The 144179-nt window shown below is 44.2% G+C and overlaps 2 protein-coding genes and 2 long non-coding RNA genes across 9 annotated transcripts; 1 reads left to right on the top strand and 3 right to left on the bottom strand.

Moving 5' to 3' along the window:
- Nucleotides 1–66247: 66247 nt before the first annotated feature.
- On the bottom strand, nt 66248–66643 carry LOC120298169. Its single transcript, XR_005553976.1, has 2 exons — nt 66503–66643; nt 66248–66415 (listed from the first exon to the last, which is right to left on the bottom strand). It is a non-coding gene; the product is annotated as an uncharacterized LOC120298169 (long non-coding RNA).
- A 3823-nt stretch (nt 66644–70466) lies between these two features.
- On the bottom strand, nt 70467–81284 carry LOC120298164 (H-2 class II histocompatibility antigen, E-S beta chain-like). The gene is made up of 6 exons (XM_039321615.1): nt 81263–81284; nt 78879–79075; nt 76478–76691; nt 72145–72426; nt 71871–71984; nt 70467–70997 (listed from the first exon to the last, which is right to left on the bottom strand). The coding sequence occupies exons 1-6, from the start codon at nt 81282–81284 to the stop codon at nt 70984–70986; spliced, it is 843 nt and encodes a 280-aa protein (XP_039177549.1). The 3' UTR covers nt 70467–70983.
- A 3267-nt stretch (nt 81285–84551) lies between these two features.
- On the top strand, nt 84552–140734 carry LOC120298167 (H-2 class II histocompatibility antigen, E-S beta chain-like). Of its 6 annotated transcripts, none has more exons than XM_039321620.1 (6): nt 84552–84711; nt 88775–89047; nt 97305–97586; nt 97745–97858; nt 98085–98108; nt 140666–140734. In XM_039321620.1, exons 1-6 carry the CDS (start codon nt 84621–84623, stop codon nt 140677–140679), a joined length of 798 nt encoding a protein of 265 aa, XP_039177554.1. In that variant the 5' UTR covers nt 84552–84620; the 3' UTR covers nt 140680–140734. The 6 variants fall into 6 exon arrangements, with proteins under 6 accessions (XP_039177554.1, XP_039177553.1, XP_039177550.1 ...); XM_039321619.1 differs by lacking the exon at nt 140666–140734 and adding an exon at nt 102858–103016; XM_039321616.1 differs by lacking the exon at nt 140666–140734 and adding an exon at nt 102737–102858.
- On the bottom strand, nt 109275–111508 carry LOC120298168. The gene is made up of 3 exons (XR_005553975.1): nt 111440–111508; nt 109556–109673; nt 109275–109402 (listed from the first exon to the last, which is right to left on the bottom strand). It is a non-coding gene; the product is annotated as an uncharacterized LOC120298168 (long non-coding RNA).
- Nucleotides 140735–144179: the final 3445 nt, after the last annotated feature.

Below are 144179 nucleotides of genomic sequence, written 5' to 3'. Positions count from 1 at the left end.
ACCTGGATGAAATCCAGTGAGGTGAAAGCTGACAGGCTTGTCAAAAGATTTCATGTGACATACCCGAACAAACCAAAAACTAGTAATTAACATATCCTTTTGTTTACATTACAGGATCTGTCCTTTTTGTAAAGGGGGCTGGCTGTCAACGCTGTTAATATAGGATATTATTACTTTGACAAGATATACAGAAGTGTCTGGTATTTTTAGAGTTAATTCAGATGACAGAGTGAGGGAAGAGATTCATAAGGAAAGCCCAGGAAAAGGAACGGAAGTGACTCTTTGCCCTCCAGGCTAATTGGAAGATGTGACTTATGACTGCAAAATAAGGGAAGGGTTTAGAAAGAAAAGTTAGACGCAAGCAAGAGAAATTCAGATTCTGGCATACATCCATGATGTGCCATCGATTTGTTACACTGTTAATAAAGACTTTAGGATAAACATGCCTGGAAGTTCTTTGAAGTGTTTCATTAGTCAGAACCATGACACTAATATTCGTAGTCCAGAATAATTCAGTCATTAAAGAAGAACCACCATTAAAGGAAGAAGATTTTTGATAAGTGACCCAGAGAAGCTGTTCTAAAAGCAAGTATAATAATAATAATAATAATAATAATAATAATAACAACAACAACAACAACAACAACAACAACAACAATAATAATATGGGTTTTGGTTGAAACATCTAACTGTTATACACCCACTCATTGCTAAGCAGTTCAACAATATACTACAAGGAGGAGAAATTGAAAAGTGGCTAACAACTGGGAAAACCTACCAAATAATGAAAAATCCAGCAAAAGGGGCAACACCAGGCAACTACAGGCCAATTACCTGCTTACCAACAACTTTCAAATTACTAACTGGTGTGGTAGCTGATGCAGTACAACAGCATCTGGTTGAAAAAAATCTCTTTCCACCTGAGCAGAAAGGAAACTGCCCCAATAGCAGAGGAACAAAAGATCAACTCCTAATAGACAAAATGATCTTGGAAAACTGCAAGAAAAGGAAGACCAACCTGAAGGTGGCATGGATTGACTACAAAAAGGCATTTGACTCTCTGCCACATGACTGGATAATCAAGTGCCTAGAAATAACAGGAGTCAGTAGAAACATCAGAAAATTTGTGCAAAGATAGATGGCACAATGGAAGACACAGTTGCAGATCAACAGTGAGAGACTGGGAGAGGTTAATATCAAGAGAGGAATATTTCAAGGAGATTCATTGTCACCATTACTATTTGTTATTGCACTGTTTCCTCTGTCAACAATACTGAATAACTACATGGCCAATACCTTAAAAAAAATAGCTGGGAAAGCAGATAATAACAAGATCTGGCAATGGCTAAGAGCAAGAAAATTGAAGAAAGAGACCAAGGGACTAATTCTGGCTGCACAAGACCAAGCCTTAAGGACAAATGCATACAAAGTCAAAATTGAGAAGACAGAAACAGACAGTAAGTGCCGCCTATGCAAAGAAGCTGAAGAAACAGTGGACCACTTGGTAAGCTGTTGCAAGAAGATTGCACAGACTGACTACAAGCAGCGGCACGACAATGGTGCATTGGAAGATCTGCAAAAAATATCATTTGCCTGTAAGCAAAAACTGGTGGGATCATAAAATAGAGAAAGTCATAGAAAATGATAAAATTAAACTGCTCTGGACTTCAGAATTCAAACAGACAAACACCTGCAACATAACACCCCAGACTTAACAATTGTCGATAAGAAAGACAGAAAAGTCTGGATAGTGGATGTGGCAGTGCCTGGAGAAAGCAGAATAGAAGAGAAAGAACTGGAGAAGATAACAAAATACAAAGACCTACAAATAGAAATAGAAAGGCTGTGGCAAAAGCAAGCAAGGGTAGTACCAATAGTAATAGGCTCCTTAGGTGCAATCCCAAAACAACTGGAGCACCACTTGAACACCATTGGCACTGACAAATTTGCTATTAGCCAATTGCAAAAGGCAGCTTACTAGGAACTGCTTCCATCTTGCAACAATATCTGTAATACCATCGAACATCCACATCTGCCTATCCCAGGTCCTGGGTAAGGACTCGATAGGTAGACAAAATGCCAAATCCAGTCTGAACATCTGGCTGAGTGTGCGATGATCCATAATAATAAATAGTAAAGTTGGAAGGAATCTTGGAGGTCATCTAGTCCAACCCCTTCTTAGGCAGGAAACCCTATACCATTTCAGACAAATGGCTGTCCAGTCTCTTCTTCAAAACTTCCAGTTTTGGAGCATTCACCACTTCTGGAGGCAGGTTATTCCACTAGTTAATTATTCTCACTGTCAGGAAGTTTCTCCTTAGTTCTAGGTTGCTTCTCTCCTTGCTTAGTTTCCACCCATTGCTTCTTGTCTTGCCTTCAGGTGCCTTGGAAAATATCTTGACTCCCTCTTCTTTGTGGCAGCCCCTGAGATATTGGAACACTTCTATCATGTCCCCCTTCGTCCTTCACTTCACTGAACTAGACATACCAAATTCCAGCAACTGTTCCTTATATGCTTTAGCCTCCAGTCCCCTAATCCTCTTTGTTGCTCTTCTCTGTACTCTTTCTAGAGTCTCAGCATCATTTTTGCATTGCAGTGATCAAAACTGGATGCAGTATTCCAAGTGTGGCCTTACCAAGGCATTGTAAAGTCGTATTAACACTTCACATGATCTTGATTCTATCCCTCTTTTAATGCAGCCCAGCACTGTGTTGGCCTTTTTTGGCAGCTGCAGCACACGGCTGGCTCATATTTAGGTGATTGTCCACTAGGACTCCAAGGTCCCTCTCACAGTTACTGCTATTGAGCAAGGTACCCCCTATACTTTACCTGTGCATTTGGTTTTTCTTGCCTAAATATAGAACCTTACTTTTTTCACCATTGAATTTCATTTTGTTAGATATCACCCAGTGTTCAAGTCTGTCCAGATCCTCCTGTATCCTAAGCCTGTCTTCTAGAGTGTTGGCTATCCCTGCCAGCTTGGTGTTGTCTGCAAATTTGGTGAGTTCCCCATCTATCCCCTCATCCAAATCGCTGATATAGATGTTGAAGAGCACTGGACCCAGAACAGAACCCTGGGGCACCCCACTACACACTTCCCTCCATGTAGATGCAGTTCCATTGAGGACCATACGCTGAGTACGGCCGGTCAGCCAACTACGGATCCATCTGGATGCTGTCTACCCCACATTTTTCTATCTTGTCAAGTAGTAGGTTGTGATCTACTTTATCAAATGCCTTACTGAAGTCCAAATAAATTATGTCCACAACATTCCTCTGATCCACTAATTTTGTCACTTGGTCAAAGAATGCAATAAGATTTGTCTGGCATGATCTATTTTTGACAAACCCATGTTGACTTTTAGTCATGACTTTGTTTGCCTCTAGGTTTTCGGTGATTCATTGTTTGATTATCTTTTCCAGGATCTTCCCAGGTATTGAGGACAGGCTGATAGGTGTGTAATTTCCTGGGTCCATTTTTTTCCTTTTTTTGAAGATGGGAACTACATCAGCTCTTTTCCAGTCTTCTGATAGTTCCCCAGTGCTCCAGGATCACTAAATATAGTTTAGTGGTTCTGAGATCACATCTGCCAGTTCCTTGGGAACCTTGGGGTGTAATCCATCTGATCCTGGCGATTTGAACTTGTCTAGGCTGGACAGGTGCTCACTTACCATTTTCTTGCCTATCTTAACTTAAATTTCTATTCTGTTTTTTATGGCACTATTTTTGATAGGTTGGTCTGTTTTTTCCCTTTGTGTAAAGACAGATGCAAAAAACGAGTTAAATAGTTCTGCTTTCTCCCTGTTGTTTGTCACCTTCTTGACCCTTTCACCCACCAATGGACCAATCATTTCCTTCAGTTTTTCTTGTTTTTTACATGTTGAAATAAGCTTTTTTTGTTATCTTTGACTTTGGTCGTAAGCCTTAGTTCATTTTGAGCCTTGGCTTTCCTCACTTCATCTTTGCAGGCTTGGGCTATTTGCTGATATTCTGACTTAGTTATGTGCCCTCTTTCCACTTTCTATACTTGTCCTTTTTATCTTTCAATTTATCAGAGAGTTCTTTATGCAGCCATGCTGTTTTCTTTTGAGAGCTGTTATTTTTCCTCTTTGTTGGTATTGTGCTAGATTGGGCTTTTATTATCTTACTTTTCAAAATTTCCCAAGCCTCTTGAGTTGTTTTCCCCTTGAGGATTCTCATCCATGGAATCCTTTCCAAACCCTGTCTAAATTTGTTGAAATTAGCTCTCTTGAAGTCCAAGACTGTAGTTCTATTGCTTGTGCTTCCATAATGTTGAATTCCAATATTGCATGATCACTTCCTCTCAAGGTTCCTATGACTTCAACACCTTGTATCATTTCATCTCTGTTAGTGAGAATTAGATCCAAAATGGCTAATCCCCTAGTTCCCTTCTCTACTTTTTGGGAGACAAAGTTGTCTGCTAGATTTGTCAGAAATCTGCTTGATCTTCCACTTGATGCAGAGTTTGTCTCCCAGTTGATGTCAGGGTAGTTAAAGTCCCCCATTACTATTGTGATGTGCTTTGTACATACCTTAGTTAGCTGACTAGCAAAAAGTTCATCTATTTCCTCTGTTTGGTTGGGTGGCCTGTAGTATACACCTACGGCAATGTCATTTCCCCCCTTTTACATTGAGCCAAATGCATTCAAGACAGTTTTCATCATTGTTGTGCTATATTTCTGTGGAAATGTAGTTATTTCTTATAGAGAGAGCAACTCCACCTCCTCTTTTATTTGGTCTGTTTCTTTTAAATAATTTAAATCCCTCTAGCTCTGTGTTCCATTTGTGGATTTCATCCCACCATGTTTCTGTAATGGCAACAATATCATATCTGCCCTCATTAACCTGAATTTCTAGTTCACACTGTTTGCTGTTCATCTTCTATTCCTTTAAAAATCAGACATTGCATATCAATCGGTTATAAAAATAGGGAAATGGCTGGGGAGAGGAAATTAGAACCATTTCAATCATTACTTTTAACCAAAGTCAGTATTCCAGTCAGGAATTTAGGACTGAACACAGAGAGGAAAATAATGTGGACTTCTTTCAGGTTTCATTTGCCTCATGTTTCTACTCTCAGAAAATAAGGGAAAAGAGAGAGATTGTGTTAATCAAAAGGATTCAAAAAATTTGTGAGATCCTGAAATATAAGAGCAAGTAAAACAACAAGAAGAAAAGAAGAGTGTTAGAACTGAAAATGGAGGGAAGGAAACTCCATCGCATGACTTACGGCTGAATCTGACTAGAAGGTGCCATGTCAAAAGGTAATGTTGCGGGTGTTATTTCTGATGCAGTGGTGACTATACCAATGAGAAGATCTCCTGGCCTGTAATAGCTGCATGGCTTTTCTCCATCCTGGTGGTCCAAAATCAGTGGGCACTTCATACTGAGCTTCCCACAGAGTGGCTGGGGCAGCAGCAGCACCAGAAGCAGCATCAGAAGGAGAAGCAGAAGCAGGAGGTCCATAATTCATGGGGCTGAATCAATTTCCTTCCCGTTTCTAAAGAAGAATTAAAATAATTGGAAGCATTCTCACAGGATGGAATATCTAATAGCTTTCCTGATTGAAACAGAGATAAACCAAGATTTACCTGGAAGAGAAAGTACATTCAAGAGCACAGCTCCTGCCTGTCCCGTATCTTGTGCCTGAATTTTTTATCCTTTTCTGAGGCAAGATCCCTTCCACGTTGCTTCAGTCTGATGTTTACATCAAAGGCAGTCACTGGAGACCTAGGAGAAGAGGAGACAGGGATGGTGATGATTGCCCTGAGAAGGAGCTTCTGCTCTTGGGACTCTGAACTTCTTCCATGTAAGGAGGGGTAGCTGGAGAAAAGCCCCTTAGAGAAAAGTCACAGATAGACCCCTTGGGGCAGTGTTCTCTAGTGGTCTTAGTCCTTCCTGTTAGGACATGTCCAGAAAGTCATGCTGGATGGAGAAAGTCCAACAGCCAGGAAAGTGACTTCTGCTGTCCTTCAATGGGGTCTCCTGCCTCCAGAGGCTGCTAGGGAAGGTCACCCAGAGTTATGGAGTTTGGTGCCACTCTAGGGTGGTGACCCTTAACTCTAGTGCTGCCTGTGCTTTATCTCCATGGAAGCACTCATTATCCTTGAACCCAACCTGATGTTAAGAGTTTGGGATTTTCTTTTCAACAAGATCTCCATGTATTAATCCTAATTTGGAACTGATTTATAATTCCTTGTAACTGAAGTGAAATTTCATTTGCTATCTTTTCTAGAAAGATCATTTTTGGCATGAGACCTGGCTAAGAGGCAGGAAAGGGACAGCCTGGAATAGCACCATTGGCACAGAGACAGAAAATTGTAGAGTGGGTAGAAGTTTCAGTTTCCTTGACACTTTCTGTGTTGTCTTTCCATACTGATACAATGAGAGCCATTAAATTTTGACATTTCTTGGTTTAAATAAAACAATTGTGCTGTTAGGTCTGCAGTTGAGATGGTTGCAGCGCCCGCAGTATGGTGGATAGTGTGACCTGATTTCTTGCCACAACCAACCGGAAGTTGGTTTAGGGAGACCTGGTGGCAGTTCCTCTGGTTGTGTCGATGCACTTGGTGTTTTGCGACTCCTATGACATTCCCATCTCTGAGGCTTTTTTTGTCCTCCCCAGAAGACTTCCAAGGGCTTGTAGATCAGATTCCCTGTGTTCTGGTTTATCTTGGTCGATCGTTGATAGATTATGTTTCTTATCTGGAGGGGGGATGTCAATATGGACAGCTTGGCCTAGAAGGGAGAACTGGAGGGTTGAGTGGGAGGGGGATGGGCAGGTCCATCCTTACAATGAGGACCATAGGATGACCAATATCCCAGGTCCATTATTTGAAAGTTGTCCCACTGTTCAGTTCTCAGCTTCCACTCTCACTGCCTGGCTAGCAGATCTTCAGTGGCTCCCATTCTGGCTGTTGCTTCTGAATGCCAGCCTGATGTGTAAGAAGGCTTCTCTCATCCATGATGTTGCCTGCCCTGTCTCACTGAAGTCCAGTTGTACCCCCAGAGGGGAGGAAACTGTTATGTCCTGGGCCAGCAGGCACAGGCTGCAGTGATTGGACCAGGCAGACCATGTGGACAAGAAAGGCTGTTTCCAGCCTTGCAATGATTGGCCAGCAAGATATTGTGCTGCCTGGGACAAGAAAGGCTGCTTCCAGCCTTTGCAATGATTGGCCAGCAAGGTATAATGCAGGGGGGCTATAAAAGGGGGCCGCATCATTTTAAAATCTGTTCTGTTGGTGTTGCAATAAAGGAGACTGTTGGAACTCGTTGCTTCGTCTCAATGCCTCTTTTCCTGAAACAGAACATTGGAGACGAGGATGGGATGCCTGCAAGAAGCCAAGCTGACTTACCACAGGGGGGCTTGCAGCTTGGAGAAGTGTGGCTCCTGGAGACTGACTTAGCCTGCCAGCACTGAGACGCTGGAGGTAAGCTCAAAAGAGGGGGGCCCCTTCTCAATCCTTGCAGCAAGAGGCGTGGACGAAGTTCCTGGGCTGAAACAATGGCAAAGATAGGCCGGCTTTCAGAATTTGACACAGCTCACCCAGAACGCTGGAGCTCATATGTGGCTCACGTGGAGAACTACCTCCGGGTGAATCAAATTCGTGAAGATAACCTCAAAGTTGCCACGTTGCTGTGTGTGTGTGGGCAAGAGACCTTTGAGATTGCGGAGAATCTGGTCACCCCAGCACCACTGGAATCAATCACCTACACAGAATTGAAGAGGATGCTTCGAGAGCATTTTGAACTGAAGCTCTCAGTGATTGCCTGGTGACATGTGTTCAAGCAGAGGGACCAGAGGCCTGGTGTCTGCAGCAGAGTTTGTTGTGGCCATGCAACAAGGAGCTAGGCCCTGCGAATTCAAAGACTTGGAGGAGAGACTGAGGGATCAGCTGGTTTGTGGCCTGTGAAGCCCGGAGTTGCAGCAGAAGCTCTTCGTGAAGGAAGGCCTCACGTTCCAAGATGCCCTGAGGGAAGTTTCAGCTGAAGAAGCAGCAGGCAGAGCTGTGAAGGCCTTGCGGCTCTCCAAGCTCCCTCAAGTTCCAGCCACCGTCCATCAAGAAGTTGCTCATGAAGAACAGGATCCAGACTTGGAAGTGGACCAGCTGCATCAGACTCCAGGGAGAAGGCCTCACGGAGGGAAGGCCCAGCCAGCATCATCCCCTCAGTGCATCGGGTGTGGAGGCCGCCATCACTGCGCAGACTGCCGTTTCTGCTCCACCATCTGCAGGGCCTGTGGGAGGCAAGGCCACATTGCCTCCATCTGTTTGGGTCGCCAGAAGGAACGTGACCCAGAAGAATTGCCTCAGAAAGGTACCAGGGTCCCCAGCCAGAACAGGGTGGGCTTCTTCATGTCACGTAGGACCGTTTTTAGAATGGGGGTCCACAGGCAACTTAGGAAGAAGCTTCACATCAATGTGAAGTTGCAAGGGGTCAATGGAACTGGACACTGGGTCTGCTCTATCGATCATCTCCCTAGACATCTTCAACAAGGTCTGCAGCAGAAGTGGCCTACGGGTGAAACTCAGGCTATCAAACCTCATCCTCACAGATTTCCAAAATTCCAGAGTCAACGTGAGGGGGGAGGCCACACTCAAGGTGCAGCGTAGGAATTTTGAGGGGCTACTGGATGTAGTTGTGGTTGGGGGAGACCGTACAAGTCTCATTGGACTTGACTGCTTTGAGGCCCTGGGAATTCAGGTGACTGGAATACACAGTGTGCAAACAACAGGCCTGGCTGGGGTCTGCAAGGAGTTTGTAGATGTGTTTACTCCAGAACTTGGCTCCTACAAAGGCCCTCCTATTTCGCTGAGGCTAGACCCAGCCATAGCCCCCATTAGAATCAAGTCATGCAGGGTGACCTTTGCCTTAAAGGGAAAAATAGATGCAGAGCTGGATAAACTGATTCAGCAGGGTATCTTAGAGCCTGTGGACAGTAGTCCATGGGAAATGCCCATAGTTACGCCACTGAAGGCCCATGGGGAAGTCCAAATCTGTGCGGACTATAAGTGCACGCTTAACAAAGCGCTGCAGCAGCATTCGTACCTAGTACCAGTGGTCAGTCACATTCTAGCCTCCCTCAAAGGGGGGGGGGCAGATTTTTGTTAAGCTTGACCTGGCTCAGGCCTATCAACAATTGCCAGTTGATGAGGAAACGGCCGAGGCCCAAACTATAGTGACTCATAGGGGGGCATTCAAGGTAAAAAGATTGCAATTTGGAGTAAATGTGGCCCTTGGCATCTTTCAGAGTGTAATGGAGCGAACGCTCCGAAATATCCCTGGCATTTGCCCGTACTTTGACAATGTCCTCATCGCTGGGGATTCAGCTGACAATTTAGCCGAAAGGCTGAGAGCCATTTTGCTACGTTTCCGCCAAGCAGGGCTGAAGCTTAAGCAAGATAAGTGCAAGCTCGGGGTTACTTCCACAGAGTTTCTAGGATTCTGCATTGATGCTCAGGGCATCCACCCTACTGGATCCAAGCTGCAAGCAATTCAGCAGGCCCGAAGTCCCAAATCCAAGGGCAAACTTCAGGCTTTTCTGGGACTGCTAAATTTTTACCACTCATTCCTTCCTCATAAGGCTGCAGTGGCTGAGCTGTTACATCAGCTCTTGGACAAACAGTCCCCGTGGTTGTGGACACAAGCACATGAAAAGAGCTTCAAAGAGGTCAAGGCCTTGCTCTCTTCAAATGCAGTCCTCACGCACTTCAATGAGAACTTGCCAGTGTGCATCGCCTGTGATGCACTCCCTTATAGGATTGGGGCTGTGTTAAGTCACTTGAAGGCTGATGGGATGCAAGTCCCAATAACATACTACTCGAGAACCCTATCATCAGCTGAATGCAATTATGCACAAATAGATAGGGAAGCCTTAGCCATAGTGGCTGGCATAAAGAAGTTCCATGACTTCATATGTGGCCTCCACTTCACGGTCTTTACAGACCATAAGCCACTTCTGGGGTTGTTTACAACAAACAAACAAACCCCACACATAATATCCCCCCGAATGCTGAGGTGGTCTATCTTCCTGTCTGCATATGACCATACACTGGTTCACAAGCCAGGTAAAGAAATAGGTCATGTAGATGGTCTCATCAGGTTGCCATTACAGCAGATAGAGGCAGATCCAGCACCTTCCAATCGCATCCTGTCTATTCAGGACTTGCCTGAATCTCAGTGCTAGGGATGTGGCTGTAGAAACAGCCACTGATCACATGCTAACATGTGTGCTGACTTGGGCGTTGTCTGGATGGACTGACACATGTCCAGGCTCAGAATTCCAGAGCTTCTGGCAGAGGAAGCATGAGATTTCCACCTTCAAGGGGTGTGCCCTATGGGGTAGCCGGGTAGTAATCCCAACCTCATTGAGGACTAGAGTCCTGCAGTGTCTGCATGAGAGACATCCGGGAATAGTCTGGATGAAGGCGTTAGTGTGCAGCCATCTTTGGTGGCCTGGGCTCAACAAAGATGTTGAGGCCCAGGTCCACGGGTGCACTGTTTGTCAACAGTCAAGGCCAGAGATCCCCAGGCCCCAGTTCATAGGTGGGAAGAGACTCATACCCCATGGTCAAGGGTCCTTATTGACTACGCTGGGCCCTTTCAGGGGCAATTCTTCTTAATTCTCGTGGACAGCCATTCCAAGTGGCTAGAGGTCATGCCTGTCTCCTCCATTACCACTGCTAGGACCATCCAGGTGCTGAGAGGGATCTTCACCGCACATGTACTTCCGGATGTCCTTGTCTCCGACAATGGGCCCCAATTCATGTCGGTTGACTTTAAGGTGTTCCTCCAGGCCAACATGATCTGGCATGCCACATTGGCACCGTTCCATCTAGCTTCCAACGGCCAGGCTGAACGAATGGTGCGCACAACTAAGGATGCCTTAAAGAGGATCACTCACGGGACCTGGCATCACAAGCTAGCGGACTTTCTTCTGTGCCACCGCACCACACCTTGCACAGCTAGTGGAAAGAGCCCAGCTGAACTCCGCTGGGGTCGCCGCCTCATCACGAAACTGGACAGATTGCACCCAGACCGGGTGGCTTCACAGGTGTCACAGCTGCGGGCACCTAGGAGACTACAAGTGGGAGAGAAGACTACAAGTGGGCAATGAACTATGGACCAGGACATCTCTGGGTCACAGCAGTGGTATGCAAGGTCTCTGGGCCGCTGTCATACAAAGTGGCCTTGGATGATGGTTGTGTGATCCGATGTCACATTGACCAACTGCGCTGGAGGTTTCCCAGCAACTCTTCCACTCCTAGCTCTGCTCTTGGGGGGGGGGGAGGAGGACCACAATTACGATTGTGGACCACGGTCTCTCCAACATCCCCAGGCTTCAGCTATTGCTCCAAACAGGGAGTCCGCAGAAAGGGGGTTCACCATGGAGGCAGCTCCAGCCTCTGGCACTCAGGCCACTAAAGCTGCTGGTCTAGGGCTCAAGGGACAGTGCTCCCAAGAGGAGTCCATAGTGGACTTGGGGAATTCCACCCCACTACTGGACTTGGGTAATTCCACCGCCCCCAAAGAGCCCTGGCTTGGATTTAGCAGATCTAGCCAGTCAGCAGCTGAGTGGGCCCACTGGGTCTTTGGGGCAACAAAGTCCTGGTCTGCCTACCCTGGCAGGCAAGCTGGCAGGCCAGGCACACACACTGGCCATGAGAAGATCAGGGCAGGCCAGAGGTCTTCCCAAATACTTACAAGACTATGTACGGTCCTTGTCAGTTCATAGGCAGGCCTGGTAGTCTGGGTTAAGTAATGCAGCTCAAGGGGAGTGGGGAGCATGGCGATAGCAAGACTGTAGTGTTGTGTATATATAGATGCAACATAAGCAATGTAATGGAGTGTTGGAGTATTTAAAATAATAAGTGTGCCTTATTATTTTAGCTAAAGGGGAGGGGTGTTATGTCCTGGGCTGGCAGGCACAGGCTACAGCGATTGGCCCGGGCAGACCATGTGGATGCCCAAGACAAGAAAGGCTGTTTCCAGCCTTTGCAATGATTGGCCAGCAAGGTATTGTGCAAGGAGGCTATAAAAGGGGGCCGCACCATTTAAAAACCTGTTCTGTTGGCGTTGCAATAAAGGAGACTGTTGGAACTCATTGCTTCATCTCAATGCCTCTTTTCCTGAAACAGAACACTTTTAACAACTTAATTTGCTAAATGTACTGCATTCCTGAAATAGAATAACAGAGTTGGAAGGGACCTTGGAGATCTTCTAGTCTAACCCCCTGCTCAAGCAGGAGACCCTACACTTACCCTTTCAGACAAATGGTTGTCCAGTCTCTTCTTAAAAACCTCCACTGTTGGAGCAGCCACAGCTTGTGGAGACAAATCGCTCCACTGATTGTTTTGTCAGGAAATTTCTCCTCAGTTCTAGGTTGGTTCAAAATCTATAAATTACTGACACCAGAGAGGCAAAGAGTAGAGAGAAAGAAGGAAGGAAGCAAAGAAAATTTTTTCTCTGGGTTGACCATGCTGACTGTGATGTTAGTGATGCTCAACAGTCCCCCCCCATATGTGAATAGGGCCCCTCCCTCAGAAGAGAGTTTTCTGATCACACCTAAGGCTGCCCTGACTGGATTGGGTTGGGGGCTCTGCCTTCCCTTCTCTCTTCCAGAGCCCCCTCCCTGCCCTTGCCAGGAAGGCCCACAGGCATCCTATAGCCTCTCAGTCATTCCTGGTTATTAGTCTGATGCCTTGACTAGCTCTGGTCATAGCCATACAGCCAGTGGTGGGATTCAACTAGTTTGCATCACTTTGGCAGAACCGGTAGCTAATTTTTTGTTGCCCGGACCCAGAATGGACTTCTGGAAGTGGCATCCAAACAAAAAACCAGTTGTTCACATATTTGAATCCCACCACTGCATACAACCCACTTAACCTGCTCACTTCACCAATGGCTGCATTCACACTTGTAACATTTAACCATGGTTTATTTCAGAAGGTTGAACCTGGGTGTGGTCGTTATCTTCTAGTAAGGGCCGCATTCACACCAGTAGGCTGGGGAAATTTTCTTGCAACCCCCCTGAGACAAAGGAAAACTCTAGGTGCAACTTATTTATAGCCTATAGTAAACCATGGATGACCACAGCCAACCCTTCTCTACTTCCCCGGACTCTCACCTGAGGCAAACCCACAAAGCAGGTGGCCACATTTGCAACTGAGGAGAGGTTTTCTCCTCTCTGGGCACAACTAGGCTTCAGGGAGACATGGCAGGTAACATCATGGACAACAGAAACCATGTTACACATCCACTTGGCATTCAGAAAGAACAGCCAGTACCTGGAGCCACCAAAGATCTGGTAGGCAGGCACTGAGAGTGGAAGCTGAGGACAATACAGTGGGAGAACTTTCCAATGATGAACTTGGGATATCCTGTGCTCCTCATTGTAAGGGTGGACCTGCCCATCCCATCAGCTCCCCCTGTCAGTCAAACCTCCAGTTCTCCCTTCTAGGCCAAGCTGTCCATATTAACATCCCCCCTCCAGATAAGAAACATAATCTATCAAAAATCGACCAAGATAAAGCAGAACACAGGGACTCCAAACTATAAGCACATGGAAGTCTTCTAGGGAGGACAAACAAAGCCTCAGAGATGGGAATGTCACAGGAGTCGCAAAACACCGAGTGCATCTATACAACCAGAGGAACTGCCACCAGGTCCACCTAAACCAACTTCCAGGTGGTTGCGGCAAGAAATCAGCTCACACCATCCACAGCAATGCAGGCACTGTCACCATCTCAACCGTAGGCCTACCAGCAAAATTACTTTATTTAAACCACGAAATGTCAAAATTTAATAGCTCGCTTTGTATCAGTATGGAAAGACAACACAGAAAGTATCAAGGAAACTAAAACTTCTACCCACTCTACAATTTTCTCTCTCTGTGCCCATGGTGCTGTCCCAGGCTGTCACTTTCTTGCCTCTTAGCCGGCTCTCATGCCAAAAATGATGTTTCTAGAACAGATGGCAAATGGAATTTCACTTAAGTTATGAGGAATTATAAAATCAGCTCCAAATTAGGATTGGTACATGGAGATCTCATTGAAAAGAAAATCCCAAACTCTTAACATTAGGCTGGGTTCAAGGATACTGAGTGCTGCACTGGAGTTAAGGGTCACCAACCTAGAATGGCACCAAACTCCATAACTCTGGGTGACCTTCCCTAGCAGCCTCTGGAGGCAAGAGACCCCATTGAAGGACAGCAGAAGTCACTTTCCTGGCTGTTGAACTTTCTCCATCTGGCATGACTTTCTGGACATGTCCTAACAGGAAGGACTAAGACCACTACTGAACACTGCCCCAAGGGGTCTATCTGTGATTTTTCTCAAAGGTGCTTTTCTCCAGCTACTCCTCCTTACATGGAAGAAGTTCAGGGTCCCAAGAGCAGAAGCTCCTTCTCAGGGCAATTCTCACCCTCCCTGTCTCTGAGACCTCTTCTCCTAGGTCTCCAGTGACTGCCTTTGATGTAAACATCAGACTGAAGCAACATGGAAGGGATCTTGCCTCAGAAAAGGATAAATATCACAGTTTATGCTTTTTGTGGCTCACATTACAGGACAGACAGGAGCTGTGCTCTTGAATATATTTTCTCTCTCTTTCAGGTGAATCTTGGTTTCTCTGTTTGAATCAGGAAAGGCACTGGATATTCCACCCTGCCAGGGTACTTTGAATTCTAATTCTTTTTTTTAGAAAGAGGAAGGAGATTGATTCCACCCCATGAATTATGGATCTCCTGCTTCTGCTTCTGATGCTGCTGGTGTCCCAGCCACTCTCTGGGAAGCTGAGAATGAAGTGCCCACTGAATTTGGGCAACCAGGATGAAGAAAAGCCATGGAGCTATTACAGGCCAGGAGATCTTCTCATTGGTATAGTCACCTCTGCATCAGGAATAACACCTGCAACATTACCTTTCAACATGGCTCCTTCTAGTCAGATTAACCTGTAAGTCATACAATGGAGTTTCATTCTCTCCATTTGCAGTTCTAACAATCTTTTTTGTTTCTTGTTTTACTTACTCTTATATTGCAGGATCTGACAAATTTTTTGTATCCTTTTGATTAACACAGCCTCTTTCTTTTGCCTTATTTACTGAGAGTAGAAACATGAGGCAAATGAAACTTGAAAGAAGTCCACATTATTTTCCTCTCTCTCTTCAGTCCTAAATTCGTGACTGGAATACTGACTTTGGTTGAAAGTAATGATTGAAATGGTTCTAATTTCCTCTGGCCAACAATTTCCCTATTTTTATAACAATTGATATGCAATGTTTGATTTTTAAAGGAATAGATGACTTGTTTTTTAAAACAGCTTCTCTGGGTCACTTATCAAAAATCTCCTCCCTTTAATGGTGGTTCTTCTTTAGTGCCTGAATTCTGGGCTATGAATATTAGTACTGATAAAAATAATTGTATGTTTCTGATTTCTTAAACTTTTTTGAGGACTATCTGCATCCTCAACATTAACAATAATAAAGGGTGATGGGTGAGTATCATTTGCCTCTAATTTTGGATCAATATTGGCTTATGTTTCACCTAGTTTGTAGAGAAAAAAGATGATTAAATGGAGAAAAAGTATTTTTGTTGTTGCTGCTGCTGATGCTAAAATTAACATGATCATGGTTTTACACTAGTTTAACCTATGGAGAGCTAATATTACGACCCATAATTTGCAATATTGAACTGGTGAAGGAGATTCCTGAGCTCCTGAACAATCTCACACTTGGCTACTACATCCATGACAACTATGATAACACCCTTGGCACTTCAGATGCCTTGCTAGACATGCTCTCTACTGGAGAAGCCAATGTTCCCAACTACAGCTGTGGAAAGAAGGACAAGCTTTTGGCTCTTTTTGATGCAACTGACAAAGACAGCTCCATCCAGATGTCAACATTAGGAGGCACCTTCAAAGTCCCACAGGTTTGTCTTTGTCCTTTCTTTTTATGTAAAGTGAGTGGGGTGTTGGTGTGTAAGCAGTAGATCCAACCTTGTCTTCTCTAGGTAATTCAATATTATTTTGAATAATAATAATGGTCAGTCTATACTTCGAAAGCCACATTACTGCCTTCCAAGAAATGGCGCCAAGTTAATAACGCCCATCTCACCACAAAAGCCTCTTTCTCCCAAACTGCCAATCTCCTCCCTGTTCCCAAAAGCTTTCGTGAAGTGTAGGCGCTGGGCTGCAAGTCTCCCCTAAGATTTTTTGGTAGAAGGACCATGCACACCACAACATCACTAGTATCAGCTTGGATGATGAAAGTTTCCTCAGGATCAGAGTCTTTAAGAACTGGTCCTGCTGCAAATAATCATTTCCCCATGGCATTTGTAAGTGTTATAAATAAGGATTGGGATATGCAGTCGGGAGGAAGCAAGGATCAAAAGAGACCTATCTTTTCATGATATCATCCCAATTGCTTAGAGGTTACTGCATACTTGTGAAGGCAAGGAGAGGCTCTGTGTTCAATCAAAGAATCTTCTGTACAATAAGAATGTGCAGTACTGATGGAAAACTCACATTTTTTTTAACATGGTCTTAGCCAAAATACTGATATCCTCAATCATGAACAAATCTCAGATTTTGAAACAAAGTCCTACGGGATTACCTTTCCTATTGATGATAAAACATATATGTATTATGTACCTTTAGGGGCTGCTAATATTAACCAACCGTTCTATTAAAAATCTACAAATATGTTAGGCAACATATCAACTATTTTTTGCCCCAAAATTCTCATGATCAGACTCATCATAAATGGTTTGAAGAGCAATATGGCCTCTGGAGAGGATTTTCTACCAGCTGAAAAATTCAAGAAATATCCCGATTGGTGGGACCCGAGGGCATTGACAGATACATTTACACTTATAAATAATATCTGACATACCCATTTTGGTCAAAGATGATAATTGTAATTCCTATACATTAAAAAGGGAATAAAAAGGATTCTAGCAATTCCAGGCTCATTTCTCTAACAGATATTGTGACTAAAATATATGCAAACTTCCACTTGAAAAGAATTGATAGTAGGTGGATGAAAAGTGCATTCCTTGTAGAAGAACCAGCAGCCTTTAGGTCGATGTGATCCACTCTTGACAATTCTTCTGTCTTGAACCATCTAACTATAAAAATAGCAGTCAGAGGAAACAGTGTTTTTCTGCCTTTACAGCATTTGACACAATAAACAAAAAATATTATGGAAGAAATTGACTCCCCTTCAAATAGAGCTCAGGATGTTGACCCTGCTCAAAGCCCTTTCTACAAGCCCTGACAGTGAGAACCATTAATCAGTGGAACAGCTTGCCTCATGAAGTTGTGGGTGCTGCATTAATGGAGATTTTCAAAAAGAGGCTGGACATTCATTTTATCTGGATTGGTATAGAATCTCTTGCTATGGGCAGGGGATTTGACTCGAAAACCTCCATGGTCCCTTCCATCCCATTTTTGTTCATTTGTTTGAGAGTGTGTTTGGGGCTCAATGGAGCCATGAGTAATAGGATTGATATTTAACAAAAGGTAAGAGAAAGGCTGGCACATTGAAAGGCATCAGCTGCTACAAATGTACCTTCCAAGTGTTGAGTTCAATCTTCCAAACTCCTTACAATGAATATACTTGTATTTGTGGAGCTCCAGAAATAGAAGATGTAATACATCTATTGAATGTCAATTATTTAAGAAAGAGGGAGATCAATATCTTGGATTGCAATTTAGAGAAACAATCTAATGGATCCTAATATTTTTAAAAATGTATTTTCTCTGTTCTCAAAATTCAAACATTATATATATATATATATATAATTAAGGCCTTTTCTGAAGGAAATTATGGTCTGATTGTGCTAAATTCTGGGGTTATAAAGAAATACTATTTTCATTCTTTATGCATATTCTATTGTACTTATTTTTCTAAATTCTGTTTTTACATACAATCTTGTTAATGTTTTATTATTTACATTCTATATCTTGATATGGCCTAATGACTAATCAACAGAAAATGTTCTAATATGTGCATGAGAAAAAATATTGGATTTATTAAAAGCTAAAAATTGGGACTTGGTAGGACCCCAAATATAACACAGGATTCTTCATTGTTTTTTCAGGTCAGTGATAACATTGCTTCAGAAGCTCTGAGTGATAAAAGTCAATTCCCTTTTTTCCATCCGATGCTCCCCAAAGAAGGGATCCAGTACCCATCAATTGTCCAAATTCTCCTCCATTTTGGATGGACCCTGATTGGTCTCTTTGCAACAGACACAGAGAAGGGAGAGAATTTCATGAGGACTTTTACTCCTATGCTTGTCAAGAATAGAATTTGTGTTGTTATATCAAAACAATTCTCAACAACTGGACATACAGCATTCCTCATAGATGCCCTATCTCAGTGGAGACAAGTCAACGTCTTTGTTCACTTAATAGAATTTGATTCCCCTTTGGACAGAATTCTTGCCTTCCATTCAGCACTTGAAAGTTTGCCAGGACCCATTGAAGGGAAAGTCTGGATCATGACAATGGCTGGAGCATATGTCATGAAAAAGGGTAGGGTTCTCAAGCACATCCATAGTATTTGGAGCTTTCCCTTTCAGCCGAAAAAGAGTTGGGAAAACGATAATACCTATAAACCATATCTCTTTGTGGAAAGTGAATTTCAAGCTGAGTATTTTCACTGTTCTGTTTCAAAACACACCTTTTCTGTCAAAGGCCGGAGAAGATGCACCCAGAAAGCACCAGTGGAGACCCAAGAGAAAAAGAATAGGTTGCAGATCCGAAATAATGGCTCTATCTACAGTGTCATTAAGATTCTGGCCCATGCCTTAAGTGCTGCATCCAAACCCCAGAGGAGAAGGAAGAAGGGAGAAGAGAGTTTGGGGGCTCCAGGTTTGCAGCCATGGAAGGTATGGGGTCCCAACAAGGATCCATCAAACTAAATTCCTTTTCAGAATCTTTTGTGCTCTCTGGGCTTGGTGGTTTAAGCTCCTGTACAACATCTCCTACTTATCGGAAGAGTGCTGCATCCTCCCTTCAACACCCAACACCTTTCATATATTAAAAAAAAATGTTCACAGACTTTTTCTGATTTTAAGCTCCTGTAAACTAGGATAAGAAACTATGGTTGGAAACTGATCAAAGAGAGAAGCAACCTGGAATTAAGGAGAAACTTCCTAACAGTGAGGACAATTAACCAGTGGAACAGCTTGCCTTCAGAAATTGTGGGTGCTCCATTACTGGAGATTTTTAAGAAGAGACTAGACAGTCACTTGTCTGAGATGGTATAGGCCAGGGGTAGGCAACCTTGGCTCTTTTATGACTTGTGGACTTCAACTCCCAGATTTCCTGAGCCAGCATGGAAATTCAGGAATTCTGGGAGTTGAAGTCCACGAGTCATAAAAGAGCCAAGATTGCCTACCCCTGGTATAGGTTCTCCTGCTGGAGCAGGGGGCTGGATTAGAAGACCTCCAAGGTCCCTTCCAGATATATTCTATTCTATTCTATTCTATTCTATTCTATTCTATTCTATTCTATTCTATTCTGTTCTGTTCTGTTCTGTTCTGTTCTGTTCTGTTCTGTTCTATTCTATTCTATTCTATTCTATTCTATTCTATTCTTTTCCAACATGGCTCTTCTCCTTGATGTCTTTCGTCAAGTTTAAAGCAGCTGCTTTTATCCCTCCCTCTCCTTCTTTGTCCTTGACTAAACCTGGTGAAAATTTTGTGCAGTGTCTTCTCCAAGTGTGGTGCCTGCAAGAGGACCTGGTATCATTCCACTGGATCAATAATGACACTATTGACAAATTAATAATACAGTTATTATCATAACATTAAAATATTATTACTACTTTATTATAATCAGTAACCATTCTTTGCATACAAATGAAATATTAATACAGATTATAGCTTCCATTCATTACATTCATACAATCGTGTATCAAGTCCTGGAAGCCAACAATTAGTTACTTTCCTATTGCATTTTATTCATGCACCTCTCTCTAACACAAAATCATATTTTTATTTTCTGGAAGCTGTAAGGCCCTGCCTCAGCTGAATCTCTCAGGAAAGCAGAACTCTTGAAACTGGCATTGTTTCAAGAGGAACTTTTATTGAGAGTCAGTGACAGTAAAACAAGGCAGGCAGAATCTGAAGTTCCCAGGTGAAATTGTTAGGCTAAACCCCATTGTTCAAAACCCCTCCCAACTGCCCACTCCATAGGAGCCAATCCAGAGGTGCAAAGAGGTTGAGAGAACTCCAGACGAAAACTGTGGTAAGAGGTTCCCAGGCATCTCTTCCTTGGTGAGGTGAGGCAGATGACCTCGGGCAGTGGAACTGAGTCAACAAAGTAAAGCTAAACACACCACAGGAGAGCTACAAAGGTCCCCCCTCCCGTCAGGAGGGCAGCATCCTGACAGGCATCTATAGGGACCTGAGAGAAGCTGAGAATTTGTAAAGGAGAACAAAATAACTTTGTCCATGTGTTATTATAACTTTTGTATCACAAAAATATGATTTATCTACTTCTTTTATTAATGAAAACATAGAAGAAACAATGACCAAGGTCTAATTGTTTTTTGTAACTGTGTTATTATAATTTTTGTAATAATATTTGTGTTATTATAATTTTTGTATCCCAAAAACATGATTTATCTACTTCTTTTATTAATGAAAATATAGAAGAAACAATGACCAAGGTCTAATTGTTTTTTGTAATTCACCAATTTTATCAGTAATATTAATATTTATTTGAGTACAATTTTTGAGACAATTGTATCCAATTAATTATCTCATACCATCCAGCACTCAATTGAGTAGATCCCCATTCATCACATCATGAAGCATTTTGTTAATTCTTTGCTAAGAACAAGTTATACCACCAGCATTCACACAATCTGTTAAGGAAGTATAATGATAATGTGAATGAGTTTGGGGGACCAGGGAAAGAGATGCAAGGAAGGATCAGATAAGATGGTTTTGCGGGCGGGGGGGGGGACCCACAGCTGCGTAATCGGCAGAGAAAGAAACTCAGAAAATGTCCACCCTAATTTTTTTGACTGTCAAAAGAGATGGTGAAAGATTAATACTTTCACAATGCAAGATTTTGTTAATATAGCCTTACAATAAAGTAGAATTACTTCATCTGGTCATTTTTCCTATCTCCTCTACCTGAATGAAGATTAGCCTTGCAACTTCCTTCTTAACAAATCCTTGCTTTCTGGTAATCACCCTATTGTTTGCAAGGAGTTTGTGAATACTCTAGTTATTTGCGTATTTTGTTTACCTGATTGATGACCGTTGCTAGATTGTTATATATGGTTGATAATTTTTGTCTATTATATTTTGTGAATATACATTTTATCAGTATACTTTATAATTTAGAAATATTGCTGAATCTTTGTACTTCAATTTTAAAGATAATGATAACAATTGTTCTCCCAACTCCTAATATTTGCAAGTTAACAACCATAGAAGAAAGATTCAAATATAAAAAGTGATAAGAAATAAGAAACCAAGATTTCTGCTTTTAAATTCCTGGATGTTTCCATTCTAGTTCCATCAATTTCTAAAGAGGAGGGAATTATACAATCTTTCCCTGATTAAACTGTACTTGGATCAGAACAGAGACATAGCAGTAGATCTGGCGATCTATAGTATGATAGTTCTCTCCAAGGAGAATCCCATCAACAACGAATTGGGGAGTTTTGAAAGACAAAGACTTACAATCAGCCAAGATGCTTTGTCACAGTTAAAGTTGCTCAACAAGGTGGGGAAAATATTGGTGTCTTTTCTCTTTTTTCCAAAGCCGTTTCAAGTGGGCTAAACCAGTAAAAAAAGTGGGTAACCTTCCCTGAGAATTGAATGTGTGGAGTAAAACCTCTATAATTTTCTTAGGCAGATAACCATGCTTCAGTTCTATTGACCAAGTCTTTCCTTCTGATGCTGTCATGCTGAATCCTGTTGTAAGCTGCTCCAAAATGAGAGATGGGGCAGTTATTATTTAAGACACAAATCATTGCCATTTAGTGTCCCTTCGGCAGTTTAGTGTCACCACAAAACTGGTGAGACAGGGCCTCATGTGCTGGAGATTTTGGTGTTAATAGCTTCAGTTTTACTAGTTTTTTTGTCTTCAGATATCAAAAGTGAAGGCAATTCTGTTGACCAGTCCCTGAGTTCTGATTTGGACTGAATCCAATGAAGTGGAATCAAGACTGGATGGAGGTCCTGTTGGTCCAATATGGCTGACTACAGGTACAGGATATGCATATTGTTGCAATGCCTTATTTAGGGTGCATTTGTAATCTGCATAGATGCGAATGTCCCCATTAGCCTTAAGAGGCGTGACTATGGAAGTTTCCCAAGGACTGGAGTCAACAGGTTCTAAGACTCCTTGCTGAATCAATTTGTCCAATTCAGCATCAATTTTTCCTTTTAAAGCAAAAGGTACTCTCCTTGCTTTTACTCTGATAGGAGTGACAGTGGGGTCCAATTTTAAGGAAACTGGGGGCCCTTTGTATGTACCCAGCTGTGAGCTGAAGACATCTGCAAATTCTTTGCAGACTTCTTGTAGACCTACTGTTTGCAAACTATTAAGCCCTGTAACTTGTATTCCCAAGGCCTCAAACCAATCGAGTCCTATGAGACTCGTGCGCTCACCCCCAACTACCAATACATCTAATGGACCTTCAAAATCCTTATATTGTACATTAAGGGTGGCCTCCCCCTTAACACACACTTTGGAGTTTTGAAAGGCTGTTAGAACTATATTGGAAGGCCTAAGCTTGGCCTGGAACCTGCTGCTAGAGCAAATCTTTCTGAATGTGTGAATGGAAATAATTGAAAGTGCAGACCCAGTGTCTAGTTCCATGACCAATGGAACTCCTTGCAACTTCACTTTAAGTGACAGTTTCTTTTTGAGTGGCTTGTGTGTGCCTGTCCTATAAATGCTTCTTCGTGAAGCACAGAAACCCACCCTGTTTTGGCTGGGGACCCTGGTACCTTTCAGGCGCAATTCTTCTCGGGGTTGTACCTTCTGACGGCCCAGACACACAGCTGCTATGTGGCCTTGCTTCCCACATGCTCTACAGATTGCAGAACGGAACTTGCAGTTAGTCCTCTTGTGGCGACCTCCACACCCGAAGCACTTGGGTACAGCTGAAGACTTTTCTTTGCCTTCCTTCTGCTTCCTTTCTTTGGCTGGGTAGAGATGATCTACCTCTTCTTCAGGATCCTCTTCCGAGCTCTCCTGGACTCCCTCATGGTGCATGGAAACAGCTTCTGGAGTACTTCTGATTGGCCTCATATTCTTGATTGCCCCACCTGCTGCCTCTTCTGCAGTGACTTCTCTCAAGGCATCTTGGAACGATATGTCTTCCTTTGCAAAAAGTCTCTGCTGCAAGTCTCTGTTTCTAAGCCCACATACAAATCTGTCTCTCAGTCTTTCTTCTAAGTCTTTAAACTCACAAGGCTTAGCTGCTCTTCTCAAAGCTGCAATGTATTCTTTAGCTGATTCACCAGCCCGTTGGTCCCTCTGTTCAAAAGTATGTCTCCATGCAATAACAGACAACTTGGGCTGAAAATGTTCTTTTAGTAATTTTTTTAAATCTGTGTAGGTAACAGATTCAAGAGGCGCAGGGGCTGCTAAGTTTTCAGCAATTTCAAATGCATCTTGACCACAAACACACAGCAAGGTAGCGGCCTTTAAGCCATCTTCTCTTACTTGGTTTACTCTAAAATAGTTTTCTACTCTGGCCACATAAGACTCCCATCTTTCTGAGTGCGTGACATCAAATTCAGAGAGTCTCCCTATCTTCACCATTTTCTCCTTTGTAAGGAAGGGGTCTATCAGCCAGCTTACCTCCAGCGATGCTGTACTAGCAGGCAGGTGCTGAATTTAACGCCGTCTTCCTAGCTGCCCTCAGGACTCCTGGGTAAGCTTACAATTCTTCTTCATCAATTGTAAGGCATCCCACCTTCGTCGCCAGTGTTAGGTCCTCAGCTTAGTGGCAAAGAAGCACAGAACATCTCGTAGTGTCAAGAAGCCTTTATTGTAATCTCTTCTGCCCCGTTACAGCTCTGAGGCACGCAGGCCTTTCTGCTTCTCTTAAGAACGCTTCCCCGGGCCAAATGGCAACATTTGGCATGCTCCATGCCTCACGCATGTGTGCGAAGCCGGCGCCAGCCAGTCTGGTCCCAGGCAGCTTGCAACTGCCCGGGACCATTGCAACATCCCGAGCCTGCCTTTGCAGGCTCAGGACACAACATATATGAATGAAGAATATCTTTAAGGTTGGCAATCTGTTAAGGGAATTTCCCATTTTATCTTAACTGGGAGATAATTTTGAACTGCTTTCAAAGGAAAGCAGCTTTGCAATTTTTTCTGCACTCCAGAAGAATCCTTTCCAGATCCTACTGGTCAGAAGTTTCTTTCTTCATCACAGTTTTATTCTATTTCAATAAATCCAATGAAATAAAAATTTAATAATTTTTATAATAAAGTTATTCCCAAATTTAGTATTTTAGATATTATATTTTAAAATAAAGTATGTATGAAGAATGGAGGAATGCATGTTAATTCCACTATGAGGAGGAACCCACCAGTTGCCACTTAATGGTTAAATTTTTTCTCAATTTCCTTCCTTCAGACTTTGTTAAATAGAAAGCTACTTTATTGTAATCTGATAAATCAGAAGAAAAAGAAAGGAACTGAATGAATCTGCCTGCAATTGTATCTCCTGCAACCATGTGGAAGGGGTCAGAGATTTCATATTTGCCTACATGAAGCCCAGAGATGACTTGGCTGATGTTCATGTCTACCTCCATCTCACATGGATGGGGAGTCCTAACATATTTTCTTTGGCATTTCTTCTTTTTCTGTTTAGTCTCTGCCTCATTCTAAATGTGTGGAAAAATGCCTTCCTGGATTTGTCAAGCAGGCTCGAGAAGGAGAGCCAGTTTGCTGCTACGACTGCATTCCTTGTCCAGAGGGGACCATCTCCACTCAGGAAGGTGGGTGATACCACAGGGAAACTTTGATCAATATGCATGTTAAAGACACATGTAAGTTTGATTGTTTAGATCTTAATTTTCATAGTGTCCAATTTCTTCCCTAAATGGGATTTATAAGAAAAATATCTTGAAGGGTGAGGTAGAAAGAAGGGTGTTGTGGATTGCATGGGAAATCTCTCATTTCCCAGTTTGGATGTTTCCATCCATATTTATCTTTCTTAGAAATACCTGTATTCTTTGTAACTTGAGGAATTATTTTAGATCAATGGGTTTTGTTTACCTAAACCAGTGGTTCTTAACCTGGGCGATTTTATTTTTCAGGGGGGCGATGGAACAAAAAGGGGGTGATATGGGGGCGATGGAGCGAGACAATTTGGGGACACTTTTGAGACTTTTTTGTACAGTGAATTGCTGTATATCTGTCATAAAAACATCAGATCACTCGCTATTAGTGGATTGAATTGTGTTTTCAAATGTTCCTCCAGCTAGCTTCAGTACAGAACGCCGTACATACGTGAAGATGCATCGCTTATCTTCATGCGCGTTGCGGAGCAGCCTCTCACCATACAGTGGCACAACATTGGCCAGAATATGGGAGATATGGGAAAAAGACTGGAATAAATTATTTGCATCGATAGGTCCTGATGACAATTTTAAAGAAAACAAAAAAAGTGTTTGCATAAATTGAAGAATTATTTCCTATGTTATGATTGAGAGGTTATGTTGGGGGAGGGGGGCAATGCACAACTTCCTCATTGGCTCAAGGGGGCGATTCATTCAAAAAGGTTAAGAACACTGACCTAAACCAAATTTACATTACAGACTGATAGATGCATCGATCAATCATTCATTTAATTAGTTAATCTTTAGTAAGTTCACATATCCTTATAAGCTGAAATATCTAATTGGAACAATAGTGGGAGAGATGTTGGGTTAAAGGAACAATGAAAACCAAACAAAGGATTCAGCATAAAAGCATCAAGTAAATATTTCCTGTTCACCTTTTCTGATCTTTCCAACATTCTTTCTTGTTAAATACTGTAGTGAGATATAACACCAAAAAAAAAAGGAATACTGCATAGTCGTGGTTCTGAAAAGAAATAATTCTAACATGCAGTGTTGGGTTTAAAATGAACAGAAAGAAGGGGGAAACAGAGAACCAATAAAAGACCAATCTACTAAATATCCTTTGATTCCAATGTTGAATTCATTCTCTTTAAAATTTTGCTAAATTAAGAGAATATGGAAACATATTGCTTCATCTTCTCCTTTTTACAGGGTAAAAATACAAATAACACACTCAGTTCCTATTGTTGAAATCATTTATGAATTAATCTTCATTAAGATGTTTTTTTCAAATTTATTTATCAAGTTTATATGACTATTTCACACAAAGTGACTCTTGGTGGAATACAATCAAACCAATAATAAAAATTAAAACATTGAGGTATTAATGCTAAGAAAGCGAGAGAGGAATACATCAAGATGCTACCTACCATGCAACCAGCACACGGGGCCCTGTTACCAGGAAATCCCCAGGACCATTGAAAGAATCACATTTTAAAAAATTTCTAGAAGGCCTAATAGTTAGGAGACACTCTCAATTTCAGGATAGTCAGTGGATTTTTTTTGTGAAGGGGGCTGTAGAACCTGTCCTGAAATAGTCAGTTTGGCAACCTATCTCAAGTGGTTCTCCATGGATCCAGCCATGTTAGACAAATTTATCCTCTGTCCAGTATTTTTGGAGCAGTGTATTGAGAGCATGGTTGGTGGCTCAATCATCAGTAACTGCGTTTAAACATTTTTGGGATGTTTAAACATATGTCCATCATAGGATTTGTTTAAAAAAATGAAATAAAATATTAAATAAATAAGAAAACAAAAAACTCTAAGGGCAGACTGCATGCAGCACTAGGTCTTTTTCTGCCATCAGTTTTCTGTTTCTATCTTTTTATCCCATACTCATAGGGTTGCTCTTGAAAACCACCTGGAATTTATAAAACGGTCCAGAATGCAAAGGCATGCACAGTGTTGAGTTTCCGTGTGTTCTTCCATAAGACAATCATATTGTGCAGGCTCCACAGAATCCCAGTTTCTTTCCAGGTGCAGTTAAATTCACCTTTCAAACCCTCCATGAGACAGAACCAGGGTATCTGCAGGGTTTCCTCTGCTTGAGGATATCTGCTTGTCCCACCAGAGCAGATATAATTGGTAAGCAAGCAATCTATTCCCTAAAAGATTCCCACTTGATGGATCATCAGAAGCCTGACTTTTCTGCTGCAGTTCCTGCCTATTGGGCTTACTGCCCCTTAAAATTGAATAGGCCCCCCATTCTCTTAAACTTCTGGAGACTTGCTACTTCTCCCAACCATTTGGGATAGGGTAAGGTCAGTGCAGGATAAGAATCTGGTGGATTACCTCACAGAAGGGAGTTTGCAGCATCAGATAGTTCTTCTTTTAATTTTATGTTGTTGTTGTTGTTGTTGCTCTTCTTCTTCTTCTTCTTCTTCTTCTTCTTCTTCTTCTTCTTCTTCTTCTTCTTCTTCTTCTTCTTCTTCTTCTTCCTCTTCCTCTTCCTCTTCCTCCTCTTCTTCTTTTTATAGTTGTATGTATTGGGGATTTTTGTTGTAGTAGTAGTGTAAGTATATTCTGTTTACTGAGACTTTTCTGTCTCTCTTTATCACATCTTATCCAAAGTTTTTCTTGAAATTTGAAAGACTATAAAAGAAATATTACTTTCTTTTCCCAGATGCCAAAAAATGCACCAAGTGCCCAGATGATCAATATCCAACCAAGTATCGAGTCCAGTGTATCTTCAAAAGAATAACTTTCCTGTTCTATGAAGAACATCTGGGCATCATCCTCATGTCCTTTACTCTACTGTTGTTCCTAACCACAGGCTTTGTTTTAATCATATTCATTAAATACCTTGAAACACCTATTGTCAAAGCCAATAACCAGGACCTTTCCTTCGTCCTCCTGGTCTCCCTTCTGCTTTGTTTCTTATCCTCCTTGTTCTTCATTGGCCGACCAAGGAAAGCCACCTGCCTTCTTCGACAAACAGTGTTCAGCATTGTCTTCTCCATAGCCGTGTCTTCTGTGTTGGCCAAAACGATCACAGTAGTGCTGGCATTCCTAGCTTCAAAACCAAGTAATAAAGTGAGAAGATGGTTGGGGAAGAGCTTGGCCAACTCCATCATCCTTTCTTGTTCTGCTGTCCAAATTCTCATCTGTGCCATATGGTTGGGAGTTTCTCCCCCATTTCCTGACTCTGATCTGCATTCCCAGCCTGAAGAGATTATCCTTCAATGCAACGAAGGCTCTGTCACCATGTTTTATGTTGTCTTTGGCTACATGGGCTTCCTTGCTGCCATTTGCTTCACTGTGGCTTTCCTGGCCAGGAACCTGCCTGGAGCTTTCAATGAAGCCAAGCTGATCACCTTCAGCATGCTGGTCTTCTGCAGTGTCTGGGTTTCCTTCCTCCCCACCTACCTGAGCACTAAAGGAAAATACATGGTGGCTGTGCAGGTCTTCTCCATCTTGGCCTCCGGTGCTGGACTATTGAGCTGCATCTTCTTCCCCAAGTGCTACATTATCATCCTGAGACCAGATCTAAACACTAAGGAACATCTTATGGCAAAAGCAGGGGAATGATTATGAAATTGTTTCTTAGACTGGTAACTTCTAATTATCCATTATTATTGGTTATATATTCTTCCTTTGGATTTTCTTGACAACTTATGTTTATTAAAACTGAAGGAAATAAATATGTGAAGTTTGTTAGTTAAATGAAAATTCAAGATAATCATCAAATACATTAATAAATAGATAATAAACAAACAAATGAATGAATAAATATTATATTTTTTAAACTATTGGTTTTCCTCCTTTTCCTCAGCACACATGTCAACCAATATTTGGCTAAAGCAACTCTTCACAACAAGAGATATATGAGTCATTTCCTGGGCTTTATAGTGGTGTAAGCTTGGCAGATATCTTCAAAGATAATTAGTGAGGTCTGAATATCATGTTTCATGGTTCTTTATGAATTGTTATTTTCATTCCCCCAAGTTATGGGTTCTACTGTGGAGAAGAGAGTAAGTGAAGAGGACATGGTGTTGCAACTCTCTCACTAGTTTTGGTGTTCCTTCTCTTTCTCCTGAGGTGCTCTTTCTCAGCAATCTTCCTTCATTTTAGCTCCAGATACAAAACTATTTCAGTAACTCAAAATATCTTATTAAGCTTGTTTATTTATTTATTTTGTGGAGTTGTTTTTTTGTTGTTTTATTTTTTATGTTTTTATGTCTGTGTGCAGGACATACTGATAGAAAATAATACCTAAAACAATTGAAGGAATTGTAATTCAACTCTTGTTTAAAATGGAGTTGAGAAAATTCTTCTGAATGGCCTTCGCTCTTGCCACTTGATCTGCTGCTTCCTGCTGGTGCTGTGAAAACCTGAGCTTAGTTTGAATTTCCTTTCATTTTGCCTCCCCCTTTGAGCTGCTTCAGCCTCCATTTCGGTCTCCATTTGAGCTACTTCAGCTTTCATTTCAGCCTCCATTATGGCTACTTTGGCCTTTCGTTTGGCCTCCATCTGAGCTGTTTCAGCCTTTCGCTTGGCCTCCATTTGAGCTGCTTCAGCCTCTATTTTATCCAATTCTTCCTTCTGCAGTTGCGCCACTTCTAACATGTGAAGAACTGCGTTAGCTGCTTCCACTTTTATTTCTGCTTGTGCAGCTTGAATGGTAAAGCTCTCTGCCCTTGAAACTTGGGACGAATGGCTGGGCCAAGAAGATGTTCTAGAGGAACAGGAGATACCTGAGACATGAGAGTTGTAATGGAAGGATGAGGCTGCTATTTTTGATGGATTCATTGAATTTCATTCTTGGCCACTGGGGACATTGCTTGCATGAGTGGGTACTTCAGCAAAGTTCACTCTTTGACCACTAGGGCTCGCTGCTTGCGTGAGTGGGTACTTCAGTAAAGTTCACTCTTTGACCACTAGGGGTCGCTACTTGCGTGAGTGGGTATTTCAGCGAAGTTCACCCTTTTTTTTTCAAAAGTTTTTTATTTTTTCCATTTATACATCGTAAAAAGTACAATTTTAGAATAAAATAGATTGATAACATTGGTACTGCCTGCCCATTCCCCCCAGGCTGCGTCCACCCTCTCTTAAAACCTTCCCTACTTTCCTCCTCTTTCTCTCCTCCCCTCCTACTCTCTTCCCTTCCCCCTCTCCTCTTGCCGTCCTACTTCCTCTCTACACCTTCTTCTCCTCTCATCCCTATCAAACCCATGAATGCAGCATAGGGGAAATGCCCAGGCCACACCCTTCCTATAAACTACCATTATCTATATTGCCCTTACCCCCCCCACTCTTCCACCCTCCCACCGCCAACCCCCCTCCCTTCACTTCCCAGAGCAGAATACAGGGTTATTAATAACAAAATTTACAATAGAAAAAAAAAAGAAAAAGAAACACAAAAAAAAGAAAAGGAAAAAGAAAATATCATACTTAACCTTTAACTCCAATAACCTCCTAAACAATTCTCTATAATATTTACTATAAAATTCATTCATAAAATAAATGAAACTTTTTAGTTCCATACTTTTTCTGAATATAATCTATCCATCTTCTCCATACAGTAATATATCTTTCTTGTGTATGATCCTTTAAATAAGCAGAAATTTTTGCTATTTCTGCAAAACTAGAAACTTTAAATATCCATTCTTCTAGAGTAGGCAACGAATCTTTCTTCCAATATGAACCTATTAATAACCTTGCGGCAGTTAATAAATTCAACATTAAAATAGTTTCTTTGTCATTTAAATCCACAAAAATACCCAGTAAAAATAATTGAGGAGTAAACTTTATCTTCCTTCTAAAAATCTTTTGGATGTTCCACCAAATCATAATCCAAAAAGCCTTTACCTTTTTACAATTCCACCAAATGTGAAAGTATGTCGCATCTTTATTACCACATCTCCAACATTTGGGCTGTATATTAGGATAATACAAGATAATTTTTTAGGATCTAAATGCCATCTGTAAAACATTTTATAAAAATTTTCCCTCAAATTTTGAGCTTGTGTAAATTTAACATTTCTAATCCAGATTGTCTCCCATAAATCCAGTGAAATCGGTTCCTGTATATTCTGAGCCCATTTAATCATACAGTCTTTAACCAATTCTGTTTCTGAGTCTAACTCTAATAAAACATTATAAATTCTTTTTATATGAGCCTGACTCTGGTTTTTAATCTGAATAACCAATTGTTTATCTTCTAGTGTTTTTCCCTCTTTCTTATCTACAGTCCACCTGTCCACCATTTGTAAGTATTGAAACCATGACTGTAGAATATTTTCCTGCCTTAATACATCCAAGGATTTCAAATGCCAATCCGAACCAGACCAAATTAATAATTCTTTATATGAAATTTTATCAAAATTTATCCCCTTGGAGGTTCCCTCAATTGCATGTCTGGGAATCCCCCAGATAGGTATTTTATAGTTTAACCTATAATAATACTTTTTCCAAACACGAAATAAGGCATTCCTCAAAATATGTGATTTAAAAGTCTGGTCGACTTTCTTATTAAAAATCAAGTATGCATGCCAACCGTACATTAAATTCCAACCTTCCAAAAAAAGAGTATCCTTATTTGTTAAATTAAGCCAGTCACTTATCCAAGTTAAGGCGGCTGCATCATAATATAATTTCAAATTAGGTGCCTTAAGTCCTCCTCTTTCTCGAGCATCTTGTAAAGCCTTAAACTTAACCCTTGGTTTTTTCCCAGCCCATATAAAATTGTTGATACCCTTCTGCCATTCATCCAAATTTACCTCTTTTTAAAAAATAGGTATCATCTGAAACAGAAAAGGAAACTTTGGTAGAACATTCATTTTTACAGCTGAAATTCTCCCCAACAATGACAATTGCAATTTTTTCCAATCCTTTAAATCCTTTTGTACTTTTGTCCATAATGGTTCATAATTGTTCTTGTACAATTTTCCATGTGAAGCAGTTAAATATACTCCCAAGTATTTAACCTTTTTTACCATCTGAAAACCTGTAGCTTTAACCAAACTTTCCCTATCCTTAACTGACATATTCTTAGATAATATCTTAGTCTTATAGTTGTTAACTTTAAAATCGGAGACATTCCCATACTGTGTTATAAGTTCTGGTAAGCAATCAATCGCTTGATTCGGTTGTTCCAAAATTAAAACCAAATCATCCCAAAAGCCCGCAATTTATACTCATTCTTCCTTATCTTTATACCCTTAACCACCTTTGATTCTCGAATCTGGATCAACAAAATTTCCATCGTTAAAACAAATAACAATGGAGATAATGGGCATCCTTGTCTTGTCCCTTTTTCAATATTAAAATTCTCAGTCAATCCCCCATTTACAACAATTTGTGCAGATTGTTGCTGATATATAGCTTTAAGTGCATGTAAAAAATTATTCCCAAAATTCATTTTCTCCACCAATGAGAATAAAAATTGCCAATCTAGTTGATCAAAGGCTTTTTCAGCGTCCAAAAATATAAAAGCCACAGGAATCTGATTATTCTTATCCAAATACTCAATTAAGTTTATGATTTGTCTAACATTATATTTCATATATCGCCCTGTTATAAATCCTGATTGATTACTATGAATCAAGTCCTTCATAACCTGCATTAATCTATTTGCCAAAATTTTTGTAAAAATCTTATAATCAACATTTAATAATGAAATTGGCCTATAATTCTTAGGCTCTGTAAGATCCTGATCTTCCTTCAGAATCAGTGATATAAAAGCTCTTTTCCAGGAAGAAGGAACTTGTGTTCCCAACCAAATACTATTAAAGAGTTCCTTTAATGGCTCCATTATTTCTTCAGATAAAATCTTGTAATACCTCGAGGTCAATCCATCTGTTCCCAGAGACTTTCCAACCTTTAACTGCTTAATAGCTAAACCAATTTCCTCCACAGTAATTAAACAATTCATCCCATTTTGTTGTTCCTCTGAAAGTTAAGGAAAATGCACCAATTGTAAATATGTATCTATATCCAAACCCTTTATATTGTCACTTGAATATAATTTTGCATAAAAATCTAAAAAACTCTTTTGGATCAAATTTTGCTGAAAAACCTCAGTACCTTTATATTTTACTTTCTCTATAATCCTAGCTTTCTGTTTCTTTTGTAACTGATAAGCCAACCACCTTCCAGGCTTATTCGCATTACAAAAAGTATTATGTCTCATATAAGACAGATTGGTAGCCACCTGATCTGTCATCAACATATTAAATTCTTCCCTAAGCATCTTTATTGAAACCTTTAAATTATTATCAGTTGGATTAAGAACAAACGTTTCTTCTTTTAATTTAATCTCTTCTTCTATTTCTCTACGTCTTTGTAACCCTTTTTCCCTAAAAACTTCATTTAATTGAATCAAAACTCCCCTCATATACGCCTTACTGGCGTCCCAAACCATGGGCATCGATGTACCCTTATTCATATTTATAGCAAAAAACTCCTTTAAATGCTCTTTACATTTTTGTACAAACTCTTCCCGAGTAAACAAATTCTTGTTCAGTCTCCAGGGTCTTCTATTCCCATCTTCCAAATGTAGTTCCATCCACACCAGACTATGATCTGACAAGATCCTGGGGAAGATTTTTACCTTCCTCACTCTAGAAAGGAAATCACTAGTAATCAAAAAAAAGTCAATCCTTGAAAATGACTGGTGTCTATCCGAATAAAAAGTGAAATCTCTGTCACTTATATTCCTTTCTCGCCAAATGTCAATAAGCTCCAATTCTTCTTTCAAATCAAAAAAAGTTTTAGGTAATTTAGTTTGGGTGAAAGTTTTAGAAGAGCTCCTTTTATCTATAGTTGAATCTAAAACTCCATTCCAATCACCCATCAAAATTACCGATTTGTAATCCAGCTGAGATATCTTCCCATGCAAAAACTTATAAAATTGCTTCTGTTGTTGATTAGGAGCATATAATCCAACAATAAGAACTTTCTTGCCTTGTATTGATAATTCCACAAAAAGATATCTTCCTTCAGAATCAGCCTCAATTAATTTAGATGAAAAAAAATTCTTCACGTAGATTACAATACCCCCCTTTTTCCCTGGAGCTGGAGCGATAAAATGTGATCCCAAACGAGAGTTTGTCAATAATTTTGAATCCTTTAAAGTTATATGAGTCTCTTGCAAACATATCAAATCATTGTTATGTTGTTTTAAATAATGAAAAATCTTTCTCCGTTTCTGTGGTAAATTTAAGCCATTAACATTCCAGGTCAGGAACCTGGCCATCTCCACCGGCCTGGAGCCTCTGGAGCATGGCCTGTAGATCAACTGTCGACGATCTTTTAGGTCTTGCCCCTCCCACAGGCTCTGTAGTAACCAATCCTTTCACCTTATCACCACTCTTCTTTTGCTGCTCTTTTTCTTTACGTTTATGGGCAGCTCATGTCATCCTTTGATCTTTTATCTCAAGATTCTGTACAGCTTGTTCCATAACCACCATTGAGGAGGCTCCTGCCATGACAGGCTCTTCCATTATCCTTGTTTGTGGGGGTGGGGACGATCTTGCCTTTAAAATAGAATGATAAAAATCTCTTGCCTTTGAGACTGTGGTTAATCTATGACGTGTCCCATCATAATTCACTACTATTCCTCTTGGGATCTCCCATCTGAACTGAATTTGGTGATGTTTTAGCTCATCAGACAGAAAAGTAAAATCTTTTCTGCCTTTTAGAATTTTGGGAGGTATTTTTTTTAAAATTATCACATCTTGATCTGCAATTTGGAACTTTTGTTTATAAAAAGCCTGTATAATTTCATTACAAATGAATCTTCTAGAAAAATAAATGACCACATCTCTTGGTAGGTTTCTCTGTCTAGCAACCCATGAATTAACTCTAAAAAATTTTTCTATCTCATTCCCAATTATTTCAGGCCTCCAGCCAAGATTGAAAGCAATATCTTTCATAATAAGCATCTTTAAGTCCTCCTGAAAATTTTCTCTCAACCCCCTGATACGCAATGCATACTCCATCTCTCTATATTGTGAAATAATTTGTTCATCCTGTGTAATTTCTATCTTATTCTCCACCTCCTCCATTCTAGATTCCAGTCTTGTTGCATTTTCAGTAATCTCCTCCATTTTGTCATCAATTCTTTCAATATGCAGAGCAAGACCTTGAAATGCAAAAAGGATGTCTTCCCTAACTTGCTTATTTTTTTTCTCCAATAATTCTTCTGTAATAGCCCTCTCTGCAATTATAAGATCCTTCACTTCCTCTTTAATGTCCAAAGCATTCTTTTTTAAAGCTTCTTGTAAATCTTTGAGAGAAATTGCAGGAGGAGGGGAGGGTGGGGTGATTTTGGTTTCTGGGAAACAGGCTGAGTCATTGGGGAAGAGATAGTGGCTTTAGGAGCAGGAAGCAGACATTTTGAAGCCATTCTCTTAAATTCCAAGAAGAAAGATTCTTGCCTATAAAATCACAGTTCTTTAAATGTTCTTTAAATAATGGCATTAAAAAAAAGAAAAAAGAAAGCCAAATTCTTGCTTCTATATTTAAAGCATTAATCTATATCCAATTTTTAACTTTGTTACCAAATCAGGCAAGAAAGACAATCACCATTTTGCCTTTCACTTTCCCTTTCTTCAAAAGGGAAAGTAAACAATAAAAAAAAGGAAGAAGATACTTGCTGGAGTTAAAGTCACAATCAATCTTAAATGCAGTTTCTCCTGGTCTGCTCCGTCTGCATTTGAATACTCACAAGCCTCCAAAAAGAGCAGATGTGGGAGCGGCACCTTGCTTCATCCCAAAGCTTTGGGACAAAGACGTCCTGGAGTGCGGAGATGGCTCAGGCTCCGAGGGAGCTCTACTCTCCGATCCCTGAAATTATGGGGATCCAGGGGAGCTCTTACCTCTACCTGAGCAGCTCTACTCTTCCCTTTCTCCCAACGAGGAGATTCAAGCCGCAGGACAGCTGATTGTACAAGTCCTGCTGCTTTTACACAACCCAGGAACGGGCTGCTGTGTGAAAAGCAGCCATCGTAGCTGCTTGATCCACAGGAAGTTCAGCAAAGTTCACTCTTTGACCACTAGGCATCACTGCTGGCATGCATGGATACTTCAGCAAAGTTCACCCTTTGACCACTAGGGGTCACTGCTTGGATGAGTGGGTACTTCAGCAAAGTTCATTCTTTGACCACTAGGGGGTCACTGCTTGTGGTTGTGGGTACATCAGCGAAGTTCACCCTTTGACCGCTAGGGATCACTGCTTCATTGAGACTATGTTTAGAGTGGACTTTGTTTGCAGATTGGCCAGAAGAGGGCACTTTGCAGGTAACATAAATGCAGGCTTGTTGTTTGTAGGTAGGCCACCAGAGGGCCTTGCTGCATTGAAACTATGCTTAGAATAGACTTTGCCTTTGAACCAAATTCCTTTAATTCCCAAGGGAGGGGCCATCTGGGTTAGAATTCAGCCTTTTGCACACCAGTTGCCTGGTTGCCATAATTATTTATTACTTTCCTTAGCAACTGATTACTTTCCTTGGCAACAGATCGATTTATTGTCTGGGTTGCGAGGCCAGCAAAAATTGCATGCTTACTTTGCTGGACCTTTCCGAGTGGCTTTTTTACACAAAGGCAGGCAGCATTCTTTGACAAGCTTTTTGGCGCTGATGGCAAGCAGAGAATAAATGCAGTAGAAGATGTTTAGGCATTCGGAATCTCTTCGGGGGGGGGGGGGTTAGCAAGCAGCCATTTAACCAGGCATATGAATAGATAATTACATGCCTCTTCATCTCTGAATTGTCCCTTTCTCACACCCACATCTCTGGCCTCCTCCCCCTTCCTTCCTTGGCTTGCTTCAATGATGCTGAGTTTGCAGGCAGGGGCGGGGTCGCTGCCCTTCCACACACAGATATCTCTTCGTTTCCCAGCCACTTAATGAAGATATAGCTTTAGCCAGACACATAAAGTTAATAGTCTCTTCTTATTTCTCTCAAAACAGGCAATTTCTTTACTTTTGCCAGCAGATGCATAGAGAATAAACAACACCTTTTTTTTTTACTTAGCAAGGGAGAAACACACAATATTCCTTTACTTTAAAACATTAGCTGGTAAACAGATCCAGTAGCAGGCAGGTACATAGAGATTAGATATTACTTTGTACTGCTTTTACTTTTCCCCAGCAGATATGCAATTAAAATACTGCCTTTTACTTGCAGGGGTGAAATCTACTAGCTTTAATTTTTCACTGTTCTGGTCCAAACAAGATATCTGCTTTAATCCTGTTTTTCTCAGACAGATAAACTCCAAAGAACGAACTAATATTTAGATTATTTATTCTTCAGGAATCTCAAACAATAACTTACAGTCAATAAGAGTTCTTCTGATGAACATATCATAAACTTCTCCATTCTTGTGGTGTGAAAAATTAAAGGTAGACTCACCCCATATTTCTTATGGGACACAGCACCTCGTGTCTGTCTTACACAATGGCTTCTACATACACATAGCCAGGAAGTACAGTCATAAACTTTGAAGCTCCTCCCACTGACTAGATAAGAAGTGGGTCTGTCTAACAGCTAGACCAGTGGTTCTCAACCTTTTTAATGCCGTGACCCCCCACCGGTCATAAGTCGAGGACTACTCAACTGGTGCAGCACCGTTTGCAGAATGGGACTTTTTGGCGGGCTCAGCAGGGCAGAGACAGCCTGGACAATTCCTATTGGCTTTTGAAAGCCAATAGAATTAGACTCTATTCAAGAGAGTCTATTCTATTGGCTTTCAAAAGCCAATAGAATAAAAGGGAGTAGCACAGCTAAGGAAAAGGGGGGAAAAATGGCGGACTGCGTTGTTTGGCAACCCCCGTGAAATGGTCGTTCGACCGCAAATGGGGTCCCGACCCACAGGTTGAGAATCATTGAGCTAGACTAATGACTGAACTACATTACCCATAAACCATCTCGTAAGGGAACAGCATTTAACCCTTTAAATGCTAAATACTCTAACATACAGTTCTTTTGCTGATTGGTCCAGCACAATTATGCTTAAAATCCTACAAGCTAGACTCCAGCAGTATGTGGATCGAGAACTACCAGAAGTACAGGCAGGATTTCGAAGAGGCAGAGGAACTAGAGATCAAATTGCCAACATACGCTGGATCATGGAGAAAGCTAGTGAGTTCCAGAAAAACATCTACTTCTGCTTCATTGACTATGCTAAAGCCTTTGATTGTGTGGATCACAACAAATTGTGGCAAGTTCTTAAAGAAATGGGAATACCAGACCATCTTATTTGTCTCTTGAGAAACCTATATGCGGGTCAAGAAGCAACAGTGAGAACTGGACATGGAACCACTGATTGGTTCAAAATTGGAAAAGGAGTCCGGCAAGGCTGTATCCTGTCGCCCTGCCTATTTAACTTATATGCAGAGCACATCATGAGAAAGGCAGGGCTAGATGAATCAAAAGTTGGAATTAAGATTGCCGGGAGAAATATCAACACCCTAAGATATGCAGATGATACCACTCTAATGGCAGAAAGTGAAGAGGAACTAAAGAGCCTCTTGATGCGGGTGAAGAAGGAGAGTGCAAAAGTTGGCTTGGAACTCAACATTAAGAAAATCAAGATCATGGCATCCGGCCCTATCAATTCCTGGCAAATAGATGGGAAAGAAATGGAGGTAGTGACATATTTTATTTTCCTATGCTCCAAGATCACCGCAGATGGGGACTTCAGCCAAGAAATTAAAATACTCTTGCTCCTGGGGAGGAAAGCTATGGCAAATCTAGACAGCATACTAAAAAGCAGAGACATCACCCTACCAACAAAAGTGCATATAGTCAAGGCCATGGTTTTCCCAGTTGCAACCCTAACTGCTCTTTAGAAGGCCAGATCCTGAAATTGAAACTCAAGTACTTTGGCCACCTAATGAGAAGGAAGGACTCGCTGGAGAAGAGCCTAACGCTGGGAACGATTGAGGGCAATAGAAGAAGGGGACAACAGAGAATGAGATGGCTGGATGGGGTCACTGAAGCAGTAGGCGTGAGCTTACCAGAAGATGGTAGAGGACAGGAAGGCCTGGAGGAACGTTGTCCATGGGGTTGCAGTGGGTCGGACATGACTTTGCAACTAACAACAACATCTTGATATGGCCTAATGACTAATCAACAGAAAATGTTCTAATATGTGCCTGAGAAAAATATTGGATTTATTAAAAGCTAAAAAATGGGACTTGGTAGGACCCCAAATACAACACAGAACTCTTCATTGTTTTTATATGCAGTCTTGTTAATGTTCTTTGTATTCTGTATCTTGATGTGGCCTAATGACTAGTCACAGGAAATGTTCTCATATGTGCATTAGAAAAAAGTTGGATTCATTAAAAGCTAAAAATTGGGACTTGGTAGGACCCCAAATATAACACAGAATTCTTCATTGTTTTTTCAGGTCAGTGAGAGAATTTCTTCAGAGGCTCTGAATGATAAAAGTCAATTCCCTTTTTTCCATCCGATGCTCCCCAAAGAAGGGATCCAGTACCCAGCAATTGTCCAACTTCTCCTCCACTTTGGATGGACCCTGATTGGTCTCTTTGCTCCAGACACAGAGAAGGGAGAGAATTTCATGAGGACTTTTACTCCTATGCTTGTCAAGAATAGAATTTGTGTTGTTATAACACAACGATTCTCAACAACTGGACATACCCCATTCCTCAGGGATGCCCTCTCTAAGTGGAGACAAGTCAACGTCTTTGTTCACTTCATAGAATTTGTCTCCCCTTGGGACAGAATTCTTACCTTCCATTCAGACAATGGTTGGAGTATTTACAGGGAAAAAGGATTGGCGTCTCAAGCACGTCCATAGTATTTGGAGCTTTCCCTTTCAGAGGAAAAAGAGTTGGGAAAACGATAATGCCTTTAAAAATTATTTCTTTGTTGAACTTGAATTTCAAGCTGAGTATTTTCACTGTTCTGTTTCAAAACACGTCTTTTCTGTCAAAGGTCGAAAAAGATGCACCCAGAAAGCACCAGTGGAGACCCAAGAGAAAAAGAATAGGGTGCAGATCCCAAATAGCAGTGTTACTTACAGCGTCATTAAGATTTTGGCCCACACCATGAATGCTGTATCCAAACCCCAGAAGAAGAGAAGGAAGAAGAGTGAAAAGATGTTGGGGGCTCCAAGGCTGCAGCCGTGGAAGGTATGGGGTCCCAACAATGATCCATCAAACTAAATTCCTTTTCAGGGTCTTTTGTGCTCTGTGGGCTTGGTTGTTTAAGATCTTATCCTTCGGTACAACATCTCCTATTTATTGGAAGAGTGCTGCATCCTCCCTTCAACAACCAAGACCTTTTATATATTTGAAAAAAGTTCCCAGACTTTTTCTGATTTTAAGCTTCTGTAAACTAGGAAACAATGAATCAATGGTTGGAAACTGATTAAAGAGAGAAGCAAGCTGGAATTAAGGAGAAAATTCCTCATAGGGAGGACAAGTAATCAGTGGAACAGCTTGCCTTCAGAAATCGTGGGCGCTCCACTACTGGAGATTTTTAAGGAGACTAGACAAGAGGTGTCAAACTCAATTTCATTGAGGGCCACATAAACACTGTGGTTGTCCTTGGGGGGCTGGGTAGGTGTGGCCAGGGTGGGCACGGCCTACTGGGTGGGCGTGGTTGGAGTGGGTGTGGCCTACTGGGTAGGCATCGCCAGCTCTTCATCATTCACGTCAAGGGGGCCTGTGGGGGCCTGGGCAGGAGTGGGACAGATCTGAGGGTCTCTGGTAGAAGGGGGTGGGACTGGGGCAAGCACCAAAACATGGTCGACTGGAAGAGCCTCACTGTTCCTCTCAGGCCATGAGAGGGGGGGCTGGATGGTGCTGCAGGCTTCCCGAGCCCTGGGCAGCAGAGGTCAAAAACGTCCAGCCCGGCCCTCAAGTACCTGCAGCACCAAGCCCAGCCCCATTACCCCAAAGTGTGCCCAGCTGCACTTACCTCCTCCTCAAGGCTGCTGCTGCTGTGCTTGTTCTCCGTAGCCAGGTTGCTCATGATGGGTACGAGGGCAAAGTCAGAGGGAGGCTCACTCCCTCTCCATGGGAGGAGACGCGGCTTTGTATCCAAAGCTTCCTTAGCAATAGGATGGGAGACCCCCAGGACAGGCCAGGAGGAGGGGGCAAGGGGAGGGAGAAAGGACAGCAGGGCAGGAGTAAGGCAGGACTTCCCTCAGACCCTCCCTCTCCTTCCTTCTTTCCTTCCTTCTTTCCTTCCTTCCTTCCTTCCTTCCTTCCTTCCTTCCTAAGAACAGAGTGGCGGGAAAATATTTGAGATGAGGGAGGGAGAAAAAAAGGCAAGAAATGCAACTGGGGAGGTGTCACCCTTTGTGAGGAATGAAGAAATGCACCATCACCTGGAAGTGGCCAGCACATGGTCCTCGCCTACTTCACATATCTGACTTGGTGGGTTTGGGAGGATGGGGACACCATGAGCAATGTGAGAGTCGATGTTACCTGCTCAATTCCGTCCAGCCCCCAGCCTGCCTGTTTTTAGCAGGCAGCGAGGTGCTCTCTTCACAGTGCTGAGAGGCTGAGCCAGGCAGTGCGAATCCAAAAAGAAGTGTGACGCCACCCAGCCCCCAGCCTGCCCGGTTTCGGCAGGCAGCAGGGCGTTCTCCTCACAGTGCCGAGAGGCTGAGCTGGGCAGTGTGAAGCTCACCAGTTTTGTACCTTGCTGCCTGCTGAAATCGGGCAGGCTGGGGGCTGAGCGGTGGCACACTTCTTTTTGGATTCGCACCACCTGGCTCAGCCTCTTGGCGCTGTGAGGACAGCACCCCACTGCCTGCTGAAACCCCTCCCCCAGAGCCCATCAAACCGGATATGTGAAGTAGGTGAGGGCCATTTGCTGGCCACTTCCAGGCGATGGTGCATTTCTTCATTCCTCACAAAGGGTGACACCTCCCCAGTGCATGCCCAGGAGGTGGGGCCAATGCAGCAGACGCCGGTCCCTTGCTGTTTCCAGATGGCCTTGTGGAGCTAAGACTGAATGTGTTTCAGCATAGATCACCATCACAAAATTGTACATTGGCTCTCGGGCGGCCTGGGCCGGGGCCAAGGCAGTGGGGGCCATTCCCTCACTGTTTCCAGGATGGCTTCATGGGCCACATGAAACCACATTGCGGGCCACATCTGGCCCCCGGGGCTTGTGTTTGACATGTCTGGACTAGACAATCACTTGTCTGAGATGGTATAGGTTCTCCAGTTGGAGCCGGGGGCTGGACTAGAAGACCTCCAAGGTCCCTTCCAGTTCTATTCTATTCTATTCTATTCTATTCTATTCTATTCTATTCTATTCTATTCTATTCTATTCTATTCTATTGCAACATGGCTCTTCTGCTTGATGTCTTTCCTCAAGACTTGAAGCAGCTCCTTTGATCTCTTCCTACCCTTCTTTGTCCTTGACTAAAGCTGATGAAAATTTTGTGCAGTGTCTTCTCCAAGTGTGTGTGCCTGCAAGAGGACCTGGTATCATTCCACTGGATCATTAAGGACATTATCGACAAATTAATAATACGGTTATTATCATAACATTAAAATATTACTATTACTTTATTATAATCAGTAACCATTCTATGCATAGAATAATGTGAGAAAAACTACAAAGGAAATAATAATACAGATTATAGCTGCCATTCATTACATTCATACAATCATGTATCAAGTCCTGCATGCTAACGATTAGTTAGTTTCCTACTGAATTTTACTCATGCACCTCAATCTAACACAAAATCATATTTTTATTTTCTGGAAGCTGTAAGGCCCTGCCTCAGCTGAATCTCTCAGGAAAGCAGAACTCTTGAAACTGGCATCGTTTCAAGAGGAACTTTTATTGAGAGTCAGTGACAGCAAGAGAAGGCAGGCAGAATCTGAAGGTCCCAGGTGAAAGTGTTAGACTAAACCCCATTGTTCAAAAACCCTCCCAACTGCCCAGTCCATAGGAGCCAATCCAGAGGTGCAAAGAGGTTGTGAGATTTCCAGACAGAAACTGTGGTAAGATGTTCCCAGGCATTTCTTCTTTGGTGAGGGGAGGCAGATGACCGCGGGCAGCGGAACCGAGTCAACAAAGCAAAACTAATCACATTACAGGAGAGCTCCAAAGGTCCCCCCTCCCATCAGGATGGTAGTATCCTGACAGGGATCTCTAGGGACCTGAGACCTGGGAAGTTTTAAAGGAGACCAAAGTAATTTTGTCCAAGTGTTATTATAATTTTTCCATCACAAAATCATGATTTATCTATTTCCTTTATTAATGAAAATATAGAAGAAACGATCACCTAGATCTCTAGTTATTTGTGTAGTTTGTTTACTTGATTGGTGACCTTTGCTAGGTTGTTATATATGATGGACAATTTTTGTCAATTACATTTTGTCAATATGCATTTTATCATTATACTACATGATTTAGAAATATTGCTGAATCTTTATACTTCAGTTTTGAAGATAATGGTAACACTTGTTCTCCCAGCTCACAATGTTTGCAAGTTAAACAACCATAGAAGAAAGATTCAAATGTAAAAAGAGATAAGAAACCAAGATTTCTGCTTTTAAATTCCTGGATGTTTCCATTCTAGTTCCATCCATTTCTAAAGAGGAGGGAATTGTACAATCTTTCCCTTCTGAAAGTGTACTTGGATCAGAATGGAGACGTAGCAGCAGATCTGCAGATCTTTAGTAGTGTGGTTCTTCCCAAGGAGGATCCCATCAACAAGCAATTGGGGAGTTTTGAAAGACAAAGACTTACAATCAACCAAGATGCTTTGTCACAGTTAAAGTTGCTCAACAAGGTGGGGAAAATATTGATGTCTTTTCTCTTTTTTCCAAAGCTGTTTCAAGTGGGCTAAACCCAGTCAAAAAAATGGGTAACCTTCACTGAGAATTGAATGTGTGGAGTAAAACCTCTATAATTTTCTTAGGCAGATAAGCAAGCTTCAGTTCCATTGACCAAGGCTTCCCTTCTGATGCTGCCATGCTGAATCCTATTATAAGCTGATCCAAATGAGATAAGGGGTGATTATTATTTAGGACACAAATCATTGCCTTTTAGTGTCCTTTCAGCAGTTTAGTTTCACCATAAAACTGGTGAGACAGGGCCTCATATGCTGGAGATTTTAGTGCTAATAGCTTCAGGTTCACTAGATTTTTGTCTTCAGATATCAAAGGTGAAGGCAATTCTGTTGACCAGTCCCTGAGTTCAGATTTGGACTGAATCCAATGAAAAAGAATCAAGACTGGATGGAGGTCCTTTTGGTCCAATAGTTAAATAAGCTTCATCTTGTCTTGATTGGAGTCAGGAGTCTCCCAAAATTGCAGGTCCATAGTCTGGGGTGCTTTTAATCAGCTGAGAACATGCTTATAGCTGCCTCTCTCTAACCCCAGTGGGATAGTGGAATATAGGAAGGAGGTCCAAGGCTTTCAGTTCACATGAAATAATATTGCTAAAATTGAATATTCTTGCTTTGACAAAATATGCAGAACTGTCTGGTATTTTTAGGGTTAATTCAGATGACAGAGTATAGGGAGGGGAATAACAACAAAAGCCAGGAAAGTGGATCTCTGCCCTGTGGGCTAATTGGAAGATGTGACTGCAAGATAAGGGAGGGGTTTAGCAAGAAAAGTTAGATGCCAGCTTTGCAATGTTTTCTGCACTGCAGAAGAAACCTTTCCAGATCCTTCTGGTCAGACGTTTCTTTCTTCATCACAGTTTTATTCTATTTCAATAAATCCAATGAAATGAAAATTGAATAAATCTTTTACAATAAAGTTTACTCTAAAATTTAATATTTTAGATATTGATTTTAAAATATCAAGAATTTATGATGAATGGAGGAATGCATGTTAATTACACTACAAGGATGAAAACACCAGTTGTCATTTAATGGTTAAATCTTTTCTCAATTTCATCCCTCAAGACCAGTGTTTCTCAACCTTGACAATTTTAAGGCATGTGGACTTCAACTCCCAGAATTCCACAGCCAGCATTGCTGGCTGTGGAATTCTGGGAGTTGAAGTCCACATGCCTTAAAATTGTCAAGGTTGAGAAGCACTGCTCCAGACTTTGTTAAGTAGAAAGCTACTTTATTGTAATCTGATAAATCAGAAAAAAAAGGGAGGAACTGAATGAGGCATCTTCCTGAAATTGTATCTCCTGCAACCATTTTGAAGTGGTCAGAGATTTCATATTTGCCTACGTGAAGCCCAGAGACGACTTGGCTGATGTTCATGTCTACCTCCATCTTACATGGATGGGGAGTCCTAACATATTTTCTTTGGCATTTCTTCTTTTTCTGTTTAGTCTCTGCCTCAGTCTAAATGTGCGGAAAAATGCCATCCTGGATTTGTCAAGCAGGCTCGAGAAGGAGAGCCAGTTTGCTGCTACGACTGCATTCCTTGTCCAGAGGGGACCATCTCCACTCAGGAAGGTGGGTGACACCACAAGGAAACTTTGTTCAATATGCATGTTAAAGACACATGTAAGTTTGATTGTTTAGTTCTTCATTTTAATGGTGTCCAATTTCTTCCCTAAATGGGATTTATAAGAAAAAATTCTTGAAGGATGAGAGAGAAAGAAGGATGTTGTGGATTGAATGGGAAATCTCTCTTTCATTACCCAGTTTGGATGTTTCCATCCATATTTATCTTTCTTAGAAATATTTGTAACTTGAGGAATTATTTTAGATCAATGGGTTTTGTTTACCTAAACCAACTTTACATTACAGGCTGATAGATGCATCAATCAATCATTCATTTAATCAGTTAATCTTTAGTAAGATAATTTTTCCTTATAAGCTGAAATATCTAATTGGGAGGAATAATAGAGGGATAGATGTTGGGTTAAAGGAACAACAAAAACCAAACATAGGATTCAGCATAAAATCATCAAGTAGATATTTCCTTTCCACATTTTCTTATCTTTCCAATATTCTTTCTTGTTAAATACTGTACTGTGATATATATATAAAAAAAATTCTAACATTCAGTGTTGGGATTAAAATGAGCAGAAAGAAGGGGGAAACAGAGGACTAATAAAAGACCAATTACTAAATATCCTTTGATACCAAAGTTGAATTCATTCTCTTTAAAATTGTTGCCAAATCGAGAGAATAAAGAAACGTATTGCTTCGTCTTCTCATTTTTACAGTGTAAAAAATACAGTTCCTGTTGTTGAATTTATTTATGAATTAATCTTCTTTAAGATGTTTTTTTCAAATTTGTTTATCAAGTTTATATGGCTATTTCACACAAAGTGACTCTTGGTTGGAATACAATCAAACCAATAATAAAAACTAAAACATTGAAGTATAAATGCTAAGAAAACAAGAGAGGAGTATATCAAGATGCTACCTACCATGCAACCAACACACGGGGCCCTGTTACCAGGGGATCCCAAGGAACATTGAAAGAATGACATTTTCAGAAATTTCTACAAGGCCTAATAGTTAGGAGACACTCTCAATTTCAGGATAGTCAATGGATTTTTTTTGTTTGTTTGTCTTTTTTGGGGGAAGGGGCTGTACAGCCTGTCCTGAAATAGTCAGTGTTGCAACCCTTTTCAAGTGGTTCTCCATGGATCCAACCATGTTAGAAAACCTTTATCCTCTGTCCAGTATTTTTGGAGCAGTGTATTGAGAGCATGGTTGGAGGGTCAATCATCAGTAACTGAGTTTAAAGATTTTGGGGATAAACATACTTCCATCATCTGAAATTCTTTTTGAAAAAAAAATGAAATAAAACATTAAATAAGAAAACAAAAAACTCAAAGGGCAGACTAGATTAGGTCTTTTTCTGCCATCAGTTTTCTGTTTCTATCTTTTTATCCCATACTCATAGGGTTGCTCTTGAAAACCACCTGGAATTTATAAAATGGTCCAGAATGCAAAGGCATGCACAGTGTTGAGTTTCCATGTGTTCTTCCATAAGACACCCCTACTGTGCAGGCTCCACAGAATCCCAGTTTCTTTCCAGGTGCAATTAAATTCACCTTTCAAACCCTCCATGAGACAGAACCAGGGTATCTGCAGTGTTTCCTCTGCTTGAGGATATCCGCTTGTGCCACCAGAGCAGATATAATTAGCATTCAAATGATGTGTTCCCTAAAAGATTCCCACTTTATGGATCATCACAAGCCTGCCTTTTCTGCTGCAGTTCCTGCCCTATTGGACTTACTCCCCCTTAAAATTGAATAGGACCCCATCCTCTTAAATCAATGGAGACTTGCTACTTCTTCCAATCATTTGGGATAAGGTAAGGTCAGTGCAGAATAAGAATCTGGTGGATTACCTCAAAGAAGCGAGGTTGCAGCACCAGATAGATTTTCTTTTAAATTTATGTTGTTGTTATTGTTTTTTTTATAGTTGTATATATTGGGGTTTTTTTTTGCTGTTATAGTGTAAGTATATTCCATTTACTGAGACTTTTCTATCTCTCTGTATCACATCTTATCCAAAGTTTCTCTTGAAATTTGAAAGACTATAAAAGAAATATTACTTTCTTTTCTCAGATAACAAAAAATGCACCAAGTGCCCAGATGATCAATATCCAACTGAGAACCGAATCCAGTGTATTTCCAAAAGAATCACCTTCCTGACCTATGAAGAACATCTCAGCATCATCCTCATCTCCTTTGCTCTACTCTTGTTCCTAAACACAGGCTTTGTTTTAATCATATTCATTAAATATCTTGGAACTCCTATTGTCAAAGCCAACAATCGGGACCTCTCCTACATCCTCCTGGTCTCCCTTCTGCTTTGCTTCTTATCCTCCTTGTTCTTCATTGGCCAACCAAGGAAAGCCACCTGTCTTCTCCGACAAACAGTGTTCAGCATTGTCTTCTCAGTAGCCGTGTCTTCTGTGTTGGCCAAAACTATCACAGTAGTGCTGGCATTCCTAGCCTCAAAACCAGGCAATAAAGTGAAAAGATGGTTGGGGAAGAGCTTGGCCAACTCCATCATCATTTCTTGTTCTGCTGTCCAAATTCTCATCTGTGCCATATGGTTGGGAGTTTCTCCCCCATTTCCTGACTCTGATCTGTACTCCCAGCCTGGAGAGATTATCCTTCAATGCAATGAAGGCTCTGTCACCATGTTTTATGTTGTCCTTGGCTACCTGGGCTTCCTTGCTGCCATTTGCTTCACTGTGGCTTTCCTGGCCAGGAACCTTCCTGGAGCTTTCAATGAAGCCAAGCTGATCACCTTCAGCATGCTGGTCTTCTGCAGTGTCTGGATTTCCTTCCTCCCCACCTATCTGAGCACTAAAGGAAAATACATGGTGGCCGTGCAGGTCTTCTCCATCTTGGCCTCCGGTGCTGGACTATTGAGCTGCATCTTCTTCCCCAAGTGCTACATTATCATCCTGAGACCAGATCTAAACACTAAGGAACATCTAATGGCAAAATCAGGGGAATGATTGTGAAATTTTTTCTTAGGCTGGTAACTTCTAATTATCCATTATTATTGGTTATTATTGGTTATAATAATCACAACTGCTATATCTTCTTCTCTGTCTTCAGGAATATTTGAAATCTTAAATAGTGTTCCACTTTCTCCATTTCTAAAACTGGCACAGCACCTTCTAGGTTTTGATTTGCTTGTTCTAATTTTTCATTTTCTTATATTAGTACTTCCATTTTTACGTCAATATCATCTGATTTATTTTCCATCTTCTGAAATCTTTGTTCTTTTTTAACAATCATTTGCTGATGGGCTTCAAATTGTGTCTTTATAGCCAACATTTGTTCGTTTAATTTATCAAAATTACTTTTTGTCTCTTCATGATTTCTCTGTATTGATTCTTGAATTAATTTTAATGTGGTTTGCATCTCAGTTTGAGCAGTGCTTATTTTCTCATGCTGCAACATTGTTTCAATAGATCCCTGGCTTGTTGGGTTAAATGTTTTGACAGAAGGTGCAGAGGAAGTTTATATCATAAGTCTAGTGAGATTTGATGTACTCATTTTTCAAGCCAACTATCTTAGGCTAAAATCCAAACATTGAAAAGAGCCAACTACTTTAGGCTAGATACAAATTCTCTAGGAGAAAAAAAGAGAGCGAAAAAAGAAAAAAAGCCAACTGTTTTAGGCTAAAACCCAACCATAAAATCGAGCTAACTACTTTAGGCTAAATCCAAATCCTCCAGTCAAATCACAAATATAAAATGCCTGCTGTATCCAACTAATTCCTGTTTTAGTTATATCTATAGTCAACAGATATAATTCTAGAGTGTCTTTCCTCATGCACAGTCATATAAAGGCACTTTGTTTACACCAGGTGTTGTTTCAAGGTAAAACACTTTTCAAATTCTTTTATCATTTGGTATTACTGTAGTATCTCCTTTTACCACTAGATGTTCTCATACACTGTATTGTCTATATCCGGTTTTAAAAGACTGTTAAAAAGTTTTCTTTTAAAGTTCTTTGGAAGTTATTTACCCTGGAAATTAAATCTAAAAAGATTTTCCACGATATTCCATTTTTAAGTATTCTTTTATATTCCTTAAATTCCTTCCCCCTCTTGTAATTGCTCGCCACTTTTATCTCTCTTCTCCCCTAGACTTTCTGGGGTCTTTACTTTGTAGATTTTTCCTTATCAGGGGATCAGTATTTCTGAGTCCTTAAGGAAAAGGAATAAAAAAAACAGGCTCACCCAGTTTCAGCACGCTGTTGACAGTCAGCTGTTTGGTGGAGCACCGTGACTCCTCGCTTTTTTCTTCCAGCTGACAATGACTTGGGCTGCCTGTGCTTACCAGGCAGCCTTTCTTCCGTCCTTCAGAAAGCTTTCTTCAGTCCGTCTGAACTGACCGTCTGGTCCAGACTCCTGAAGCTTCCCTCCTTCTTTGTTGCCCTCCAGGGCAACTTTCCAACTAAGGAGGGAGGAAGGGAGGTGGGTAGGTGCTGGGTGTGAATGGGGAGGGAGCCTCCCTGGCTTGTGAGGGGCTCAAACTGGCTCCAATCCTGGAGAGACCACCAGCTCCAGCAGCTTCCCAGCCATGGAAGAGGCTCTCCAGGGGAAGCAAGAATAGGTGGTCTCCAAGGGGTCCCCCCATCTGGCAGGGCTTAAGGAGATTGAGGAGGGGGGCCCTGCCCCTTCTCCTCCCTGGGATCTGCCCACCCTCCTCTCAAACTTGTTCTGGCTTCGGGCCTGTTTGGAACGTGGCTCAAGATCCCAAAACAAACAAACTCACTTGGAATTCCAGCAACAGTTTTATTTCAAAAGAAGCATTTGCTTCAGTTTGGTGAGCTGAAACAGATGGAGGAGTCCAGCCACACCCTCAAGAGCTGTTTCACACATTTTTATATCCTACCCCCGAGGCAGACTCCCCCCTCCCCTATCACACTCAACACCCCTTCCCTAATCATCCGATAAACTATCCGGACCTCCTAAAACGACTGTCCCCCTCCCCACATTCCAGGAAGCTCCTTTGTGCACATTCTATCCATCACCATCTAATATTCTGTAAACAAAGCTCAATTCTTATAATGATCTCTACAGTTGTTTCTGGTTATGCCTTTGCTGCCTTAAGCTCTAAACTTTATCCTCAGTTTTTGTGTTTCCTCTTCTTGCGGTTTCAGTTAACTAGCAACCTCTGCTTTTCTTATTTGCCTGAATTTATGACTTTCAGTTGGCTTTTTCTGTCCACCTTTAGAATCATTTGAGATTTCTGATTACTAATCTACTCCTTTCAGGCCTAAACTAGGCGGGATGGTCAGTCTGGGGATGGGGAGGGGAGAAGGGGGGACTCTCCTGAGGGGCAGGAAAGAGGAGGAGGAAGAAGAAGAAAGGAAAAATTCCTGCATTTTCCTACAATCTAAATTTTATTCTTTTACTGCAAAGGGAAGGGAAGGGATTCAGAGGAAGAGTGATGGAGATGAAGCTGCTGTGGGTTCAAAGCATAGTTGGATGTCTGGAGTGACAGACATCCCTTCCTCCCTACCAAGAAAGGGAGGCCCTGAAAGGAAAGCCAGAGGGGTCTCAGCAGCAGAAGCTCCAGGCTGCCATTCTCCTCCTCTCCCCAATCTAAAATCTTGAGCCTCCATTTTTCAGACATTGCAAGAAAGACAGAAATTCATCAGCTACTGGGAAAAAAAAACTTCCTTTCCCATCAGGAATCAGGAAGGACGGCAGGATTAATTCACAAGTGCTGAAGAAAAAGAGATGAGGAAGAAGATTAGAATATAAACCTTCAGGGTAAATAACATATTATTATTACAGCCTCCCCAGGAAGACCCACACTGCAGGGGGGTGGTTGATAGGCAGGGACAGGATGAGGGAGAATCCCCCCCCCTTTCGGGGAGGAAAAGGATGCAAAGGACCAGCAATTCACCTTCAGGGGCTGATGGAATTTTCTCTAATTGGCTTAATTAGGGAGTTAATCAAGATGAGGCCTCCCCCCCCAGACGTTTCATATTAACAAAGATGATGGGGCCAGGATGGGGGAGGGGTGGAAGCAAAGCTAGGTGTCACTTTGCCAGAAATTGTGTGAAATGTCACAAGGAGACTTCCTTTCTCCTTTGCAATTTCCCAAAACCTGGAAACCTCCTGGGCCAGATTTTAGTGTTTATGTGTGTGTGTTTGTTTTTCATTGCACTGTTTTCAGGTCTCTGTAATGAAAAGCTGCCCAAAATTTCAAAAATTTGTGTTATCCACATCTAGGATGTTTTGTTCGGGCACATTTTTCTTTTAAAGGAACAATTAACGAAATTAATTGTTAAATTAAATCACCCAAAAAATCGTTTTGAGTAGCCAATTTAGGGGAACAATTCAGACCCCCCCCCATATCCTTCTCCCTCAGTTCCCCCCTCCCCTCCAGGTCCCGGTTTAGCAATGGGGGAATATGGGGTGGGGGGTTCTGGGTCTCCTCCCCAAATTGATAGTCTCCCCTAAGAAGGAATCCATCTCAACCCCTCCCCTCCCCTTAAAAAAATGGAGATTCAGAAGAAAAACTGAGGTTGCAAAAACACTTTTGCCAAAAAAACCCCTCTTTCAGCTCTGAAAATGCCTCAGTTTCCCTCTTTCGCTTTCGCTTTCTGTCTTCTTCCTCTTTCAGTGCAAGAAACTTTGGGGCTCAGGCGCTAATTTGGGGTTCGCAAGGTCCCCCTCCCACCCAGCCACGGGGGGCGGAGAGGGGGTCCAGCTGCCTCTTATCCCATCTCGGCTGCCTTCTCACGACCCTCGCCCACCTCGGCCATAATTAGAGAACGGGGGCTCCCTCTTCGTCCTGCGGGGGAAAATGCGGCGAGGGAGGGAGACCACGCGGAGATCGAGGCACCTGCAGTTTCACGCCTCTCTTGCCTTCGACCTCTTTCCCTACTTTAGGGGTCCCAGCCCCTTTCTCCCCCCCCCCCCTCAGGAGCCCTGACAGCACCTCCCAGCCCCTCTCCGAGCCCCCTCCTTACCGGACGTCTCCTTCCCTCCTTCGCTTCCGGGGATCCGGGCCAGCGCCCCCACCAGCAACAGAAGAGGGACCCCAACGGAGCCCATGGACGCCGCCCCACCAGCACCCCCCGAGAGCGGGGAGAGAGACGCGGAGGCTCCCAGCCCCAGAGGCGGAATTGGGGGGTCTGGCTTGGGGGGAGGAAGCGCTTTCCTCCAACTTCGGAATTGGGAGGGCCCAGAAAAGCGGAAAGACCAATGGGAATTCTCCGTTCTGCATCGTCATCGGTCTCCGGGCAGAGCCTCCCTTGAGTTCATCCACAGGAGGAGATAGTACGAATCCGAGAGAGAAGCGGAGAAAGTTGGAGGGGGGGGGGAATCCCTTCACTCTGGGTGGGGGGGCTGCATTTTAGGGGGCCGTTTGATGCCAGCTCCGGAGAGGAGAGGAAGCGGCACTCGGACTTCCCCTGGGACAGGAAATGGGCTGCGGGGAGGAGGAGGAGGTCAGGAGGGGGTCGGGAGGGGGGAGGAAAATAAGGGAGGGGGGGAGCTTAGTGAGGGACCCGCCCATCTTCCCCAGGGTGGAAAAAGGCAGGCAGAAGTTCAGCTGGTCTAGCACTTGGTCTAAGTGTCTGCAGGGAACGTTGGATCCCGGTGGGGCCACTTTGCCCCCCAAATTGGTAGGAAATGTGGGGGGAGGGAAGAGACCTCCCCTGGGCTGGAAGGAAAGGAATATCCATACTTCTCTCTTCCTCTCCCTTTCGGGGGCATAAGGGGCGGGGGTCACAATCAGGATACCCACACCCATGCTCCTGGGCTGTCCCCGCCCTTCAAGCCCCGCCTTCCCTTTTCCTCTTCCCCCCCTCCTTGCCCCCATCTTTACCCCCCACAAGCTGCCTTTGGGTGATTTTCGAGGCCTCTTTCCTGTCCCCTCCCAAAAGACCCCCCTGCAGCCCCCAAGACCCTCTCAAGAGGGAGGGGCTCCAGCCCCCTTCACTAAAGGGACAGTTTTGGGGAGCCAATTTAGGGGAGCAATTCAGACCCCCCCACATATCCTTCTCCCTCAGTTCCCCCCTCCCCTCCAGGTCCCGATTCAGCAATGGAGAAATACGGGGTGGGGGTTCTGGGTCTTCTCCCCAAATTCAGAGTCTCCCCCGAGAAGGAACTCAAACTCATCTCTTCCCTCACCTTAAAATAAATGGAGATTCAGAAGAAAAACTGAAGTTGCAAAAACACTTTTTGCCAAAAAAAATACCCCTCTTTTTCTTATACTCTTTTCTGGCCTTTGTGGATTCAGCTCTGAAAATGCCTCCGTTTCTCCCTTTCACTTTCGCTTTCCGTCTCCTTCCTGTTTCGGAGCAAGAAATTTCGGGCTCAGGCGCTAATTCTGGGTCCGCAAGGTCCCCCTCCCACCCAGCCACGGGGGGGGGGCGAGAGAGGGGGTCTATCTGCCTCTTATCCCACCTGGGCTGCCTTCCCGCGACCCCCGCCCACCTCGGCCACAACCAGGGAAGGGGGGTCCTCCTCTTCGTCCTGCGGGGGGAAATGCGGTGAGGGAGGGAGGGGGACCACGCGGAGATCGAGGCTCCTGCCCTTGACCCCTTTCCCCACTTCTGGGTTCCCAGCCCCTTTCTCCCCCTTCCCCGGGCGCACAGACGGCCCCTCCTGTCGTCCCCCCGCCCAGCCCCCTCCTTACCGGGCGTCTCCTTCCCCCCTTCGCTTCCGGGGATCTGGGCCAGCGCCCCCACCAGCAACAAAAGATGGACCCCAACGGAGCCCATGGATGCCGCCCGACCAGCACCCCCCGAGAGCGGGGAGAGAGACGCGGAGGCTCCCAGCCCCAGAGGCGGAATCGGGGGGTCTGGCTTGGGGGGAGGAAGCGCTTTCCTCGTATTTCGTAATCTGGAGGGCCCAGAAAAGGGGAAGGACCAATGGGAATTCTCCCTTCTGCATCGTCATCGGTCTCCGGGCAGAGCCTCCCTTGAGTTCATCCACAAGAGGAGATAGTGCGAAGCCGAGAGAGAAGCGGAGAAAGTTGGAGGGGGGGGGGATCCCTTCAGTCTGGGTGGGGGGGCTGCATTTTAGCGGGGCGTTTGATGCCAGCTCCGGAGAGGATATGAAGCGGCACTCGCACGTCCCCTGGTACAGGAAATGGGCTGCGGGGAGGAGGAGGAGGGTCAGGAGGGACTCCAGAGGCCATGGTTCCCAGCCTCTCCTCGAGGAGGGACACAGGCTTGTAAGAGGAGGGGAGGAAATCTGCCGGAAGAGGCTACCAGAAGGCGCCCCCTGGAGGAGGGATGGGGAACTGTCGGTCCTAGCGGGATTCCCTCTTAATGGGGGGTCGGGAGGGGGGAGGAAAATGAGGGAGGGGAGGAGCTTAGTGAGGGACCGCCTCCATCTTCCCCAGGGTGGAAAAAGACAGGCAGAAGTTCAGCTGGTCCAGCACTCGGCCTAACTGTCTGCAGGGACCGTTGGATCCCGGTGGGGCCTCTTTGCCCCCCAAATTGGCAGGAAATATGGGGGGAGAGAAGAGACCCCCTCTGGGCTGGAAGGGAAAATAATACCCATGCTTCTCTCTCCCTCTCCCTTACGGGGGCATAAGGGGCGGAGGTCACAATCAGGATACCCACACCCATGCTGCTGGGCTCTCCCCACCCTTCAAACCCCGCCTTCCCTTTTCATCTTCCCCCCCTCGCCCCCATCTTCAACCCCACAAACTGCCTTTGGGTGATTTTCGAGGCCTCTTTCTACTCCCCTGCCCAAATAGACCCCCTGCAGCCCCCCCCAGACCACCTCAAAAGGAGGGGCTCCAGCCCTCTCACCAAAAAATCATTTTGTGTAGCCAATTTAGAGGAGCAATTCAGCCCCCCAATATCCTTCTCCCTCAGTTCCCCCCTCCCCTCCAGGTCCCGATTCAGCAATTGGGAATATGGGGTGGGGGTTCCGGTTCTCCTCCCCAATTCAGAGTCTCCCCCAAGAAGGAATCCAGCTCAACTCTGTTGTGGAATTGAAAAACTTGAATCAGCTCTTTCAGGAAAGGGAAGTTTATTGCGCGCAGGTTCAGAGAGCCATCCTGGCTGAAGAAATCTGAACAAAAGCCTGGTCATTGATGACCATTTTTATAACCCTTCAAGCAGAGTTATTTCCTGAGCAGGTCACATTCCTCACATGATTACATTCTATAGTCCTTATTCTAACATGGGAAAACTACTAGACAGATCTATAATCGATAGCTCCTCGTTTACATTGGAATGTTTTTAGCAATCAGCAATATATCAAGTGTTAAGCAATTTAGATACACCATGTGACAAGCAGTTAGTAATATATCATGTGCAGAGCTGGGAACAGGATGTCTGGCCATCCTAAATTTAAGAGTTGTCTTGTAAGCAAAACAAACCTCCCTTTTACCCACATTTTTGTTGGGCCATCTGCCTTTTATACACATCCTATGTCGGACCATCAGTATTTTTCCAGGTACCACTTTATTCCCCCCTGATGAGACTTATCTCATCTATGCAGATAAGTTTCATTCCATAACACTTGGGTCTGATGTATGTATGTTGTTATACTCTTGTCTCTGGAATTCCCACATGTGAAGAACCACCCTTTAGGTAACCATATGTTTGCATACCCAAAAGACACTGTTTGGAAAGATGTGCAATTTAGCTTTTCTTGGCTCACTTTCAGGCAATGAGGTGAAGGTGTATTCTGCTCACACCCTGTGATATGTGCACATTGTAAGTCTTCTGGAATGGCTACGTTAGGAGTATGTAAAGCTAAAGCATCAGTGGGTAGAAACTTGGAAATGTGACCCCGCTGTACATTGTTTCATAGCCTATGTGTTCTTTAAACTCGTGGTGACTGAACTCCTTGGCTGCTGTGACAGGAACACATACGGGTATTAAACATGTGGACAGCAAATTTTCCATGTCATATGCTTCAGAAAGGCAAAAATCAGTTGTGTTGGCTAGTTTAGCCAATTGACCCACAAATTATATTGCATCCTTGACTCCAATGGATGGGGCATATCCTTATTCTGCTGAGACCTTTTACTTCGCTTTCTCTCTGGGCGCTTCCTCGGGGGTCTTTGGATAGTAACTCCTAATTCCCCCGGGATTACATGTACGATTCAAGTCCCCTTCCATCCCGTCTTCAACTGCGAGACTAGGGTGACCCGCTCCCATCCCCAGAATAAAGGAGGCCCACACTCCAGAGTAACAGGAGGAGGAGGCTTCTTTAACTATTCTGTCAAATGCTTGGGGAAATTGACAAGGATGAGGCCAGCTACCATTCCAGCATTCTGGGGAAAATCCAATAGGGGGTAACCTTTGCAAGTGCCCGTGCCTATAGCATAAGATTGGATAAGGCGTGGAGCTTCTTCTGGCTTGCTCCATTGGCCTAAATTAGAAAGACAAACATTATTACATGCAACAATAGTACTATATAAAAGCAGAGGGAAGCCTTTCATCCTTTCTTCTCCCGTGCGTAGAAAGCCAGCTTCCGGGTGTGGCTTAGCAGGGGGTTGAATTTCAGCCAGACAGCTGTAGATATATGTGCAGGATATACTTGTGCTAATATAATATCTGGTATACAAACAATAAAATATTCATTAAACATACTAAACACGTTTAAGAGTGAGTTTGGTGGGAACCTTGGGGTCCCTGTTCACTGTCCACAGAGGTTCTGCAGCTGCTTTAACTCTGGTCCAGTGAATCCAAGATTTAGATTCTGCAATCTTTATTGCTAAAGGGGAGGCCATTATTACTTCATAAGGTCCTTTCCATCTCCCCTCCAGTTGTTTGTGTTTCCAATGTTTTACCCACACCTTATCCCCTGGTTTAAAGGGATGACATCTTGTTATTAGTTTAGGAGGTGTTTGTTCAACAACATAATTCCTAAGTTTTTCCACTTGCTTATTCAGTTCCTGCACCATTTTCAGAGCCCATACTCCCCCCTGATGGCCCAAATCAGGCCATCCAGCCAAACGTCTTCTCAGCAGCGTAGGAGGACGCCCAAACATCAGCTCATATGGGGATAGGTTGTATTGTCTACGTGGAGCACATCTCACAGCGTAGAGAGCTAAGGGCAATGCATCAGGCCATTTCAGGTGACTTTCAGCACAGATCTTAGTCATTTTCTCTTTCAGTGTGCGATTCATTCGTTCAGAATTCGAACCGGACTGAGGATGAAAAGCACAATGAAACCGCCATTGGGATCCCACAGCAGTAGCCACTGCTTGATTAACTTGATGAACAAACTCAGGACCATTATCAGAGGAAATAAAAGACGGGCAACCAAAACGAGGTATTAGTTCTTTTAACAATAATCTTGCCACTTCCCTGGCTTGTTTAGTCTTTGTAGGGAAAGCCTCTGGCCAGCCAGTGTATTTATCCACAAATACCAATAAAGCTTTGTATAGTCCACATCTTGGCATGTCTGTAAAGTCAACCATGACAGAGTCCATAGGAAAGTAAGAGACAGGTATGGTTCCAGGTGGTAGTAATAGTAATAGTAGTAAAGTTGGAAGGGACCTTGGAGGTCATCTAGTCCAACTCCCTGCTCGGGCAGGAAACCCTACACCATTTCGGACAAATGGCTGTCCAGTCTCTTCTTAAAAACTTCCAGTGTTGGAGCATTTACTGCTTCTGGAGGCAAGCTGTTCCACTGATTTATTGTTCTCACTGTCAGGAAGTTTCTCCTTAGTTCTAGGTTGCTTCTCTCCTTGATGAGTTTCCACCCGTTGCTTCTTGTCCTGCCTTCAGGTGCTTTGGAAAATAGCTTAATTCCCTCTTCTTTATGGCAGCCCCTGATATATTGGAATACTGCTATCATGTCCCCCCTTGTCCTTCTCTTCGTTAAACTAGACATACCCAATTCTCGCTATCCCAGCCGACCCATGTACATAGTAATCCCTCCCAATAGCAGCATCCAATCCAGTTTTCCCCATGTGTGTTGTTTCATGTGCTGCCTGAAGTAAAGCCCATGCTGAAGATTGAGGGACAAAAATACGTCCATCAGGCAAAAGATACCACCCATCCCTAATAGTAGCTTTGAGATCATTCACTGCTTTCACACACTCCTGCTGAGAGTATGTTGGTTTACTGATAGGAGGCAAGTCCCCTATGTCTATTGCCACACATATTGACAGATCAGGAATGGGCCCTGTTTTCATTGCCACCTTCTTAGCTTCCAAGTCAGCTCTTCTATTCCCCTGAGCCACCCGATCCACCCCTTGCTGATGTCCTTTGCAATGCATCACAGAAACTTTTGCTGGTTTCTGCACAGCATCGAGAAGTCGCTTGATCAAATGTCCATGCAACACATGTTTGCCCGCAGAATCCCTGAATCCCCTTTCCTTGTACACAGCCCCATGAGCATGCAGAGCCAAAAAAGCATATTTACTATCTGTCCAGACATTTAAAGTTTCCCCTTCAGCTCTTTCCAATGCCCTAATTAATGCCCATAATTCTGCTACTTGAGTAATGCAGCTTGCTCCTAGCGGACTACTTTCCACCACTTCCTCATCATTCACACTCGCATATCCAGAAACCCTCCTCCCATCCTTCATGTAACTCGAGCCGTCTGTATACCAATTCAGGGCAGCAAGCAGTTGTGTTCTGAATCCACTTCTGTGGGCAATAGGGTGGCAGGGTTTAGCCGGTTAGACACCACTACTTTCACTTGAGGATTTTCAATCATCATCGCCTAATACTTAAAAAGCCTTTGACTGCTGATCCACAAATGCCCTTTATTATCCAAGATAGAATGAACTGCATGAGGGGTGTGGACACTTATGGGACATGAGAAGGTCAATTTATTACAGTCCTGTAAAAGGACTGCTATAGCAGCAAGAACCTTCAGGCAATGTGGTCAGCCTTGGGCAACCCCATCTAATTGCTTAGATAAGTAAGCCACCGGGCGTTTCCACTGTCCTAATTGTTGAGTTAACACCCCCAAGGCAACATTCTTGCTGGTATCAACATACAAATTGAAAGGCTTTTCTAAGTTAGGCAAGGCAAAAGCTGGAGCTGATGTGAGGGCTCTTTCACTTCCCTAAAGGCATTCTTTTGTTCTCCCTCCCATTCAAAAGCAAACAACGGCTGGCTAGCCTTGTGAATAGGAATCGTGAAAAAAGCATCTTTCAAATCCACAACTGAAAACCACTTTGCTATGAACAAGTGTACACCTCCTTTAGGCTTCCTGATTAAAATTGTCCACACTTGATAAGAAATGCTAACCACCAAGATGTCCCCAAATGTCAATTTTAGATAAAAATGCCACTGGCTGCCTTTCCCCCCCCCCCCCACGCACACACTTCTGGGTCAAAACCTTCTCCAACCTTTGTCCTTCTTTATAAATAAATTATCTAGCAAAGAACCAACAAAGGAGAGCTCACCAAACCCTGTTTGCATTTATTAACACAAGCTCTTTTTCTAACAGTTTTGCATACAAATCTTTACTCAAAACAGCATAGCTATTTATACTCCCAAAATTTTTCTCAACTTCGTTTTAACTTCACACAAAAAAATAAACAAGTTTAATAAGATATTCTGAGTTACTGAAAGTTTTTTTTTAAACTCTAGTATTGCTTTTAATATAAAGTTAGTCAAATTCCAATTTAATCAAATTCCATTCAGATGGAAACAGATTTCCATTAAATTTCCATTAAATAGGGAGAACATTTACAAATCTAAGCAAACTCTTTTGGTTGATATTAAACAATTTAAACTCAAAAATTTCCAAAAAAAGTTGTCCAACAATTACTGACTCCTCTTTTGAATAGAAAAAAATCATTGCAAAAGTGGGCATTAAATTTTCACAGCCACCCAACCTTTCTCAAACCTGAATTCTATGCAAAGAAAAAGTTAAAAAGATCAAACCCCCCCCCCTTTCTCCTCTCTCTCTATCTCTCTCTATCTCTCTCCCTCTCAAAGCAACACAGCCAGAAAAAAGCAGGGGGGGAAAGGGGGTTGTGTCTGCAGATAGAGTTTGAAAAGGCATTAACACACTAACATTTGCAAAAGGGAGAGAGCAGAATAGGCAAGAAAATGGTATAGGATTTCCTGCCTGAGCAGGTAACTTTGGGCTGTTCTTAAGAGGGAGAGAAAAAATAAATAAATAAATAAACACATCTTTCTTCACTTTGTTTGTTGGCCAGACAAACAGAGTGAGGTTATATATATATATTTTTTTGTATCTTCTTTTCTCTTGAGGTTAGTAACAGTCATATTTACTTCACACACAAAGACTCTGCTTTCAAATCCACAACTGATCTTCCTGCTCCAGTATCCACCAAAAACGTTGTCTGTTTGCCCCCTATCTCTAAAGTAACCAATGGCTCAGGGGGGGCTTTCTCCAAGCCAGGTCCCCGTCAATCCGACCAGTTAGTTCCTGCCAATCCAATTCCTTCAATCTCCCTGTCTCTATTCCAATCTCTCCCATTCTTCAGACCATCTCTTACATTCCCTGGACCATCTCTCACATTCCTTGGAGCCCCTCTCTGCCCTCTACCCATGAAGGGGGAGTGCATGGGGGGCCCACTGCCAACACCTCCACGTCCTCTGACTTCTCTTCCTCTCCAACCTCTACCTCGCATCTGCCTTCTTGGACATTCTCTTTGCCAATGACCTTCCTCCTTGCAATTAGCACACTGGTTGGGTCCCAGCGTGATCCCTCCTTGCAATGCCACCGCCAACAACTCAATTTTCTTATGCATTCTAGCATCTCTTTCCTGTTTTTTCCACCTTATCCCTATTAACAAACACTTTCCTAGCCACCTCCAACAATTCTGTAGTGTTCTTTCCTAATGCTCCTTCTAACCTCTGCAACTTCTTTCTTATATCTTCATAACTCGGTGCTATGAACCTCTCATTCAACATTCGCACATTGTCTGCACTCCTTGGATCAGCCTGTGTACAAAGCTCATAAGCCTCAATCAGCCTTTGCAAAAAAAAAAAAAAAAAACTCTCCGGACTTCCATCTGCTTCCTGCATCACAAAAGACGGCTTTAACACATTCACTGAAGGCTTTCCAGCCTTGCGAAGAGTCTCTACTACTAAATTCTGATATTCCTTTAACAAGGTCATATGTGCTGGATTTTGTGCCTTCCATTCAGGGTCCTTTTCTGGTGCCCTGGCTTCCATCTCTGGCTGTATATCCCATACAGCCGGCAACCTATCCTTCAAACACTGCCTAACAGCAGCCTTCCACTTCTCCCTTTCCTCGGGAGTCAACAAAATATTCAACAATTGCTGTACATCCTGCCACGTCCTCTTTACTTACTTCTCCCCTCACATTTACAGAGAGACCTTCCCAATCCCCTTCCTCCTTGGGGGCTGACAGCCTCCCCCTTTCTGTTTTCGTCTCACAGCTGGCTGCCTTTCTTCGGACACAGCAGGGGCAATCAGCCCTTCTTCCGGCAGAGCGGCTGCTGCCGCAGTCGGCACTGGGGGGGAGGGGGAGAAAGGTGGAACGTAGGGAGGAGGTCTGAGAATCAACTCCTCTACCTCCATCCTTATCTCCTTCTTAGCATCTGACACCTTAGTTTCTGAAATCTTTCACTCTTTTAGTTTGTACTTGAAGCTTTTTTTTTCCTTTGGGTCTAGCCACACACAAACGAACCATTTCAGCCTGACATTGCAATAACTCATCAGCTCGTCCTGCTACTGCATCCCCCCACTGATCTATATACTGAAATTGGTTAGGATAGTTTTCTTAAAAGTCCCCTCTGGGGGCCACCCCACATCCATACTACGCCCCCCCCATCCTAACACACTGCCAATGACCTACAGCGCCGGCGGTCACTAGTAGGGAATGCACTGGCTTAACCACCCACACAACCTAACACGGACTTCATTAGGATCGCCGTCCCGAGTCCAGGGGAGTGATCAGGCCCCCTCTTCTATCTTCAAGTGAGATAGGTACCATTACTTTAAACACATATTCGCCTGCCTTGTAGTTACACCCATCCTGGCCAGGAGTTGGTTCAGACTTCCTTTCCTTTCCCAAAGGGTTCTTGGACTGGCCTTCAGTACTGTCGGCTCTGCTGAGAAGCCACAGCTGTCTCTTGGAGGAAACACACCCCCATGGCGCCTGGAGAATTGTTCAGAGATGGCTTACCAGCAGGTCCGAAGGGTCCAGCCGTCCTCAGCGAAATATCGCCTCACTCAAGCTTTTCCCGGCCAATGCACCAGAAAATGTTGTAGAATTGAAAGACTTGAGTCAGCTCTTTCCAGGAAAGGGAAGTTTATTGCACAGGTTCAGAGAGCCATCGTGGCTAAAGATTCTGAACAAAAGCCTGGTCATTGATGACCATTTTTATAACCCTTCAAGCAGAGTTATTTCCTGAGCAGGTCACATTCCTCACATGGTTACATTCTATAGGTCCTTATTCTAACATGGGAAAACTACTAGACAGATGTATAATCGATAGCTCCTCGTTTACATTGGAATGTTTTTAGCAATCAGCAATATATCAAGTGTTAAGCAATTTAGATACACCATGTGACAAACAGTTAGTAATATATCATGTGCAGAGCTGGGAACAGGATGTCTGGCCATCCTAAATTTAAGAGTTGTCTTGTAAGCAAAACAAACCTCCCTTTCATACACATTCTTTGGTGGGCCATCTGCTTTTTACCCATATTCTTTGTCGGACCATCAGTATTTTTCCAGGTACCACTTTAACTCTACCCTCCCCTTAAAAAAAATGGAGATTCAGAAGAAAAACTGAGGTTGCAAAAACACTTTTGGTGGCTTCTCTGGATTCAGCTCTGAAAATGCCTCAGTTTCCCTCTTTCACTTTCGCTTTCCGTCTCCTTCCTCGTTCAGTGCAAGAAACTTTGCGGGTCAGGCGCTAATTCGGGGTGCGCAAGGTCCCCCTCCCACCCAGCCACAGGGGGGGACGAGAGAGGAGCCAGCTGCCTCTTATCCCACCTGGGCTGCCTTCCCGCGACCCCCGCCCCACCTCGGCCACAACAAGGGAAGAGGGGAGGGGGCTCCCTCTCCGTCCTTCGGATGGGAAAATGAGGCGAGGCAGGGGCGGAGACCACAACTCTCCCCGGTGTGGTTCCTTTTTACAAATGGAGCACAAGAGCTCCTCTCCCCCCTCCCCCCATCTGAACCAGCTCACTGGACTGGAGAAAGAGGGACTGGGTCCCTCCACAAGGAACCATTTTGACCTAGCCTCTTTGAGAAGAAAAGGCTGCTTGCCAGTCTCCCCATTAGGGAACTCCTTTGCTGTCAGTGAGGCTCAGCGAAGAAGCCCGTCTGTGGGGGGTTTGTCCTGCATCCTCTCGGAGAGCGAAATGCTGCTTGCCAGAGAGAGCTTTGGGATCCCAGTTGCCATTCTCAAGCCCAGAGAGCAGGTTCCCTTCCCTGCCCTGCATGCTCTAGCAGTGCCCTTGCGAACCGTCTGCCTGGAAAGCCGTCGGAGGCTATATTTCTGAAAAGGGGAAAGGCTTTTCTTCAGCCAGTCTCTTAGAGACTCCGCTTAGGCCAGCGGTGTCAAACCGCTGACCCAGAGGCCGGATGCGTCATGGCGAAAGCGTGTCCATCCCATTGCCAGCAATGGCACACGTCACGTGACATTGCGAGCGTGACACCCCTGGCTTAGTGCCAAACCAATCTAGCAGGCGGTTCTTTTACTCTCAAAGGGCTTAGCTGAAAAAGGTTTATTCCCCCAAGGGGTCCCGATGGACCTTTGACAGTTAAACCCCAGGAACCGGAGGGAATTCTGCGCCGGCTGCTTGAGACCTTCCCTCCTGGCTCCCCCGTTGCCTTCTTGAGGAAGCTGGCAGGCAGGATGAGAAGTGGCAATCACCTGATCCCGGAGGGCCTGGCCTCTTGTTGCTTGTGTGAACAGGTTGCCAAGAACCCAGATTGCAATCCGCTGGCTTTTGGGAGTGCTGCAACCCCCAGTGTTTCTGCGGGTTCAGGTCTTTGTGTGGGTTTAAGTCCCTTTGTTCAGTGCCATTGTCGTTTCATGTGGTTGTTGAACAAATAGCCATAAGTCAAGGACTATCTGTGTTGTTTATTTAACTTGTATACAACTTCAGGCATGCAGATGATCTCACACTGAATTGAAATTGAATTGAATTGACCTCACTCTGTTGGCGGAAAGCAAAGAGGAAATAAACAGCCTCTTGATGAGGGTTAAAGAGGAAAGTGCAAAAGTTGACTTGAAACTCAACATTAACAAACCAAGATCAAGGTATCTGGTCCCATCACCTCCTAGCAAATAGAAGTGGGAGAAATGGAAGTAGTGACATGTTTTATTTTCTTGGGCCCCAAGATCACCGCAGGCAGCCTATGAAAAAACAGACATCACCTTGCTAACAAAGGTCTGTATAGTTAAAGCTATGATTTTCCAGTAGTAATGTATGGCTGTGAGAGTTGGACCATGAGGAAGGCTGAATGCCCAAAAATGGATGCTTTTGAGTTGTGGTGTTGGAGAAGACTCTGGAGAGTCCCTTGGACTGCAAGGAGATCGAGTCGGTCAGTCCTAAAGGAAACAAACCTGACAGATCTTTGGAAGGCCAGACACTGAAGCTGAAGCTCAAATACTTTGGTCATCTAACTGCTGCGCCACCTCGGCTCATATGTTCCAATATCTCAGGGGCTGCCCCAAAGAAGAGGGAGTCAAGCTCTTCTCCAAAGCGCCTGAAGAAAGCAGGACAAGAAGCAACGGGTGGAAACTAATCAAGGAGAGAAGCAACCTAGAACTAAGGAGAAACTTCCTGACAGTGAGAACAATTAATCAGTGGAACAGCCTGCCTCCAGAAGCTGTGTATGCTCCAACACTGGAGGTTTTTAAGAAGAGACTGGACAGCCATTTGTCTGAAATAGTATAGGGTTTCCTGCCTGAGCAGGGGGTTGGACTAGATGACCTCCAAGATCCCTTCCAACTTTATCATTATTATTATTATTATTATTATTAACCCTTAACTAAGACTGCAAGGATATTTCCAACTCTGCATATATTCTCTGTCTTGAGAGAAATAGAAATCACCTGGATGAGGGAGGAATACTTCAACGAAAGCCAAATCAGTCTCTGCTTCATCTGAGTGCCACAAAGACCCACCAGGAAGCAGAGCAGCTGTTTTCCCAAAACCCACCCATAAAAATGTGTCGCCCATGATAGCAATGCCAACCCCAGATTTCTACCACTTAGTTGTAAGGGCTCTTCCCAAAGTCCAGCCATTAGTGAACATGGCCGAGCATTATCATCGTGGACTGTAGATTTTGGGCAGCAATTCAGTAAGGAATTTTCTTTGACCCATTCGGACACTGCAAGTCCTGAGCCTCCCATCTTTTATAGCCATAGCAGGTTAGATGTTCAACTAAGTGTGCTGCTCTTCTCAGGGCTTTTGTAACAGCTAACAAACAGGAGTGTTTCAATACAAGGAAGATGCACCGTTGCCTTATGTAAGAACTATTTTGCAATACTTCACTGAGGTGATATGATGCAATCATTACAACTCCATAAATAGAGAGCCACGTCTGTCCCAGGTGTAAGATTTGGTCCAGAACCAGTCTCAGCATGAAGATCCTTTATCTGCTGTCCGCATTTCTTTTCCTTGCATTCCTGTCTGAACCAGGTAAGAAACAAAATTACTGATAATTTACAAAGGATTGGTAACTCACACCTTTTTAAACAAATACGATCTTCATTGAAAGCAGGATAATTTCAACATCTTTTTGTTTTACTTTACAGAAATAGCTTTGAACGGTATAGACTATTGACAACATGAGCCTCCAAAGATTTGAAAAATATGCCATTGATTTTTCTTTTGATTCACAATTCTTGAAAGAACTTTATTGGGGTTTTTATTATTATAGCTTATTTTTGTTGATTTGCTTCACTTTAACATTGGTTTACCAAATTCTCAGCTCACTCAAGGTCTTCATCCAAAACACACAATGCAACTGGCCACTGTAACTCAGCAAGGATCCATGGCAATACTGGAGAGAAATATATCACAGTAAGGTCTATCCTTCATATGAAATAGAATTATTTCTTCCCTCCTACATTAATAGATGTAGGCTTACCAGCTATTTCATCTTTGAGTCAGACTTCAAACCTGGGTTAATGGCTGATTTATTTGAGCTGCTGCAGGAGATCAGCAGAGATGGATCTGTGTGGTCAGAGAAATCTTGCTGTGGTCCTAGGAATCCTGCAATTGTTGGAAGGATGTTCCATTCCCATCTTGGATGAACGGTTACAAAAGCTGATGGAGTTAGCAGAGATGGCTAAACTGACAGTTTTGATAAAAGAAAAGAATATAAGTACTTTTGTTTGTACTTGGATACTGCTTCTGGACTTTGTGCTATAATTTGCTATGATTTGTGCTATAATTTGCTATGATTTGTGCTATAACTCTGTAATTTCACACAATCTCATTCTTCCCTTTCGGTTTATTTATTTATTGTAGTGATTACTTTGCCACTGATGTCTTCCAGCTAATGTAGTTGCTTGGGCAGAAATAGTATAAAATCAGATTTAAGCTTTTCACTAAGATCTTGGAAAGAAGCAGGAAAAAAATTCTTAAGATTATTTTTTCTCAAGTTAAATACCATTTTGAATACCATTTAAATACAACTTAGAATGACTTTGTCTGATGACTTAATATCAGCACAGCCTGGATCTTGATAAAGACAAATATGCCATGATTTTTCTTTTGATTCACAATTCCTGAAATAACTTTATTGTGGGTTTTGTTATTGTAGCTTTTTTTTTTTGGTACGCTTCACTTTAGTATTGGTTTACCAAATTCTCAGCCAAATATGTTTTGTTTGAATAAGGAGGCAAAATGGAGAAACAGTTTGGTCTAGTGATTAGAGCAAAACACGACAACTCTGGGTACTGAGTTCTAGTCCCACCTTGGGCCTGAAAGCTGACTGAGTGAATTTGGCTAAACTGACAGTTTTGATAAAAGAAAAGAATATAAGTACTATTGTTTCTACTTGGAAACTGCTTCTGGCCTTTGTGCTTGAGGTGGAAAAAAATGATACGATGATTTTGGGGTTTACTGATTAGACTGATTTGTTGATAGAGAAATGGCTAGTTCATACTAATACAGAAATGCAAAAAGTTGAGATTCGATTTTCATGCCTTATTTTACTGCAACAGGGAATCGGAAGTCAACGCCTTTTGTTTCTTCCCCCCCCCTTTCCACATTTCCCCTTTTCCTCTTTCCCTATGGTTGTTCCTTACTATTTGCTTTTTATTTTGATATTTTTATGTTGTAAATGAATAAAAATATAAATTGATAAAGGAATCCTGCAGTTCTGTAGAAGAAGGTAGTGTCTTGGAAGGGAAAATATATTTAAATATTAAGGAATCTTTACTCATCGTTTACCTGTCTCCTCTTTTTCTTTTCATAGGGAATGCCCAACGACAGTGTCTTCGGGAGGCGGATTCTGCCGTTCGCCCAATGTCCTCCCAGACTTCTGAAATTGGGCAGCAGGACTGTGAGCCACTACTGAAGTGCTGTAGAAGGTAAGAAAACTCTCCTCTAATAGAGATACTACAGATCAGTACATAATGAGATTCTCTGCCTGATATTGTTTGCATTCGCAAAGCTTTGCAAAGCAAAGAATTTACTTTAAACTCACTTTGATCAACTTATTATTTTTTTCTCATTTGTATAGGGAAATGGAAAATAATGCCATCTCCATCTAGGACCATGGATATCTTCAAGATATGGCCAAGGACCTGAGATTGCCGCCTGCTATCGCTTTATCTTTCTTTATATAAATAAAATTGCTACCCATCAAACTCTAAAACATTTGTGGAGAGAGAGGGGGGAGGGAGAGAGAGGGAGGGAGGGAGAGAGAGGGAGGGAGGGAGAGAGGGAGAGAGGGGAGGGAGAGAGAGCGGGGGGAGGGAGAGAGAGAGAGAGGGAGGGAGAGAGGGAGGGAGGGGGAGGGAGGGAGAGAGAGAGGGAGGGAGAGAGGGAGGGGAGAGAGAGAGGGGGAGGGAGGGAAGGAGGGGGAGAGAGGAGGGGAGGGGAGGGAGAGGGAAGAAGCGAGGGAGGGGGAGAGAGAGGGAGGGAAGGAGGGAGGGAGGGGGAGAGGGAGGGAGGGAGGGAGGGGGGTGTTGCCTGCTCTTCAACCACATATTATGCTATAATTTCACACACTCTCATTCTTCTCTTTTGGTTTATTTATTTATTGCTTTGGGATTACTTTGCCACTGATGTCTTCCAGCTAATGTAGTTTCTTCGGCAGAAATAGTATAAAATCAGATTGAAGCTATTCACTAAGATCTTGGAAAGGAGCAGAAGAAAAATTCTTAAGGTTATTTTTTCTCAAGTGAAATAGCCTTGGATACAACTTAGAATAAGAGTGACTTAATATCAGCACAGCCTGGATCTTGATAAAGGAAATGAAGATGCAGCAATAGGAAATCCGCAAGAGAGAGAGAGAGGATCCTTTCCTGGCCCAATCTTTTTGTTAAACAGACAGACCAACAGATGTTATGAAATTGATTTTAGATACCATCTAAACAAATAGATAGACTACACAATAAAACCACATTATCAGAGGGTGAGTCACATAGGACCTGATGCAGGCAAACAAACACAGCCAACATGTGAGGGATACTATTGTGGACACTATTACACCTATGCTAATAAAAGGGTGTGATCTAACAATGTACACAGGTGAAAACATAATTTGCACAACCAGTATCCATACAAGCCTGAAACTATTCAATTCCTCCCCCCTCTCAACTTTCATTCACACACTTTCTACTTCTCTTTTATTGCAATGTCTACATTTATAAGGGGATGTAAATATTTAACCTGTGGCATAAATCATCCTATAAAATGTTAAAATCTCAACTATGAATCAGACTTCACTGAAAATAATTATTAAAATACAAATAGTAAGTACCAGAGTAGGTCTAGGGCCAATAGTTAACATATATCCATTCTTTATTAGCCTTTTAATGCAGCATTTTTTACAACACAGGCAGGGTACACGTAACACAGAAATCAGCCGGAAGCATCATGGCAGTTCTAAAGCAAAGGATCTTCACAGCTTGACACTTTATTGTTAAACAACATGTCAGTTTGTCCCCATTTCCCTCTTTGCACATACAGTACTCATTACACAAGATAATTGACCGTTTCTGGGGTAATACCAGAGCTCAACATTAGTTCTAGACTTCAGTGCACTTTCAGAAATACAGCTAGCCTCTACCTGCTCCCTGCGGTTCTTGGGCAAAGAACTACCTTACTAATAATTGACTTTCTTTTCAGATTGGCTAGTTTTGCCATGTGTAGCCTCACTGACCCTCTAATACTCACTGCCTGTGAGGGCAAGGTGGGCAGGGGGGAGTCCTCAGAAAGGGGCTCCCCCCTCAAGGCAAAGAGCCCTTTCTAACTCCAGTTCTGTCACTGGCAGGAGAAGAAAGGAGGTTTGGGTCTAGTAAACCCTGCAATGTTCTCCTCTCTTCTCCAGCCCTTCTTGTTCAGCTGAGTCAAAGAGTCCACGGAAGAGTGAGAAATTCCTACACCTGCTGGCTCTTCCTGATGATGCAAGGAACTAAGCCTGTTGCTCCTGTACATCAACACATACTTCCCCGAGTTCCCCCAGGTGGCAGCCCATAATTATGTTCCAGGAAAATATGGGGTAGCCGTATTTAGTTTGCATCTAAGTGATGTTGACTGCATAACAGTCTCATAATATTGTGAAGACAGGCATTGTGTTGTAAGGTTTTGAGACTGTTCCTCCACCGACCTATTCTTTATGTGCCCCAGATGAGGAGTGGGAGGGAGACAAAATCAGCCCTTGGAGATCGAAGCCATGGACATCCTGCAGAAGCAGCCTGGATGGTTTCCGGAGGGGGCAAGGCTCAGTGGGAGAGCTATCTAGGGGCATCTAGGGGTGCTGGGGAGAAGGGAGGGGCCTTCCACTCAGAGTTGCCCCCTCCCTCCCGCAGAGCTGCTCTCCCTCCCTCCCCCCCTGATGGCAAATGTCTCCCACACCAGGAATGGCTTCGGCTGGACTTTCTGCTCTGGCCCCAAGAGGCCCTGGGGAAGACACCCTTCCCAACACCCCCTGCCCAGGAGTCCTCAGTCCAGGGAGATGGACATCAGGGTGACCTTCCCAGAGATCAAGGCCATTGGCCACAGGACCACTCAGGGCCTTTTCTGAGGGGGGGGTCTCAGATGAGCTCCAGTTGGGGGCCAAACGAGATTAACCCAGGACTCTCTCTGTTGGAGACCCTCTGCCCAGAGGGAGGGGGCTTCAGACGCGAAGGCAGGAAGGGCTGTGGGGCTGCAGTAATGATAGTTTGGGTCAGTCTAGATAGGCTCCACTGCTCCCTCACAGAAAGAGAGGCCTTCAAAGGAAAGCCAGAGGGGTCTCAGCAGGAAAAACTCCAGGCTGCCATTCTCCTCCTCCCCCCAATCTAAAATCTTGACCCTCCATTTTTCAGAGGTTGCAAAAAAGAGACAGAAATTCTTCAGCTAATGGAAAAAAGCCCCTTCCTTTCCCACAAGGAAGCAGGAAGGACGGCAGGATTAATTCATGAGTGCTGTAGAAAAAAAGAGATGGGGAGAAATTTAGAAAATAAAGTGAAGCCAGTGTAAATAGCTTATTATTCCTCTCTTTCAGCCACCCCCCCAGACAGGCCCACATTGCAGGGAGGTGGTTGATAGGTAGGAACAAAGTGAGGGAGTGTTCCCCCCCCTTTTTCCAAAGGAAAAGGATGCAAAGGATCAACAATTCATCTCCAGAGGCTTATGGAATTTTTCCCAATTGACTTAATTGGGGAGTTAATCAAGAGAGGAGGTCTCCCTCCCCCCAGACGTTTCATATTAACAAAGAAGATGGGGCCAGGATGGGGAGTGGTAGCAAAGCTGGGTGTCACTTTGCCAGAAATTGTGTGAAATGTCACAAGGAGACTTCCCTTCTCCTTTGCAATTTCCCAAAACCTGGAAACCTCCTGGGCCAGATTTTAGTGTTTATGTGTGTGTGTTTGTTTTTCATTGCACTGTTTTCAGGTCTCTGTAATGAAAAGCTGCCCAAAATTTCAAAAATTTGTGTTAATTTGTTAAAATTTGTTCAGGCACATTTTTTTTTTTAAAAAAAGGAACAATTAAGGAATGTTAAAGAAACATCTATAACTTGGGGAGAAAGTCACCTGCAGGAGGCTGGATGGGAATTGCTGAAAGGAGAAAAAGACCCAATCAGGACCCTTCATGGGCTGGAGCACTCAGGGTGTCTCCCTCTCCATCAATAGCCCATAATAGGTTGCAGGATGCTCACTTATACAGTAGACTCTCAAAGAACAGAATTTCCCAAGCAAATCTCCAAGGGGGCCTCCTTGCCATCTGCTAAGCTTGCTGAGAGGCCTCCCCTGGATGGTCCCCTCCCCACAATCTCTCATCCAGCCCCCCAGACTCACATTTCTTGCTCTTCATGTAGAGGAAGAGCCCCATGGCAAAGAAGATCACCCCAATCACGGCTGCCACGATCCCCGTCCAGAGTTTGCTCCTGGCCGAGTTGGAGGAACGGGGCTCTGGGGAAGGAGAAGGAGCCTCACTGAGTAGGAAGATCAGGGCCAGCTTCCCCCCCCCCAGGAGGGTCCATCCCAGCTCCCCCCACAGGGAGGGTATCTCCCCCCTTCTCAGGGCAGGAGGGGGTCCCCAGACCAGAGGGGAGGGAGGGGAGGGGCTCACCCCACGGGACAGTGATCGGGGCCTCCAGGCTGGCATGCTCCACCTGGCAGGTGTAGACGTCCCCCCGCTGGGGCTGGGTCTCCAGCAGCACATGGAGCTGGTAGGTCCAGTCTCCATTCTGGAGCTCCTCCCCGAAGGCCACACCCTCCTCCTCCGGCCGCCCGTTCGTCAGCCACTGGACCTCAATCTCCACGGGGTAGAAGCCCCTCGCGATGCAGAGGAGGATGGTGTTGGGGGAAGCGGGATCCAGCTTGGTGGGGGAGATGGAGACGGTGGGCTTGGCTGGAGGGGAGGAGGTATATGGAGGAGACACAGGAGGGGTCAGAACAGGAAACCAAGTGGGTTAGTTCAGGCCAGGATCCCTTTTCAGTCCTGAAAATAGTATTTGTTTTAAGTCATTTCCAAAGCAAATTGCAGCAAGAAATTAAACGGAATCCTGAAAGATGGAAAAACATAAATCGTTCCTGGTTGGGATCAGTTTCCATCATCAAATTGCACAAGTCCAACAGGAATAAATGCTGGAAATGTCCCAGGACAGAAGGAATTTCCTGCCAGATGTTTGGGAGATGGAAAGAGACCCAGAAGATGGGGAAGACACACACAGTATGTTTTGGAGAATTGCAGGGATCCCATTCAAAAGAAAACCACATTTTTAAAAAATAGGTAGAATACCAGAACATTTATTTATTTATTAAATTTTTTTGCCACCATCTCATGATAAAATAACTCTAGGCAGCTTACAGCAGGGCTTTTCAACTGGTGGTACATGTACCACCTGTGGTACATGAGCACATGGCAGATGGTATGCTGCCCTGCTCAGCCAAGTGTAGTGGGGGAGGGAACGAGCCAGCGCAGGCAAGGACTTACTGTGAGAGAGTCCTCTGGAGCTGCAGAGTGGCTGGGGTGAGGCAAAGGCCCCAGGCTCACTTCCGGCTCACCCCCCTCCCCCATGAGAAAGGAGGAGGAGGGGGCGGAGACAGGAGAGGCTATAAGAGGCGGCAGTTTGGGTGGGAGAAGGAGAGAGAGAAAAAGAAGCAGCCTTGGGAGGAGGAGGAGTCAGCTCTCTGCACAGAATGGAAAGAAGAAGGAGGAGGGTGGGGGGAGAGGAGAGGAGATCAAGCAGGCCGGCCACAAGTGGATCTACAACTTCTGTGGCAGCCACCTGTGCTGGCAGCAACCAAGAGACAAGGAACGTAGGGAGGAGGGGTTGCTCTCCATGAGGAATGAAGAAAGGCAGCAATGAAGAAAGGCAGCACTGGCTGGAGGTGAGGCAAGGAGTGAGATGGAGAGTGGAATGATTCATTTGTGCTTTTGTGACATTAAAGTTCTGGGATTTGTGCAATGAGGGCTTTGTTTTCTTAAAGAGTGTTTGGCAATTTCTATTTGGCTGATGGCTGATGTCTCATGTTAGCTTCTACTGCTCTACTATTTTTAGGTGTAAGTTTTGCTGCAAGGGATTTTGAAGTATTTTTCTCCTGAATGGATTTTGCCTATAGAATTCCTTTACTTACGAATGGAGCCATTTGGGGAGGCTGCCTTAGCCGGCAGCCATACTTACTACATTTTTGTTCTTCCTTAAGTGCCCACTGGGCTACTTAACTTTCCTTTCTAGCCAGTAGCTAATTCTTAAAGGGGAATGCGCTTTTTTAAGCTAGTTCTCTCAATGGCTTGTCTTTTCTGTCTCTGGAGGCTTTTCCTTGTTCAATGAATATATGGAAGAAGGGAAATTGGGGGGTCAAATTCGTCCTTCAGAAGGAGATGGGAATGAGAAAGAGGGAGGGAGGGAAGGAGGGAAGGAAGTCCCGCCTTAGCACTTAGCCACCAGCAGCCCTGCCAATGGCTTTGCTTGTCAAAAGGTTGCAGAAGGGGATCACATGACCCTGGGACACTGTGACCATCATAAATATGAATCCGTTGCGAAGCATCCAAATATAAATCACATGACCCTGGGCATGCTGCAATGGTCATAAGTGTGAAAAATGGTCATAAGTCATTTCAGTGGAATTGCAACTTTGAACAGGTTTTTTTTGGGGGGTCATCAAGTGTTTGACATCTTGCTAGGTAGTACTCGAATATTGCCATATCCTAAAAGTGGTACAGTCGGTGAAAAGGTTGAAAAGCCCTGGCTTACAGCATTAAAACATTAAAATCCTGACAGATAAATATTTCTATTGCAATCAAAATGGAATTCAAGATAAAATTATAGTTAAAAGATGGGGAGGAACAGGAGGTGTGAGGTGGGAGGGGGGATTGCCTCTGAATTCAACAACTACCTCCAGTGTGAGGCTCCCCATGAGGACCCCCTGATTTTGAGCCAGGTTTCGCCTAATCTGTACTTGAACCTTTGGTTTTTTCTGCCCAGGTTCCCCCCCCAACCTCTCCCTGCAGCTTCCGGCCTCCCTCCCAGCCCCATTTCCCCTGGGGAGGGAGGTGGGGAGGGATCCCACCCTCCTGCCTGGGATGGGGGGCAGGCAGGGGTCTAGGACAACTCAGCCAACTCAATGCAGCACAAAAGTTACACAATATGGAAGAAATGGAGAAAGAGAATCAGGAAAGGAAGGAGGCCGAGGGAGGAGGAAAATGAAATGTGAAGGACAAAAATAAAAAAAAAAAACATTTTTAAAATTATTTTAAATAATTGAACAAAATTTTTGAATTGTCCTGCAGTGAATTGCCCCATTCCGGACAGGAAGGGCGGATAGGATCTGGGGGGGGGGGAATCTTGGGGAAAGAGAAGGTGGGAGCAGTTGGTGGCTGAGGAGATTAGGCAGATCCCAGGATCACAGAAGAGCCTTGGAAGGGATCCCTCTTGATCTCCTCCTTCAGCAAATGGCACAACTCTTGGGTGGATTAATGGGGAGGTGGGCTGAGTGAGCTCCCCAAGAGGGTCCTTCTTAGATCCACTCCAGATCAGAGAACTTTTGCTATGTTTCTCTCCGTTGAGGGATTCTCTGATGAACAGCTCATTATATAAAGTTTAAGAACGTGTAATTTTTAAAGGTTTGGTTATTTGTAATTTAATCCTGGGATCTGGTCGGGATTTTTTTATGAACAGTTAATTATCCTCCTAGGTTTGCAGGGAAGAATTTAGGAGTAAAAATGAATTCCAGACTGAATATGCGGAGAACAAAATTGGATGAACAAATGACTAAAGAATAAATATGTATATATAGAATAAAATAAAATATAAAGGATAAAAAGAACTGAAAGAGGGACAGGGCCCAGCAGACGAAAGAGCCTTCCCTGATTCCCTTTTCCTTTGGAAGTTCACTTTTTATCCTAAAATCCCAAAGGCCCCAGAGGTGAAGGGAGCCCCTCCCCCCTCCTGGCCTTCCAGAAAGGGGGGGAAAGGGGGCTCTGGGGCTTTGTTGGGGGGGGGCAGAGAAAAGGATGCTTTTCATGAGTTTTTCCCACTGACTTTTAACAGTTCCTGCCTTTTAGATCTCAAGTTGTATAGCCTATTTTCGTGCTTTGATGTTTTATCTGTACACCACCCAGAGTTCCTCTGTGAAAAAGACAGATAGTTTTAAAAGTTGATAAATAAATCAATAAATATTATTGATTTATTAATTTAAAATATTATATTGAAATGTTATATAGTATATAGATTATATTGAAATATCTCTATATACTGGACAAGAGAGAGAGCTTGCTGGATTCCTCCCCCCCCTCAAAGAAAAATATAATATTTGGTATAATATTCTAGAAAGAAGTTTTTCTGGGCAGGGGAAACTTTGGACCTTGGGAAGAGAAGGAAGATGATGGGAGGGATGGGAAGGAGAGGCATCTATTGCTTCCCTTTTCCATGTTTCATTGTCATCCTTGTAGAATTTCAAACTTTTTAAGTGTAATTTAATTTTAAAGCTTATTTGTTATACATTTTTATTTAGGGGTGATGTTATATTGTAGGCCATCCAGATCCCCGCTTTGAGGGGGGCGGTTTAGGAGTATCACTAGATATCAATAAATACCAGTGAGTAAATTTCATAGATCTGAGAGTAGAGAATACATAAGAGAAGATGATAACCTTTTTTGTCATTTTTTTACGGTGGGCACAACGGCACACATCCAAAACGAAATTGAGTTGCCCGCTCTCAGAGTGAAAGACATGCATGACACACCCTAAAAACACACTCTGTGCAACCTATGTGCAGACCCCCAGCCCTCCATATACAGAACGAGTCAATATTAAACACTCTCCCTCCTGAGTAGGTAAGGGAAGGAGGAAGCTGGAGAGGGGGAAATCTTTCTCCGGGAGAGTCCGAAGAAATGAAAGGAAAAGGGGGGGGTCCCTGCATTCCCCCCCCCCCGGAACTCCCCCTCCCCCACTCACCTCTCCGGCCAATCACGGGGCCGCCCTGGAGAGCCTCGTAGTTGTATCGGCAGAAGGCATGCAGGAGACGCTCATCCCTGTTCCAAGCCTCCGCAGTCGCCTTCCCCAACGCCGTGACGGCCTCGAACTCCCCGCGGGCGCTGTCGAAGCGGACGAGCTCCTGCCGGTCGTAGAACAGCCGCTCCAGGAACCGCACCCGCCGCGTCCCGTAGGGCTGCGGGAGGTTGGGGGGTGGAGCAGAAAGAAGAGAGCCCTCAGGAGGGACTCCAGGGCCCATGGTTCCCAGCAGGGGCGGAGCGACGGGAAAGCGGAGGGACGGGAGACCTGCCGCGAGGGACTGCCGGAAGGCGCCCCCTGGAGGAGGGATGGGGAACCGTCGGTCCCATCGGGATTCCCCCTTGGTGGGGGTCTGGAGGGGGCAGGAAAATGAGGGAGGGGGAAAGAGGGACCCCCCTCCATCTCCCCAGGGTGAAAAAAGGCAGGCAGAAGTTCAGCCGGTCCAGCCCTCCGTCCGTCTGCAGGGAACGCTGGATTCCCCCCCCCCAAAGCGGCAGGAAATAGGGGGGGAGGGAAGAGACCCCCCTCTGGGCTGGAGGGGAAATAATATCCAAGCTTCTCTCTCCCTCTCCCTTTTGGGAGCAGAAGGGAAGGGGGGGGTCACAATAAGGATACCCACACCCATGCTCCTGGGCTCTCCCCGCCCTTCAAGCCCCCCCCTTCCCTTTTCCCCCTTCTGCCCCATCTTCAGCCCCACGAGCTGCCTTTGGGTGCTTTTCCAGGCCTCTTTTCTGGCCCCCTCCCCCCTGCAGCCCCCCAAGACCACCTCAAAGGGAGGGGCTCCAGCCCCCTTCACTAAAGGGGGAGTTTGGAGGAGCAACTCAGACCCCCCCCCCAATATCCCTCCCAATAGAGGAGGAGAAGGCGAGGGAGGGGAAGATTTTCAGTCTTGGGGGCTGCAGCTTTAGAGGGGTGTCCAGGGGGGGGGTTGTGGACTTCCTTTTTCGCCCCCTCCCATGAATCTGAACCACCGTCCCCCTTTCTCTTTCTGCCTGGAGGGGTGGACTAGATGACCCTTTAAGTTCCCTTAAGACCCCCCATGGGGAGTCCAGGCTGGGTCAGTGGAGACATCGGAAGGGCCGAGGGGAGCTGGGGGGGGTCTCTCCGGAGACCCTCCCTCCCCCTAGTCTCGCTTGGCCCAAAGGGGCTTCTCCAAAAGGCAGCTGGACTTTCCTGGTTCTTCCCTTGAAGACTTTTCGCTTCTCCTCCCAGAAGCTTCTTCAGTTCTGACCGAAGGGTGGAGAGTGGAAGGACGGATATTCCTTGTGGTCATTTGGTCATTTTGAAAGTCGGTCCCTGGTTCTCTGAGGGGCCTTGAGGGGTTTATCTGGGCCCTCGGGGTCCCCTGAATTGGGGGGCAAAGGGGTGGGGGGCCTTCCTGGGGCTGCTGAAAGGACCCCGTTGTAGGCAGGAGATGGGGGGGTCCTTTCCCTCCCTCCACTCTGTTGAGGGGGGGCTGCTCAAATTTGACGTAGATGGCTTGGGGGTCTGGGGATCTTGGGGAGAAGAGAACCCCCAAATTCCCTAGTTACCCCCAAATTTTCTTTCCCATCAACTTCACCCCTACTGGCTGCCTTTGCATGATTTGTGGATTCAGCCCTCTTTTCTGTCACCCTGAAGCCCCCCAAGACCACCTCAAAGGGAGGGTCTCCAGCCCCCCTCAACAAAGAAATCGTTTTGAGTAGCCAATTTAGGGGAACAATTCAGACCCCCCCCAATATCCTTCTCCCACAGTTCCCCCCTCCCCTCCAGGTCCCGATTCAGCAATGGGAAATATGAGGTGGGGGATTCTGTGTCTCCTCCCCAAATTGAGAGTCTCCCCCAAGAAGGAATCCAGCTCAACTCTTCCCTCCCCTTAAAAAAATGGAGGTTCAGAAGAAACACTTTTGCCAAAAAAAACCCTCTTTTTCTTATACTCTTTGCTAGCCTTTGTGGATTCAGGTCTGAAAATGCCTCAGTTTCCCTCTTTCGCTTTCGCTTTCTGTCTTCTTCCTCTTTCAGTGCAAGAAACTTTGGGGCTCAGGCGCTAATTTGGGGTTCACAAGGTCCCCCTCCCACCCAGCCACGGGGGGGGGGGCGGAGAGGGGGTCCAGCTCCTCTTATCCCATCTCGGCTGCCTTCCCGTGACCCTCGCCCACCTCGGCCATAATTAGGGAACGGGGGCTCCCTCTTCGTCCTGCGGGGGAAAATACGGCGAGGGAGGGAGACCACGCGGAGATCGAGGCCCCTGCAGTCTCCCGCCTCTCTTGCCTTCGACCTCTTTCTCTACTTCAGGGGTCCCAGCCCCTTTCTCTCTCCCCCCCCCTCAGGAGCACTGACGGCCCCTCCCAGCCCCTCTCCTTACCGGGCGCCTCCTTCCCCCCTTCGCTTCCGGGGATCCGGGCCAGCGCCCCCGCCAGCAACAGAAGAGGGACCCCAACGGAGCCCATGGACGCCGCCCCACCAGCGCCCCCAGAGAGCGGGGAGAGAGACGCGGAGGCTCCCAGCCCCAGAGGCGGAATCGGGGGGTCTGGCTTGGGGGGAGGAAGCGCTTTCCTCCAACTTCGGAATTGGGAGGGCCCAGGAAAGCGGAGGCACCAATGAGAAATCTCCTTTCTGCAGCGTCATCGGTCTCCGGGCAGAGCCTCCCTTGACTTCGCCCGATGGAGGAGATAGTTCGGCGCAGAGAGAGAAGCGGAGAAAGTGGGAGGGGGAAAAATCCCTTCAGTCCGGTGGGGGGAGCTGCCCTTTAGGGGGGCGTTTCATGCCAGCTCCGGAGGGGAGGGCGGACTTCCTTTTGCGCCCCCCCCCGCGTGATTCTCAACCAGAGCCTCCTTTTCTCTGGGTGTCTGGAGGGGTGGACTAGATGCCCTTTCGGTTCCCAGAGGGAGCCTAGAGCAAAGTGGAGCCAGAACTTGAGGGCTCCTCTTGGGCTCGCCAGTTTCGGAGCAGGAAGCCCCCCCCCAGGTCTGGACCATGTGGGGGGAATTGCGGACACACACACACACACACACACTCCCAAACTCCTCAGGCAACCGATACCAGATGTTATATCAGAACCCCATCCTCCACAAATCCTGGAGCAGCGGGGAAGAACCGAGGATTGGAAAAGGGCTGATGTGGTTCCCATCTTCAAGAAAGGGAGAAAAAAAAACAGACCCAGGAAACTGCAGACCAATCAGTTTAAGCTCAATATCTGGGAAGATCCTAGAAAAGATAATCAAAAAAGAGATCTGCGAACAACTAGAAGCAAACACAGTGATAACCGGGAGCCAGCAAGGTGTGTGGAAAACAGATCATGCCAGGCCAATCTCATCTCATTCTTGGATCAAGGGACTGAATCAGTAGACCAGCGGAACGCAGTGGACGTCGCATGCCTAGATTTCAGTAAGGCTTTTGACAAAGTAGACCACAACCTGCTCCTTGCTGAACTAGGAAAAGGTGGGATAAACAACATCACCACCAGATGGATCTGTAGCTGGCTGACAAGCCTACTCAAGGAGTAGCCCCCAATGGCCCCATATCCACATGGAGAGAAGTAAGCAGTGGGGCACCACAAGGCTCCGTCTATTCCAGTGATGGCGAACCTTTGAGACACTGAGTGCCCAAACTGCAACTCAAAACCCACTTATCCATCATCGGGTGCCAGGTGGGCGTGGCCCATTGGCTGGGTGTGGCCCATCGAGTGGGTGTGGCTGCAGTGACTGGGTGGGACTAAAAAGTTCAATCAATCAATTCCAACTTTGCAAGATCTTTTTTTTTCCCTGTGAGAAGTTGAAATTGACTGATTGATTGAACTTTTTTTTTTTTTGCAGACGGTGATGGCGGCCTAAAGCAAAAAGGTTTTATAAAACCCAGCTGAAGGCCTAGGATTGGGGCGATAGCATGTGTGCCCACAGAGAGTGCTCTGAGTGCCACCTCTGGCACCCGTGCCATAGGTTCACCCTGGTCTATTCTATTCTGTTCTGTTCCATTCTGTTCCGTTCCATTCCATTCCGTTCTATATTCTATTTTGTTCTATTCTCACTTTAAAAGTATCGGCTATAGCTTGCAATGTATCATTCCTCCGCTGCAAATATACCTGCCCAAGGAGAAAGTTCTGGGCTGCTTGCCAGCAGTTGTGTATTCGAAGCGTAGCCTGTGACAAGCTGAAACTGACCTAACCTGATAAACACGTATTCAAACGAAAAAGGAATCTTTTAGCCTGTTAGCCTGAGAAAGTGCCTTAGCTATAAAAGTGAAAAACATTTATTAGTGTGTGTGCCTTTTTTTCCTCTGTCTCGCTGTGCGTGTGACAAGAAATTGAGACATCGGGCTCTTCTTTGATCAAACAATAAAGCTGTATTTATTTATTTATTTATGAGACTTATATACCGCTTTAAGTGCAAGCACTCTCTAAGCCAGTGGTTCTCAACCTTTCTAATGCCACGACCCCATAATACAGTTTCCCATGTTGTGGTGACCCCCAAACACTTATACATCACCGGGTGCCAGGGGCGTGGCCAAAGAAAAGAGGAAAAAATGGCTGACAGACTTGTTTGGCGACCCCCGTGAAATGGTCGTTCGACCCCAAATGGGGTCCCGACCCACAGGTTGAGAACCACTGCTCTAAGCGGTGTACACCAGTAAGCAATGTATATATATATTTACATTGCCCCCCGGAAGGATGGAAGGCTGAGTCAACCTTGAGCCGGTGAGATTTGAACCGCTGACCTGCTGAACACAGTCAGCTAAAGTGGCCTGCAGTACTGCACTCTAACTGCTGCGCCATCGCCGTAGCCTTGTATTCAGAGTCTCTCGGAGATTTGTGTGGATTCTGAGCTGAAAAGCCTCAGGGAATAAAGGGCTGTGACCAGGGCGATTGGGGCTTTCATTGTTCTTCATGCCTTTTATGATTAATTTGATCAGGAGCGTTTTAGCCTAACAATAGTCAGTATGTTGGCTAATGCGTTTGAATTTTTTAATAAAGTGGTAGTAGACCAGCGAAATGCTGTGGACATGGTAGACTTAGACTTCAGTAAGACATTTGACAAAGTAGACCACAAAACCATTCCATTCCATGTTCTGTTCTGTTCTGTTCCGTTCCATTCCATTCCATTTTCTATTCCATTCTGTTCTGTTCCGTTCCATTCCATTTTCTATTCCATTTTTTATTCTATTCTGTTCTGTTCTGTTCTATTCCGTTCCATTCCATTCCATATTTTATTTTGTTCTGTTCTGTTCCGTTTCATTCCATTCCCTATTCTGTCTGTTCCGTTCCATTTCGGTCCGTTCCCTATAAACTGACCCCAGGGACTCTGGGCCTGCCTGTCAGTCCAGAAGCCCAAATCTCTTCCTGCTTTGAACCCACAGCAGCTTCATCTCCACTACTCTTCCTCTGAATCCCTTCCCTTCATTATAAAAGAATAAAAGTTAAATGGTAGAAAAACCTGGTGTTCCTCCTCCCTCCCTCACTTCCTCTTCCTCCTCCTCTTTCCTGCCCCCCCATTAGAGAGTCCTCCCTCCTCCCCTCCCCCTCCCCGGATTGAGGCCTCCCCTGCCTCCATATTGACCAACCGGGCTAGTTTAGATCCGAAGCCAGAAGAGGTTCGGGAGGAGGGTGGGCAGATCCCAGGGAGGGGAAGGGGCAGGACCCCCTCCTCCTCAATCTCCCCAAGCCCTGCCAGAGGGAGGGGACCCCTCGGAGACGCCCTATTCCTGCTTCCCCCGGAGAGCCTCTTCCGTGGCTGGGAAGCTGCTGGAGCTGGAGGTTCTCCTGGCTTCATCCGGGCCTCTTTCTCCAGGATCGGAGCCCGTTTGAGCCCCTCAGAAGCCACGGAGGCTCCTGCCCCATTCGCACCCAGCGCCCCCCTCCCTCTCACCCTCCCTCCCTCTTCGGGGCCCTGATCCCCTCGTCTCCCCCCTTCAGACGTACTCCCACCACGACCATCTCCCCCCCCCCAAAAAGGAGACAGGACCGGGGAGGGCCGAGAGCAGGGCGACCTCCCTGGGGATGGGGGGGGAGACGTCCCTCCCGGCAGCCCAGGATCGTCCTCGCTGTGTCTGCGGTGGGTGAAGTCACAAAGGACTCTGCCCGGAGACCGATGACGCTGCAGGAGGGAGAAGTCCCATTGGTTCCTCCCCTTGGAGGTACTTCCAGTTCTGAAGTCCCCCGCCCACCCTCCAGACCCCCCCCTCCGATTCCGCCTCTGGGGCCGGGGGCGTCCCTGGGCTCCGCCGGGGATTCCCTGCTGCTGCCGGGCGGGGGCGCTGGGCCGGATCCCTGGAAGCCAAGGGGGGAAGGGAAACCCCGCTCAGGAGGGGCTGGGCGGGCGGAGGTCAGCGCTCCTGGGGGAGGGCGAGAAAAAGGGGCTGGGACCCCAGACGTGACTTTGGGAGAGGGATGGAGGGCGAGAGAGACTGCGGGAGCCCCCCCACTCCCTCCCATCATCCCTCCCCCAGGAGGAGGGAAAGAGGCCCCTCCCTTTGCTGGCTGTGGCTGAGGTGGGGAGGGGGTCGCTGGAGGACAGCCGAGGGGCGATTTCCTGAGGGGACAACCTCCTTCTTCCTAGCCTGGATGTCCCAAGGATTCTCTCTGGCGGCTGCGGGGTCCCAGTCCCCCCTCCCATCCCCCCCTCCGCTCAGGGATCCCGAGAGGAGCCCCCACCCCCAAGACAATGCCCCGCCTCCAGTGAACCCCCCCATGCAGGACAGCCCACCGGCTCTCGGGGCCCCCTGAGGCTGCTCTCCCCGAGGGGGGTCTTTCCAAGGGGGGGTCGCCATTCCTTGCCTCCCCCCTCCTGGGAAAAAAGCTCTCCCTGGGAATCGGAGGGTTTCCCTCCCCCCCCCCTCCAGAGCGAGGCGGCGAGGGGTTCCCCTCCCAGGGACGGAGCAGGAAAGGGAGGCCTTTTCCCTGCCGGTTCCAGATCCAGTCAGAGCACAAACTGCACCCGGGAGAGAAAAAAAGGAAGGGGGGAGGGAGGGAGGGAGGGAGGGAGAGCCAATTTGGTTGGAAATGCCCCAGTTCAAAGGAAAAAGCTATTTTGTGTTTTGTTTTGTCACAGACAGAACATTGTTGGCAATCCAAGTTAACACCGGCATTCTTGAATTGTGAGGAGGAAGGAAGGAAGGAAGGAAGGAAGGAAGGAAGGAAGGAAGGAAGGAAGGAAGGAAGGAAGGAAGGAGGAGGGAGGGAGAGAAAACGGGAAGGAAGGAAGGAGGGACGGGAAGGGAGGAAGGAAGGAAGGAAGGAAAGGAAAGAGGAGGGAGGAGGAAAGGGAAGAAGGAGGGAGGGAGGAGGAGAGAAAAGGAAGGAAGGAAGGGAGGAGGGAGGAGGAAGAAGGAAGGAAGGGAAGGGAGGAAAGGGAGGGAAGGAAGAGAAAGGATGGAGGCAGGGAGGATTCTCGCTTTCCCCCCTCTGATTTCCCCCCCCCCTTGAGATCAACAACAGCCCCTCTTCAACCAAATCCGACCTATTTCAGGGGGTGAAAACCCCCCCCAGCGCTGGGGGCAAAACCTCCCCCCCCTCCGGCAGCCCCTTTGCCGGGAAGGGGAAGGGTCCAAGCAGAGGCTTTCAGGAGGGGGGGAGGGGACTGGCCCCAGGAAGGGGGGAGGGCCAGTCCCACCCAGGACGGGGATTTGGCCTCCTTCTTCACGGGGGGCCAGGAAACGCGTGTCTCTCCGTGTGTGAAGGCGCCCAGTCAGCCGCCTCAGGGACCCCCAAGTCCTCGCCGGCTGCGGGGCTGCCCCTCCCCTTCTGCCCTCCCCTGCAGCCCCCCGGCCCTTCTAGGCAGGACCAAGGGGGGGAAGGGCAAAAGGAAGTGCATGCTCCCCTGCAGGGCTGGTCTGAAACCCCCCTTTGAGCTGCGCCCCCCCCCGACTGAAGGGATTTTCATCCACTTTCTCTGCTTCTCTCTCTGCGCCGAACTATCTGGTGAAGTCAAGGGAGACTCTGCCCGGAGACCGATGACGCTACGGAAAGGAGAATTCTCATTGGTCCTTCTGATTTCCTGGGCCCTCCCAATTCCGAAGTTCGAGGGAAACGCCCCCTCCCCCCAATTCCGCCTCTGGGGCTGGGAGCCTCCGCGTCTCTCTCCCCGCTCTCTGGGGGGCTTGTGGGGCGGCGTCCATGGGCTCCGCGGGGCTCCCCCTGATGCTGCTGCTGCTGGCGGGGGCGCTGGCCCGGATCCTCGGAAGCGAAGGGGGGAAGGAGACCCCCGGTAAGGAGGGGGCTCATAGGGGGAGGAGAGGGGTTGGGAGGGGTCGTCAGAGCCCCTGGGGGTGGGGGAAGAAAGGGGCTGGGACCCCAGAAGTGGGGGAAAAGGGGTCGAGGGCAAGAGAGGCAGTAGGCTGCAGAAGCCTCTATCTCCGCGTGGTCTCCGCCCCTGCCTCGCCTCATTTTCCCCCCGCAGGACGGAGAGGGAGCCCCCTCCCCTCTTCCCTTGTTGTGGCCGAGGTGGGGCGGGGGTCGCGGGAAGGCAGCCCAGGTGGGATAAGAGGCAGCTGGGCTCCCCTCTCGCCCCTCCTCCCCGTGGCTGGGTGGGAGGGGGACCTTGCGGACCCCGAATTAGCGCCTGAGCCCGAAGTTTCTTGCACTGAACGAGGAAGGAGACGGGAAGCGAAAGCGAAAGAGGGAAACTGAGGCATTTTCAGAACTGAATCCAGAGAAGCCACCAAAAGTGTTTTTGCAACCTCAGTTTTTCTTCTGAATCTCTATTTTTTTTAAGGCGAGGGAAGAGTTGAGTTTGGATTCCTTCTTGGGGGAGACTCTGAATTTGGGGAGGAGACCCAGAACCCCCACCCCATATTCCCCCATTGCTGAATCGGGACCTGGAGGGGAGGGGGGAACTGAGGGAGAAGTATATTGGGGGGCTCTAAATTGCTCCCCTAAATTGGCTCCCCAAAACTGTCCCTTTAGTGAAGGGGGTGGAGCCCCTCCTTTTGAGAGGGTCTGCGGGGCTGCAGGGGGGTCTATTGGGGCGGAGGAGTGGAAAGAGGCCTCGAAAAGCATCCAAAGGCAGCTTGTGGGGCTGAAGATGGGGGCGGGGGGGAAGGGGAAATGGGAAGGGGGGGCTTGAAGGGCGAGGAGAGCCCAGGAGCATGGGTGTGGGTATCCTGATTGTGACCCCCGCCTCTTATGTCCCCGAAAGGGAAAAGGAGGGAGAAGCTTGGATATTATTTTCCCTTCCAGCCCAGAGGGGGTCTTCCCTCCCCCCATATTTCCTCTCAGTTTGGGGGGACAAAGAGATCCAACGTTCCCTGCAGACAGTTAGGCCGAGTGCTGGACCAGCTGAACTTCTGCCTGTCTTTTTCCACCCTGGGGAAGATGGGGGGGTCCCTCAGGAAGCTACCCCCTCCCTTATTTTCCTCCCCCCTCCCGACCCCCACTGAGGGGGAATCTCGCTGGGACCGACGGTTCCCCATCTATCCTCCAGGGGGCGCCTTCCGGTAGCCTCTTGCGGTAGGTTTCCCTCCCCTCCTCTCACAAGCCTGTGTCCCTCCTCGAGGGGAGGCTGGGGACCATGGGCCTCGGAGTCCCTCCTGACCCTCTTCTTCTTCTTCTTCTTCTTCTTCTTCTTCTTCTTCTTCTTCTTCTTCTTCTTCTTCTTCTTCTTCTTCTTCTTCTTCTTCTTCTTCTTCTTCTTCTTCCTCCTCCTCCTCCTCCTCCTCCTCCTCCTCCTCCTCGCACCCCATTGTCTGTACCAGGGGAGGTGCGAGTGCCGCTTCCTCTCCTCTCCGGAGCTGGCATCAAACGCCTCCCTAAAATGCATCCCCCCCCCCACTCCAACTTTCTCCGCTTCTCTCTCGGCTTCGCACTATCTCCTCTTGTGGATGAACTCAAGGGAGGCTCTGCCCGGAGACCGATGACGATGCAGAAGGGAGAATTCCCATTGGTCCTTCCGCTTTTCTGGGCCCTCCCAATTCCGAAGTCCGAGGAAAGCGCTTCCTCCCCCCAAGCCAGACCCCCCGATTCCGCCTCTGGGGCTGGGAGCCTCCGCGTCTCTCTCCCCGCTCTCTGGGGGCGCTGGTGGGGCGGCGTCCATGGGCTCCGTTGGGGTCCCTCTTCTGTTGCTGGCGGGGGCGCTGGCCCGGATCCCCGGAAGCGAAGGGGGGAAGGAGGCGCCCGGTAAGGAGGGGGCTCGGAGAGGGGCTGGGAGGGGCCGTCAGTGCTCCTGAGGGGGGGGGGGAGAAAGGGGCTGGGACCCCTGAAGTAGGGAAAGAGGTCGAAGGCAAAAGAGGCGGGAGACTGCAAGTGCCTCGATCTCCGCGTGGTCTCCCTCCCTCGCCGCATTTTCCCCCCCGCAGGACGAAGAGGGAGCCCCCGTTGCCTAATTATGGCCGAGGTGGGCGGGGGTCGTGAGAAGGCAGCCGAGATGGGATAAGAGGCAGCTGGGCCCCCTCTCCGCCCCCCGTGGCTGGGTGGGAGGGGGACCTTGCGCACCCCGAATTAGCGCCTGAGCCCCAAAGTTTCTTGCACTGAAAGAGGAAGAAGACAGAAAGCGAAAGCGAAAGAGGGAAACTGAGGCATTTTCAGAGCTGAATCCACAAAGGCCAGCAAAGAGTATAAGAAAAAGGGTTTTTTTTTTGGCAAAAGTGTTTTTGCAACCTCAGTTTTTCTTCTGAACCTCCATTTTTTAAAGGGGAGGGAAGAGTTGAGCTGGATTCCTTCTTGGGGGAGACTCTCAATTTTGGGGGAGACCCAGAACCCCCCACCCCATATTCCCCCATTGCTGAATTGCAACCTGGAGGGGATTGAGAGGGAGATTGGGTGGGGTCTGAATTGCTCCCCTAAATTGGCTCCCCAAAACGATTTCTTTGTTGAGGGGGGGCTGGAGATGCTCCCTTTGAGGTGGTCTTGGGGGGCTTCAGGGTGACAGAAAAAAGGGCTGAATCCCCAAATCACGCAATGGCAGTTAAGTTGGTGGGAAAGAAAATTTGGGGGTAACTAGGGAATCTGGGGTTCTCTTCTCCCCAAGATCCCCAGACCCCCAAGCCATCTAGGTCAAACTTGAGCAGCCCCCCTCAACAGAGTGGGGGGAGGGAAAGGACCCCCCATCTCCTGCCTACAATGGGGTCCTTTCAGCAGCCCCAGGAAGGCTCCCCACCCCTTTGCCCCCCAATTCAGGGGACCCTGAGGGCCCAGATAAACCCCTGGGGGTCCTCAAGGCCCCTCAGAGAACCAGGGACCGGCTTTCAAAATGACCGCAAGCAACATCCGTCCTTCCACCCTCCACCCTTCAGTCAGAACTGAAGAAGCTTCTGGGATGAGAAGCGAAACGTCTTCAAGGGAAGAACCAGAAAAGTCCAGCTGCCTTTTGGAGAAGCCCCTTTGGGCCAAGCGAGACCAGGGGGAGGGAGGGTCTCTGGAGAGAAACCCCCCCCCGGCCCCTGGCCCTTTCAAAATCTTCGCAGACCCAGTGTGGACTCCTCATGGGGTGCCTTAAGGGAGCTTAAAGGGGCATCTAGTCCACCCCTGCAGGCACATAGAGAAAGGGGGACTGTGGTTCAGATTCATGGGAGGGGGCAAAAAAGGAAGTCCACAACCCCCCCTGGACACCCCTCTAAAGCTGCAGCCCCCAAGACTGAAAATCTTCCCCTCTCTCGCCTTCTCCGCCTCTATTGGGAGGGATATGGGGGGGGTCTGGGTTGCTCCTCAAGACTCCCCCTTTAGTGAAGGGGGCTGGAGCCCCTCCCTCTGAGGTGGTCTTGGGGGGCTGCGGGGGGGAGGGGGCAGAAAAGAGGCCTGGAAAAGCACCCAAAGGCAGCTTGTGGGGCTGAAGATGGGGGGGGGAGGGAAGGGCAGGGAGAGCCCAGGAGCATGGGTGTGGGTATCCTTATTGTGACCCCCCCTTCCCTTCTGCTCCCAAAAGGAAGAGGGAGAGAGAAGCTTGGATATTATTTCCCCTCCAGCCCAGAGGGGGGGGTCTCTTCCCTCCCCCCATATTTCCTGCCGCTTTGGGGGGGGGGAAATCCAGCGTTCCCTGCAGACGGACGGAGGGCTGGACCGACTGAATTTCTGCCTGCCTTTTTCCATCCTGGGGAGATGGAGGGGGGGTCCCTCTTTCCCCCTCCCTCGTTTTCCTCCCCCCTCCAGACCCCCACCAAGGGGGGATCCCGCTGGGACCGACGGTTCCCCATCCCTCCTCCAGGGGGCGCCTTCCGGCAGTCCCTCGCGGCAGGTCTCCCGTCCCTCCGCCCCTCCTCTAGGAGCCGCTGGGAACGATGGGCCCTGGAGTCCCTCCTGAGGGCTCTCTTCTTTCTGCTCCACCGCCCCCCCCGCAGCCCATTTCCTGTTCCAGCATAAGGTCGAGTGCCGTTTCTTCAACGGGACGCGGCGGGTGCGGTTCCTGAACCGGGACTTCTACGACCGGCAGGAGATGGACTGCTACGACAGCGATCTCGGGAAATTCGAGGCCGTCACTCCGTTGGCGCAGCCCGATGTGGACCAGTGGAACAGCGATAAGGCCTTCATGCAGTACCAGAAGACCGGAGTGGATCGCTTCTGCCGACACAACTACGAGATTCTCCAGAGAGCTTCCGTGGTTGGCCGGAGAGGTGAGTGGGGGAGGGGGAGTTCCATGGGGGGGGGAATGCAGGGACCCCCCCCTTTTCATTCCATTTCTTAGGACTCTCCCGGAGAAAGATTTGCCCCTTTTTTATTCTGTGCTCTCCGATCAATCGAATTTATTCATTGGTATTTATTGGTATTTATTTATTTATTATAAATTTTTACAATTTTACAATAAAAACCCCTTTCCCAATCCCTCCCAACCCTCCCCCAAACCCTCCCCCATTCTTCCCAGAGCTGAATACAGGGTTAACCAGAACTTAAAAGAAAAAACTTTTAAACTCAATAAACCTCAAACAAATATGATTACATTCAATAAACGAATTGTTAAATACTTTAACTCCATTATATGTAAAAAAACAGAAAGAGAAAAAGAAGAAAAAAAAAGAAAATAAGAAAAATAATGAAAAGAAAAAAAAACTATTCTACACTTCTAAATAATATCTTAAACTTTAAATATAAATTATTCAAAGGCTAAATAATATTTTCTAATATCATACTTATATTGTATAAAATTTATCCTTCTTTTCCACACCAAAAGATACTTCTCTTGCGATTGGTCTTTCAAAAAAGCCGAAATTTTTGCCATTTCAGATAAGTAAGAAACTTTAAAAAACCATTCTTGCAAAGTAGGCAAAAATTCCTTCTTCCGATATTGTCCTATTAACAACCTTGCCGCTGTAATTAAGTTTAACATTAAAATAATTTCTTTGTCATCACAATCGGAAACAATACCCAACAAAAACAATTGTGGAGTAAATTTTATCCTTCTTTTTAAAAATTCTTTGAATATTCCACCATATCTTAATCCAAAAAGCTTTTATATTTTTACATGACCACCAGATATGATAATACGTTGCATCCAAGCAACCGCATCTCCAACATTTAGGCTGCAAATTTGAATACATACGAGACATTTTTTGTGGATCAAGGTGCCATCTATAAAACATTTTATAGAAATTTTCCCGTAAATTTTGTGCTTGTGTCAATTTAACATTCCTCACCCAAATAATCTCCCATGTATCTAATGAAATCGGTTTATCAAAATTTTGAGCCCATTTAACCGTACAATCTTTAACTAGTTCTGCTTCTGAATCCAATTCCACTAATACACCATAAATTCTTTTTATATGGGTTCGACTTTGATCTCTAATTTGTTTTAGCAAGTTCTCATCCTCTCTAAATAAACCCACTTTATAATCTATCTTCCACCTTTCCAATAATTGTCTATACTGAAACCATGAATAATTAATATGTTCTTGTGCTAATTCATCTATGGATTTTAATTGCCAATTTTTACCATCCCACTTAAGTAATTGTATATAAGAAATACCATCCATCTTTACTCCTTTCCTTATTCCTTCTATTGCATGCCATGGAATAGCCCATAATGGAATTCTTGAGTCAATTCTATAATATTTCTTCCAAACCCGAAGTAAAGAAGTTCTTAAAATATGAGACTTAAAAACCCTGTCAACCTTTTTATTATAAATTAAATAGGCATGCCATCCATATAATAAATCCCACCCCTCCAAAAGGAGTATATCTACATTTGTTAAATTAACCCAATCACTGATTAATGTTAAAACCACAGCATCATAATACAATTTCAAATTCGGTACCTTGAGTCCACCTCTCTCTCGTATAGCTTGTATAATTTTAAGTTTTACTCTTGGTTTTTTCCCTGCCCAGATAAATTTATTGATACCTTTCTGCCATTCATCTAGATTTGCTTCTTTCTTCAAAATAGGTATCATTTGAAATAAAAAAAGAAACTTTGGCAAGACATTCATTTTAATCGCTGCTATTCTCCCCAATAGGGACAATTGCAGCTTTTTCCAATTATCTAAGTCCTTTTGTATTTTAAACCACAGCCTTTCATAATTATTTTTGTACAGTTTTGCATTGGAAGCAGATAAAATAACCCCCAAATATTTTACCTTATTAACAACCTCGAAACCTGTCAGTCTAACTAAGGTCTCCTTATCCAAGTTGGTCATGTTTCTTGACAATATTTTAGTCTTATTGTTATTAATCTTGAAACCTGAAACTTGTCCAAACTGATTTATCAATTGTAGCAACTCCATTACAGAATAAGTTGGTTGAGACAAAGTAACAACCAGATCATCTGCAAAAGCCCTTAATTTATAATCATTTTTGTTAATTTCTATTCCTTTTATTTTAGGTGATTCACGAATTTTGATCAGTAAAATTTCCAAGGTTAAAACAAACAGCAAAGGCGACAATGGACAACCCTGTCTGGTCCCCCTTTCAATTGAAAGTACCTCTGACAAACCTCCATTAACTATAAGTTGTGCCGTTTGTTTTTGATAAATGGCTCGAAGAGCCTGTAAAATTTTATCTCCAAAATTCATTTCCTCAACCAATCTTAACATAAATTGCCAATTTAACTGATCAAAAGCTTTTTCAGCATCTAGAAATATCAATCCTGCAGAAATCTGGTTGTTCTTATCCAAATATTCTATTAAATTAATAATTTGTCTAACATTGTTCTTCATATATCTTCCAGTTATGAAACCAGTTTGATCCATATGTATTAGTTGATTCAACACAGTCATAAGTCTGTTAGCTAGAATTTTCGAAAAAATCTTGTAATCTACATTCGAAAGAGATGTAGGTCTATAATTTTTTGGTAGAGTAAGATCTTGGTCCTCTTTTGGGATCAAGGATATAAAAGCTCTACCCCAAGACAGGGGGGTCTCTGATCCCTGTAATATATTATTAAAAAGTTCCCTTAAAGGTTCTGTCATCTCTTCTATCAAAGTCTTATAATAAATTGATGTCAGTCCATCAGTACCCGGTGCTTTACCTACTTTTAATTGTTTAATTGCTGTAACAATTTTCTCTATAGTAACCAATCCATTAATTTCTTGTTTCTGATCTTCTGTTAACTTAGGAAAATGAGCATCTTGTAAATAATTATCTATATCTAAAGCCTGTACTTTCCTACCCATATATAATTTTGTATAATAATCTAGAAAAGATTTCTTAATCAATTCCTTCTGATATACCAATTTACCATTATGATTGATTTTATCTATAATTCTCAACTTCTGTTTCTTTCGCAATTGATAAGCCAACCATCTCCCTGGCTTATTAGTGTTACAAAATGTATTATGTTTCATATAAAGTAAATTGGCTGCAGTCTGATCCGCCATTAACTTATTAAATTGCGTTTTAAGCAAATTTATAGATTCCTTAACCTTCTCATCTGTAGGATTCAAAATTAGAGCTTTTTCTTTTAATTTAATCTCATCTTCCAACTCCTTAAGTTTTTGCACCTGTTTCTGTCTATAAGCCTTATTCATTTGTATCAGAACCCCACACATATAAGCTTTACTTGCATCCCATACCGTTGCCATTGAAGTTCCCTTATGCATATTTAAAACAAAATATTCCTTTAAAGACTCTTTAAGTTTCTGAACATTCATTTCTTGTCTAAATAAATTTTCATTCAACCTCCAAAATCTCCTCTCCTCTTTTTCAGTAGCCAGTTCCATCCACACTGGGCTGTGATCTGTCAATGTCCTTGGAAATATCTTTGCATTCTTTACCCTAAAATATAAGTCTGTTGTAATAAAAAAAAAGTCAATTCTTGAAAAAGATTGATGTCTATCCAAAAAAAAGGTAAAGTCTCTCTCTTCCATATTATGTTCTCGCCAATAATCTCGCAACTCCCAGTCCTCTTTCAAATCAAAAAAGGCCTTAGGTAATTTAGCCTGTTTAAAAGAAGTAGAAAATCCTTTTTTATCTCTATATGTGTCTATAACTCCATTCCAATCTCCCATTAATATAACAGATCTATAATCCAATAGAGTCAGTTTTTGATGTAACAACCTGTAAAATTGTTCTTGTTGTTGATTTGGGGCATACAAACCTACTATAAGTATTTTCTTCCCATACAATCCCACTTCAATCATTACATATCTCCCTTGAGGATCAGAGTCTACTAAACAAACTGATAAATTTTGCTTAACATAGATGACTACACCCCCTTTTTCCCCAAGAGATTAGATACTTCTAATCCCTTCACCTCCCTCCCTCAAAGCAGGGATCTTTATGGCATAGTAGGATATAACATCACCCTTAAATAAAAATGTATAAAAAATAAGGTTAAAAAATAAATTATCTTTAAAAAGTATGAAATTCTACAAGGATGACAAAGAAAGATGCCAAAGGGAAGAAACAGATCCCTCTCCTTCCCATCCCTCCCATCATCTTCCTTCTCTTCCCAGGGTCCAAAGTTTCCCCAGCCCAAAAAAACTTCTTTCCAGAAAATTATACCAAATATTATATTTTTAGGGGGGGGAGGAATCCAGCAATGTCTTGCCCACTATATAGCTATATTTCAATATAATCCATATGCTATATAATATTTCAATATACTATTTTATATGAATAAATCAATAATATTTCTTTATTGATTTACTTATCAACTTTTAAAACCGTCTCTCTCTCTAACAGAATGACTTTTCTTGGTATACACATAAAATATAAAACCACCAAAATAATCTATAGAATTTAAGATTTAAAAGGCAGGAATGATTAAAATCCAGTGATAAACATTCATGAAAAGGGAGGGGGGCTTCAGGAGGCTGACCGGCCCCACGGCTGCCTCTTCCTCCTCTCTGCCCCCCCCAACAAAAGCCCCAGAGCCCCCTTTTCCCCCCTTTCCGGAAGGCCAGGAGTGGGGGAGGGGCTCCCTTCACCTCTGGGGCTTTGGGGATTTTAGGATAAAAAGTGAACTTCCAAAGGTCTGGAAAAGGGAATCAGGGAAGGCTCTTTCCTCTGCTGGGCCCTGTCCTTCTTTTAGTTCTTTTTATCCTTTATTCAGAGTCATTTCTTCATCCAATGTTGGGGGTCTGGGAGAAAAGCCCCCCCTGGAACCCCCTTTTTGGTCACAGACTCAGCTTCACCTGCAGCCAAATCGCTTCCCTCTTCGTATCTGGGAAGGTTCCTCATTTGGGGGCAAGGATTAAAAAAAACCCCACAAACATTAAAACTGAATTCATTCAGCCCTGAAGCCTCGGATTGTTTAGTTCCCTGTTCCAGATTTCTGGCAAATTGCCTACATTTGTTGTTCTAGTTTTATTTCTTTATATTATTATTATTTATTTCTATCAACTGATAAGGTTTCATGATGCAAAACAAGTATTTCATCTGCAGTTGTTGCTATTTGTTGTTGCCAGGGTCTCCCAAAATAACACACCACCAAAGAATTAAATAAGGTCTTTCTTCCACGAGAGAAAAACCACCAAATCCCAAGAGAAAAAGGCATTTACCAGGTGAAGCTGGGCATCTGCTCCTTCCAGAAATTATGGAATATTTAAGGGGAACCAACACAAATTTTGTTCTCTGCATATTCAGTCTGGAATTTATTTTTACTCCTAAATTCTTCCCTGCAAACCTAGGAGGATAATTAACTGTTCATAAAAAAATCCTGACTAGATCCCAGGACTAAATTACAAATAACCAAACCTTTAAAAATTGCAGGTTCTTAAACTTTATATAATGAGCTGTTCATCAGAGAATCGCTCAACGGAGAGAAACGTTGCTAGCAAAAGTTCTCTGATCTGGAGTGGATCTAAGAAGGACCCTCTTGGGGGGGGGGGTCACTCAGCCGCCCCATTAACCCACCCAAGAGTTGTGCCATTTGCTGAAGGAAGAGATCAAGAGGGATCCCTTCTAAGGCTCTTCTGTGATCCTGGGATCTGCCTGATCTCCTCAGCCACCAACTGCCCCCACCTTCCCTTTCCCCAAGATACCCCCCCCAGATCCTTTCCCCCCTCCCTGTCCGGAATGGGACAATTCACTGCAGGACAATTCAGCAATTTTATTTAATTATTTAAAATAATTTTAAAAATGTTTTTTAAATTTTTGTCCTTCACATTTCATTTCTTTCCTCCCTCGGCCTCCCTTTTTTTTTCCTGATTCTCGTTCTCCATTTCTTCCTTATTGTGTAACTTTTGTGCCGCGTTGAGTTGGCTGACTTGTCCTAGACTCCTCCCTGCCCCCCCCCCAGGCAGGAGGGTGGGACCCCTCCCCACCTCCCTCCCCACCTCCCTCCCCAGGGGAAATGGGGCTGGGAGGGAGGCCGGAAGCTGCAGGGAGAGGTTGGGGGGGGAACCTGGGCAGAAAAAACAAAGGTTCAAGTACAGATTAGGCGAAATCTGGCTCAAAATCAGGGGGTCCTCATGGGGAGCCTCACACTGGAGGTAGTTGTTGCATTCAGAGGCAATCCCCCCTCCCCCCTCACACCTCCTGTTCCTCCCCATCTTTTAACTATAATTTTCTCTTGATTGGGAATTCCATTTTGATTGCTATATAAATATTTATCTGTTGGGACTTTAATGTTCTAATGCTGTAAGCCAGGGCTTTTCAACCTTTTCACTGACTGTACCACTTTTAGGATATATGGCAATATTCGAGTACTACCTAGCAAGGTGTCAAACACTTGATGACCAAAAAAAAAAAAAAAACCCTGTTCAAAGTTGCAATTCCACTGAAATGATTTATGACCATTTTTCACACTTATGACCATTGCAGCATGCCCAGGGTCATGTGATTTATATTTGGATGCTTGGCAACGGATTTCATATTTATGATGGTCACAGTGTCCCAGGGTCATGTGATCCCCTTCTGCAACCTTTTGACAAGCAAAGTCATTGGCAGGTGGCCAAGTGCTAAGGCGGGACTTCCTTCCCTCCCTCCCTTCTTCCCTCCCTCCCTCTTTCTCATTCCCATCTCCTTCTGAAGGAAGAATTTGACCCCCCCCCCATTTCCCTTCTTCCATAGATTCATTGAACAAGGAAAAGCCGCCAGAGACAGAAAAGACAAGCCATTGAGGGAACTAGCTTAAAAAGGCGCATTCCCCTTTAAGAATTAGCTACTGGCTAGAAAGGAAAGTTAAGGAGTGCAGTCGGCACTTAAGGAGAGGAAAAAAATGTAGTAAGTATGGCTGCTGGCTAAGGCAGCCTCCCCAAATGGCTCCATTTGTAAGTACAGGCAAAATCCATTCAGGAGAAAAATACTTCAAAATCCCTTGCAGCAAATCTTACACCTAACAATAGCAGAGCAGTAGAAGCTAACATGAGACATCAGCCATCAGCCAAATAGAAATTGCCAAACACTCCTTAAGAACACAAAATCCCCAATGCACAAATCCCAGAACTTCAAAGTCACAAAAGCACATAAGAATCCTTCCATTCTCCATCTCCCTCCTTGCCTCACCATCAGCCGGTGCTGCCTTTCTTCATTGCTGCCTTTCTTCATTCCTTGTGGAGAGCAACCCCTCCTCCCTATGTTCCTTGCCTCTTGGTTGCTGCCAGCATAGGTGGCTGCAAAAGAAGTTGTAGATCCACTTGTGGCTGGCCTGCTTGATCTCCTCTCCTCTCTTCTCCCCCCACCCTCCTCCTTCTTTCCATTCCGTGCAGCTAGAGCTGACTCCTCCTCCTCCCAAGGCTGCTTCTTTTTCTCTCTCTCCTCCCGACCCAAACTGCCTCCTTTTATAGCCTCTCCTGTCTCCGCACCCTCCTCCTCCTTTCTCATGGGGGAGGGGGGTGAGCCAGAAGTGAGCCTGGGGCCTTTGCCTCGCCCCAGCAACTCTGCAGCTCCAGAGGACTCTCTCACAGTAAGTCCTTGCCTGCGCTGGCTTGTTCCCTCCCCCACTACACTTGGCTGGGCAGGGCAGCATACCATCTGTCATGTGCTCATGTACCACAGGGGGTACACATACTACTGGTTGAAAAACCCTGCTGTAAGCTGCCTAGAGTCATTTTATCATGAGATGGTGGCAAATAAATTTAATAATTAAATAAATGTTCCGGTATTATATCTAATTTTTAAAAATGTGGTTTTCTTTTGAATGGGATCCCTGCAATTCTCCAAAACATGCTGTGTGTCTTCCCCGTCTTCTGGGTCTCTTTCCATCTCCCCACACATCTGGCAGGAAATTCCTTCCGTTTTGGGGCGTTTCCAGTATTTATTTCTGTTGGACTTGTGCAATTTGATGATGGAGACTGATCCCAACCAGGAACAATTTATGTTTTTCCATCTTTCAGGATCCCATTTAATTTCTTCCTGCAATTTGCTTTGGAAATGACTTAAAACAAATACTATTTTCAAAACTGAAAAGGGCTCTTGGCCTGAACTAACCAACTTGGTCTACTGTTCTGGCCCCTCCTATGTCTCCCCTGTGTCCCTCCTCCCCTTCCTCTCCTCCAGCCAAGCCCACCGTCTCCATCTCCCCCACCAAGCTGGATCCCACTTCCCCTAACACCATCCTCCTCTGCATCGTGAGGGGCTTCTACCCCGTGGAGATCAAGGTCCGGTGGCTGAAGAACGGGCGGCCGGAGGAGGAGGGCGTGGCCTTTGGGGAGGAGCTCCAGAATGGAGACTGGACCTACCAGCTCCAGGTGATGCTGGAGACCCAGCCCCAGTGGGGGGACGTCTACGCCTGCCAGGTGGAGCATGCCAGCCTGGAGGCCCCCATCACCGTCCAGTGGGGTGAGCCCCTCCCCTCCCTCCCCTCCTGCTCTGGGGACCCCCTCCTGCAGTGAGAAGGGGGAGAGACCCTCCCTGTGGGGGGAGCTGGGATGGACCCTCCTGGGGGGGAAGCTGGCCCTGATCCTCCTGCTCAGGGGAGGCTGCTTCTCCTTCCCCAGAGCCCCGATCCTCCAACTCTGCCAAGAGCAAATTATGGACAGGGATTGTGGCAGCCGTGATCGGGGTGATCTTCTTTGCCATGGGGCTCTCCCTCTACCTGAAGAGCAAGAAAGGTGAGTCTGGGGGCTGGATGAGAGATTGTGGGGAGGGGATCATCCAGGGGAGGCCTCTCAGCAAGCTTAGCAGATGGCAAGGAGGCCCCCTTGGAAATTCTGTTCTTTGAGGGTCTACTGTATAAGTGAGCATCCTGCAACCTATTATGGGCTATCGATGGGGAGGGGGACCCCTTGAGTCCTCCAGCCCATGAAGGATCCTGATTGGCTCTTTTTCTCCTTCCAGCAATTCCCATCCAGCCTCCTGCAGGTGAGTTTCTCCTCAAGATATAGATGTTTCTTTAACATTCGTTAATTGTTCCTTTAAAAGAAAAATGTGCCTGAACAAAACCTCCTTGCTGTGGATAACACAAATATTTGAAATTTTGGGCAGCTTTTCATTACAGAGACCTGAAAACAGTGCAATCAAAAACAAACACACACACATAAATACTAAAATCTGGCCCAGGAGATTTCCAGGTTTTGGGAAATTGCAAAAGGGAAGGGAAGTCTCCTTCTGACATTTCACACAATTCCTGGCATAGCAACACCCAGCTTTGCTACCACTCCCCATCCTGGCCCCATCTTCTTTGTTAATATGAAACGTCTGGGGGGGGAGGCCTCCTTTCTTGATTAACCCCCCAGTTAAGTCAATTGGGGAAAATTCCATAAGCCTCTGGAGATGAATTGCTGATCCTTTGCATCCTTTTCCTCTTTGAAAAAAGGGGGGGAGAAACTCCCTCATTTTGTTCCTACCTATCAACCACCCCCCTGCAATGTGGGCCTGTCTGGGGTGGGGGTGGCTGAAAGAGAGGAATAATAAGCTATTTACACTGGCTTCACTTTATTTTCTTATTTTCTCCCCATCTCTTTTTTTCTACAGCACTCATGAATTAATTCTGCCGTCCTTCCTGCTTCCTGGCGGGAAAGGAAGGGGCTTTTTTCCATTAGCTGATGAATTTCTGTCTCTTTTTTGCAACCTCTGAAAAATGGAGGGTCAAGATTTTAGATTGGGGGGAGGAGGAGAATGGGAGCCCGGAGCTTTTCCTGCTGAGACCCCTCTGGCTTTCCTTTGAAGGCCTCTCTTTCTGTGAGGGAGCAGTGGAGCCTATCTAGACTGACCCCTAGGACTCTGGACCTGCCTGTCAGTCCAGACACCTAAATCTCTCCCGGCTTTAAATCCACAGCAGCTTCATCTTCATTACTCTTCATCCAAATCCCTTCCCTTCACTTTGCTCTAAAAGAATAAATATTGTAGTCAAAATCCTGGAATTCTTCCTTCCTTCCTTTCTCTTCTTTTTCCTCCCTCTTCCCCACAGGAGGGTCTTCCCTTCTCCCCTTCTCCTCCCCAGATTGACACCTCCCCTGCCTCTGCATCAACCATCTTGGCTACTTCAGGTCCAAAGTCAAAACTGGTTCGGGAGGAGGGTGGGCAGATCCAGGGAGGGGAAGGGGCAGGACTCCCCTCCTGCTTGGGGGCCCCCTTTCTCTGCTTCCCCTCAAGCCTCCTTTTGAGGACCAGGATGCCAGAAGGCGTGATCCCCTTCAAGAACTTGTGGGGAGCCACTGGGGGACACCTGAGACTCCCCCTACACTCACCCAGCCATTTCTGCCATTTCTCTCCTTCACAACTGGAGGGTCCTGCCCCATTTTGGCACCCAACGCCTCCCTCCCTCCACCTGAGACCCCAGAGGCCTTTTCCAGGACTGCCCACCTATCGCCACTGCCGCCCCACAGCCCTTCCTGCCTTCGGGTCTGAAGCCCCCTCCCTCTGGGCAGAGGGTCTCCAACAGAGAGAGTCCTGGGTGAGTCTTGTGTAGCCCCCAACCGGAGCTCATCTGAGACCCCCCCCACAAAAAAGGCCCTGAGTGGTCTTGTGGCCAATGGCCTTGATCTCTGGGAAGGTCGCCCTGATGTCCATCTCCCTGGTCTGAGGGCTCCTGGGCAGGGGGTGTTGGGAAGGGTGTCTTCCCCAGGGCCTCTTGGGGCCAGAGCAGAAAGTCCAGCCGAAGTCATTCCTGGTGTAGGAGACATTTGCCATCGGGGGGGGGGGGAGGGAGAGCAGCTCTGCGGAGAGAGGAAAGATCAAGGGGGCAACTCTGAATGGAAGACCCCTCCCTTCTCCCCAGCACCCCTAGATGCCCCTAGATAGCTCTCCCACTGTGCCTTGCCCCCTCCAGAAGCCATCCAGACTGGTTCTGCAGGATTCCCCTGGCATCGATCTGCAAGGGCTGATTTTTCCCCTTCCATTCCTCATCTGGGGCACATAAAGAATAGGTCGGTGGAGGAACTGTCTCGAACACAGAGAAGACTTGGGCTCCTGTCAGTAATACCCCCCCCCCTAGAAGGAGAGCCTACGGCACCTGGAAAAGGGGCAACACCACATGTATCAATTGCAGAAAAAAAATCAGACCAGACTTCCTTAAGATAAACAAAGTTGTGTGTTGGTGATTGAGGATTTATTGCTCAGAGGAACTGAACCAGCAATTTGTAGAATGGACAGTCAGACTAGCAGTTAGCTGTTTCCCAGGAACAACTATCAAAGATGTGAGTGTGAGAGGCTTACTAAAAATAATCCACAGATTATTATTCCTTTCTCCTCTTTCATGTGGGGATGAATGATACACAAAGTCCCTGGAAACAATATCAAGAGATTATGAGCAGGTAGGGATCAAAGCCAAAGATATGGGAGCACAGGTCATGTTCCCTTCTGTACTCCCAATAAAGGTCAGCATCCAATGAGGATACGCACAGCCTTTGAAGTCAACTCCTGGCTTAGAGGATGGTTCTGTCGAGAGAACTTTGGATTCTTGGACTATGGTCTACAATACCCACATGAGGGGCTTCTGGCAGGGGATGAGCTACACTTCACAAGAACTGAGAATGTCGTCTTTGGAAGCCAACTGGCTTGTCCTATCTGAAGGGTCTTAAACTGAAACCGAAGGGGGAGGGATACGGGCAATCCATTGGGCAATCAACCAAATGGAAAGGAAAAAGAAGAACTTGGACACAAAAGAGGGGATGTGGAAACCAAACAGGATCATTCAAAAGGGACTCAGATGCCTCTATACCAATGCTCAAAGTACGAGGAATAAACCAGGGAAAACGTGAAACCCAAAGGCAGGTCTGACGTTGCAATCACCGAAACTTAGTGGGATGAAACCCACAACTGAAAGACACAATTTAAGAGATTTAATGTCGAGGAATTGCGCAGCAGCTATTCAGATGAAGTGGGAGACAATGACACAAACTTGTAGTTTTACATCAATATATATAACATTTATATTGCACAGCAGCTGTCCAAATGACACAAACCTGTAGTGTTATATAAATCTATTTAGCATCTATATTCACAGCAGAAAAGATAATCAGCAACACAGGAACATCATGAGATAAACCAATCAGCAGACGGAGCAAAGGGCGGGGGAAAAGGGGGAAACGCCCCCTTTACACTCACAGCAACCAATCATTGCATACATAACCTCATACAGGAGCCAGCACTCTCCAACCAATCAACTACAACTCTGTGTCCCGGCCCATTGTCCACTTTACTGTTCCATCTACTAAATTTAGTATTTTAATATTTAAAGTGTTGAAAAGAAACAGACTTAATAAAAGGTGGAGTTGCATTATATATAAGAAACAACTACAGAAATGCTACAGAACAAAGACAAAAATCTCCTTGAAAGCATTTGGGTTAAAAAAAAGGGAAAACAGAACGACATCACCATTGGTGTGTACTATAAAGCCCCCCAACCCAACAGAGGAAATAGATGAACTTTTTCTTAATCAGTTAACTAAGGCATGGAGAAAGCAGAGCAAAATAGCAATGGAGGACTTTGACCACCTTGACATCAACCGGGAGACAGTTTTTTGCGCCTAGTGGGAGATCCAGCAGGCTCCTGATGAACCTAGCAGACAACTTTCTCCCCCATAAAGTAGAGAAGGGAACTAGGGGGTCAGCCCCACTGGACTCCAATCTCCCTAAGAGTCCTAGGCTGCCTCAACAGAGGGACAGAATCAAGATCGCCTGAAGTTTTAATAGCACTTTACAAGGCCTTGGTAAGGCCACACTTGGAATATCACAACCAGTTTTGGTCGCCATGATGAAAAAAAGAAGTTGAGACTCTGGAAAGAGAGCAGAGAAGAGCAACAAAGATGATCAGGGGACTGGAGGCTAAAACATACGAAGAACGGTTGCTGGAATTGGGTAAGTCTAGTTTAACGAAGAGAAGGACGAGGGGGGACATGATAGCAGTCTTCCAATATTTGAGGGGCTGCCCCAAAGAAGAGGGAGTCAAGCCATTCCCCAAAGCCCCTGAAGGCAGGACGAGGAGCAGTGGATGGAAGATCTGGATTTAAGGAGTAATTTCCTAACAGTGAGAACAATTCATCAGTGGAACTGCTTGCCTCATGAAGTTGTGATGGCTTCATCACTGGAGGCTTTGAAGAAGAGACTGGACGGCCATTTGTCTGAAGAGGTATAGGGTCTCTCTCCTGCATGGGCAGGGGGCTGGACTAGAGGACCTCCAAGGTCCCTTCCAGCTGTGTTATTCTGTTACATTTTTGCACAGCAGATTCTGGATGCTTCCCATTTGGGGCGTCTCCCCTGGGCACTGAAATCCAATGTGGAGAAAGGCCAGGAGACTCCCGACCACTTTAATTCAAAGCCTTCGGGCCAAATCCTTCCTTAGAGACTGATCCATTTGCTCCCTTTCTTTCCCTCCTTTTGCTGCCTAGGAAAAATGGTCTCCTTCTGTTTCCCATAAGACCTCCCTAACTCTGTTTTACATGGTTTTTTTTTTAATCCAGTGTTCTTGCCATTGTTTGCACGGGTTTGAAAATATGCTTTTTAAAATGGGAATTAATTAATTTGATTATTTCACCCATTTTGATCAGTGTGCCTGAAGGAGAACGTATTTTGGAAGATGAAATCAAACACATTATATGAAGGGTAAAGAAGAAGCAGCTCCTCCATTTGAGTCTCCTTTCGGATACGCTATTTTCTCTCTTCCACAAGGGCTTTTCGGGTGATCTGGAGAGGAAAGACTCCCCGTCAGCAGGTGAACATCCCTCACTCTGCAGGGCTGATCCCAGAAAGATGCAAGGCCAGTCCAGGCTAGTCCTGGGATGAAGCAATCTGGAAATCCCAGGATTTCTCTCTCTCTCTCTCTCTCTCTCTCTCTCTCTCTCTCTCTCTCTCTCTCTCTCTCTCCCTCCCTCCCTCCCTCCCTCTCTCTCTCTCTCTCTCCCTCTCATCTCTTTGTATCTATCTACATCTCTCCCTCTCTCTCTCTCTCTCTCTCTCTCTCTCTTGTTCCCTCCCTCTTTCCCTCCCTCCCACTCTCTCCATCTCATCTCTCTCATCTCTTTGTATCTATCTACATCTCTCCCTCTTTATCTTATCTGTCTATATATATATATCTATCTACCTCTGTCTGTCTGTCTATCCTCTTTCTCTCATCTCTCTCTCATCTATTTATTATCTCTATCTCTCTATCCCCCTCTCTCTTTCCTTCCCTTCCTTTTTCCCTCTTTCTCTCCCTGCCACCCCCTCATCTCTCTCATCTCTTTATGTCTATCTACATCTCTCTCTATCTTGTCAGCCTGTCTGTCTATATATCTATTTATCTCTCTTTCTCTGTCTCATCTCTCTCTCATCTATCCATATCTCTCTATCTCTCTATATATATCATCTATCTATCATATCTATCTATCTATCTATCTATCTATCTATCTATCTATCTATCTATCTATCTATCCATCTATCATATCTATCTATCTATCTATCTATCTATCTATCTATCTATCTATCTATCTATCTATCTATCTATCTATCTATCTATCTCCATCATCCATCCTCCATCCATCCATCCATCCATCCATCCATCCATCCATCCATCTATCTATCTATCTATCTATCTATCTATCTCTTCTATCATCTTTCTATCATCTCTATCTATCTCTCTACCACCCCCTCTATATTATCTCACTATCAAATTTATACAACCACTCATCTCACAACAAGTGACTGGGTTGGATACACAAAGCTAAACACAGATATATACATGAAATTATTAAAAAAATACATTAAAACAACAAAAAAGTTTAAAAAGAAGAGTCAGTTTTTTCAGTGCCCTTGTAACTTTGAACAGCCATGAAATGAACCCTTGTTTAGTCCTCACCATCCCCAGCGCTTTCACTGGTGGGGAAAAGACCGGAGATCTCCTTTAACCGGATAGGCTAATGATGATTACCTGCCATCAAGTTGGTGTCAACGTTTAACCCCCCATGGAGAGATTTTCTCTGGGGAGACCCCTCCCCCCACTCCCCCAGGTCCTCCCTCAGCATCCCCCTCCCCCCACTGCAACAGAGCGCCTCCCCCTCCCTGCTTCTCCTCCTTTTCCTCTCTTTCCTTCCACCTTTCCCGGCATCAGAGCCCCTTCAACCTCTCCCCCCCCACCCCGAGAGCCGACTCTCCCCGTAACGTGTGAAGGAGGAGAATCGAGAATCGGAGCCTTCGGGTCCTTTGGGGACGTTTCTCCAGCCCTCCCTGGGTTTCTTCCCTGGGCTGTCCGGGGTCTCCTCGGGGGTCGGGAGGGGCCCCTCAACCGCTTCAAGGGGGGAGGGCAGAGGACCGAGGGGGAGACTCAGCCACGGGGGAGAAGCGGGAGAGTCCCGGAGCTGCCCCGGGGAAGAATCGGGGCTTGTTGCCTGCTGGATCAGGGCCAGTTCCTCGGTTCCGCTTCGGGGGAGCCCAGAGCTTCAGGCCGGGGGCGGGGGGGGGAGCGAAACTCCAGCACTTCTCCAGCTGTTGGGGGTTGCGGAAACAAACAAAGTTCCTCTGTGTGTTTGTGTGTGTTTGTGTGGGGGTGTGTGGAGGGCTGGGGTGGCAGGAGGAACTCAGAGAAAACCAAAATCTTGCTGGGGAAACAGGAAAAGAGTCCAGGAGTTCTGCTTTGATCAGGCGAGCGAAGGAGCCCCCCCCCCCCCCAGACGCTGCCTGAATCTGGGACCCACTTTGGGCGACTGGCTGGATGTACACAACTGTGGTGCAGCCTCCTTCAGCTGCGGGAGGGGGGGACCCGGCTCTGGCCTGCCGAGGCTGGTGCTGGGCCTTGGGGGTGTCTCACCCTTCCAGTCCCCCCCCCCAATTTCCTTTGGAAGGATTCAGGCCCCCTCTGGACCCCCAAAGCTCTTTTGAACAGAATCGGGAATGGAGGATCTGCCTGACCCGCCTTTGTGTAACTGACCACAACCCGAATGTCGTAGAAAAAATGGTTTCCATGGATGTAGTGAAACATTAAAAAAGAGAATGTGTGGTTTTTGGGATAGTTTGGGGGGGGGGGAAGGTTTTCAGACTTTAATGCTTAAGGCTGTAATCCTATACTTGAGGGTATATAGAATTACTGAAGTCCACAGAATTTCTATTAACTGTCCGGGTTATTTTATAAATTATAAATTTATTCTTTGGTTCAATATGCTGTCCATCCATCCCTCCATCCCTCCCTCCCTCCTTCTTAAAATAGTATTGAGATCTTTCACAAGGGAGAAAACCTGCTCGGATCCTCTTATTTTTTATTTTTTTTTATTTATTTATTTTTAAATTTTTATTTTATTTTATTTTATTTTGAAAATGTCATTTTATTTATTAAACATATTTATGTAGCCACCCGCTCGGATCCTCTTATGCATCCCGTCCATGGATATGGATTTTTTCTTCTTCTTCTGGCAAAATATTCCCTCCACTCCCACCCAGAGGAACGGAGCCAACCTCAAGAGGATCGATTCTGGGGAGGGGGTCCCAGGGCTGATTCCTCCCCCCATAAAATCCCCCCCCCTTCTCCGCTTCCCCGCTTCTCCCTCTGCGCCCAACTCTCTCCTCCATCGGGTGAAGTCAAGGGAGACTCTGCCCGGAGATTGATGACGCGGCGGAAGGGAGAATTCCGATTGGTCCTCCTGCTTCTTCTGGGCCCTCCCAGTTCCGAAGTTCGAGGGAAACGCCCCCTCGCCCCCCAAGCCAGACCCCCCGATTCCGCCTCTGGGGCTGGGAGCCTCAGTGTCTCTGTCTCTCGTCTCTCTGGGGCGCTTGTGGGGCGGCGTCCATGGGCTCCGCTGGGCTCCCCCTGATGCTGCTGCTGCTGGCGGGGGCGCTGGCCCGGATCCCCGGAAGCGAAGGGGGGAAGGAGACCCCCGGTAAGGAGGGGCTGGGCGGGGGGAGGAGGAGGTTTGGGGGAGGAGGGGGCTGGGAAGCACCGCCGAGACTCGTGGGGGGGGGAGAGGGGGAAGAAAGCTGCTAGCTCTTCAGAGGGTAAGAGTGACGGGAGCCGGCGACAGCCTCGATCTCTGCGTGGTCTCCTCCCCCTTCCCTCCCCACTTCCCCCCCAGGAGGGCGGAGAGGGACCCCCTCTTTCCCGATTGTAGCAGAGGTGGGGAGTCGCAGCCGGGCCCCTCTATCGCCCCCCCCTCCAAAATGGCCGGGTCGGAGTCGGAGCGGTTGCGTGGAAAGAGGAAGGGGAGGGAAAGCGAAAGAGAAAGAGGGAAACTGAGGCATTTTCAGACCTGAATCCACACAAGGAAAAAGCTGCATTTTGGCCAAAGTATTTTTCCTTCTTCAGAGACTTCAAGTTTTCTTCCCAAATCTCAAATTTGAGGCTTTCAAAGTCAGGCCGGAGTTGAGCTTCGGTCCCTTCCGGGGGAGGCTCCGAATTTGGGGAGGAGGCCGAGAAACCCCCACCCCATAATCCCCCGTTGCTCTATCGGGACCTGGAGGGAGGGGGGAAGCGAGAGAGGAGCATTTGGGGGGGGGCTCTGAATGGCTCCCCTATGGCTCCCCAAAACAATCCCTATCGTGAGGGGGGCTGGAGACCCTCCCTTTGAGATGCTCTTGGGGGGGCAGCTGCAGGGGGGCTTTGGGGGAGGGGGAGAGGAAACAAGTCTGAATCTCGAAAATCATCCCAAGGCAGGGAGTTGGGCTGAAGGTTGGGCAGAGGGTCCCCAACAGAGAGAGTCCTGTGCGAATCTCACGTGTGGCCCCCAACCGGAGCTCATCTGAGACCCCCCCTCAAAAAAGGCCCTGAGTGGTCCAGTGGCCAATGGCCTTGATCTCTGGGAAGGTCACCCTGATGTCCATCTCCCTGGTCTGAGGGCTCCTGGGCAGGGGGTGTTGGGAAGGGTCTCTTCCCCAGGGCCTCTTGGGGCCAGAGCAGAAAGTCCAGCCGAAGCCATTCCTGGTGTGGGAGACATTTGCCATCAGGGGGGAGGGAGGGAGAGCAGCTCTGTGGGAGAGAGGAAAGATCAAGGGGGCAACTCTGAGTGGAAGGCCCCTCCCTTCTCCCCAGCACCCCTAGATGCCCCTAGATAGCTCTCCCACTGAGCCTTGCCCCCTCCGGAAACCATCCAGGCTGCTTCTGCAGGATGTCCATGGCTTCGATCTCCAAGGACAGATTTTGTCTCCCTCCCACTCCTCATCTGGGGCACATAAAGACTAGGTCAGTGGAGGAACAGTCTCAAAACCTTACAACACAATGCCTCTCTTCACAATATTATGAGATCGTTATGCAGTCAACATCACCTTAGATGCAAACTAAGTACGGCTACCCCATATTTTCCGGGAACATAATTATGGGCTGCCACCTGGGGGAACTCGGGGAAGTATGTGTTGATGTACAGGAGCAACAGGCTTAGTTCCTTGCATCATCAGGAAGAGCCAGCAGGTGTAGGAATTTCTCACTCTTCCGTTGGACTCTTTCACTCAGCTGAACAAGAAGGGCTGGAGAAGAGAGGAGAACATTGCAGGGTTTACTAGACCCAAACCTCCTTTCTTCTCCAGCCAGTGATAGAAAGGGCTCTTTGCCTTGAGGGGGAGCCCCTTTCTGAGGACTCCCCCCTGCCCACCTTGCCCTCACAGGCAGTGAGTATTAGAGGGTCAGTGAGGCTACACATGGCAAAACTAGCCAATCTGAAAAGAAAGTCAATTATTAGTAATATAGTTCTTTGCCCAAGAACCGCAGGGAGCAGGCAGAGGCTAGCTGTATTTCTGAAAGTGCACTGAAGTCTAGAAATAATGTTGAGCTCCTGGTATTACCCCAGAAACGGTCAATTATCTTGTGTAATGAGTACTGTATGTGCAAAGAGGGAAATGGGAACAAACTGACATGTTGTTCAACAATAAAGTGTCAAGCTGTGAAGATCCTTTGCTTTAGAACTGCCATGATGCTTCTAGCTCATTTCTGTGTTACGTGTACCCTGCCTGTGTTGTAAAAAATGCTGCATTAAAAGGCTAATAAAGAGTGGATATATGTTAACTATTGGCCCTAGACCTACTCTGGTACTTACTATTTGTATTTTAATAATTATTTTCAGTGAGGTGTGATTCATAGTTGAGATTTTAACATTTTATAGGATGATTTATGTCACAGGTTAAATATTTACATCCCCTTATAAATTTAGACATTGCAATAAAAGAGAAGTAGAAAGTGTGTGAATGAAAGTTGAGAGGGGGGAGGAATTGAATAGGTTCAGGCTTGTATGGATACTGGTTGTGCAAATTATGTTTTCACCTGTGTACGTTGTTAGATCACACCCTTTTATTAGCATAGGTGTAATAGTGTCCACAATAGTATCCCTCACATGTTGGCTGTGTTTGTTTGCCTGCATCAGGTCCTATGTGACTCACCTCAGATAATGTGGTTTTATTGTGTAGTCTATCTATTTGTTTAGATGGTATCTAATCAATTTCATAACATCTGTTGGTCTGTCTGTTTAACAAAAAGATTGGGCCAGGAAAGTATCCTCTCTCTCTTGCGGATTTCCTATTGCTGCATCTTCATTTCCTTTATCAAGATCCAGGCTGTGCTGATATTAAGTCACTCTTATTCTCAGTTGTATCCAATGCTATTTCACTTGAGAAAAAAAATAACCTTAAGAATTTTTTTTCTGCTCCTTTCTGAGATCTTAGTGAATAGCTTCAATCTGATTTTATACTATTTCTGCCGAAGAAACTACATTAGCTGGAAGACATCGGTGGCAAAGTAATCGCAAAGCAATAAATAAATAAACCAAAAGGGAAGAATGAGACTGTGTGAAATTATAGCATAATATGTGGTTGAAGAGCAGGCAACACCTCCCTCCCTCCCTCCCTCCCTCTTTCTCTCTCCCCCTCCCCCCTCCCTCCCCCTCCCTCTCTCTCCCCCTCCCTCCCTCCTTCCCTCCCCCTCCCTCTCTCTCCCCCTCCCTCCCTCTCTTTCTTTCCCTCCCTCCCTCCCTCTCTCTCCCCCTCCCTCCCCCTCCCCTCCCCCCCCTCTCTCTCCCTCCCTCCCCTTCCCTCCCTCTCTCTCCCTCCCCTCCCCCCTCCGTCCCCCTCCCTCTCTCTCCCCCTCCCTCCCTCTCCCTCCCTCTCCCTGCCTCCCCCCCTCTCTCCACAAATGTTTTAGAGTTTGATGGGTAGCAATTTTATTTAGATAAAGAAAGATAAAGCGATAGCAGGCGGCAATCTCAGGTCCTTGGCCATATCTTGAAGATATGCATGGTCCTAGATGGAGATGGCATTATTTTCCAATTTTGCTATACAAATGAGAAAAAAATAATAAGTTGATCAAAGTGAGTTTAAAGTAAATTCTTTGCTTTGCAAAGCTTTCTGAATGCAAACAATATCAGGCAGAGAATCTCATTATGTACTGTATCTGTAGTATCTCTATTAGAGGAGAGTTTTCTTACCGTTCACAGCACTTGTGTTCCCGCCCACAGTCCAGCTGCCCAAGATTAAAATGTCCACGAGGACATAGTTTGTCAAAGCAGTGTCCTCCTCGAGAAAAACACTGTCCTTGGGCATTCCCTATGAAAAGAAAAAGAGGAGACAGGTAAACGATGAGTAAAGATTCCTTAATATTTAAATATATTTTTCCTTCCAAGACACTACCTCCTTCTACAGAACTGCAGGATTCCTTTATCCATTTATATTTTTATTCATTTATAACATAAAAATATGAAAATAAAAAGCAAATAGTAAGGAACAACCACAGGGAAAGAGGAAATGTGGAAAGTGGGGGGAAGAAACAAAAGGCGTTGACTTCCGATTCCCTGTTGCAATAAAATAAGGCATGAAAATCGAATCTCAGCTTTTTTCATTTCTGTATTAGTATGAACTAGCCATTTCTCTATCAACAAATCAGTCTAATCAGTAAACCCCAAAATCATAGTATCATTTTTTTCCACCTCAAGCACAAAGGCCAGAAGCAGTTTCCAAGTAGAAACAATAGTACTTTTATTCTTTTCTTTTATCAAAACTGTCAGTTTAGCCAAATTCACTCAGTCAGCTTTCAGGCCCAAGGTGGGACTAGAACTCAGTACCCAGAGTTGTCGTGTTTTGCTCTAATCACTAGACCAAATTGTTTCTCCATTGTGCCTCCTTATTCAAACAAAACATATTTGGCTGAGAATTGGGTAAACCAATACTAAAGTGAAGCCTACCAAAAAAAAAATAAGCTACAATAACAAAACCCCCAATAAAGTTATTTCAAGAATTGTGAATCAAAAGAAAAATCAGTGGCATATTTATCTTTATCAAGTTCCAGGCTGTGCTGATATTAAGTCATCAGACAAAGTCATTCTTATTCTAAGTTGTATTTAAATGGTATTCAAAATGGTATTGAACTTGAGAAAAAATAATCTTAAGAATTTTTTTTCTACTTCTTTCCAAGATCTTAGTGAAAAGCTTAAATCTGATTTTATACTATTTCTGCCCAAGCAACTACATTAGCTGGAAGACATCAGTGGCAAAGTAATCACTACAATAAATAAATAAACCCAAAGGGAAGAATGAGACTGTGTGAAATTATAGAATTATAGCACAAATTATAGCTAATTATAGCACAAAGTCCAGAAGCAGTATCCAAGTACAAACAAAAGTACTTATATTCTTTTCTTTTATCAAAACTGTCAGTTTAGCCATCTCTGCTAACTCCATCAGCTTTTGTAACTATTCATCCAAGATGGGAATGGAAGCATCCTTCCAACAATTGCAGGATTCCTAGGACCACAGCAAGATTTCTCTGACCACACAGATCCATCTCTGCTGATCTCCTGCAGCACCTCAAATAAATCAGCCATTAACCCAGGTTTGAAGTCTGACTCAAAGATGAATTAGCTGGTAAGCCTACATCTATTAATGTAGGAGGGAAGAAATAATTCTATCTCATATGAAGGATAGATCTTACTGTGATATATTTCTCTCCAGTATTGCCAAGGATCCTTGCTGAGTTACAGTGGCCAGTTGCATTGTGTGTTTTGGATGAAGACCTTGAGTGAGCTGAGAATTTTGTAAACCAATGTTAAAGTGAAGTAAATCAACAAAAATAAGCTACATTAACAAAACCCCCAATAAACATCTTTCAAGAATTGTGAATCAAAAGAAAAATCAATGGCATATTTTTTAAATATTTGGAGGCTCATGTTGTCAATAGTCTATACTGTTCAAAGCTATTTCTGTAAAGTAAAACAAAAAGATGTTGAAGATTATCCTACTTTCAGTGATGATCGTATTTGTTTAAAAAGGAGTGAGTTACCAATCCTTTGTAAATTATCAGTAATTTTGTTTCTTACCTGGTTCAGACAGGAATGCAAGGAAAAGAAATGTGAACAGCAGATAAAGGATCTTCATGCTGAGACTGGTTCTGGACCAAATCTTACTCCTGGGACAGACATGGCTCTCTATTTATGGAGTTGTAATGATTGCATCATATCACCTCAGTGAACTGTTGCAATTTAGTTCTTACCTAAGGCAACGGTGCATCTTCCTTGTATTGAAACACTCCTATTTGTTAGCTGTTACAAAAGCCCTGAGAAGAGCAGCAGACTTAGTTGAACATCTAACCTGCTATGGCTATAAAAGATGGGAGGCTCAGGACTTGCAGTGTCCGAATGGGTCAAAGAAAATTCCTTACTGAATTGCTGCCCAAACTCTACAGTCCATGATGATAATGCTCGGCCAGGTTCACCAATGGATGGACTTTGGGAAGAGCCCTTAGAAGTAAGTGGTGGAAATCTGGGGTTGGCACTGCTATCATGGGCGACACCTTTTTATGGGTGGGTTTTGGGAAAACAGCTGCTCTGCTTCCTGGTAGGTCTTTGTGGCACTCAGATGAAGCACAGACTGATTTGGCTTTCGTTGAAGTATTCCTCCTCATCCAGGAGATTTCTATTTCTCTAAAGACAGAGAATATGCAGAGTTGGAAATATCCCTGCAGTCTTAATTGAGGGTTAATAATAATAATAATGATAAAGTTGGAAGGGACCTTGGAAGTCATCAAGTCCAACCCCCTGCTCAGGCAGGAAACCCTATACCATTTTGGACAAATGGCTGTCAAGTTTCTTCAAAAACTTCCAGTGTTGGAGCATTCACCACTTCTAGAGGCAGGTTGTTCCACTGGTTAATTGTTCTACCTGTCAGAAAGTTTCTCCTTAGTTCTAGGTTGCTTCTCTCCTTGATTAGTTTCCACCTGTTGCTTCTTGTCCTGCCTTCCGGCGCTTTGGAGAATAGCTTGACTCCCTCTTCTTTGGGGCAGCCCCTGAGATACTGGAACACTGCTATCACGTCCCCCCTCATCCTTCTCTTCGTTAAACTAGACATCCCCAATTGCAGCAATCGTTCCTTATATGTTTTAGCCTCCAGTCCCCTAATCATCTTTGTTGCTCTTCTCTGCACTCTTTCTACAGTCTCAACATCTTTTTTACATTGTGGTGACCAAAACTGGAGGCAGAAGTCCAAGTGTGGCCTTACCACTCCTTATTAGGAGTCCTGTGGGACACAGAAGACTAACTGAAATTGAGAAGGAGAACTGGGTTCCAAAAGCAGTGGTGAGAATATGGCTTTACACTTAGGCAAGAAAAAATGAATGCACAGGTATAGAATAGGTGATACGTGGCTCCATAGCAGTAACTGTGAGAGTTTGGCTCCAGAGGTTTTGGGTGCTCCATCACTGGAAGTTTTTAAGAATAATTTGGAAAGCCATTTGTCTGGAATGGTGTAGGGCTTTCCAGCTTCAGCATGGGATTGGACTAGCAGGTCCCTGCCAACTCGGTTATTCTGTAAGTTCTGTTGGTTCTCAGGTGTCGCATCCAGTTGCCATGGATGCTGTAGAGATTTAGAGAGGATTTCAAAATGAAGCACAAGCATTTTCCCGTGCCCTGAATAACACAGTAACTTAAAATCTGTTTTCAAAAACAAAATACTCAGACTTAGTTACATATAAAATCATCCTAGTTTCACAAACTAAATATGACTTTTCAACATTTGCCTATTTTTCAACAACTTTTTCTCTTCTCTCTTTTTTTCTTCTCCCAATCTGTAATACAATTGCTCTGAGAAAGGATCCTTACAGTGAAGGATGAGAAGAATAGAAAACAAAAAAACCCCACTGAAAAATTTAACAATTTCTGTGTTAGATGCAGAAATATAATACAGAAAATGTTAAGTAATCAAGATGCAAAGAATTGTTGCAGTGAAAAAGCATCCTTGGAGGGTCTCTCAGGGAGTCAATATTGAGCCTGGTTGTTGGTGAGCAATGGGTTGAAAGTTCCCAGCAATGAGTGGAAAAGGTGGTTGTTGAGCCATATCTCCTAAGCTTTGCCTTGAGGGCTGGAGCCAATTTCTGTGGACTCCCATCAAATAGCCTTGATACAGGACCTGATAGAAGATGAACATGCAAACTTAGAAATCAATTAACCACAGGTGCACTAAAGAGTAGGAACCTAAAAAAATGCTGCACAAAGATTCCAAGATGGTTAAAATAGAGAAAAGTAGGGCGTCTTCAGTAAGGCTGGCACACTGAAAGGCTCAGCTTCTACAAATGTACCTTCCAAGTATTGAGTTGAATCTTCCAAACTCCTTACAATGAATATACTTGTATTTGTGGAGTTCCAGAAATAGAAGATGTAGTACATCTATTATTTTGAATGACAATTATTTAAGAAAGAGGGAGATCAATATCTTGGATTGCACTTTAGAGAAACAGTCTATTGGGATCAAGCTGGCAGGAATAGCCAACACTCCAGAAGACAGGCTTAGGATACAGGAGGATCTGTACAGACTTCAACACTGGGCACTATCTAACAAAATGAAATTCAACGGTGAAAAAAGTAAGGTTCTACATTTTAGCAAGAAAAACCAAATGTATAGGTATAGTATAGGGGTACCTTGCTCAATAATAGTAACTGTGAGAGGGACCTCAGAGTCCTAGTGGAAAATCACTTAAATATGAGCCAGCAGTGTGCTGCAGCTGCCAAAAAGGCCAACACAGTGCTGGTCTGCATTAACAGAGGGATAGAATCTAGATCACTTGAAGTGTTAGTACCACTTTACAATGCCTTAGTAAGGCCACACGTGGAATACTGCATCCAATTTTGGTCACCGTGATGTAAAAAAGATGTTGAGACTCTAGAAAGAGTACAGAGAAGAGCAACAAAGATGATCAGGGGACTGGAGGCTAAAACATATAAGGAACAGTTGCTGGAATTGGGCATGTCTAGTTTAATGAAGAGAAGGACGAGGGGGGACATGATAGCAGTGTTCCAATATCTCAGGGGCTGCCCCAAAGAAGAGGGAGTCAAGCTATTTTCCAAGACACCTGAAGGCAGGACAAGAAGCAATGGATGGAAACTAATCAAGAAGAGAAGCAACCTAGAACTAAGGAGAAACTTCCTGACAGTGAGAACAATTAATCAGTGGAACAACCTGCCTCCAGAAGCAGTAAATTCTCCAATACTGGAAGTTTTGAAGAAGCCATTTGTCTGAAATGGTATAGAGTTTCCTGCCTTAGCACATGGTTGGACTAGAAGACCTACAAAGTCCCTTCCAACTTTATTATTATTATTATTATTATTATTATTATTATTATTGTTGTTGTTGTTGTTATTATTATTATTATTACTGATTGATCATCGCACAGCAGCCAGATGTTCAGACTGGATTTGGCATTTTCTCTACCTATCGAGTCATTGCCTTGAGGGCTGGAGCCAATTTCTGTGGACTCCCATCAAATAGCCTTGATACAGGACCTGATAGAAGATGAACATGCAAACTTAGAAATCAATTAACCACAGGTGCACTAAAGAGTAGGAGACCAGTGAGACTGAAAATGGCAAAATTGGCAGCCCTAAAAAGAAAGGAAATTCATATTTAATAATGTGGTTCTTTGCCCAAGAGCCACAGAAAGCAGTTAATGAGGAAATTGTGGAAGTGCCTTGAAACCTTGAAATAATGTCAAACTCCTGCTATTTCCCAAGAAACGGATAATTACTTTATGTAATGAGTGGGTGCAGCAACGGTAATGAGGAAAGCACAGATGCAAACTGACTTGGTGTTTAGTAATCAAGTTAAGTAAGGTAGAGAATAATAAAATAAGTGGAGACTAGGACTTAAATTTAGGTTTAAAAATAATTGAGGAACACTCCATAGTCCCTTCCATCCCATTTTTGTTCATTTGCTTGAGAGTGTGTTTGGGGCTCAATGGAGCCATGAGAAGTAGGATTGATATGTACCAAAACTGAAGAAAAAGGTGATGCCAATATGACATTTGGGTTGCATGTGCTGTTAAGAGGACTTGGATCCTATTCTCATAATAATTATCTGATTTTAGATGAGTCAAAGTCAAAAGTGATGGTTCTTGGAAAATGACAGCATTGCCCTATAGGGCTAATCGATGAGGAGGCAACAGAGCAAGTTCACACCTTTCCTTACCTGGGGGAATTTTCTCTGGGACTGGATCTGGGCTCCCTCAACATCAAAGGAGCTCACTTAGAAGGCACAAGTGAATGCACTGTTCATTTTTTTAAAAAAAACCTCATAGGTATGCAGCTTCCTTAGACTGAGTTATTAAATACAAAATACCACCGTTACTATTATGCACTTATATTGAGCTGAACTTTGGGATTTAATTTATATCACTATTAGAACAAATTAGATCACATATCTGAGAAGTATCTTGAGGGTGGATGAAAGGACTTCAACTGCTGCCCTCAGAGCAGAATTGGAAATTTATACAATTTATAAATTTGGGGTATATAAATATTTTTATTAAAATTAATGGTATGGAAAATAATAACAATAGTAATAATAGTGATGATGATGATATTGGAAGGGACCTTGGAGGTCATCTAGTCCAACCCACTGCTCAGGCAGGAAACCCTATACCATTTCAGACAAATGGCTGTCCAATCTCTTCTTAAACACTTCCAGTGTTGGAGCATTCACAGCTTCTGGAGGAAGGTTGTTCCACTGGTTAATTAGTTAGTTAGTTTCCATCCGTTGCTTCTCATCCTGCCTTCAGGTCCTTTGGAGAAGAGCTTGACTCCCTCTTCTTTGGGGCAGCCCCTGAGATATTTGAACACTGTTATCATGTCACCCCTCGTCCTTCCCTTTGTTAAACTAATAAGAGTGCCCAAATGCTATTAGAACAAACAAATTTCATTTAAAACATTCTTCATTTTATATTGGGAACTGTCATCTGCCTGTCTTTTTTGCCACTCGAGAAAAACCTAAAAAAAATGCTGCAGAGAGAATCCAGGATGGTTAAAATAGAGAAAAGTAGGGCGTCTTCAGTAAGGCTGGCACACTGAAAGGCATCAGCTGCTACAAATGTACCTTCCAAGTATTGAGTTGAATCTTCCAAACTCCTTACAATGAATATACTTGTATTTGTGGAGTTCCAGAAATAGAAGATGTAGTACATCTATTATTTTGAATGACAATTATATAAGAAAGAGGGAGATCAATATCTTGGATTGCACTTTAGAGAAACAGTCTATTGGGATCAAGCTGGCAGGAATAGCCAACACTCCAGAAGACAGGCTTAGGATACAGGAGGATCTGGACAGACTTCAACACTGGGCACTATCTAACAAAATGAAATTCAACGGTGAAAAAAGTAAGGTTCTACATTTAGGCAAGAAAAACCAAATGTATAGGTATAGTATAGGGGTACCTTGCTCAATAATAGTAACTGTGAGAGGGACCTCAGAGTCCTAGTGGACAATCACTTAAATATGAGCCAGCAGTGTGCTGCAGCTGCCAAAAAGGTCAACACAGTGCTGGGCTGCATTAACAGAGGGATAGAATCTAGATCACTTGAAGTGTTAGTATCACTTTACAGTGCCTTAGTAAGGCCACGCTTGGAATACTGCATCCAATTTTGGTCACCGTGATGTAAAAAAGATGTTGAGACTCGGACTCAAGGTACCAAATATGAAATTGTATTATGATGCTGTAGTATTGACATTGATTAGCGACTGGGTGAATTTAACAAATACAGAAATACTTCATTTGGAAGGCTGGGACCTATTTTTTGGATGGCATGCCTATTTAATATTTAATAAAAAAGTGGATTGGGTTTTTAAGTCTCATATTATAAGAAACTCTTTGCTAAGAGTGTGGAGAAAGTATTATAAAAGTGACTTCAAAATACCATTATGGGCTATACCTCGGCATGCCATAGAAGGTATAAGGAAAGGGGTAAATATGGACAAGGTCTCTTACGTACAGTTACTAAGATGGGATGGCCAAGACTGGCAGTTAAAATCTTTGGAAGAATTAACACATGAAAATTTAACTTATTCATGGTTCCAATATAGACAAATAGTGGATAGATGGAAGATGGATTGTAAAACGGGCTGGCTTAGAGAAGATGAAATTTTTTTAAAACAAGTAAGAGATCAAAGGCCAACCCATATTAAGAGAGTTTATGGGGTTTTAGTGGAATTAGATTCAGAACCTGAACTAGTTAAAGATTGTATGATTAAATGGGCACAGAATATTGGTGAAACGATTTCAATGGATACTTGGGAACTTATTTGGATAAGAAATGTTAAATTCACACAAGCGCAAAATTTAAGAGAGAATTTTTATAAGATGTTTTATAGATGGCACCTTGACCCAAAGAAAATGTCCATTATGTACCCTAATCTACAGCCGAAATGCTGGAGATGTGGATATTTGGATGCTACCTATTACCATATTTGGTGGACGTGTAAGCATATAAAAGCTTTTTGGATTAAGATATGGTGGAATATTCAAAGAATTTTTAAAAGGAGGGTAAAATTTACTCCGCAATTATTTTTACTAGGTATTGTTATTGACTGTGATGCTAAGGAGGTTATATTGATGTTAAATTTGATTACAGCCGCTAGGTTGTTAATAGGACAATATTGGAAGAAGGAATCTTTGCCTACTTTACAAGAATGGTTTCATAAAGTTTCGTATTTGGCAGAAATGGCAAAGATTTCGGCTTTCTTAAAGGAGCAATCTCAAGAAAAATTTTTTGCGGTATGGGAAAAATGGATAAATTTTATACAACATAATTTGGATATGGAAAAATATTATTTAGCCTTTTTATAATTTGTAATGATTGTTTTTTCTTTCTTTCTTTCTTCTTTTTCTTTTTTATATATATACATTTTTTACGTATTATTATTTATATATATATATATATTTTTATATATATATGCTTTATTCTTCGTCTACTTTCTTCTTTCTTCTTTCTCTCTCTCTCTTCTCTTTTTATTTTTTTTTTCTTTTTTAGTATATATTATTCATTTTAAAGTTTATGTTATGTATATTATTATTATATATATATTATTGTGATTTTTATTATTATTATTAATTATTTTATAAATTGCAAATGTTATTTTTAAAATATTTGTTAAATAATCCTATATTCAGTTCTGGGAAGTCGGGGGGGGGGGTGGGGTGGTTGGGGAGGGGGGGGTGGATTCTTATTTGTAAAACTTTTGAAAAATTTCAATTAAAAAAAAAAAAAAAAGATGTTGAGACTCTAGAAAGAGTACAGAGAAGAGCAACAAAGATGATCAGGGGACTGGAGGCTAAAACATATAAGGAACAGTTGCTGGAATTGGGTATGTCTAGTTTTATGAAGAGAAGAATGAGGGGAGACATGATAGCAGTGTTCCAATATCTCAGGGGCTGACACAAAAAAGAGGGAGTCAAACTACATTCTAAAGTGCCTGAAGGCAGAACAAGAAGCAACAGATGGAAACTAATCAAGGAGAGAAGCAACCTAGAACTAAGGAAAAACTTCCTGACAGTTAGAACAATTAACCAGTGGAACAATCTGCCTCCAGAAGCGGTGAATGCTCCAAAACTGGAAGTTTTTAAGAAGAGACTGGACAGCCATTTGTCCGAAATGGTATAGGGTTTCCTGCTTGAGCAGGAGGTTGGACTAGATGATCTCCAAGGTCCCTTCCAACTTATTATTATTATGGATCATCGCACAGTCAGCCAGATGTTCAGACTGGATTTGGCATTTTGTCTACCTATCGAGTCCTTACCCAGGACCTGGGATAGGCAGATGTGGATGTTTGATGGTATTACAGATATCGTCGCAGGATGGAAGCAGTTCCTAGTAAGGCCGCCTTTTGCAATTGACTAATAGCGAATTTGTCAATGCCAATGGTGTCCAAGTGGTGCTCCAGTTGTTTTGAAATTGCACCCAAGGAGCCTATTACTATTGGTACTACTCTTGCTTGCTTTTGCCACAGTCCTTCTACTTGTATTTGTAGGTCTTTGTATTTTGTTATCTTCTCCAGTTCTTTCTCGTCTATTCTGCTGTCTCCAGGCACTGCCACGTCCATTATCCAGACTATTTTGGTCTTTCTTATCGACAATTGTTAAGTCTTGGGTGTTATGTTGCAGGTGCTTGTAGTCAGTCTGTGCAATCTTCTTGCAACAGCTTACCAAGTGGTCCATTCTTTCTTCAGCTTCTTTGGATAGGCGGCACTTACTCTCTGTTGCTGTCTTCTCAATTTTGACTTGAGCTATGCTAGATGTTCAACCATACTGGATAGATCTCGTCAGAGGAGTCAGACAAAGAGTGTCTCTCCCATAAAAAAATATGGTGAGACGTAAATTACAGAATGCCATACCGGCTCGGATGTCACCCGGGTTAACAAGGTCCGCGCTAGATATTGGAGTTCCTGGATATCTGGTGAAAAATGGGTTACAGGACTCAGGACTGTTGGCTGAGAAACCAGGGCCAGCAGCTGCAGAACTACTGGAAGAAAAGATGTTTACCCGTCGCAGATACACAGTGATGGGAAACAAAGAAATAATGATCTGTTACTAAAGATCAAGTCCAACAAGAAGAGGATATCTAAAATGAATGCACCAGTTCTGGAAGGAACAACATCCAGAATCAGAAATAACAGAACAGAGACTAGTAGATCAACACCGATTTATAATACGAAATAAAGTATTCACAGAAACAGAATTGGACAAATTGCAAAGGTTTACTCAGGGCAAAGAAATCAGAAAAAAATTCAGAATATAGAGGAAAACCAGGGGGAGTTGGCAGTGAAGGAATCCAGCAGAGATATACAACTGTTCTCATTTGGAAACCAGGCATCTCTTCCTCAGGAAGAACAAAACCCTCTAACTAAAGAAATAAAAGAATTGAAACAAAGAATAATTGAGCATCTAGAACAGTACAAAAACAACAGAATAAAGCTGCCTACATTGAAGCTTGTTCCAAAGAAACAGCTAGCACAAGCATTAAAAGATGCAAATACTGCAATATCAAGTATAAGCGCCAATTCACTGCAAGAAACAAACCAACTAATGGACAGCACAGCTGCAGTTATAACTGAATACCTGGGATGCAAAATCAGCAAAGAAGAAAAACAAACAAACAGTGCACCAGAAAAATGGAAGGTTAGACTAGAAAATAAAATCAGCAAGTTAAGGTCACATGCAAGCAAGCTAGAACAGATGGAAGAAAAGAAGCTGAAGAACAAGAAGACCAAAGAATACCTAATCAAGAAATACCACTTAGAAACAAGGAAGATCAAGGAAGCACTGGAAATAATAAAGCAACAAATAACAGCTATAGCCAGGAAAATCAGTAGATATGAAGCTCGAATTGCAAACTATAGGCAGAACCTCCAATTTCAATCCAATCAGAAACGTTTCTACCAATCCATCAATGGAGAAACTGCAAGGAATCAGTCAGTACCTGACAAGGAAGAAACAGTGCAGTTCTGGAAGCAGATATGGGATAACCCAAAGAAATACAACAAGGATGTGGCTTGGTTAAAAGAGGTGAATACAAATAAAACAGAAGTTGAAATGAAAGAACTAGTAATAACAACAAAAATGGCAGAAAACAGAGCAAGGAAAATCAAAAATTGGTCAGCACCACGTGAAGATGAACTGCATGGGTTTTGGTTGAAACATCTAACTGTTATACACCCACTCATTGCCAAGCAGTTCAACAATATACTACAAGGTGGAGAAATTGAAAAGTGGCTAACAACTGGGAAAACCTACCGAATAATGAAAAATCCAGCAAACGGGGCAACACCAGGTAACTACAGGCCAATTACCTGCTTACCAACAACTTTCAAATTACTAACTGGTGTAGTAGCTGATGCAGTGCAACAGCATGTAGTTGAAAATAATCTCTTTCCACCTGAACAGAAAGGAAACTGCTCCAATAGCAGAGGAACAAAAGATCAACTCCTAATAGACAAAATGATCTTGGAAAACTGCAAGAGAAGGAAGACCAACCTAAATGTGGCATGGATTGACTACAAAAAGGCATTTGACTCTCTGCCACATGACTGGATAATCAAGTACCTAGAAATAACAGGAGTCAGTAGAAACATCAGAAAATTTGTGCAAAGATCGATGGCACAATGGAAGACACAGTTGCAGATCAATGGTGAGAGGCTGGGAGAGGTTAATATCAAGAGAGGAATATTTCAAGGAGATTCATTATCACCATTACTATTTGTTATTGCACTTTTTCCTCTGTCAACAATACTGAATAACTCAGGACATGGCTATCAAACATCAAAAACATCTGCCAGACTATCCCATCTCCTTTACATGGATGATCTGAAGCTGTATGGAAAAAACATCATCTGAAATAGAATCGCTGCTCAACACTGTCCGTATATATAGCCAAGATATTGTAATGGAGTTTGGCTTGGACAAATGTCCCACACTTACTATCAAACAAGGAAAAGTAGTGAAAACTAAAGGAATCAAGATGCCCCACGAAAATAACATTAAGAGTCTGGATGACGAAGATTACTACAAATACATGGGTATCCTTCAAGCTGACAACATCTAGCACACTGAAGTCAAGAAAAAGATTAGAGGTGAATACATCAAGAGACCCCTTTATGGATTACTGCTTTGTCGTGGCGAAGGGGCTTGTGTAACTCAATGAAGCTATAAGCTATGCTGTGCAGGGCCACCCAAGACGGACAGGTCACAGCAGAGAGTTCTGACAAAATGTGATCCACTGGAGAAGGAAATGGCAACCCACTCCACTATCTTTGCCATGAAAACCCCATGGGCAGTACTAAAAGGCAAAAAGATATGACGCTGGAAGATGAGCCCCTAGGTCGGAAGGTGTCCAATATGCTACTGGGGAAGAGCAGCGGGCTAGTACTAGTAGCGCCAGAAAGAATGAAGCGACTGGGCCAAAGCCGAAAGGACGCTCAGCTGTGGATATATCTGGTGGTGAAAGGAAAGTCCGATGCTGTAAAGATTTTTTCTCCATAGGAACCTGGAATGTAAGATCCATGAATCAAGGCAAGCTAGACGTAGTCAAAAAAGAGATGACAAGAACTGAACATCGACATCTTAGGAATCAGCGAACTAAAATGGACAGGAATGGGTGAATTTAACTCAGATGACCATCAGGTATACTACTGTGGGCAAGAATCCCTCAGAAGAAATGGAGTAGCCTTCATAGTCAATAAAAGAATAGGAAAAGCAATACTGGGATACAATCCCCAAAATGACAGAATGATCTCAATTCAAATCCAAGGCAAACCATTCAATATCACAATAATCCAAATCTATGCCCCAACCACTGGTGCTGAAGAGGATGAAATAGACCGGTTCTATGAAGCCCTACAGCACCTTATAGAATTAACACCCAAAAATGATGTCCTTATCATCATGGGGGATTGGAATGCTAAGGTAGGAAGCCAAAAAGATAACCGGAATAACAGGCAAGTTTGGCCTTGGAGTACAAAATGAAGCAGGGCACAGGCTGATAGAATTTTGTCAAGAGAATAGGATGGTCATAACAAACACTCTTTTCCAACAACCCAAGAGACGGCTCTACACATGGACATCACCAGACAGTCAACATAGAAATCAGATTGACTATGTGCTCTGCAGCCAAAGATGGAGAAGCTCTATACAGCCAGTAAAAACAAGACCAGGAGCTGACTGTGGCTCAGATCATGAGCTTCTCATTGCAAAATTTAGGCTTAAATTGAAAAAAGTAGGGAAAAGCACTAGGCCACTCAGGTATGAACTAAATCATATTCCTGATGAATATACAGTAGAGGTAACAAATAGATTTAAGGAATTAGATCTGATAGACAGAGTGCCTGAAGAACTATGGATGGAAGTTCGCAACATTGTACAAGAGGTAGCAACTAAAACCATCCCAAAGAAAAAGAAATACAAGAAAGCAAAATGGCTGTCTGAGGAAGCTTTGCAAATAGCTGAGGAAAGAAGGGAAGCGAAAGGCAAAGGAGAAAGAGAAAGATACACCCAATTGAATGCAGAATTCCAGAGAATAGCTAGAAGAGATAAGAATGCCTTCTTAAATGAACAGTGCAAAGAAATAGAAGAAAACAACAGAATAGGGAGGACCAGAGATCTCTTCAAGAAAATTGGAGATATGAAGGGAAAGTTTCATGCAAAGATGGGCATGATAAAGGACCAAAATGGCAGGGACCTAACAGAGGCAGAAGAGATTAAGAAGAGATGGCAAAACTACACAGAAGAACTATACAAGAATGAGCTTAACGTCCCAGATAACCACATTGAGATGGTCACTGACCTCGAACCAGACATCCTAGAATGGGAAGTGAAATGGGCCTTAGAAAATCTGAGCAACAACAAAGCTAGTGGAGGTGACAGGATTCCAGCTGAGCTATTCAAAATCTTAAAAGACGATGCAGTAAAAGTGCTACACTCAATTTGCCAGCAAATTTGGAAAACTCAACAGTGGCCACAGGATTGGAAAAGGTCAGTTTACATTCCAATTCCAAAGAAAGGCAATGCCAAAGAATGTTCAAACTATCGCACCATTGCTCTCATTTCACATGCTAGTAAAGTTATGCTTAAAATCCTACAAGCTAGACTCCAGCAGTATGTGGATCGAGAACTACCAGAAGTACAGGCAGGATTTCGAAGAGGCAGAGGAACTAGAGATCAAATTGCCAACATACGCTGGATCATGGAGAAAGCTAGGGAGTTCCAGAAAAACATCTACTTCTGCTTCATTGACTATGCTAAAAGCCTTTGATTGTGTGGATCACAACAAATTGTGGCAAGTTCTTAAAGAGATGGGAGTACCAGACCATCTCATTTGTCTCTTGAGAAACCTATATGCGGGTCAAGAAGCAACAGTGAGAACTGGACACGGAACCACTGATTGGTTCAAAATTGGAAAAGGAGTCCAGCAAGGCTGTATACTGTCGCCCTGCCTATTTAACTTATATGCAGAGCACATCATGAGAAAGGCAGGGCTAGATGAATCAAAAGTTGGAATTAAGATTGCTGGGAGAAATATCAACAACCTAAGATATGCAGATGATACCACTCTAATGGCAGAAAGTGAAGAGGAACTAAAGAGCCTCTTGATGCGGGTGAAGAAGGAGAGTGCAAAAGTTGGCTTGAAACTCAACATTAAGAAAACCAAAATCATGGCATCCGGCCCTCTCAATTCCTGGCAAATAGATGGGGAAGAAATGGAGGTAGTGACAGATTTTATTTTTCTGGGCTCAAAGATCACCTCAGATGGGGACTGCAGCCAAGAAATTAAAAGACGCTTGCTCCTGGGGAGGAAAGCTATGGCAAATCTAGACAGCATTCTAAAAAGCAGAGACATCACCCTGCCAACAAAAGTGCGTATAGTCCACGCCATGGTTTTCCCAATTGCAATATATGGCTGTGAAAGTTGGACCATAAGAAAGGCTAAGCACCAAAGAATTGAGGCCTTTGAACTATGGTGCTGGAGAAGACTCCTGCGAGTCCCTTGGACTGCAAGGCGTTGCAACCGGTCAGTCCTAGAAGAGATCAACCCCAACTGTTGTTTAGAAGGCCAGATCCTGAAGTTGAAACTCAAATACTTTGGCCACCTAATGAGAAGGAAGGACTCACTGGAGAAGGGCCTAATGCTGGGAAAGATTGAGGGCAATAGAAGAAGGGGACGACAGAGAATGAGATGGCTGGATGGAATCACTGAAGCAGTAGGTGTGAACTTAAATGGACTCCAGAAGATGGTAGAGGACAGGAAGACCTGGAGGAACGTTGTCCATGGGGTCGCGATGGGTCGGACACGACTTCGCATTTAACAACAAAGTTGTACAAAAGATTTTTTGTTTAGACACAGAGCCTCTACTTGCCTTCACAACAATAGGTCTCTTTTGATGATTGCTTCTTTCCAACTGTATATCCCAATCCTTATTTATAACACTTACAAATGCTATGGTGAAAAGATTATTTGCCGCAGAACCAGTTCTTAAACACCCTGATCCTGAGGAACCTTTCATCATCCAAGCTGATGCTAGTGATGTTGCAGTGGGTACAGTCCTCCCACAAAAACAACTTGGGGGGGGGGATCTGCAGCCCTATGCCTACAATTCATGATAGCTTTTGGAAACAGAGAGGAGATGGGCTGTTTGGGAGAAAGAAGGTTTTGCGGTGAGATGGGCGTTATTAACTTGGTGCCATTTCTTGGAAGGGAGCAAAGTGCCTTTCAAAGTATAGACTTATCAATATTATTATTCAAAATAATATTGAATTACCTAGAGAAGACACGGTTGGATTTATCGCTTTCACACCAACACCCCACTCACTTTACATAAACATTGTTCATGGGGTCGCGATGGGTCGGACACGACTTCGCAATTAAGAACAACAACATCAAGAGAGTGAAGAAGATCTTAAAGTCCAAACACAATGGAGGAAATACCATAAAGGCAATCAACACTTGGGCAATTCCAGTCATTAGATACACAGCTGGAATAGTGAACTGGACTCAAGCAGATCTAAAAGCAATGGATAGGAAGACCAGAAAAATAATGACAATGAATCACGCCCTTCATCCACGCAGTGACATTGACCGACTTTATCTACCAAGGCAAATAGGTGGGCGTGGAATGCTACAAGTACATCAGATGGTTGAAGAAGAAAAAATGGCTTTGGAAGAATATCTTAAGAACAATGATGAAGATGCACTGAAATTAGTATATCAGGAAGGCTTACTGACTACTGGAGAGACCAAACTGGCCTACAAGAAAGACCAAATGAAGAACAGAATAGAGGCATGGGAAGACAAAGCACTACATGGCCAATATGTTAAAAAAAGTAGCTGGGAAAGCAGATAATAACAAGACCTGGCAATGGCTAAGAGCTGGAAAATTGAAGAAAGAGACCGAGGGACTAATTCTGGCTGCACAAGACCAAGCCTTAAGGACCAATGCATTATTATTATTATTATTATTATTATTATTATTATTATTATTATTATTATTATTATTATTATTATTATTATTATTATTATTATTATTATTATAACAGCTTCTCTCGGTCACTTATCAAAAATCTCCTTCCTTTAATAGTGGTTCTTCTTTAATGACTGAATTATTCTGGACTACCAATATTAGTACTGCTAAAAATAATTGTATATTTTTGATTTTTTGCACCTTTTTGAGGACTATCCCCTTCCTTAACACTAACAATATTAAAGGATGATGGGTGATTATCATTTGCCTCTAGTTTTGGATCAATATTGGCTTATGTTTCAGCTAGTTTGTAGAGAAAAAAATGATTAAATGGAGAAAAAGTATTTTTGTTGTTGCTATTGATGATGCTAATATTAACATGATCATGGTTTTACTCTAGTTTATTCTATAAAAAGCTAGTACGCGTGATTTGCAATATTGAACTGGTGAAGGAGAATCCCCAGAACCTGCACAATCTCACACTTGGCTACAACACCCATGACAACTATGATAACACCCTCGGCACTTCAGATGCCTTGCTGGACATGCTCTCTACTGGAGAAGCCAATGTTCCCAACTACAGCTGTGGAAGGGAGGAGAAGCTTTTGGCTCTTTTTGATGGAGCTGACAGAGACAGCTCCATCCAGATGTCAACATTAGCAAGCACCTACAAAGTCCCACAGGTTTGTGTTTGTCCTTCCCTTTCTGTAAAGTGAGTGGGGTGTTGATGTGTAAGTGATAGCTCCAATCGTGTCTTCTCTAGATAATTCTATATTATTTTGAATAATAATAATGATCAGTCTATACTTCGAAAGGCACTTTACTCGCTTCCAATAAATTGTGCCAAGTTAATAATGCCCATCTCACAGCAAAAGCCTCTTTCTCCCAAACAACCCATCTCCTTTCTGAAGTGTAGGGCTGCAGAACCCCCCTAAGGTGTTTTTGTGGGAGGACTGTGCTCAAGGCAACATCACCAGCATCAGCTTGGATGATGAAAGGTTCCTCAGGATCAGGGTGTTTAAGAACTGGTTCTGCTTCAATTGTTAATTGTTTCACCATGGCTTTTGTAAGTGTTATAAATAAGAATTGGGATATACGGTCAGGAGGAAGAAAGGATCAAAAGAGACATGTCTTCTCTTGACATCATCTCAATTGCTTAGAGGTTTCTGCTCCATACTTGTGAAGGCAAGGAGAAGCTCTGTGTTCAGTCAAAGGATCTTCTGTACAATAGGAATGTGCAGTACTCATCGAAAAATCACATTGTTTTACACGGTCTTAGCCAAAATAATGATATCCTCAATGATGACCAAATCTCAGAATTTTAAAAAGAATCCTAAGGGATTACCTTTCCTATTGATGATAAAACATATATGTATTATGAATCTTTAGGGGCCACTAACATTAACCAACCATTTTATTAAAAATCTACAAATAGACAACATATCAACTATTTTTGCCCTAAAATTCTCATGATCAAATTCATTATAAATGGTCTGAAGAGCAATATGGCCTCTGGAGAGGATTTTCTAGCAGTTGAACAGTTCAAGAAATAACCTGACTGGTGGGACCCTCCATTGACAGCTACATTTACACTTATAAATAATATCAGCCACACCCATTTGGGTCAAAGATGGCAATTGTAATTCCTAGATATAAGAAAGGGAATAAAAAGGAACCTAGCAATTCCAGGCCCGTTTCTCTAACAGATATTGTGACTAAAATATATGCAAACTTCTATTTGAAAAGAATTGATAGTAGGTGGATGAAAAGTGTATTCCTTGTGGAAGAACCAGCAGTCTTTAGGCAGATGTGATCAACTCTTGTCAATTCTTTTGTCTTGAAACATCGAACTATAAAAATATCAGTCAGAGGAAATAATGGTTTGCTGCCTTTATAACATTTGACACAGTAAACAAAGAAATATAATGGAAGAAATTGACTGCCCTTCACATGGAACTCAGGATGTTGACCTTGCTCAAAGCCCTTTCTACAAGCCCTGACAGTGAGAACAATTAATCAGTGGAACGGCTTGCCTCATGAAGTTGTGGGTGCTCCATTAATGGAGATTTTCAAAAAGAGGCTGGACATTCATTTTGACTGAATCTCTTGCTATGGGTAGAGGGTTGGACTAGAAAACCTCCATGGTCCCTTCCATCCCATTTTTGTTCATTTGTTTGAGAGTGTGTTTGGGGCTCAATGGAGCCATGAGAAGTAGGATTGATATGTACCAAAACTGAAGAAAAAGATGATGCCAATATGACATTTGGGTTGCATGTGCTGTTAAGGGGACTTGGCTCCTATTCTCATAATAATTATCTGATTATGGGTGAGTCAAAGTCAAAAGTGATGGTCTTTGGGAAAGGACAGCATTGTCCTATAGGGCTAATTGATGAGGAGGCAACAGAGCAAGTTCACACCTTTCCTTACCTGGGGGAATTTTCTCTCTGACTGGATCTGGGCTCCCTCAACATCAAAGGAGCTCATTTAGAAGGCACAAGTGAATGCACTGTTAATTTTTTTTAAAAAAAAATCATAGGTATGCGGCTTCCTTAGACTGAATTATTCAATACAAAATACCAAGGTTACCATTATGCACTTATATTGAGCTGAACTTTGGAATTTAATTTATATTTATAATTTATATTACTACTAGAACAAATCCGATCACATCATCTGAGAAGTATCTTGAGTTTTGATGAAAGGACTTCAAATGCTGCCCTCAGAATAGAATTAGGAATATATACAATTTATAAAATTGGGGCATATAATTATTTTTATGGATTACTGCCTTGTCGTGGCGAAGGGGCTTGCGTAACTCAATGAAGCTATAAGCTATGCCGTGCAGGGCCACCCAAGACGGACAGGTTATAGCAGAGAGTTCTGACAAAATGTGATCCACTGGAAAAGGAAATGGCAAACCACTCCAGTATCTTTGCCATGAAAACCCCATGGACAGTACGAAAAGGAAAAAAGATATGACGCTGGAAGATGAGCCCCTCAGGTCGGAAGGTGTCCAATATGCTACTGGGGAAGAGCAGAGGGCTAGTACTAGTAGCGCCAGAAAGAATGAAGCGACTGGGCCAAAGCCGAAAGGACGCTCAGCTGTGGATATATCTGGTGGTGAAAGGAAAGTCCGATGCTGTAAAAGATTTTTCTCCATAGGAACCTGGAATGTAAGATCCATGAATCAAGGCAAGCTAGACGTAGTCAAAAAAGAGATGACAAGACTGAACATCGACATCTTAGGAATCAGCGAACTAAAATGGACAGGAATGGGTGAATTTAACTCAGAGGACCATCAGGTATACTACTGTGGGCAAGAATCCCTCAGAAGAAATGGAGTAGCCTTCATAGTCAATAAAAGAATAGGAAAAGCAATACTGGGATACAATCCCCAAAATGACAGAATGATCTCAATTCGAATCCAAGTCAAACCATTCAATATCACAATAATCCAAATCTATGCCCCAACCACTGGTGCTGAAGAGGATGAAATTGACCGGTTCTATGAAGCCCTACAGCACCTTATAAAATTAACACCAAAAAATGATGTCCTTATCATCATGGGGGATTGGAATGCTAAGGTAGGAAGCCAAAAGATAACCGGAATAACAGGCAAGTTTGGCCTTGGAGTACAAAATGAAGCAGGGCACAGGCTAATAGAATTTTGTCAAGAGAATACGATGGTCATAACAAACACTCTTTTCCAACAACCCAAGAGACGGCTCTACACCTGGACATCACCAGACGGTCAACATAGAAATCAGATTGACTATTTGCTCTGCAGCCAAAGATGGAGAAGCTGTATACAGTCAGTAAAAACAAGACCAGGAGCTGACTGTGGCTCAGATCATGAGCTTCTCGTTGCAAAATTTAGGCTTAAATTGAAAAAAGTAGGGAAAAGCACTATGCCACTCAGGTATGAACTAAATCATATTCCTGATGAATATACAGTAGAGGTGACAAATAGATTTAAGGAACTGGATCTGATAGACAGAGTGCCTGAAGAACTATGGATGGAAGTTCGCAACATTGTACAAGAGGTAGCAACTAAAACCATCCCAAAGAAAAAGAAATGCAAGAAAGCAAAATGGCTGGCTGAGGAAGCTTTGCAAATAGCTGAGGAAAGAAGGGAAGCGAAAGGCAAAGGAGAAAGAGAAAGATACACCCAACTGAATACAGAATTCCAGAGAATAGCTAGAAGAGATAAGAATACCTTCTTAAATGAACAGTGCAAAGAAATAGAAGAAAACAACAGAATAGGGAGGACCAGAGATCTCTTCAAGAAAATTGGAGATATGAAGGGAACGTTTCATGCAAAGATGGGCATGATAAAGGACCAAAATGGCAGAGACCTAACAGAGGCAGAAGAGATTAAGAAGAGATGGCAAAACTACACAGAAGAACTATACAAAAATGAGCTTAACATCCCAGATAACCACACTGAGATGGTCACTGACCTCGAACCAGACATCCTAGAATGTGAAGTGAAATGGGCCTTAGAAAATCTGAGCAACAACAAAGCTAGTGGAGGTGACAGTATTCCAGCTGAGCTATTCAAACTCTTAAAAGACGATGCAGTAAAAGTGCTACACTCAATTTGCCAGCAAATTTGGAAAACTCAACAGTGGCCACAGGATTGGAAAAGGTCAGTTTACATTCCAATTCCAAAGAAAGGCAATGCCAAAGAATGTTCAAACTATCGCACTCATTTCACATGCTAGTAAAGTTATGCTTAAAATCCTACAAGCTAGACTCCAGCAGTATGTAGATGGAGAACTACCAGAAGTACAGGCAGGATTTTGAAGAGGCAGAGGAACTAGAGATCAAATTGCCAACATACGCTGGATCATGGAGAAAGCTAGGGAGTTCCAGAAAAACATCTACTTCTGCTGCATTGACTATGCTAAAGCCTTTGATTGTGTGGATCACAACAAATTGTGGCAAATTCTTAAAGAGATGGGAGTACCAGACCATCTCATTTGTCTCTTGAGAAACCTATATGCGGGTCAAGAAGCAACAGTGAGAACCGAACACGGAACCACTGATTGGTTCAAAATTGGAAAAGGAGTCCAGCAAGGCTGTATACTGTCGCCCTGCCTATTTAATTTGTATGCAGAGCACGTCATGAGAAAGGCAGGGCTAGATGAATCAAAAGTTGGAATTAAGATTGCCGGGAGAAATATCAACAACCTAAGATATGCAGATGATACCACTCTAATGGCAGAAAGTGAAGAGGACCTAAAGAGCCTCTTGATGCGGGTGAAGAAAGAGAGTGCAAAAGTTGGCTTGAAACTCAACATTAAGAAAACCAAAATCATGGCATCCGGCCCTCTCAATTCCTGGCAAATAGATGGGGAAGAAATGGAGGTAGTGACAGATTTTATTTTTCTGGTCTCAAAGATCACCTCAGATGGGGACTGCAGCCAAGAAATTAAAAGACGCTTGCTCCTGGGGAGGAAAGCTATGGCAAATCTAGACAGCATACTAAAAAGCAGAGACATCACCCTGCCAACAAAAGTGCGTATAGTCCAGTCCATGGTTTTCCCAGTTGCAATGTATGGCTGTGAAAGTTGGACCATAAGAAAGGCTGAGCGCAAAAGAATTGAGGCCTTTGAACTCTGGTGCTGGAGAAGACTCCTGCGAGTCCCTTGGACTGCAAGGCGTTCAAACCGTCAGTCCTAGAAGAGATCAACCCCGACTGCTCTTTAGAAGGCCAGATCCTGAAGTTGAAACTCAAGTACTTTGGCCACCTAATGAGAAGGAAGGATTCACTGGAGAAGAGCCTAATGCTGGGAAAGATTGAGGGCAATAGAAGAAGGGGACGACAGAGAATGAGATTGCTGGATGGAGTCACTGAAGCAGTAGGTGTGAATTTAAATGGACTCCAGAAGATGGTAGAGGACAGGAAGACCTGGAGGAACATTGTCCATGGGGTCGCGACGGGTCAGACATGACTTCGCAATTAACAACATAACAACAACAATTATTTTTAATAAAATAAATGGTATGGAAACTACTACTATTACTACTACTACTATAGTACTTATTTTTCTAAATTTTAAATTTCATTTAAAACATTCTTGATTTTATATTAGGAACTTTCATCTCCCTGTCTTTTTTGCAACTCGAGAAAAACCAACTGGATGTAATACATCTATTATTTTGAATGACAATTACTTAAGAAAGAGGGAGATCAATAATAAAACTCTTTTCAGAAGGAAATTATGCTCTGATTGTGGTGAATTCTGGGGTTATAAAGAAATACTATTTTCATTCTTTACGCTTATTATATTGTATTTATTTTTCTAAATTCTGTTTTTACATGCAGCCTTGTTAATATTCTTTGTTTTATATGGTGTATGTTGATATGGCCTAATGACTAATCAACAGGAAATGTTCTAATATGTGCATGAGAAAAAAGTTGTATTCATTAAAAGCTAAAAATTGGGACTAGGTAGAACCCCAAATATAACACAGAATTCTTCATTGTTTTTTCAGGTCAGTATGAGAATTGCTTCAGAGGCTCTGAGTGATAAAAGTCAATTCCCTTTTTTCCATCCGATGCTCCCCAAAGAAGGGATCCAGTATCCAGGAATTGTCCAAATTCTCCTCCATTTTGGATGGACCCTGATTGGTCTCTTTGCAACAGACACAGAGTAGGGAGAAAATTTCATGAGAAATTTTAATCCTATGCTTGTCAAGAATAGAATTTGTGTTGCTATTTCACAACAATTCTCAATGACTGGACATACCCCATTCCTCAGGGACGCCCTCTCTAAGTGGAGACAAGTCAACGTCTTTGTTAACTTCATAGAATTTGATTCCCTTTTGGACAGTATTCTTCCCATCCATTCAGCACTTGAAAGTTTGCCAGGACCCATTGAAGGGAAAGTCTGGATCATGACCGTGGCTGCAGTATTTTCAATTAAAAAAGATTGGTGTCTCAAGCACGTCCACAGTATTTGGAGTTTTCCCTGTCAGTGGAAAGAGAGTTGGAAATATGATAATGCCTTTAAAAGAGATTTCTTTGTGGAACCTGAATTTCAAGCTGAGTATTTTCACTGTTCTGTTTCAAAACACACCTTTTCTGTCAAAGGCCGGAGAAGATGCACCCAGAAAGCACCAGTGGAGTCCCAAGAGAAAACGAATAGGATGCAGATCGCAAATCCTTTCATTACTTACAGTGTCATAAAGATTCTGGCCCACGCCTTAAGTGCTGCATCCCAACCCCAGAGGAGAAGGAAGAAGGGTGAAGAGAGGTTGGGGGCTCCAAGGCTGCAACCATGGAAGGTAGGGGGTCCCAACAAGGATCCATCAAACTAAATTCCTTTTCAGGGTCTTTTGTGCTCTCTGGGCTTGGTGGTTTAAGATCTTAAGCTTCACAACAGAGAGACTTCGAGAGCCAGAGACCTCTCTGATTCCTCAAGCTGAGTGGCCGGCTGAGAAGAGCAGAGCAGGCAGAGCAGCTGAGGTGACTGGAAAGCTGAACGGAGGCCTGACCAGAGCAGAGACTAGCTCCAAAGACAGAAGGGATAAAACAACAGGAGGCCAGAGGACTGAGCAACATAAGTGAAGGCAACAATTAATATTGAGGTCCCAATAGGAAGGGAGGGAAGACCCCCAGTAAAGAACAAAAAGGATTTGGAGGTCAAAAAGTTAAAAAAAATAGAGGGGAGAATAAGGATAAATAAAACTAACACAATAGTAAGAAGGTTAAATAAATAATAAGGTAGCACAAACAGGGAGAAAAAAGGACAGAACAGAGAAGCTGGAAACAAAGCTAACAGCAAAGCACAACCACTAACCAAAAAGAGCAACTACCAAACAACAAATTTATGTAGCAGGTGACTGAAACTATTGTGATATGCAATACATGTTCCATGTATGCACTGATGCCCAAAGAACACCCAAACTACACATGCATCAGATGCAAATTATGTGAACTACTACAGGAAAAGTTTAGGAACTTAGAAGCAACTCTAGCTTTTACATCTTGGGGTTTGCGGCATTGAAGCGACACACACTCACATTGTAACCAAGTTCTTCTTTATTTGATCCACGTTACCACTCAGTAACCCAACAGGCTTGCAGGCCTTTTATAGTCTTCCAAACAACCTATCATACATCTCCTTTATTCATGCCTTGTGCATACACGCAAGGCCGGTGCCAACCAGTCTGGTCCCGGGCAGCTTTTGGGTTGCCCAGGACCTTTTGCAACATTTCTGGGCCTGCTGAGCTGCCCCATCAGCCCCAGAACACAACACTAGCCAAACCCAAATGCACAAAAGAAAGTGCCACCCAAATCGCACCAAACAATGAACAAATAACTCTCAGAGGATTTGACCCTACCGCTAAACCCTTGGAGGAAGACAAATGGAGGTATGTCACACAGAAAAGGAAATATAACACTCAAAGAAAGAAACAACATGCAACAAACAAACCTCTTCTGCCCAATCCTACCCAACCATAAACAACCCCATTAAAACTGAGCAATCAAATTTTCCCCTTAGAAGGAAACACGCAGACCCACAACCTCCCCCTCAAAGAAGACATGCAGACACCTAGCAAAGGAACAAAATAATCCTTAAAAAGTCACCTCAAATATTCCTAAAAAAGCCACACCAACAACCACACTTGAAACAAACAGAAAAGCACCCTAGACTTCAGCCCCCCTAAAAAAAAAGGAAAAAAAAGAAAGGATGTGGTCCCTGTCTTCAAGAAAGGGGAAAAAATGGACCCAGGAAACTACAGATCAATCAGTTTAATATCAATACCTGGGAAGATCCTAGAAAAGATAATCAAAAAATAGATCTGCGAACAACTAGAAGCAAACAAAGTGATAACTAGCAGCCAGCATGGTTTGTTAAAAACAGATTATGCCAGACCAATCTGATCTCATTCTTTGATAAAGTGACTAAACTAGTAGACCAGTGAAATGCAGTGGACATAGTATACCTAGATTTCAGTAAGGCATTTGACAAAATAGAACACAACTACTCCTTGGAAAGCTAAAAAAAGGTGGAATAGACAACATCACCACCAGATGGATCTGTAGCTGGCTGACAAACCGTACAAAACGAGTAGTCCTAAATGGCACTACATCCACATGGAGAGAAGTAAGCAGTGGGGTATCACAAGGTTCTGTCTTAGGCCCAGTACTCTTTAATACCTTTATAAACAATTTAGATGAGGGAATTGAAGGGGAACTCATCAAATTCTCAGATGACACCAAACTGTCAGGAGTAGCCAACATCCCAGAAGACAAACTCAGGCTCCAAAAAGATCTTGACAAACTTGACTATGGGCTCTATCCAACACAATGAGTTTCAATGTGGAGAAAAGCAAAGTCTTACCTTTAGGCAGGAAAAACCAAAGGAACAAATTGTCATGTGTCTGACTAATGAAACACTTCAAAGAACTTTCAGGCATTGTTTAACCTAAAAAGCCTTTATTAGTGTAAAGGAGTGTCAGCACGGCATGGAGGAATGCTAAGATCTGAATTTCCCGTCCTTTGCACATGACATTCCAGGCATTTCCCCTCCCCTATTTTGGCGTCATGATTCACATCTTCCAATTAACTTGGAGGGCAAAGATTCACTTCCGTTCCCTTCCGCATGCTTTTCTCTCCACTCCTATTCTCATCTGCATATTTTGTCAAAGCAAGAATATTCAATATTAGCAGCGTTGACACAAATACAGATTGGGCAAGACCTGACTTGGGAACAGCAACTGTGATAGGGACCTTGGTGGACGATCACTTAACTATGAGCCAGCAGTGTGCAGCAGCAACCAAAAAAGCTGATACAATCCTGGGTTGTATAAACAGAGGCATAGATTCAAGATCATGCAAAGTACTAGTATCACTTTATAAAGCCCTAATAAGACCACACCTCGAATACTGCAGCCAATTTTGGTCACCATACCACAAAAAAGATGTTGAGAGTCTTGAAAAAATTCAGAGAAGAGCAACTAAGATTATCAAAGGCTTGGAGACCAAAATGTATGAAGAACAGCTGCGGAAGTTGGGTTTGACCAGTCTAAAGAAAAGAAGAAATAGGTGATACATGACTGTCAAAAGAGATAGTGAAAGATTTATACTTTCACATTGCAAGATTTTGTTAATATAGCTTTACAATAAAGTAGAATTACTTCATCTGGTCATTTTTCCTATCTCCTCTACCTGAATGAAGATTAGCCTTGCAACTTCCTTCTTAACAAATCCTTGCTTTCTAGTAATCACCCTATTGTTTGCAAAGAGTTTATGCATACTGTAGTTATTTGTGTATTTTGTTTACTTGATTCTTGATCATTGCTACATTTTATTAGTATACTCAGTGCTTTTTTTCTAAAAAAAAAAAAAGGTGCCGGAACTCACACATGTCATACAACCCGCCTTGCCTACCCTACAAGGTTCCATCCAAAAAAGGTGCCGGAACTCCATTCTGGGCGTTCTATGAGAAAAAAAGCCCTGCATATACTACATGCTTTAGAAATATTGCTTAATATTTGTACTTCAGTTTTGAAGATAATGGTAAAACTATTTCTCCCAAATCACAGTATTTGCAAGTTAAACAACCATAGAAGAAAGATTCAAATGTAAAAAGAGATAAGGAACCAAGATTTCTGCTTTTAAATTCCTGGATGTTTCCATTCTAGTTCCATCCATTTCTAAAGAAGAGGGAATTGTACAATCTTTCCCTGCTGAAAGTGTACTTGGATCAGAATGAAAACGTAGTAGCAGATCTTGAGTAGGGTGGTTCTTCCCAAGGAGGATCCCATCAACAAGCAATTGGGCACTTTTGAAAGACAAAGACTTACAATCAACCAAGATGCTTTGTCATACTTAAAGTTCCTCAAGAAGGTGGGGAAAATTTTGATCTCTTTTCTCTTTTTTCCAAAGCTGTTTCAAGTGGGCTAAACCTAATCAAAAAAGTGAGTAACTTTCACTGAGAATTGAATGTGTGGAGTAAAACCCCTATAACTTTCTTAGGCAGATAAGCAAGCTTCAGTTCTATTGACCAAGGTTTCCCTTCTGATGCTGTCATGCTGAACCCTGTTGTAAGCTGATCCAAAATGAGATATGGGGTGATTATTATTTAGGACCCAAATCATTGCCATTTAGTGTCCCTCGGCAGTTTAGTACCACCATAAAACTGGTGAGACAGGGCCTCATAGGCTGGAGATTTTGGTGTTAATAGCTTCAAATTCACTAGTTTCTTTGTCTTTAGATATCAAAGATGAAGGCAATTCTTTTGACCAGTCCCTGAGTTCAGATTTGGACTGAATCTGAGGAAAGGGAATCCAGAGTGGATGGAGGTCCTGTTGGTCCAGTTCGGAAATAAGGTTCATCTTTGTCCTGGTTGGAGTCAGGGGTCTCCCAAAATTGCAGGTTCATAGTCTGGGATGTTTTTAATCAGCTGAGTCCATAGTTACACCTGCCTCTCTTTAACCCACACTGGGATAGTGGAATTTAGGAAGGAGGTCCAAGGCTTTCAGTTCACATAAAATAATAATGACTGGTCTGATGTGAGCACAATTATGAATTGATTGATTAAATTTACTTGCTACCCATCTCACCATGATAATGACTTGAAAACTGAAGTACTGAAACATGACTTTGGTGCAAAAAAAATCTTGATATCAGAAATAATAAGGGGAATAGAATAGAAGAGAAGACCTGTAAGGGACCTTGGAGGTCTTCTAGTCCAGCCCCCTGCTTAAGCAGGAGAACCTATTCAAGCAGGAGAAACTAATGTTACATAGATTTGGGCATTGGCTTGTAAGAGTGCCCTTCATCTGAAAATCCCTTGAATGCAACTGTTTATCTTGATTGTTAGCTGCCCTAGGACATGCTGAGAGGCTACAAATCAAACTAATAATAAATATGGGTGTGTATTTCCCTGTCAAATTATGTCACCTAATTGTATTCTTTCAACAGAAAGGACCTTGTGTTGATTATGTTGTGTTGAGTATCCATTTCCCACACAGGGCTCACACTCATGACCCATGTGGGGCACCAAAAGATGCCTGATTCACCCTTTTTGAGGGACACATTCTCATGACCTCACCTCCATCTCACCTCACTATAGTTTTAGAAATTAGTCAGCCAGTTTTAGTTTTAGTTCACTGGCATGGCAGCCATATAAATTGAACAAATATACATACAAATAAAGAGCATTTTTAAGGTTGACAGCCCATATTTGTAAGGAAATTTTTCTTTTTATCTTAACTGGAGATAATTTTGGACTGCTTTCAAAGAAAAAAACTTGCCAGATCCTACTGGTCAAAAGTTTATTTCTTCCTCACAGTTTTATTCTAGTTTAATAAATCCAATGAAATTAAAATTTGATATAGATATTACAATAAAGTTCATTCTAAAATTTAGTGATTTAGTGAGGGGGAGTTCCACGGGGGGGGGAATGCCCGGACGCCCCCCTCCCCCCCCGCTTCATTTCATTTATTAGCACTCTCCCGGATAAAGATTTGCTCCTTGTGTATTCTGTGCTCTCCGATATACGAAAATTAATCATTGGTATTTATTGCTATTTATGGACACTCCTAGACCGCCCCCCCCCTCCCTGAAAGCAGGGCTCTGGATGGCGGAGGATATAACATCACCCCTAAATAAAGAAGTATAAAAATAAGCATAAAAATAAATTACCCTTAAAAAGTTTGAAATTCTACAAGGATGACAATGGAACATGCCAAAGGGAAGAAATAGATTCCTCTCCTTCCCATCAGACCCACGACCTTCCTTCTCTTCCCACGGTCCAAAGTTTCCCCTGCCCAGAAATACTTCTTTGCAGAATATTATACCAAGTATTTTTTCTGGCAGGGGGAGGAATCCAGCAAGGTCTCTCTCTTGCCCTCCTGCCCTCCAGCCAAGCCCACCGTCTCCATCTCCCCCACCAAGCTGGATCCCACTTCCCCTAACCCCATCCTCCTCTGCATCGCGAGGGGCTTCTACCCTGTGGAGATCGAGGCCCGGTGGCTGAAGAACGGGCGGCCGGAGGAGGAGGGCGTGGCCTTCGGGGAGGAGCTCCAGAACGGAGACTGGACCTACCAGCTCCAGGTGATGCTGGAGACCCAGCCCCAGCGGGGGGGGACGTCTACGCCTGCCAAGTGGAGCACGCCAGCCTGGAGGCCCCCATCACCATCCAGTGGGGTGAGCCCCTCCCCTCTGGTCTGGGGACCCCCTCCTGCCCTGAGAAGGGGGGAGAGACCCTCCCTGTGCGGGGAGCTGGGATGGACCCTCCTGGGAGGGAAGCTGGCCCTGATCTTCCTACTCAGTGAGGCTCCTTCTCCTTCCCCAGAGCCCCGATCCTCCAACTCGGCCAGGAGCAAACTCTGGACAGGGATCGTGGTGGCCGTGATCGGGGTGATCTTCTTTGCCATGGGGCTCTCCCTCTACCTGAAGAGCAAGAAAGGTGAGTCTGGGGGGCTGGATGAGAGATTGTGGGGGAGGGGACCATCCAGGGGAGGCCTCTCAGCAAGTTTAGAAGATGGCAAGGAGGCCCCCTTGGAGATTTGCTTGGGAAATTCTGTTCTCTGAGAGTCTACTGTATAAGTGAGCATCCTGCAACCTATTATGGGCTATTGATGGGGAGGGGGACCCCCTGAGTCCTCCAGCCCATGAAGGGTCCTGATTGGCTCTTTTTCTCCTTTCAGCTACTCCCATCCAGCCTCCTGCAGGTGAGTTTCTCCTCAAGTTATAGATGTTTCTTTAACATTCGTTAATTGTTCCTTTTTTTAAAAAAAGAAATGTGCCTGAATGAAACCTCCTTGCTGTGGATAAAACAAATATTTGAAGTTTTGGGCAGCTTTTCCTTTCAGAGACCTGAAAACAGTGCAATGAAAAACAAACACAGACACATAAACACTAAAATCTGTCCCAGGATCTTTCCAGCTTTTGGGAAATTGCAAAGGAGAAGGGAAGTCTCCTTGTGACATTTCACACAATTCCTGGCCAAGCGACACCCGCCTTTGCTGCCATGGTCCATCCTGGCCCCATCTTCTTTGTTAATATGAAACATCTGGGGGGGGGGGAAACCTCCTCTCTTGATTAACCCCCCCAATTAATTCATTTGGGGAAAATTCCATCAGCCCCAGAAGGCGAATTGCTGGTCCTTTGCATCCTTTTCCTCCCTGAAAAAGGGGGGAGTGGTTCTCCCTCATTCTGCCCTGCCTATCAACCACCTCCCTGCAGTGTGGGTCTTCCTGGGGGGGCTGTAATAATAATATGTTATTTACCATTTTTCCTCATCTCTTTTTCTTCAGCACTCATGAATTAATCCTGCCCTCCTTCCTGCTTCCTGGTGGGAAAGGAAGGGGCTTTTTTCCATTAACTGATGAATTTCTGTCTCTTTTTTGCGACCTCTGAAAAATGGAGGGTCAAGATTTTAGATTGGGGGAGGAGGAGAATGGCAGCCTGGAGCCTCTCCTGCTGAGACCCCTCTGGCTTTCCTTTGAAGGCCTCTCTTTCTTGTGAGGGAGCAGTGGAGACTATCTAGACTGACCCCAGGGACTCTGAGCCTGCCTGTCAGTCCAGACACCTAAATCTCTCCCGGCTTTAAATCCACAGCAGCTTCATCTTCATTAATCTTTGTCCGAATCCCTTCGCTTTGCTATAAAAGAATAAACATTGTAGGAAAAATCCTGGAATTCTTCCTTCCTTCCTTCCTTTCTCTTCCTCCTCCTCTTTCCTCCCTCTTCCCCACAGGAGGGTCCACCCTTCTCCCCTTCCCCTCCCCAGATTGACACCTCCCCTGCCTCTGGATCAACCATCCCGACTACTTCAGGTCCGAAGTCAAAACTGGTTTGGGAGAAGGGTGGGCAGATCCAGGGAGGGGCAGGACTCCCCTCCTGCTCAGAGGCCCCCTTGCTCTGCTTCCCCTCAAGCCTCCTTTTGAGGACCAGGATGCCAGGAGGCGTGGTCCCCTTCAAGCACTTGTGGGGAGCCACTGGGAAATACCTGAGACTCCCCCTACTAGCATTTCTGCCATTTCTCTCCTTCACAATTGGAGGGTCCTTCCCCAGACTGCCAAACTATCGTTACTGCAGCCCCACAGCCCTTCCTGCCTTCGCGTCTGAAGCCCCCTCCCTCTGGGCAGAGGGTCTCCAACAGAGAGAGTCCTGGGTTAATCTCGTTTGGCCCCCAACTGGAGCTCATCTGAGACCCCCCCCCTCAGAAAAGGCCCTGAGTGGTCCTGTGGCCAATGGCCTTGATCTCTGGGAACGTCGCCCTGATGTCCATCTCCCTGGTCTGAGGGCTCCTGGGCAGGGGGTGTTGGGAAGGGTCTCTTCCCCAGGGCCTCTTGGGGCCAGAGCAGAAAGTCCAGCTGAAGCCATTCCTGGTGTAGGAGACATTTGCCATCAGGGGGGAGGGAGGGAGAGCAGCTCTGCGGGAGAGAGGAAAGATCAAGGGGGCAACTCTGAGTAGAAGACCCCTCCCTTCTCCCCAGCACCCCTAGATGCCCCTAGATAGCTCTCCCACTGAGCCTTGCCCCCTCCGGAGGTCATCCAGGCTGCTTCTGCAGGATTCCCCTGGCTTCGATCTCCAAGGGCAGATTTTGTCTCCCTCCCATTCCTCATCTGGGGCACATAAAGACTAGGTCAGTGGAGGAACAGTCTCAAAACCTTAGAACACAATGCCTCTCTTCACAATATTATGAGACCGTTATGCAGTCAACATCACCTTAGATGCAAACTAAATAGGGCTCCCCAATATTTTCCTGGAACATAATTATGGGCTGCCACCTGGGGGAACTCGGGGAAGTATGTGTTGATGTACAGGAGCAACAGGCTTAGTTCCTTGCATCATCAGGAAGAGCCAGCAGGTGTAGGAATTTCTCACTCTTCCGTTGGACTCTTTGACTCAGCTGAACAAGAAGGGCTGGAGAAGAGAGGAGAACATTGCAGGGTTTACTAGACCCAAACCTCCTTTCTTCTCCCTCCCAGTGACAGAACTGGAGTTAGAAAGGGCTCTTTGCCTTGAGGGGGGAGCCCCTTTCTGAGGACTCCCCCCTGCCCACCTTGCCCTCACAGGCAGTGAGTATTAGTGGGTCAGTGAGGCTACACATGGCAAAACTAGCCAATCTGAAAAGAAAGTCAATTATTAGTAATGTAGTTCTTTGCTCAAGAACCGCAGGGAGCAGGCAGAGGCTAGCTGTATTTCTGAAAGTGCACTGAAGTCTAGAAATAATGTTGAGCTCCTGGTGTTACCCCAGAAACGGTCAATTATCTTGTGTAATGAGTACCGTATGTGCCGAGAGGGAAATGGGGACAAACTGACATGTTGTTTAACAATAAAGTGTCAAGCTGTGAAGATTCCTTGCTTTAGAACTGCCATGATGCTTCCGGCTGATTTCTGTGTTACGTGTACCCTGCCTGTGTTGTAAAAAATGCTGCATTAAAAGGCTAATAAAGAATGGATATATGTTAACTATTGGCCCTAGACCTACTCTGGTAATTATTATTTGTATTTTAATAATTATTTTCAGTGAGGTCTGATTCATAGTTTGGATTTTAACATTTTATAGGATGATTTATGCCACAAGATAAATATTTACATCCCCTTATAAATTTAGACATTGCAATAAAAGAGAAGTAGAAAGTGTGTGAATGAAAGTTGAGAGGGGGGAGGAATTGAATAGTTTCAGGTTTGTATGGATACTGGTTGTGCAAATTATGTTTTCACCTGTGTACATTGTTAGATCACACCCTTTTATTAGCATAGGTGTAATAGTGTCCACAATAGTATCCCTCACATGTTGGCTGTGTTTGTTTGCCTGCATCAGGTCCTATGTGACTCACCCTCTGATAATGTGGTTTTATGGTGTAGTCTATTTATTTGTTTAGATGGTATCTAATCAATTTCATAACATCTGTTGGTCTGTCTGTTTAACAAAAAGATTGGGCCAGGAAAGTATCCTCTCTCTCTTGCGGATTTCCTATTGCTACATCTTCATTTCCTTTATCAAGATCCAGGCTGTGCTGATATTAAGTCATATTAAGTTGTATCCAAGGCTATTTCACTTGAGAAAAAATAACCTTAAGAATTTTTTTCCTGCTCCTTTCCAAGATCTTAGTGAATAGCTTCAATCTGATTTTATACTATTTCTGCTGAAGCAACTACATTAGCTGGAAGACATCGGTGGCAAAGTAATCGCAAAGCAATAAATAAATAAACCGAAAGGGAAGAATGAGACTGTGTGAAATTATAGCATAATATGTGGTTGAAGAGCAGGCAACACCTCCCTCCCTCCCTCCCTCTTTCTCTCTCTCTCTCCCTCCCTCCTTCTCTCTCTCCCTCTCTCTCCCTCCCTCTCCCTCCCTCCCTCCCTCTCTCTCCATCCCCCTCCCTCCCTCTCTCTCTCTCCCCCTCCCTCCCTCCCTCTCCCTCCCTCCCTCTCCATCCCTCTCTCTCTCTTTCACCACAAATGTTTTAGAGTTTGATGCGTAGCAATTTTATTTATATAAAGAAAGATGAAGCGATAGCAGGTGGCAATCTCAGGTCCTTGACCATATCTTGAAGATATCCATGGTCGGAGATGGAGATGGCATTATTTTCCACTTCCCCTATACAAATGAGAAAAAAATAATAAGTTGATCAAAGTGAGTTTAAAGTCAATTCTTTGCTTTGCAAAGCTTTGTGAATGCAAACAATATCAGGCAGAGAATCTCATTATGTACTCTATCTGTAGTATCTCTATTAGAGGAGAGTTTTCTTACCTTTTACAACACTTCAATAGCGACCCACAGCCCAGGTTCCCAATGTTAGAAGTTCCAAGAG

The sequence above is a fragment of the Crotalus tigris genome, unplaced genomic scaffold, assembly GCF_016545835.1.
Source record: "Crotalus tigris isolate CLP2741 ecotype Arizona unplaced genomic scaffold, ASM1654583v1 scf7180000023757.169203, whole genome shotgun sequence".
In the NCBI taxonomy this organism is placed as follows: Eukaryota; Metazoa; Chordata; class Lepidosauria; order Squamata; family Viperidae; genus Crotalus; species Crotalus tigris.
Note: the sequence above shows the minus strand (reverse complement) of the source record. Positions and strands in the feature narration are given on the sequence as shown.

What these genes read in the sequence shown, in the direction of transcription:
- LOC120298167 (XM_039321616.1), top strand. Translation starts at nt 84,621, where the DNA reads ATGGGCTCCGCGGGGCTCCCCCTGATGCTGCTGCTGCTGGCGGGGGCG. An exon ending in AGGGGGGAAGGAGACCCCCG is followed by an intron (nt 84,712 to 88,774) that starts GTAAGGAGGGGG and finishes CCCCCCCCGCAG; the next exon opens with CCCATTTCCTGTTCCAGCAT. An exon ending in CTACCTGAAGAGCAAGAAAG is followed by an intron (nt 97,859 to 98,084) that starts GTGAGTCTGGGG and finishes TTCTCCTTCCAG; the next exon opens with CAATTCCCATCCAGCCTCCT.
- LOC120298164 (XM_039321615.1), bottom strand. Translation starts at nt 81,284, where the DNA reads ATGGCGCAGCAGTTAGAGTGCA. An exon ending in AGGGGGGAAGGAGGCGCCCG is followed by an intron (nt 76,692 to 78,878) that starts GTAAGGAGAGGG and finishes AACCTCCCGCAG; the next exon opens with CCCTACGGGACGCGGCGGGT. An exon ending in CCCGATCACTGTCCCGTGGG is followed by an intron (nt 71,985 to 72,144) that starts GTGAGCCCCTCC and finishes CTCCTTCCCCAG; the next exon opens with AGCCCCGTTCCTCCAACTCG.